At 44.5% G+C, this 121,896-nt stretch overlaps 1 protein-coding gene and 1 long non-coding RNA gene across 3 annotated transcripts; one reads left to right on the forward strand and one right to left on the reverse strand.

The window, feature by feature from the left end:
* Window positions 1-45,810: 45,810 nt before the first annotated feature.
* Window positions 45,811-117,354, reverse strand: LOC148474977 (V-type proton ATPase subunit S1-like protein). Its single transcript, XM_088457925.1, has 7 exons — window positions 117,263-117,354; window positions 102,190-102,236; window positions 98,609-98,670; window positions 94,696-94,937; window positions 79,078-79,128; window positions 62,419-62,662; window positions 45,811-48,507 (listed from the first exon to the last, which is right to left on the reverse strand). Exons 1-7 carry the CDS (start codon window positions 117,352-117,354, stop codon window positions 48,181-48,183), a joined length of 1,065 nt encoding a protein of 354 aa, XP_088314051.1. The 3' UTR covers window positions 45,811-48,180.
* Window positions 48,262-52,193, forward strand: LOC148474978 (uncharacterized). 2 transcript variants are annotated; one of them, XR_015872799.1, is made up of 4 exons: window positions 48,262-48,291; window positions 48,364-50,721; window positions 51,356-51,697; window positions 52,096-52,193. It is a non-coding gene; the product is annotated as an uncharacterized LOC148474978 (long non-coding RNA). The 2 variants fall into 2 exon arrangements; XR_015872798.1 differs by having other exon boundaries at window positions 48,268-50,721.
* Window positions 117,355-121,896: the final 4,542 nt, after the last annotated feature.

The raw sequence follows: 121,896 nt of genomic DNA on the forward strand, positions 1-121,896 counted from the left end.
TATTGAGATCACAGCTGCGATGACGCATGCAGTTCTGCTGTGAAAATATACTAATGTTTGGAACAGCTCAGCCAGCATAGAGACGCCCACTACCACTTTCTCACATCCGTAATACCTCACAGGCCTGTGTATACATCGGTAACATCAGCCACAGCTCAGCCAGCATAGAGACGCCCACTACCGCTTTCTCACATCCGTAATACCTCACAGGCCTGTGTATACTTCGGTAACATCAGCCACAGCTCAGCCAGCATAGACACGCCCACTAACGCTTTCTCACATCCGTAATACCTCATAGGCCTGTGTATGCATCGGTAACATCAGCCACAGCTCAGCCAGCATAGAGACGCCCACTAACGCTTTCTCACATCCGTAATACCTCACAGGCCTGTGTATACATCGGTAACATCAGCCACAGCTCAGCCAGCATAGAGACGCCCACTACCGCTTTCTCACATCCGTAATACCTCACAGGCCTGTGTATACTTCGGTAACATCAGCCACAGCTCAGCCAGCATAGACACGCCCACTAACGCTTTCTCACATCGTAATACCTCACAGGCCTGTGTATACATCGGTAACATCAGCCACAGTTCAGCCAGCATAGAGACGCCCACTACCGCTTTCTCACATCCGTAATACCTCACAGGCCTGTGTATACTTCGGTAACATCAGCCACAGCTCAGCCAGCATTATTAAAAGGTAGAATGTTTAAATACTCCCAGCATCAAAAATGTGTTAAACACATTTTAGTTCCCTCAGTTCACATTATACAACTCAGGAACCCCAGTTCACATACCGTATGTCTCAGTGCCCCCTTGCTGGTGATGTAGCTATGTGTGTGGTCACCCCAGCTGCTCTGTTGTTAATCTGGCTCTCATTCCACTGTATAATACATGTCAACATTGATTACATTTCCTTTTAAGAAATGTTGTATTACAGTACAACTATTGTATTACTGCACAAGTGTGGACACATTCAGTGACATGGAAAAAAAAACAGATCAAATAATGGAACCTGTATTGATTTTGGCTTTAAACTATGACTAATGAATGATGTAAAATGTTTACACTAGGAAATCAGTTTAGAATATTTTAAGACTTTTCTAAGTAGATGAAGTGGTGACAATGAGTGACCAATGAAAACTATTATTGATGTTATCACACAAAGTATTATGTGCTAACTGCAGTATTTGTGTCTAGGATTGACACAAAAAGAAATGTTTCAAATGCCCATTTTAGGATGCTAATTTTAGCATTTTAATGAAAGAAAAATGCAAAACAAAAATTGTAATTATCTGGTTCCCTTGCTGTAGAGAATGGTATATAATACTGATGTTATGCACCAAATTGATAACATCTACTTATAAATACCATTACGTATAACCACAATTCAGTAGCGTTGCTTTTCTGTGTTAACAAATACTTATGGAGCCTATGGGCTGTATTTATAAACATTATTTTGACTAAAATAAAGTGAAAAAGGGTGTTTTCACACCCTTTTCACATTATTTTAGTATCACCTATAGTTATTACAGGGCAACTGGAGTAGAATTCGTAAAATTCTACTCCAACCCCTAAGTATCACTTATTTTTAGTAAAGCAGATCGCATTTCCCATAACTGTAATGGGAAATGTGATCCGACCAGAGTTACTAAAAATAAAATGTGAAAAAATATCGGGAAAGCCCTGTGATAATAACGCCACCTGGAGGTGGCGTTATCCAGGGTCTCCCCCGGGTTACCGGACTCCTGCCCTGCTCTAACGGGGAGAGCAGAGCCGGGAGTCGGTCCCAGTAATCAGCTGTGTGGTCTAAACAGACCGCAAGCTGATTACTGTAAAAAAAAAAGAAAAAAAAATAGTAAAAAAAAAAATTACTTACCTGACTGCAGGGACCGGTGGTCGGGCCTCCGGTGATGACTCCCCTCCGGTCAGCTGGTCTCCCATAGTGCACTGCTGCCCGGTCATCAGGTGATCGGGTCCCAGTGCAGTATGGGAGATCACCTGACCGGAGGAATGGAGAACATCACTGGAGACCCGGAGAATGCAGGTAAGTGTAATTAAGGGAGAGGGGGGTCACGGGAGGTCCCTGATAGTGGGGGGCGGGGTTTAGCACCAGGGGTTGGGCTTAGCACCGGGGGGGTAGCAGCGGCGGTTGGTCGGCGCATGCGTGGGCACTTAGTCACTGTATTTTTTGCAAAAATACCGTGATAAGGCTCCAAAGGGAATTCGCAGGGGCCGAGCTTTATCGCAAGCTCTGTCCCTGCAAGGGATTTGTAGTAAATCCCTGTGATATTGCCTGAATTCGCAATCCGAATTCAGTCGTTTATAGAACACTACAATCTGCATTCAATATGCGGATTGTAGTAAATAGAGCCCTATGTATCATTGATAAAAAATCTTTTTTGGGCCTATTTAACAAAATAGAAAATTGCCTGTGCAGCTGAGCTATACTGGTCTCCTCTGCAATACTTCCCATCCCAACAGTAAGCAGTGACTTAAAGCATCTCCAGACTGGCAGAGACACATCTATGGATGTGTGACCATGTATTGCCCAATTTTAGGCTTTGAGGCCAAGGTTCACAAAAAAATACAAAATTTAAAAATTAAAAAGATATTAAAAGTATATTAAAATATATTTTTTAATGAAACAATGCTTTATTTAAAAATAAAACTTTTTTCTGGTTTATTGTATCCGTTATCACCATTCTGAGATGACGACAGCATGGGAGCACATGTACCACCGCTGTCCTTCTTAAGTAGTGCTAAATAGTTTCCCCATTTGTTGCATGGAAAAGCTATCATTAGAGAACAATAGTGATGGCTACTGCCGGCTATACCCAGTGGTAACCATACCCGGCTTTGGAACTTTAGAATTTGGAAGAAGCTCTATAATCATCAAAAACTATTTAGGTGTTTACCCTTGTGAAAGGTTTTTTTTTTTTTTTTAAACTAATTTCATATTGTAATGTATGCCACTAGCTTCCAATTAAACCTGCAGCACTGTATCTGAACTTCGATCATAGCAGCATCTATATGTTCATCAGTACTTAATTGCCCTGAGGTCTTATAGTGCTGTAGTACAGTATATATTTATATAATGATTGGTGCATACAAAGATACACTGAATACTACACAGAGTAAATACAAGATAACAAATGGCCACCAAACATAAACATCACAATTATCAGGTTCAAAAAGGCAAACAGAATAGTGTGTGTGTGTGTGTGTGTGTGTGTGTGTGTGTGTGTGTGTGTGTGTGTGTGTGTGTGTGTGTGTGTGTGTGTGTGTGTGTGTGTGTGTGTGTGTTTCACAAACCAGGGTAAGGGTAGGCAGCATGCAAGAAAAAACATACAACAGGCTTAGGTCCAAACTTTCATTCTTCAAACGTAGCCTGTGACATGACAGTTAGGAGCTGATTGGAGTTTAGCAACAGTTGCAGGCTTGAGAGGCTATACTGGAGGAATAGAAGGCTGCGCTGCACACCCACAGCATATGCGAACGGCCAAAAAGATGGTCGCGATGGTCAAGACCATCGCGTCCATCGGGCTTGCGACGAGACCCTGCGGTAGGGTCTCGCTGCCGCAAGCCCAGGAGTGATTTTGGCTCTATCAGAGCCAAAATCACTCCCACTGACATCATTACTGATGTCAGTGGGGCCGGCTTCAGACGGTAGGCGTTCCCATGGGAACCCCTCCGTCTGGCAGCCACGCCCCCGGCACGCCCACCAGAGGGGGCATGCTGTCACTCACCATCGACAGCACGCCCCCTTTGGTGCGAGACTCCGAGCGACGTATTCCTCGTCGCTCGCCGGGTCTCGCGCATGCGCACAACAGAGCCCCCTCCGTCGTGCGCATGCGCGTTCGCACAACATCGACCCGCTTGCGAGCGTCCTTTGCTCGCGAGCGGGTCTGAATGACCCCCTCTGTGCTATCCGGTAGAGATGCACAGCACGAGCGGACCTCAGCACTAACCTGGACAGATACCGGAGAGGTAAGAAAGTGTTTTTTAATTGCCGATTGTACAATGTTTTTACTATTTAAATTAATATTGAATTTTACAGAGGAATGTATACTGTATACCGTACCAAAGAATAATTTCCAAATAATGTATACAATAAATTAGACAAATTTGAATTATTCTTTATGACTATACTTAAATGCCATAAAAATTTATTTACTTTCTAAGAACTAAATGTCACAGTGGGAAGTGAATAACCAACACCTCTATCTTCTCTGCTTTTAAACTTTTGGGAAATAAAGGTGCCCAGACACTGAATGACTCGGAAACGATGCAATGTCTTTAATGATTTCCCAGGCGGCTCCCTGGCAGTCCTGAACAAACAATATCATGCATAAAGTATTCATTTTAACAAACAATCTACTAACGACCTATTGTGCATCCTTAACGGTTTCCAGTGCATCGTTAAAGAGATTGGCAGATCGTACCTGCAGTTGGTAAGATCTGAAGTAAGGAATACCGACCCGCGTGACTGGACATCGAATCGTTATCGCTCAGTGGACACTCATGATTTGCACATATTTTGCAGATTTTGTCATTTCGATGTGTCGAAATCAGCAAATCGTGCAAAATATCTGACAGTGTGTGGGCACCTTTAGAGTTTGATATGTAACAAAATACATCCAAGACTACGAAAAAATCGGTACAATCGAGTTCCATTGAAGCCTCACGCACAGTAAAGGCAGATCAGACCTTACTCAGGAATTGTTTACTGCAGCGCACGCTATGCGGCTTCAGGCTGCATATGGTATTGCAGTGGCTAATTTATGCACGCCCCTGCAAGCCGCTTCGCGCACTGTGATGCATATGCATGCGCAGAACGCAACAATCGGCCAATTGCGTGCGTATTAGCAACTGCATTCCTTGCTGAAGTTGAAATTAATGTGACCCACTTTTATTCTATCAGCAATCTCTCTTCTCCTTACTGTATTATACTCATTGAAAAGTTTATTATGGCAGCTGTCAGTCAGGGTCTCTAAAGGTCACTTGCAAAAAATTCATACTGTATATGTAGAGGAGCAATATTTTCTTTCTCTGCACAAAGGTTGAACAGCGCAGCAAGGTGCATCGCATTGAAGTTCAATCTACTACCACTTTCGGGGGGAGATTCTGATGGGCTTTAACACGCAGTTTTATACTTAAATAGCTTCAAGCATAAATCCCAGAGCTTTTCCCCACGTGACAAACCCCATGGCTAATTGGATTAACCCCTAAAACTATCTCCTTAAAATAAATGTCCCTTTGTATATTGTTTATTCACGCCTATGGGGCCTATTCATCATGTTAATTATCGGGGTCCGATAATTAACATCCTAACTCACCGCGGCTGCCGGAGCAACTCATCATTGCTCCGGCGCGGTGACAGCTGATGCAAAATCAGCTGTTCTCGCGAGCGGCTTCACTGCTCCTTTTTGGAGAAGTGAATCCTTTAATTGCTCCTGTCAGAGCAGGGATGGGAGTGCGCATGCGTGACCTACAGGTCACGCATGCGCACAAGAGCCCCGATGTCCGGCGGAAGGAACAACCCGGACCTTCTTCCCATAGGGAAGAAGCGGGTTGCGATGCTGGAGCAGGAGCATTCGCCATCTGAAGATGGCGAATGCTCCTGAAGTCAATCTCCGAATATAAAATATTTTCGGAGCTTGATGAATACTGTCCCCATACTAGTGTATGGGGATAGCGGGCCATTCCACGAGAGGAAGGTAAGTAGGAGATAACTGTGATATCTCCTTCTTTAACTTCTTGATGAATGGCCCGATAATTGAATTTTCACAATTGCAGGTGAAAATGTGCATTTTCACCTGCTATTGTGAAAATTAAGTGATGATGAATAGGCCCCTATATGTCTTATTATCGTGGGATGATATCAAAACTGTCTTTATTACGTCTCTCTAATTTGTGTATTTGATTAGTTTTATTACCGGTATATTTATTTATTTATTATTTATTTATTACCAGTTATTTATATAGCGCACACATTTTCCGCAGCGCTTTACAGAGAATATTTGGCCATTCACATCAGTCCCTGCCCCAGTGGAGCTTACACTCTATATTCCGTATCACACACACACACACACACACACACATATACACACTAGGGGTAATTTTGCTAGGAGCCAATTAACCTACCAGTATATTTTTGGAGTGTGGGAGGAAACCGGAGTACCCGGAGGAAACCCACGCAAGCACAGGGAGAATATACAAACTCCACACAGTTAGGGCCGTAGTGGGTATCGAACCAACGACCTCAGTGCTGTGAAGCAGTAACGCTAACCATTACACCGTCTGTGCTGCCCATATGGATGTTTGTGACCGTATAAATGCGTTTACTGACATCAAATGCACCAGTAGGGTACAGAAGTCATCCTACTGAAAGTAAATGGACCTTCGCCACTTGAAGCTCATTTTAAAATCTTTTCTTTCAAAACTAGATCTTTATTTTGCATTTGGGTGTAATACTAGGGGAATTAGTGTGACCTGTCCACAATTAGCCAGGAATGACCCGTCTATCCATATCCTTTTAACAGCAGATTCTAACCTTGCACACCCATCTTTTTGATCAGATCCATGCACCTCCTGCTAAACAGGCATCATTTCAAAAATAGGTTATATAAAATACAACCAAAAAGTAAAAATGGATCATGTATGGACTTCATTTCATATTGCATTTGAGACAACAAATTCCTGCAGCAGTTTGACACGAGCTTCACATCTCTGCTCCATGCTATTAAACACCTCTGTCCTTCTTCTAAATAAGTCTTAGGGCTTTATTACATATTTATCAAAAAGCTTTAACAGTAAAGAAATGGCATATCACCACCAATAGCCCCGACAGGTTACAGCTTTCCCATGCAAATCATATGTTAGCAACATAAAACCTTAGGAATGTCTTTCTAAAGGTAACTACAAAAGGGCGTAGTGATGGGTCATGGCCGGCGGTTCAAATCCCGGCAGCGGCAGCCCGACAGAGGAGGAAATCCCGATCGTCCTAAAGGTAAGTATAAACTAACCTAATTCTACCCCCTAACCCTAATCCTCCTTAAGGGTGCCTAACCCTAACCTCTCCCCCGTGCCTAAACCTAACCCCCCCCTTCCCCGCCACCTAAACCTAAGTCCCCTGGGGGGTGCCTAACCCTAACCTCCCCCCGGGGGTTGCTAACCCTTACCCCCCCTTCCCCTAGCCTGACCCTAACCTCCCAGGGGGCTGCCTAACCCTAAGTCCCCCCAGGGAGCCCTAAACCTAACCCTCCGCCCCTCTCGCGGCTAAGTGCGCCCGGCGCCCAGCATCCCTTCGATCGGGATGCTGGGCGCCGGTCTCCCGGCGTCAGTAAAATGACAGGCATGTAGATTTAGACACCTGTCATTTAACCCTCGCCGGGATTAAGCAATCGGGAAGCCGGCGGTCGGCATTGCGTCCGCCGGCTTCCCGAACGTATACAATTTTTAACTACTGTATGGATGAGGGGTGTGGTGCAAAATGTCGACATTCCTAATCTCAACATTCAGAGTGTCAACATGGACGTTATGTTGACATCAAATTCCACTATTCACAATGTCGATGTTGTTAGTTAGCATGTCGACATAGCATTTTCAGGTGATTATAGCCCTACCTAGCCCTACTTTAAGCCTAATCACAGCCTAACTGCAGCCTACAGTAACTCTAAAATTGAATGTCGACATTCTAAATTTCAGTCTTCAGGCCATGTCAACATTCTGGGGTCAACCAAGTTTGAGGATCACAGGAGTAAAAAATAAAAATGACTTCTTGTGAGGTTTGTTTATGTGTCTTTATTTGTATTCCAACTGATGGGCTGTGTGGAGCCATTTCTGAGATACTAGTTCTTGCATTATCTTAAATGTATCACTATGAATTGTCAGTGCTGAATACCCTCATGAAGAAACACAGCCCACTTTTAAGACTTGTCCTGACTTGACATCTCCTAGCTTCCAGGACATATGATATGGATACATTCAGGCCTTCAACAAATGCTTTGCTTAAAGTAACATTATATTTTCGTGGTGCAAAGGTTTTTACTTTGAATAATTTTTGGCACCAAACTTATATTTCCTCTGAATATGTGAATTGTACACTCTATTTTATTGTTTTAGTTTTACCTGTTACGTAAAACTGTGTAGTTCCAAACTGATCTGTTTACATAGGTTATATAAAGAACAGTCTTCCCAGTGATTTCAGATTAGCTTGTGCTCTACTGTATAACGCAATATGAGTCTGTGATCTCTACTATGCAGAACTCACTTCATGTTATCTGCCTTTGGCCTACAGCATTTATCGAACTAGTCAGTTTTATTTGTGTACTTTTTCTTTTAGACTTTTTGCGGTGCTAAAATAAATATCGACATTATCCAGGCGACTGAGGGCCTGATTCAGCTTGGATCGCAATACTCACGCAATCGTCCGATTGTTGTGTTTTGCGTATGCATCATTGTGCGTGAAGGCCTCACTACGATCAGGACTGAGATTGCAGGGGCTACGCGGGCCCATCGCAGAGTGATTGACAGGAAATGCCGTTTGTGGGTGGTGACGGAGGATGGTCGGCGAAATGCAGGCGTGCTAGTGTGTTTCAACGCTGTTGCATGGGCGTGCATAAATTATCCACTGCGATGCCATACGCAGCCTGAGGCCTCATAGCATGCAATGAAGTTAGCAATTTCAAGATCTGACCTTGTGCAAGTGTGCGTGAGGCTGCGATGGTACTCGATTGTACCGATGTTTTTGCAGTCATATTACGGATGTGTGTAAGGTAAAGTTGGCGTCCTTATGTTGTGCTGCAGCGGCATTGTGATCGCAATGAATTAGCATTAGGGTAATGAATCAGGCCCTGAGCTATTACACGGGACAACCTGCAACTTGGTAATACTAAAGAATAAAACTGAACAGGTTTGCATGTGAGAAACCGTGGTCTCATAAGTGGGTATTTTCTAGAAAACAATGTTCGCTAAAATTGTTTATGAAAGTGCGCAACAGGATGGGGTATTTCCTATTTGGTTTTGAGAAATGCCCCTGGAAAATCAATCCGCACATGTGCAAGTTCAGATCTGAAAACGTCATCTAATTGGCTACCCAAAAATACGTGATACCTGGATAGCCAAGAAGATGACGTTTCAGATCCATATGTAACCGAGTCAAAGCCAAACCGCTCAACTCTACTTAGAAGCCCTTTTGCTTATTTAAATACAAAACGATGAACGGCACTAGGTGAGAAATATATATTCTTATATAGAAAATAGATACTGTACCCATGTTATAAACAGAGCTTTATGTATTCCTCATATAAATAAGAGAGGAGGGGCCCATGTGCAGCCTCAATGCGAGCCCCCATCCCTCTCACCGGTGCAGTTGCAGAGTGGACTAGGGCACAGTGCCAGAGGCTACTGCTCATGCGAATGATCCCTGGGAACATGGCGCCCACAACAGCGGTGGTGAGCAGGAGATGTGAAGAGTTGTAGAACACTGTTCACAGTGTATAATTAACCCCTTCGATGCGTTTCGCTTCCCCGCTAATCTTATTCTTATTCAAGAGCTACATATTATATTGTATATTGTTATTGTATGTCCAATAAATGTTTTATTTATGATTCAGAGAGGCCAAGGTGATTTTTAACAAGCACAACCAACTACACAGCCACAGCAGCACAAATTTTCTTTATTGTACATGGAAATGTGATATCAGCAAACTGTGCACGTGCCGTAGAAAGCATCTGCTGAATGCATATGTGCAGGACCATGCAATTGTACACGGGCAGAGATTGTATGTGCAAATGGATTGGTCCATCCGCTGGTGGACCACTCTTTGCGTGAAGTAGGTGTTCCTTGGTGGTAACTGGGCGGGGACCATGTGAACACACTGAACTGTTAAGTATTGTGGGAAAGTCATGGGAGTGTCTTGGGCGTGTTAACCGACCCATGCTCATGAACAGCGTGCGGATGGAGAAGGGACACCTGTTTCCCACAGATCTATTGCATCCAGCATAGAGTGGGCGCAAATGCCGATACTAATGATGAAAGAAAAAAAACTGGGCTGGTTGGCCTTCTGCAAGCAGGTGTCAGTGCCAGAACAGGGCAGGACAGATGGATTGCTCTGTGCTAGCTCTGCCAGAAGCAGGAAGTACAGCACTGCCCGAAGCATTCAAAGGCTGCCAGGTGTGTGTCCGGAGCATCCAAAGGATGTTCCAAGCACCCTTGTAGCCAAATTCAGGGACTGCGGGGCAGCTACGGTGCAAGCACCACGGCCCTGCACCTTAGGTGATGATACACCCTTAGTTACAGCCTTGGCAGACACAGAGACTCTCTGCATACACGGGAAGATACTCACATTATGTTAGTAAGCAGGCTGCAGCGGCCATATGGAAAAGCGGAAGCAAATGCATCCAACTCAGAATCACCACCAGAGCTGGAGTATTCACCTACTGATCAGCAATTTAGTCAGCTGCCTATATACATATGCCTGACCAGCAATGCATTACAAGTACACCCAGCCTCCCTTTCTGTGCACACCAGCAGAGCCACCATCTTCATGTCCACTGACACGGTTTACATAGGTAGTAGCAGTTGTACTATAAATAAGTAGCCATAATCCTCAAATAGGACCTAATCAGAGGCGGCTCCTACATTTTAATGTAAGGGGGGGAAGTCCGTGCTGCAGTACGGTCCCTGTTCTCTGCTGTACCTGCCAGGTGTATTACACATGTGCAATGCATCTAGCAGGGCCCATGACCAGTGCATGCGCACAGACGCTGGCTTCTAGGGGCTGCATTGGCTGCAGCCCCAAGAACCCAGGTAGGGCTCATGGAAAGGCAGAGTAGTAGTGGCTTCCCATTGCAGGTGCTATATCTGCTAATCATGACCCAGACTGGCCCAGGGGGAGCAAACACTTCTAATGGGATTGCCTGTCTAGCTGAGATTAGCAGGCAGAGTTTCTAATAGGAAGCCACTTCCAGGGTAGACTCACTAGGGGTGGCATATTTTAAAGCGCTGCAGCCCCTAGGTAAAATCCACCACTAGACCCACTAATGTCTAATTTGGTGACACATCGATGGCAGATAAATATTCCAAAAGGAAAAGCAATGGGATTGTATTTATAGTAGGAAAATATTTATTTGCAGCCTCATGACATCACAACTAACATTTTACTAGTGTATTTAAATATTAATGACATCATTTCATCTACATTTTAGCGTAAGAACTTTTTCAACTGCAAAAAGTAACAGATCACCAAGACACTGTCAGTTTCTCTGTAGCACTAAGGATTGTTATGAAGATAGAATATACATTATAGCAGCAAACTAGAAAACTAACACTATGTGATGATAATTTGATACTACTGTATATGATTAGCGGCAGGAGGCTCGGTTTCCAACCTCTTGCAGTTCACACTGTTTATGTCTAGTTAAAGAAATAGCTCAGCAATAGTTTGCAGCTGAATTAAAATGGCACATTAATCACATCAAGACAGAAAACAAAAATCATATTACTGTATTAGTGTGTACATCACATACTCAGGGCCGGTGCAAGGTTTCCGGGCACCCTAGGCAACATTTCACCTGCTCGCTCCAATTTATAATATGACATGCATCAGTTTCCCCAGTTAAATAACATACCACGCAGTGTCCCAAATTCATAATATACTATATAGAATATTACACGCGCAAAAATCATAATGTACCTCATAACGCTGCCGCAAATTCATAATATGCCACACAGCTGTGCCACAAATTCATTATATGTCACTCAGCCATGAATAATGCCATTCATTTTTTTTCGTGGACTCAGCGGCACCCTCAAGTGGCTGGCGCCCTTAGGCGGCTGCCTAAGGTTGCCTAATGGTAGCACCGGCCCTGCACATACTTAATATGGCTGTTTCAATCCCCCATAAATATCTTGTCTGGTTATAATCCCTTCAAAAAATTATTTTAAGATGATCTGTAAATAGCACAAAGTATATAGTAAAGCCAATCACAAACCCTATTTGAATGGGTACATTACCTCGTGCCCAATGAAGCCACGCCCCCTGTTGAATGATGCTTTGGGGATGTGATTGCGTGTCACACCCCCATTCTCATCACGCTGTCACCCGTTGCGGCCGCACCCCCGCCTTCACCCCTATTGACACCATTGCGTGGATGTAGGATGCAGAGCTTGAAGAGAGTGGAGGGGTTGAGCTGGTAGATATTTTGAGATAAGATATTGGTGTGGTTTGTCTGATAGCTTTAAATGTAATCCAAAGTATTTTATATTGAATTCTATCAAATACAGCATCAAGGAACTGACAAAGTGGAGCAGCAGGAAGACCACTATAGGTCGCACAGACTCTAAGGCAGTGTTTCCCTACCTCGGTCCTCAAGGCACATTAACAGTCCAGGTTTTAGTGATATCCATGCTTGAGCCCAGATGGTTAAATCAAAATAACTGAGGTACTAATTAAGACACCTGTGCTCAAGTATGGCTATCCTTAAAACCTGGACTGTTAGTGTGCCTTGTCGAAGTCGAATAATTGCATGCGACCGCAATTCAACTGTTATCGGATGATTTGGTCGTCCACTGTCCAATTTATGTTGGTACAATCCATGACGCACCATTGCGTGCGCACGCACCCAGTGTGCGCAGGTATCCACACATTCGCACAACACTGAATAGCGAATAATATACAACACTCTCACACTGACAAACACAATATTCATGCAGGGTTTAGTTAATAATGAGAAACAGCTTCTGTATACATGTGTAAGAAAAGTAATTCAAAAAAATACACCAGTTTTCTGTGACTGTTTTACATATAAATTGAGAAGCCCCGTATACAAGTATGGCTGTGGCAATTGAAATATAACCCAGATACTGATCTACACAATTGAATTTGTCTTAATGAGAAACAATGGTCTGAGGTTTGCTTAAGAAGTACTAACAAGTGTATTCCAAATAGGCAGAGGAAAACCTTTGAATTAGCTATCAGACTAAATGGCAACGGCAGTCAGCTGTGGGTCTCCATCCTGCTTGAAAGTGAACCTCACTGCTTGTAACACCTTGCACTGTAGTTTTAAAATATGTTAGAAAGGGATAATATATATATATTAAATCCATCATACAGTAAATACACTGAATTGCATAACACACACACATAGACTTACATGCATACACACATTAAATAAAACATATAAATATTGCACAGTTGCGATCTTTATCAAAGCACAAAACACATAAATGCACCACACATATTAGCGAAACTACGCAATATTCTTACACTTACACATTGCACACTTACATAAAAAGGTTCCCTAGCATTAAGGTTAATATTCAAGGTTTATTCATTTTTAATTATGTAATGAAGCAACTGTATTTAAGATCTCAGGTTTAGTACATGATAAGCAGACCGTGTTTGGTGCTATTCTAAACCACTGTTTATTTGCAGACTTCCGGTTCCATCGGCAAGGAGATCGCAGCAGGCATTCGCAAGATATAAATTATAGGTTAGAATGTATCTCTGTATGTAGTGTCTATTGATTAGTTAAAATGGACACAAAGAAGCTGTTGGAGGCTGATCTATTACAATACAAACTGACCTATGAACTGCATCGTAACAGGAGAACCAGGAAGAAAAACCAATGGGATTATGCTAACTTGTTCTATTGTATTGCCTATCTCTGCAAGCATTTATATGCAAGCTCCCTGAACCTGCTAGTCAGTCATCATATTCTTTCTGTTGACGGAGGCTTCACCTTTGATGCCGGAAATCTGGATCCAGAGTGCCTGCGTAATGTATTGACTGTATCTTGTTTATGTATAATCTTTTGCGCTAATTGTATTTAGATCACAGCTTGTAACTATCTGATTTTTGGTGAATAATATCTTTTTGTGCTTCGGAACCACAATCCAAGTCTGGAAAGCAATTATTTCTTGTGTGACCTATAACGCTATTTAGCGACATTTATAGTGTATATATAGGTAGGAATCAATAGATGGGGGCTCATAGTGAAATCACGCTACCATTCACGCGGTAACACACGGTTATCGATCTCTCAGCAAAAGGGTGGAGGCGCCGTATGCAGGAAAGAACGCATTGTGCATTCGAAAACCTGCTACCACTTTGTTGCTGAGAGACCGCTATCCGTTATTGTGTGAGTTCAAGGAGTGCTGATTAGAATCCAGGGACAAGGGAGGAAAAGGTTTGTTTTCCCTTCATTGATAAAATTTTATGTTAAAAGGGGAAGTCGCACAATAGCGTAAGGGTAATAATACGTTTTGTGTAGCGGTCGCATTATTGTGTATGCGACTAGTCACACAATAACCTATACATATTTCCTGTATTGCTGCCGTGTGTTTAAACAAAGCCGTTGAGATTGCATTGTGATATTGATAGCGTGATAGCATTGTTTTAAAGATCTTAATCAGTACTGCCATATCTGGGAAAACATTTATTTTTCAGCGCAGGAAAAAGGTGTATAACAGTGAACGTGTGTTGGTAGGGGTAACATGTTCCCTGGCTAGGGGTATCGTAGGACCCTTAGGGGCTAGGCGCCTGGTGTCGGCCTAGTGGCTTGGGAGTAGATACAGGAGTCTATACACATAAGCAGGTTTAGTTGTTGTCCTTGTTGTAGGTATCGGCTCTCAGTGTGATCGCAGCATTCAGTGATCAGTTAGGGTTATTGAGCATTGTAATTGAACCGCACAGTTGTGGCATATTGTGATTGTGAACTGAGTTGTGGTGGATGAAATCACTGAAAAGGGTAAGCGTTATTGGAATGCTTAAATTCTAGCAGTGCAATGTACTCAATAAGGACTTAGGTGCGTGGAAACAGCCTGGTTATTCTTCCATAGGTGTGTGGGCGCATCCTGTTAATATCCACAGGTAAGTGAAAGTAGCCTTGACGTTCTTTCACCGATGTAAATCTCTATTGAAAAGTTTAGTGTTTTTCTTTCCCAAGATGGGAGCCAAGCAAACGGTAGAGATGTTAGATGATGTGCTGCTCTTGGAAGCGCTGATTGGTTCAGCACGGCATATAATGCATAGCGTTATGCTCACGCCACAAAAGAGCACGCACACACGGCAATGTAGCATTGCCGAAGGGAATGTTAGTAGCGCATGTTCACCACCTCCGCCCTATGCGGATGGGGGTAAAGGTACAGTCAATCTCAAAAATCATTCAAAAAATCGTAATAAGTAACTTATACCCTGATTTAAGTCACCCACAGGAAAATTCAATTATAGATGATGATGAATCCACCGTAAATTCAGCCATTGCCCAAGCTGTTAATCTGCAACCAGCAGGGGCAGCAGTTGAAATCGGTGAGAGTAGTGGAGAGCATGGCAGGAGGGGAATATTATTAGCACTTAAAGAGTAAGTCCAGCAATAAAAAAAAAATAATGTGTTTTAAGTCACCTCTAGGACATTGGACCTCTAAGGAATTGTAATAAGTGTGTGTAAGCTACAAGTCATTGTACATGTTGGTAAAATCAAGTGTCCTTGTTTACAGTAAACATTGAGATTAAGAACTGAAGCACACTAACCCCTGCAGTATATCTGCAGTGAAACTATACAGGGCATGTTTTTAAAGCAATGGATCTTATATGTAGATGATTTATTGTTGTGGTCTGATTTTGTTTATGTCATGTTTAATTATACTAAACTGTCGTGCTTCATTTCTCATAAACAGGGCACAAGATTGCAAAGGACAAACTACGGCCATGCCAGACCTGGGTCAAATACTTGGGACTTTGTCTAAACCCAGGGTCTACAACATTACTGTTAACAGGTGTTCCAATAACAGGGCAGACGAAGCTGCAAAAAGGGGCAGCAGGTTTAAGAATAAATATGACGGTTGATCAAAGGGTGGTTTTTCAAACTGGTGATATGCAGAAATTAATTGAGATGCAAAATTTGTGTTCCATTCAGGAAAAGGCAGTCTGGAGATCAAAGGGATGTGATCCAGAGTCCAGAGAGATGGACAAGGTAAGCCAGTGGCTCCCAAGGCATATCACCCAAGCTTGGCTGAGGCAGCGCACGGTCTGACTCTGACCTGCTTGAGGAAACACATTGGGAAAACAATACTGTCCGAGTCATCACACATCGCTCTGACAGACGGACATTTTCAGGTATTACTAATTGATTTAATCCAATTACCACCCTGCAGGAATCTTAAGTATGTATTAGTTTGTGCAGATGTGTTTTCTAATTGGATAAGAGGCATATCCAGCTGCCACTAATACTGCTGTATTCACTGACAGAAAGGCTGTACAGGAGTTTGTATGCAGATACGGTATCCCTAGAATTATTGAAAGTGATAGGGGTATTCATTTCACAGGTGATGTCTTCCAGAACATGTGTAAGTTGATGGGTAATAATGGCGTCAGGACCACCCCCAGGCCGCCTCTTAATCTGTCCCCCTTTGAGATACTGTTCGGTAAGCAACCTCATTTGATTGTAAGTCCACAGGATGATTTAAAGGGTAATAACGAGGTGACTATGAGGTATCTTATAAAAAATGAGTAAGCAACTGAAACAACAACAGCAGAAATTGAAAATATTGTCACCTGATATGTTTAAGAAAAGAGGGAGTAGGATAACTGCGCACTGAGAATGGGTATGGTGATAGCGAGCTGCAGTAAATTATAACAGCTGACTCTGTAGATATAGGAATGGATCATTTGAATTATATACTGCGCTCAACTATACCTCGTGCCAAACTAAGGAACTGGTCCAATGTGGGCTAATCAAATTATTAGAAGGGTAAATATGTTAAGAAAAAACGTTTTAATGGTAAAAGACATACATATACTAAATCTAAATCACTGCATGTAACACAGACAAATAGGATTAAGTAGGATATGGTAATGAGCAGAAATACCATATGATACAAATATATAGAGGAGATCAGTATCAAACTGCTGAACGTAAAAATTATTACATATATCAAGATATTGCAATGATGACTGATGATTGAGTGTCAGAAATCAAATTGAGTCACTTCCAGAGAGAATGATGCTCGCAAAACAGAAGTGCAGGCAAAAAGTCTTTGTAAATATAGTTGTATATGGTTTCAGCGGCATCCCGCTGGTACCTGACAGTACTATGATGTAGCGCTGGTGGTGAGATGCCCGGGGTATACTTCTTCAGGAAGGGAGTACAGACTAGTCGGCAAGATTACAGTAACCCTTACCTATGCAGTGCTAAAACGTTACACACGATGTTGTGCCTTATCTTTCTTTTAATGTACCATGAAATATGGTTGGTCAGGTGACCGAAGACAGTCTGATTAAGCAAAGTGATTTTCTAACACGCCTACCATCACCTATTACGTTATTCATTTAATATTTGCTCACTATTAGGTGATTGAATTTTTCACAGAATATTGGTGTTATATACTGTATATGGTGTCTAACCATATATAATCACTTTTTCCTAGCAGCCACTCATGTATGATGATGAGGAGTGTGTCATAAATTAATTATATTACTTTGTGGGATTATTGTTGACACTTGTGCGCTCACTTTTTCACTTGTTTATATAATATATATATATATATATATATATATATATATATACAGTATATATATATATTTATGCAAACAATGGTGCGGCACTCAGCATAAAAAAAATACATTACTCTAGATCCTTTGTCAACGTTTACTGACATACTATCCTCAGGACAACGTACGGTCATATGGTATGGCTTGCGGTCACACTCTGTGAGGGCACCAGACGCAGTTGCTATTTTTTAATATAAGGAGTGCCGGACCCCAGGGAGGTGTAAATATATATATATATATATATATATATATATACTCCAAAAGAGGCCCATAATAGTTACATTTAGTAAGGTGTGATGCTATCACTTAAAGTTTAAATATATAAGTGTCATTTGTCAAATAACTCATTGAAAGAGTTCATTGAAAGAGTTCTATGATATACTATACTGTATAAATATCAGTGTAGGCAAAAAATAGATGCAGTATTAGGACCACTTCATGCAACCGACAAAGAGTAAATAATGTATGGTAACTATGATGAAACTAAGTAAATACACATGGTGTGAGAGATGAATGACTCACCAAGTCTCTCTCAACTGGTTTCATATAAAACAAGTCTGGATTCTTATTAAGACCCGTTCAAAGATAAATAAGACAGTAGATAGTCTAATATAAACAATTATTCAGATATGTATATAATGTTGCTTTAGTAATGCTTCTTAGGAATTGCTCTATCAGGTGTGATTATCATGGGAATGGGCCAAAGTCAGGGAGTATTACTATTATTACTATTTCTCTGTGAAGAGACTTTCACTTTGTGCATTAGATGCTGTTGTTTTCTGCAATGTCGTAATAATAATTGCGGTGTTTCTATTTGTTCTTTCGATACTATAATATTTAACATAAAAACTATATGTTTATATATTACGGCACTATATTAATAATTAAAATAAAGGTATCATTTATAGGAAACAAACAAAAAACAAAATAAGCAGACCAACATACTGTAGTCAAAATCAGTGTTTCTCAAACCTGGTCCTCATGGCCCACTCACACTCCAGGTACTAAGGATATCCATGCATGAGTACAGCTGGCTTAATTATTACCTCCGTTAATTTGATTTACCCACCTTTGCAGAAGCAGGGATATCCCTAATGTAGGGACTGCGAGTGAGCCATGAGGACCGGATTTTGGATACACCGGTCTGCACTAAGGAGTTACAGGGTATATGCATTAGCCTGCGAGTTGCAGACAGCTGCAAGATTTCAGTGAATTAGCTGCTAGACATAAAGCAGCAATTTTTTTAGAAGGCTAAACTAACCTGGTTATGCCTTTTATATAATTACTGCTTTAAATCTAGTGGCTAAATTCCTGACATCTTGCATCTGCCTGGCTGTTACATATACCCCATTGGCGTATTTATTATACATAAACAAGGTACAGTCAATACATTACACAGGCACTCTGGATCCAGATTTCTGGCATCAAAGGTGAAGCCTCCATCAACAGAAAGAATATGATGACTGACTAGCAGGTTCAGGGAGCTTGCATATAAACCCTTGCAGAGATAGGCAATACAATAGAACAAGTCGGCATAATCCCATTGGTTCTTCTTCCTGGTTCTCCTGTTACGATGCAGTTCATAGGTCAGTTTGTATTGTAATAGATCAGCCTCCAACAGCTTCTTTGTGTCCATTTTAGCTAATCAATAGACACTACATACAGAGATACATTCTAAGCTATAATTCGTATCTTGCGAATGCCTGATGCGATCTCCTTGCCGATGGATCCGGAAGTCTGCAAATAAACAGTGGTTTAGAATAGCACCAAACACGGTCTGCTTATCATGTACTAAACCTGAGATCTTAAAAACAGTTGCTTCATTACATAGTTAATAATGAATAAACCTTGAATATTAACCTTAATGCTAGGGAACCTTTTTATGTAAGTGTGCAATGTGTAAGTGTAAGAATATTGCGTAGTTTCGCTAATATGTGTGGTGCGTTTATGTGTTTTGTGCTTTGATAAACATCACAACTGTGCGATATTTATATGTTTTATTTAATGTGTGTATGCATGTAAGTCTATGTGTGTGTGTTATGCAATTCAGTGTATTTATGATGGATTTAATATATATATTATCCCTTTCTAATATATTTTAAAACTACAGTGCAAGGTGTTACAAGCAGTGAGGTTCACTTTCAAGCAGGGTGGAGACCCTCAGCTGACTGCCATTGCCATTTAGTCTGATAGCTAATTCAAAGGTTTTCCTCTGCCTATTTAGAATACACTTGTCAGTACTTCTTCAGCAAACCTCAGACCATGGTTTCTCATTCAGACAAATTCAATTGTGCATATCAGTGTCTGGGTTATATTTCAATTGCCACAGCCATACTTGTCTGTATGCGGGGCTTCTCAATTTATATGTAAAACAGTCACAGTATATTGGGGTATTTTTTTAATTACTTTTCTCAGACATGTATACAGAAGCTGTTTCTCATTACTAACTAAACCCTGCATGAATATTGTGTTTGTCAGTGTGAGAGTGTTGTATTTTATTCGCTATTTAGTGTTGTGCGAATGTGTGGATACGTGCGCACACTGGGTGCGTACGCATGCAATGGTGCGTCATGTATTGTACCAACATAAATCGGACAGCGGATGACCAAATCATCTGATAACAGTTGAATTGCGGTCGCATGCAATTATTCGACTTCGACAGTCCACCCTTTGATAGCAAACACGATGCTATCACAATTTTTATCCTAGTTAGTTATGCATAATAAATTATTATCTAATGTCCTATACGGTATGACACAGTTTGGTCATTGAACCGTTAGTAATGCACCTCGGGAAGGGGTAAAACAACCCTTACACGTGCTCAGCGGATCTATACGGGACCATGGGCAGGATGGCAATGGAGACTACATTAACTAGGATGTTTAAAGGAACATTTGCAATATTTTATCATACATAACCAATCCTAAGCAATCACCTGATTGTACACTCTAGTTCAGGATTGTAATACAGTGTGTCATTTACCTTGGTATCCATATTATTGCTACTAACCACAATCATGATTTCATTCTCCCTGTTAGTTTTAGAAGTACCTTTTCCACACTTCATCACAGTAGGAACACACCTGACACATAAGCCAATTACTAAGCTGACAACCAATATGAGGATCAGGAGTTTACCTATGCTAGCAACTATTTCCTGGACAAACTCTCCTAGACCGGAGAACCATTTCACTGGGTTCAACCAAGAAACCCATTCCTCTACTTTCTCCTCTACATCAGCCACTGAAGCATTATGGTTCTTCCGAAATTCCCATTTTAACTGCGGAATTTCGTCCATCTTCCGGTCTATCACCTCCTTGGGGTCGCTAGTATCGTTTGTGATGTAGGTGCAACACTTTACACCAAATTGGGTGGCCAAAGTTACACAATACCCTCCAGTGACAGCTGTTAAATAATTTAACAGTAGTCTGTGTTGCACAAGTTCTTTCTTATAAGCTTGCAACTCCCTACCTGTATACCTAAACGTGTCATCATATATCTCGGTGATATTATCTATTTAATAAGTTCTTGAATATATCTGAAATTTAGTGTACCCCGAACGATCCTGGTGTGATCCAATGCGACTAAAACTTGAAAGCCAGTTGTTTCACTAATTAACTGTGTGGCTTTATGTACATCACCAGGTATCATATTTCTTTTGTCTCTATGTTCATACTGTGTGTGAAGATTTGGTGATGGTGTGTTTTTATGAATACCAAGCATTTCACCATGTGTAAGGGTCATAACCTCTGGGAGTACTCTTCCCAGATAACACAAACCTTCAGAACTCGGAGAGAGTCACTTATACGCTTTTCTACCACATATAAAATATACATCATCGGGGAGATCATAAGGGGTAGTAAACCTCATTATCGTCACACACATTTCCCTAGCAAGTGATCCTATTTTAGGTTCTCCCATTTGACTCATGCAAGTTTCTGGTTGTAGTACCTTGGCACAATACCCTTCTGGTACCCTACCAACCATTTCTTTGGTGGAACTTAGTGTATATTTATACCGGAAGTGTCTTCCACCTAGTTTAATTGTGCGTAAGAGTTCAAGATTTATAGGTTCACTATCAGCTCTTAGTGAGAAGGTCATCATCTGGTTATTCCCCCTCACCTCCCAACTTCCTGGTTTATTGAAGTTGGTGATGTTCAAACATAAAAGTGATTTATCTACTTGGTACTTGTGGAGTTTAAAATGAGGTGGTTTGGACTTAAGAAATTTTCCATCCAGTGCATCCCCTCTTTGCAGTTCTAAGACCTCAGAGACATTTAATGGGAATGGTACTAACCCTACATTATGCTGTCCCTGAGGCACATGAGAACACAGTTAACAGTCAGTCTGGTTTAAAACTTTGCCCACCATAGTATGATAATCCTCTAAAGGATACCCACCCTAATACTGGTTACACTTAGGCTGGCACCGTTGGATGCATCTCTCATCGACTACGGACCCACAAAACTCACACATAAAATAATCCTCAGACGATAGACCTTCACACTGTCTTCGAGTTTCCAACATAGCAGATCTCTTAACAATTACTGTACTGGGTTTGGTCAGATACTCCCCCAGTTGGTTTAGCACTCCTTCTCCCAACTCCACTCCATTGATATCACCATCGACCTCTCTCTCCATCCTCTGTCCACCGTTACAGAAATGAGACATCCCAAGACAAACTAAAATGAGAAAAACCCAGAAAGAAAGACCCCCCATAATCACAGCCCGCCACTCCATTGCTGGAATAGTGGTCTGTATATTTCTCTAGCTCAGGTGTTCCAATGCAGTCACCAACTCTCCCGGAACAGGCTCGCAATCAACAGGTCCATGTTATCTGCCTTGATTTCCTCCGGGTTATTAACCTTTCTGCAGTGGCTGGAATGGACCAAGGTATCTCTCTCGGCTACTTTCACAGATGTCGTACTTGTCAGCAGCACCTGATACGGTCCTTCCCACCGGTCAGTCAAACAACCTGAACACAAGAAATTACGAATCATTACATATTCTCCAGGTTCAACATCATGACAGTTTGTCTCAGGCATATCAGGTGACAATTTGAATTATATACTGCGCTCAACTATACCTCGTGCCAAACTAAAGAACTGGTCCAATGTGGGCTAATCAAATTATTAGAAGGGTAAATATGTTAAGAAAAAACGTTTTAATGGTAAAAGACATACATATACTAAATCTAAATCACTGCATGTAACACAGACAAATAGGATTAAGTAGGATATGGTAATGAGCAGAAATACCATATGATACAAATATATAGAGGAGATCAGTATCAAACTGCTGAACATAAAAATGATTACATATATCAAGATATTGCAATGATGACTGATGATTGAGTGTCAGAAATCAAATTGAGTCACTTCCAGAAAGAATGATGCTCGCAAAACAGAAGTACAGGCAAAAAGTCTTTGTAAATAGAGTTGTATATGGTACCAGCGGCATCCCGCTGGTACCTGACAGTACTATGATGTAGCGCTGGTGGTGAGATGCCAGGGGTGTACTTCTTGAGGAAGGGAGCAGTCAGCAAGTAGGGGGTTAACTCCAATGGGCTACTACACCTCTGGTGCAGGTACTGGCAGTACGCCTGATCCCAGACGCCTGCCAGAAATGCACTCCAGAGCAGCCGCTGCCGTTGGTGTGAGGGGATGTTATGGTCGGGCTCTCTGAAGGCCTGACCATAAGGCTGGTTCATGGGAGTCTTACATTTAGTAGGATATGCTTTGCTTATGTTTTTAGCAATGTATTTGATTGATTGTGGAATATGGGTAATAGTTACATTTTGGTCTAGTATAGAAAATGTTAAATTGTATCCTGTTTAAGATAATAACTGTGATGAATCAGGCCCAAAGTCCAGTATATGTCAACTTGCTTTAGAATGCTAGTTAGTTGGCTACAGTATTACAAATGTCAGTTCCCTTAATGTTCATAACTTAATTTGCATATTTATGCTTTGTTTTGTATACAATATAAGCTTAGGAAGGGTGGTGTGTTATACAAATATAAATGGTGTCTTTTAAGGGACAGTTACAGTGAAATATATACGAGGGCTGATGACTCCACAGGATCTGAGTATTTTCCTTTTTCAAACTAGCGTTATTCACATTCAATACATTTTTTTGCAGCGTTTCAACAACGATTCAAAACCGTGCAGTAGATTGTTTTGTGACATCACTGTTAGAGTTGCAGCTGTGGCATTTTTCACTTCATCATCTGTTGAGAACTTATTTCTTCGTAGCTGTTTTTTCAGGGTTGGGAATGCCCAGAAATCACAGGGTGCTAAGTCTGGGCTATATGGAGGGTGTTCCAGTGCTGTCCCATTAATTTCAGTCAGTGCTGCCATTGCAACAGCCGCAACATGTTGGTCGGGCATTGTCTTGGAGCAAAAACCAGTTTCTTCAACAATGTGGTCTTTTCTTCCTCATGGCTCCACACAAATGGGTTATCAGGATATTTGCATAGTAGTCACCATTAATTGTCTGTCCATGGGAAACCCAGTGCTGTAGAATCATACTGTGCATATCAAAGAACAGCAGAGGCATGAACATACCCGCCAAAGGAATCACACAGAATTTTTTGGGCGGAGGCGAATTTGCGTGTGTCCATACACTGGACTGTTGTTTGGATTTATCACAATCGATGTCAGGAAATCAGGTATCCTCTCCAACATTTGAACGGTGTTCTTGCACGATTCAACTCGTCATCGCATCTGCTCTTCTGTGAGATTTCTGGGTACCCACCTAGCACACGCAATGCATTTCCAGTTCCTTTGTCACAATACGCAGAACCCATTTGAATGAGATGCCAAGTGAAGCTGAAAGTTTGCATATAATTAACCTTCTGTCATTGTGCAACATCTCGGCAGCTTTGGCAATGATGACATCTGTAACCATGGTGGATGGTCTCCCAGAACTCACTTCATCAGTCACTTGCATATTACCCTCTTTGAAGTGCTTCCACCACTGAAATACTGCAGCACAGTTAATTGTTTCCCCACCCTATGCTTGCTGTAACATTTCATGAGTTTCATTTCCGTTTTTGCCAAGTTTAACACAAAATGCAATCACACATCTCTGACGTAATCTCACAGACACGTCTTCCTCATCCACCATGATGAAACGTACGAAGATCTCCACTCGCTATTACCAAACCAAGAAGACTATGGAAGCCCAACCGCAGGTTCAGACACATCGATGTATGAGCTTCACAATAACCAGCATAGCGTTGCCACGTCTACCTATGGGATAGAAAAACAGAGGCAGTCTCATTACTTTCAATCAGCCCTCGTGTGTGTCTATATATATATATATATATATGCAGGGCTGGCTCCAGGGTTCAGAGCACCCTGTGCCAGCCCTTGAGAAGGTGCCCTAACATCGCGCGCGGCAAGGCAAACCAGATTTCGGGCCGTTGCCTAATTACCATAGGCCACGCCCCCTATGTGACATTATTTGGAGGCGTGCCCACATGGCACGCTTCCAAATAATGTCAGGCTGGGGGTAAAGCCAAGCACTCCGTCACTGGCTACGCTTCCCCCAGCCCTCTCCCGTCAGTGAATGGTCCATTCACACTCTGAGGCACAGCCTCCCGATTTGACCACACGGGGGCCACTTTGGCCCACGGGTGGAACAGCGGGATAATAATATCCCGCTGAAATTGGGATGCTAGGGAGGGGTGCTGCCCCTCTACGGGTGGCGCCCCTGTGCGACCGCACTGGTCGAACACCCCTAGAGCCGGCCCTGTATATATATATATATATATATATATATCAGGTGGAACGCAAACCGTTACCATGGAGCTGCTGTTGTGTAGGTTTTGGGCTGGCGTGAGCCATGCTAGTCGAGTCCGTAGTTGGAGGCATCATGAACGTTGCCATGGAGCCGCTGCTGTGCAGACACTGGCTTGCGTTCCTATCGATGGAACGCAAGCTGTGACAGCCGAGTTCCCACTGGGGTCACACACGAACACGTGAGACGCCGTTAGGTTTTAGCCTGGACATCCGGTTTGCATTCCACTCAGTGGACCGCAATTAGAGGGGAGGAGGCAGTCCCGGCAAGTACTGGATCCCAATAGGAGGATGGATGTGTCACTCATCCTAATAGAATGCTGGGTAATAGGGTGATTTATCCCTTATTAAGCTAAGAAGGGTTTAATGACATCACTTCCTGTGGAGGGGAATATAAGGGTAATCAGTTGATCAGATAATCCTGTGTGCTGAGCTAGCAAAATTGCAGAGTCCAACAGAAGCTGGTGATTGAGGGTGTAAATGTAAGTAACATCAAATTTATCTTGGACCATTTGGTCAGTAACAGCTATGTATGCTTTGCATTATGAGACTCCTCATATAGGATACAGCTAGTGATATTATATATGTAATTGTAAATGTATAATAATGGTGGTCCTATTGGACTTTAATGTATGTATCTGCACTGTGGTTAGATTTGTATAAAATATTGATGTGATTACATTGTAAGCTATTTTCATGTGAGATAGCAGTTACTATGCAATACACTTCTAGTCTTAATAAGAATGTTGATAATCATGTTAAGTATTTTGCTATCACTGTCAGGATTTTGCAATAGATCCAAAATGTTATAAAAAAAATAAATAGTTCAATCTTGTTATATTATTGAACTTAATAATTACTATTAGTCTAGTAAATAGCCTTTTTATGAGCTCTGTTTCAAATTGAGTTATAATTATCTATTGTAAACTATTTAGATTTAACTATCTTTTCTAATTAATTTTAAATTCTGAAATGGACTCCACTATAAATAATGAACTATGTTATGTGATGGTGCATTATGATCAAGTACACATAATGGGTTTCTCGTATAGAGGCGATAATTATGAATAATGGTCATATATATTATGTCCTTTTATAGGCTTCATTGCAATTGAGCATTTACCACTGCAGACCAAACAAAATTTGGGCACCAAGCTGAGAGGTTTTCCATCTTGCTACTTAAAGCCTTGATCTTGATTACTTGACCATTGGGCAGTAACTTCTTTTTTGTTACAAAGCTTAGATCGGTGATTCAATGCTATAATGGTATGTATTGAATATATCTGTTTGATTAATGGTTATCTCTGATAATTAACTAATGGTAAATTTATGGTATATTTAAATTAGGGGTGAGCGGGTTCGGATTTCTGAAATCCGAACCCCCCCGAGCCCCCCCGATCCGAGTCCGATCCGAGTCAGGCTCGACTTTTCCCGCCTGACTCGGATCTGAAATCGAGGCAAAACGTCATCATCCCGCCTTCCGAGTCTCGCGGGTTTTGGATCCTATATAAGGTACCCGCGTCGGCGCCATTTTCTCACTCGGCTGTGGACAGTGAAGAGGGAGGGTGGGAGTTAGGGCTGTGTAGTGTAGTGTAGTGTAGTGCTGCTGTTGTCCACTACTTCAAAGTCCATAGGGGCTGGCTGTGTTGTGCTGCTGTTGTTAATAGGGGCTGTGTCCACTACTTCAAAGTCCATAGGGGCTGGCTGGACTGTGTTGTGCAGTCAGTTCTCCATAGGGGCTGTGTCCACTCCAAAGTCCTGTGCAGTGTCCCAGTCCTAAAGGAGTGCTGTAGTGTTGTCCAGGGGGTGCTCTGTCCATCAGGGGTGCTCCCCCCAAGTGCTAAAAAAATAATATATTTTCTGTGTTTGTGAATTGTGTGCGCAGTAGCCGCACGTGCATCAACAAAGTAGTGCCAAGCGTGCGCCTGTGTCATAAGTAAAGGGCCGGCTGGCTTGACCGTTAAAGGGTGCTGTAACCCCCGAAAGTACACTCCAGTCCAAACCAAAAAAAAATTATTTTCTGTGTTTGTGAATTGTGTGCGCAGTAGCCGCACGTGCATCAACAAAGTAGTGCCAAGCGTGCGCCTGTGTCATAAGTAAAGGGCCGGCTGGCTTGACTGTTAAGGGTGCTGTAACCCCCGAAAGTACACTCCAGTCCAAACCAAAAAAAAAATAATTTTCTGTGTTTGTGAATTGTGTGCGCAGTAGCCGCACGTGCATCAACAAAGTAGTGCCAAGCGTGCGCCTGTGTCATAAGTAAAGGGCCGGCTGGCTTGACCGTTAAGGGTGCTGTAACCCCCGAAAGTACACTCCAGTCCAAACCAAAAAAAAAATTATTTTCTGTGTTTGTGAATTGTGTGCGCAGTAGCCGCACGTGCATCAACAAAGTAGTGCCAAGCGTGCGCCTGTGTCATAAATAAAGGGCTGGCTGGCTGGACCGTTAAAGGGTGCTGTAACCCCCGAAAGTACACTCCAGTCCAAACCAAAAAAAATTTATTTTCTGTGTTTGTGAATTGTGTGCGCAGTAGCCGCACGTGCATCAACAAAGTAGTGCCAAGCGTGCGCCTGTGTCATAAGTAAAGGGCCGGCTGGCTTGACCGTTAAAGGGTGCTGTAACCCCCCAAAGTACACTCCAGTCCAAACCAAAAAAAAAATTATTTTCTGTGTTTGTGAATTGTGTGCGCAGTAGCCGCACGTGCATCAACAAAGTAGTGCCAAGCGTGCGCCTGTGTCATAAGTAAAGGGCCGGCTGGCTTGACCGTTAAAGGGTGCTGTAACCCCCGAAAGTACACTCCAGTCCAAACCAAAAAAAAATTATTTTCTGTGTTTGTGAATTGTGTGCGCAGTAGCCGCACGTGCATCAACAAAGTAGTGCCAAGCGTGCGCCTGTGTCATAAGTAAAGGGCCGGCTGGCTTGACCGTTAAAGGGTGCTGTAACCCCCGAAAGTACACTCCAGTCCAAACCAAAAAAAAATTATTTTCTGTGTTTGTGAATTGTGTGCGCAGTAGCCGCACGTGCATCAACAAAGTAGTGCCAAGCGTCCGCCCGTGTCATAAGTAAAGGGCCGGCTGGCTTGACCGTTAAAGGGTGCTGTAACCCCCGAAAGTACACTCCAGTCCAAACCAAAAAAAAATTATTTTCTGTGTTTGTGAATTGTGTGCGCAGTAGCCGCACGTGCATCAACAAAGTAGTGCCAAGCGTGCGCCTGTGTCATAAGTAAAGGGCCGGCTGGCTTGACCGTTAAAGGGTGCTGTAACCCCCGAAAGTACACTCCAGTCCAAACCAAAAAAAAATTATTTTCTGTGTTTGTGAATTGTGTGCGCAGTAGCCGCACGTGCATCAACAAAGTAGTGCCAAGCGTGCGCCTGTGTCATAAGTAAAGGGCCGGCTGGCTTGACCGTTAAGGGTGCTGTAACCCCCGAAAGTACACTCCAGTCCAAACCAAAAAAAAATTATTTTCTGTGTTTGTGAATTGTGTGCGCAGTAGCCGCACGTGCATCAACAAAGTAGTGCCAAGAGTGCGCCTGTGTCATAAGTAAAGGGCCGGCTGGCTTGACCGTTAAAGGGTGCTGTAACCCCCGAAAGTACACTCCAGTCCAAACCCAAAAAAAATTATTTTCTGTGTTTGTGAATTGTGTGCGCAGTAGCCGCACGTGCATCAACAAAGTAGTGCCAAGCGTGCGCCTGTGTCATAAGTAAAGGGCCGGCTGGCTTGACCGTTAAAGGGTGCTGTAACCCCCTAAGTACACTCCAGTCCAAACCAAAAAAAAAATTATTTTCTGTGTTTGTGAATTGTGTGCGCAGTAGCCGCACGTGCATCAACAAAGTAGTGCCAAGCGTGCGCCTGTGTCATAAGTAAAGGGCCGGCTGGCTTGACCGTTAAAGGGTGCTGTAACCCCCGAAAGTACACTCCAGTCCAAACCAAAAAAAAATTATTTTCTGTGTTTGTGAATTGTGTGCGCAGTAGCCGCACGTGCATCAACAAAGTAGTGCCAAGCGTGCGCCTGTGTCATAAGTAAAGGGCCGGCTGGCTTGACCGTTAAAGGGTGCTGTAACCCCCGAAAGTACACTCCAGTCCAAACCAAAAAAAAATTATTTTCTGTGTTTGTGAATTGTGTGCGCAGTAGCCGCACGTGCATCAACAAAGTAGTGCCAAGCGTGCGCCCGTGTCATAAGTAAAGGGCCGGCTGGCTTGACCGTTAAAGGGTGCTGTAACCCCCGAAAGTACACTCCAGTCCAAACCAAAAAAAAATTATTTTCTGTGTTTGTGAATTGTGTGCGCAGTAGCCGCACGTGCATCAACAAAGTAGTGCCAAGCGTGCGCCTGTGTCATAAGTAAAGGGCCGGCTGGCTTGACCGTTAAAGGGTGCTGTAACCCCCGAAAGTACACTCCAGTCCAAACCAAAAAAAAAATATTTTCTGTGTTTGTGAATTGTGTGCGCAGTAGCCGCACGTGCATCAACAAAGTAGTGCCAAGCGTGCGCCTGTGTCATAAGTAAAGGGCCGGCTGGCTTGACCGTTAAGGGTGCTGTAACCCCCGAAAGTACACTCCAGTCCAAACCAAAAAAAAATTATTTTCTGTGTTTGTGAATTGTGTGCGCAGTAGCCGCACGTGCATCAACAAAGTAGTGCCAAGCGTGCGCCTGTGTCATAAGTAAAGGGCCGGCTGGCTTGACCGTTAAGGGTGCTGTAACCCCCGAAAGTACACTCCAGTCCAAACCAAAAAAAAATTATTTTCTGTGTTTGTGAATTGTGTGCGCAGTAGCCGCACGTGCATCAACAAAGTAGTGCCAAGAGTGCGCCTGTGTCATAAGTAAAGGGCCGGCTGGCTTGACCGTTAAAGGGTGCTGTAACCCACAAAGTACACTCCAGTCCAAACCAAAAAAAAAATTATTTTCTGTGTTTAGCCGCACGTATATATCAAATCGATATAACATAAATGGAGGACCAAACTTTCTCCGATAAAAATAAAATAGAGAAAGATCAAGAACCACTTCCTCCTAGTGCTGAAGCTGCTGCCACTAGTCATGACATAGACGATAACATGCCATCAACGTCGTCTGCCAAGGCCGATGCCCAATGTCATAGTAGAGGGCACATACAATCCCAAATGGCAAAGTTCAGGAAAATGACCTTGAAAAAGACATTTAAATCAGCTGAAGAGAAACGTAAACTTGCCAATATGCCATTTACGACACGGAGTGGCAAGGAACGGCTAAGGTCGATCCCTAGTATGTTCATGACTAGTGGTTCAGCTTCACATGACGATGGAAGCCCTCCTCCCACTAAAAAAATCAAAAGAGTTAAGCTGGCAAAAGCACAGCGAAGAACTGTGCTTTCTAAGAAGATATCACAAATCCCCAAGGAGAGTCCAAGTGTGGTGGTGGTTGCGATGCCTGACCTTCCCAGCACTGGACGGGAAGAGGTGGCTCTTTCCACCATTTGCACGCCCCCTGCAAGTGCTGAAAGGAGCACCCACAGTCCACTTGCTGATATGCAAATTGAAGATGTCACTGTTGAAGTACAACAGGATGAGGATACTGGTGTAGCTGGCGCTGAGGAGGAAGTTGGCGAGGAGGATTCTGATGGTGATGTGGTTTGTTTAAATCAGGCTCCGGGGGAGACAGTTGTTGTCCGTGGGATGAAAAAGCCCATCACGGTCATGCCTGGGCAGAAGACCAAACATTCCACCTCTTTGGTCTGGCAATATTTCTATCCAAATCCGGACAACAACTGTCTTGCCATATGTACCATATGTAAAGGTGAAATAAGTAGGGGTAGGGACGTCAACCACCTAGGAACATCCTCCCTTATACGGCACCTGCAGCGCGTTCATAAAAAGTTACTGTCAAGTTCAGAAACTTTGGCTAAGACCGTAAGCAGTCCAGGGACACCTAAATCCCGTTGTCCTGTTGTATCCAAGCGCCTGCAAACCACACCATCAACTCCCTCCTCGTCAATTTCCTCCTTAGTCAGGATCGGAAGTAGTCCTGCAGGCCATGTCACTGGCATGACTGACTCTCCTATCCGGGATTCCTCTGGAGGATCCTGCATTGCTACGCCTACTGCTGCCGCTGCTGCTGTTGCTGCTGCTGGGAGTCGTTCATCATCCCAGAGAGGAAGTAGGAACACCACTACTTTTACTAAACAATTGACCCTCCAACAGTCCTTAGCGAGGAGGATGAAGTACGACAGCAGTCATCCTGAAGCAAAACGTATAACTGAGGCCTTGACTGCTATGTTGGTGTTAGACGTGCGTCCGGTATCCGCCATTAGTGCAGTGGGATTTAGACAATTGATGGAGGTAGTGTGTCCCCGGTTCCAAATCCCGTCTAGATTCCACTTCACTAGGCAGGCGATACCGAGACTGTACAGAAACGTCAGAAAAAGTGTCCTCAGTGTCCTGAAAAATGCCGTTGTACACAATGTCCACTTAACCACGGACATGTGGACAAGTGGAACAGGGCAGACTAAGGACTATATGACTGTGACAGCCCACTGGGTAGATGTATCACCTTACGCAGCAACAGCAGCGTCACCAGTAGCAGCATCTCAGAAACGCCAGCTCGTTACAAGGCAGGCTACGCTGTGTATCACCGGTTTCAGTAAGAGGCACACCGCCGACAACCTCTTAGAGAAACTGAGGGAAATCATCGCCCAGTGGCTTACCCCACTTAGACTCTCCTGGGGATTTGTGATATCTGACAACGCCACCAATATTGTGCGGGCATTACATCTGGGCAAATTCCAGCACGTCCCATGTTTTGCTCACACAATAAACTTGGTGGTGCAGAATTTTCTGAAAAGCGACAGGGGCGTGCAGGAGACGCTTTGGGTGGCCCGAAAAATTTCTGGCCACTTTCGCCATTCAGCGACTGCGTGCCGAAGACTGGAGCGCCAGCAAACACTCTTGAACCTGCCCCGCCATCACCTGAAGCAAGAGGTTGTGACGCGGTGGAACTCAACCCTCTATATGCTTCAGAGGATGGAGGAGCAGCAAAAGGCCATACAAGCCTATACATCCACCTATGACATAGGCAAAGGAGGGGGTATGCACCTGACTCAAGCGCAGTGGAGAATGATTTCCGTGTTGTGCAAGGTTCTCCAGCCCTTCGAACTTGCCACACGTGAAGTCAGTTCAGACACAGCCAGCTTGAGTCAGGTCATTCCCCTCATCAGGCTTTTGCAGAAGCAGCTGGAGAAAGTGAAGGAGGAGCTAAGACGGAGCGATTCCGCTCGGCATGTGGGACTTGTGGATGAAGCCCTTCATTCGCTTTGCCAGGATTCCAGGGTGGTCAATCTGTTGAAATCAGACCACTACATTTTGGCCACCGTGCTTGATCCTAGGTTTAAAGCCTATGTGGTGTCTCTCTTTCCGGCCGACACAAGCCTGCAGAGGTGCAAAGACCTGCTGGTGAACACACTGTCAGCTGAAGCGGAACGTGACACGTCAACGGCTCCTTCTTCATTTTCTCCCGCAACTGGGGCTGCCAGGAAAAAACTTAGGTATCCTAAGCAACCCGCTGGCGGTGATGCAGGGCAGGCAGGACCAAGTTTGGACATCTGGTCTGGACTGAAGGACCTGGCAACAATTTCTGACATGTCTACTGTCACTGCATATGATACTGTCACCATTGACAGAATGGTGGAGGATTACATCGGTGACAGCATCCAAGTAGGCATGTCAGACAGTCCATACCTGTACTGGCAGGAAAAAGAGGCAATTTGGAGGCCCCTGTACAAGCTGGCTCTATTTTACCTGAGTTGCCCCCCCTCCAGTGTGTACTCCGAAAGAGTGTTTAGTGCAGCCGGGAACCTTGTCAGCGAAAGGCGTAGGAGGTTGCTTCCACAGAATGTGGAGAAGATGATGTTCATCAAAATGAATTATCAGCTCTTCCAGGGAGACCAGCCTCCAGAAGGTACAGAGGGACCTGTGGTGGTGGATTCAAGTGGGGACGAGTTAATACTTTGTGAGGATGAGGATGTACACACTGAAGAGGGTGAGGAATCGGTGGATGAGGAGGATGAGGATGACATCTTGCCTCCGTAGAGCCAGTTTGTGCAGGGACACATTAATTTCCAGCTTGTTTTGTGGGGGCCCAAACGAACCAATCATTTCAGCCACAGTTGTGTGGCAGACCCTGGCGCTGAAATGATTGATTTGTTAAAGTGTGCATGTCCTGTTTATACAACATAAGGGTGGGTGGGAGGGCCCAAGGACAATTCCATCTCGCACTTCTTTTTTTTCTTTGCATTATGTACAGTTTGGGGCCTAGTTTTTCTAACTGCCATCCTGTCTGCCACTGCAGTGTCACTCCTAGATGGGTCACGTGTTTGTGCCGCCCACTCGTGTCGCTTAGCATAGTCATCCAGCTACCTCGGTGCAACCTTTTGGACATGAAAACACTATTGTGAGGTGTGAGGTGTTCAGAATAGACTGGAAATGAGTGGAAATTAAGGTTATTGAGGTTAATAATAGCATAGGAGCAGAGAAACCAACAAATTCTGTGATTTTAGCTGTTTTTATGCTTTTTAAAAAAAAAATACAGATCCAAAACACAAAACCCAGAACCCAAAACACGGAAGGGTGGTTTTGGCAAAACCAATCCAGATCCAAAACACGAAGAAAGATCCAGATCCAAAACCAAAACACAAAACACGAAAAGTGGCCGGTGCACACCCCTAATTTAAATTGAGTCTATGGTTGTACCCTACACTTGTATACACCCACTGTTCCTTTTTTTAAGATATACCCCTGATGAAGTCCACCTTTTGGACGAAATGCGTTGGGATTTCATCATTGTGTAAAGAATAACATTTGATGTAAGCAATCTCTGTTGGAATCTACTTTTTATGTAATAAATATGTACTTTTTAAACAAATTGTGATTTTATTCAATACTAATAGTGGCCATTGTGGCCGGTTATATCTGGGTGTTTCTTGGTGTAAGGGTATCTTACAGTGAAGCCATAAGGAATAAAGTGAACATTTTGGTACCTACTACTTCACACTTCATTTCCAAGTTGGAAAGATCAACAAAAGGATTTTCCCTGAAGAAGTCTCTTATCCATCCTTTCACTTGGGACTGATCGATTGATTCACTAGTTTGTCATATTCATCATTATTTTTGTTTTATTTCATTATTTGGTTTTATAAACCTTTTTTATTAATCAATATTTATTTGTGTAGCGCCCTTTCATTTTCGTTCTGATTACTTTTGTTGTATATCTGTCTAACAGGGATATTATGTGATAGGTGCAGCTGTTTTATGTTCTGATATACTTTCTTGAAAAAAACCTTTATATAATTTAAGCGCACAGTGGGGGCACTTTGTTGGTCAATATATATATATATATATATATATATATATATATATTATATATATATGTGGTAATCTCAAAGTGTTTTTGACAGAAGCTAAGAAAGGACAAAGCTCACAGGGCCTGAATCAGCAAGGATCGCTATTCTGCTTATACGTACTTAACGCAGTTGCTAATATTAGCAGTGATATGTAAATGTATGCATTCGCATTGCGATTGCAGCCTGACATAAGGGCGCCCACTTCTCCTTACAAACATCCATAGACTAGGACAACATAGTGAAACAATCGGTAACATCGAGTAACATCGGACCCATATGCACAGTTAAGGCAGGTCAGACCTCACTCATGAATAACTTCTGCGCACGCTATGAGTCCTCAGGCGGCGTCTGGTATTGCAGTAGCTAATTTAAATACGCCCCTGAAATGGTGTTGAGATGCAGTGGCACACCTGCGTTCGCCTGACCCCCCTCCCATCACCATCCACAAACGGCACTTCCTGTCACTCACTCTGCCATGGGTCTGCCTATCCTCTGTGATTGCAGTAATGAATGCAGCATCTGGTTTGCACATGCGCACTGCGATGCTTGCGCAATGCAAAATAAATCACCCAATTGCGTGTGTATAAGCAACTGCGATCCTTGCTGAATCAGGTTCACTGTTTGGTTATGTGACCAGACAGACATTGCAATATTGTTTTACCTTGACTTAATCCAAAGTATACCGTATATTATTAAGAGATGTTATTGAGATGTTATTTCCAATACTCATAATTAAGGCAACAGCACTGTCACATTTGAGCTATGGAGATCCCCTGCCAAGGGACTGGAAGTCAAGGTCCCAGGTTGGGAAAGGAACTGGAGACGAGGGGCCTGGATATTTGCCTTCTTCACCCACAAGTACCAGATGTTGGTGAGACCTGACCAAAGGCGCAGAGTCTAACTTACTGGCAGGTGTTCACCAGTGAGCCCCTCCAATTGGGATTTGGATTTAAGCTGCACCCAGTAAGCATGTTGCGGCCCTTTGGTCAGGTATCCTGCACAAGTGGGAAATGGAAGAGCACAATCACAGGATAAGCACAGGAGAATGATGCTGGGAGTTTGCACTTAGGTGACATACATATACTGTGAATCCAGATGCAGAACTGGCACAGAAGAATGACACTTTATGAGATGGTACTTGGATGACGTACTAAGTACACACACTGTAGATAAACACTAGAAGGATATCAATAGATGAACGGAGCTTGGAACCTGGAACGCTGCAACAGCAAGTACTCACTGGAAGTAACGATGTTGTTCAGCGCCAGGTTAAATAACCTAAGGTAGCGGTCCATTGGAAGATACTGTAAGGTGACAGCAACCAATGCTACTATTGGGTAAAGGACTAATCAGGTGATGTAGACTGTCATGGCTGTATCCATAGTAACCGCGGAAACCAAATCACGGCACACCTCATGGATGTCCTAGCAGACCCCAAACATAATGCCCAGCGCGTTACCCACCTCCGCACCTGGCGTCTGACCGCTCGAGAGGCCAGGTGAAGCTGGCGCTGAGGTGAGTAACGGCCGATCCCTGGCCGCAACCTGACAAACGCCACCCACTGTCTATTACTATTTATGTATACTTCTAAAAATTACCTTTATACCTGTGAGTGCTTATTTAGGAGTTTTTCTGTCTGAGAGAAGTCTATAATGTAGTGTGTCTATGTAGAATTAGCCTTATTGCTGGAACAACACAGACTGCAGAAGTGCTAGAACATTTTGAATGTAATCCAGTTTCTAGATGCTGAGAAAAGGGCTCCTGGATGTGTTGATGTAATTGCTGTATCTACTGAATTAATTGACGGCTGTAGCTAAGTATTATGATAAATTTACACTTTTATATTCCATTTGTTTCTTGAAGTATCTTTTCTGGGAATCCACCCATCATGGATCTCTTTGTCTGAACCCACCTGAAACCATGACGTAAAAATTGTTGGAGTGTGGAACATAGCCTGCAAGGTATACTCGTGGGACAGCAGATGGCGCTGTGTTGCATGCTATCACTGTGTAATCTCTCTCATTTTGATGCACATGTGTATTTTATTATATCTTCATGATTGCTAATCCCCAAATTATGTTATGGAGCATATTCTGCACCCAAAATATATTTTGCTGAGCTGCACAAAGTTTGCATTCAAATTGCATAGTGTCGGGAGAGGCAAATCAAATATATACACGTGCAACTAGAATGTAGAATGGACATGCCCCTTCAAGTTAAGAACACCATGGTGCAATGAGCATGGGGTCCCCGACTAACATACAAAACTGGACTAGGGACCTGATTTAGAGTTGTATGTAAACTCGATGGTTTGGGGTAGACATAGACTTATTCTTGTAACTGTCATTTTAGATACTTACATTAACTTACCTTGTATATACCATATAAGGCTCTACGGAACACTTGTGGCGCCATATAAATAAAGGATAATAATTATAATGATAATAATAATTGTATATAATGGTGTACAATACGTCCAAATTGTATCTGTAAACAAAACACTTTTTATACCATATTACATTCTAGAAAAATGGAGTGGTGGGGGAGGGGTGGGGTCACTTTTCAACTAGACTCACAAATTAAAATTTGAAGAAAAGCTATTGAGAGTCCATTTATAGTTCTGTAAAAAGACCAATGTATGTAGAATGTGTGGAATGTATGCATTGAATTAAAAAATACATTGGCACAAGGCAAAGTTGGAATTTCTCCTGTCAAAATCATGTGCTTGTTCCTGTACTTTTATACATGGCAATAATACGTTGTACAGAAAGTAATAATACTCTAATCTATTCATTTGTGGGATTTAGCGTTCACTATACAATAAGTGTGATTGGGCTACTTCAAAAATTTGCAGTTGATTCGACACAACTGAAAGGACATGCTAACGCTTGAGTGCTACTGCCATCTTGTGGCTTTATTGAGAAGCTACAGAAATACAACACATGTTTGTATTGCTTTATAAATTAAAATCAATATTCCAAATATGGGGCAAACAAATAATGTCAGATCCTATAATATATATCTCTATTTTTTTGAAACTTTACTTATGAACTTTAAAAAAAAAAAATATATATATATATATATATATATATATATATAGAAATCCAAAGTGTGCTGTCGCAGTGTACGACAGACCACAGCGCGTCACTCCAGGGTGTATAAGTTAAGCCAATTTATTCAACGTTTCAAGGCCCTTGCGGCCCCGTCATCAGGAAAAAACAAACAGTCACAAACATACAAAGAACACTTACCTATATACCCCACCCGATCAAGAAGACAAGGACAAGCTGCTCCACAGTCGCGTTCACGTGGCTGGAGGGCGCGGGTTGCCCAGTGATGACATCACCCGACTCACCTCTGGTGGTTGCCTAGGCAACCTAAGACACTACTGCGGCTGGGTGCTGACGCCGATGGCCACAGCAACCCTAAGCCGTGATCGCGTGACCAAAGGGCACGGGTTGTACTGGGGATGGCATATCCCATCTCACCTCCAGAGGTTGCTATGTCAACCTACAATGCTCCTGCGGCTGTGGAGAGTCTGACAGGCAAAGAAAGACAAAGGGACATACACTAATTACTTATGTAAAGAACAGTCGATGGACTCATTACTATCTATAGGGACCAGTGAGGGTTAATATAGAAGAGTGAAGAAATAAAGAGACCCACTGAGAAAGTTGTTTACATCAAAGAGATATACAAATATAGATGAAAAAACCTAATTAGCATATGATACCGAAAAGTAAAAATGAAATAAAATGAAAAAGAAAAAAGTACATACACATAAGTCACATAAATATAAAAAAGTTAAACTAATCATAGCCAAACTTGAATCTCCACAATCAAATCCATAGCTAAAATACTAAAGCTACTACATATGTGAGAGAAGGGAGTACATGATCAGAAAGATAATAATAAAGATAAGTGATCCATTTAAGGACCCACATGAAAAAATATGATAATATAGCAAGTTATCAGGATTAAATAAAGGAATTCCAGGCTATGCGTTCATTTAGACCGCCAGGCTGGGTTGTATTCATCCGCAAAATCCATCTCGCCTCCATTCTCTTAAGTGCTCCGATCCGGTCACCCCCCCTCGAGAGTTCCGGAATATGGTCAATGATTTTGTACCGCAGTGTAGATAATTGATGCCCAGCTGTTTTGAAGTGTGTGCCGTGGGGATGTAGCCAGAGATACGGGCCAGTCTAAGTCATTTATATGCACTGTGGACATCAAATTCAGTTGAATCTCCCTAGGTGTAAGTGCGAAGATTATTATTACAGTTGCTTTTGTGTCAGCCTCTGAGCATGCGTTTAGTCACATTCGCAATGGGGTTGCGTTTGCATTACATCCAACTCAGAATAAGGCCCAAAAAGTTTAAAATCAACATTCATCAAATCAGCATTCATACTGTCGACATGGGTGTAATGTCGAAATGCATCATGTCGACATTGACCACGTCGACACTGATGAAATGTCAACAAAACGTTCCTAGTGGTGACTTACCTGGTTTGTGGGGTACAGCAGCTCCAGCGATGTCTTCTGGGTCTGGCGGTTAGGAGACTTCTGGCTGTTCCCTCTGCAGTTTCGGCAGTGAGTATCCTTAACCCTCCCCATAGTGCCTAACCTCCACTCCCGCAGCCTAACCCTAGCCCTCCTCATAGTGCCTAATCCTGGGCTCCACTCCCACAGCCTAACCTAAGCTCCCCTCCTGCAGTCTAACCCTAACCCTCCTCTCCGAAAGCCTAACCCTCCCAAAGCTTAACCCTCCTCTCCAACAGCCCAACCCTAACCCTTCCCATAGTACCTAACTCTGGCCTCCTCTCCCACACCCTAACCCTAACCTCCCCTCCCACAGTCTAACCCTCCCCTCCCAGAGCCTAACCCTAACCCTCCCCTCCCGCAACCTAACCCTCCCCTCCTGCAGCCTAACCCTCCTCTCCTACAGCCTAACCCTAACCCTCCTGTTAGTGCCTAACCCTAACCCCCCCTTCCACAGCCTAACCCTAGCCTTCTCCCGCATTCTAACTCTAACCCTCCCTTCCTTCAGCCTAACTCTCCTCTCCCACAGCTTAACCCTAACCCTTCCCCTAGTGCCTAACCCTCCCCTCCTGCAGCTTAACCCTAGCCCTTCCCTTCCACAGCCCAACACTAACCCTCCCCATAGTATCTAACCCTGGCCTCCCCTCCCACAGCCTAACCCTATCCCTCCCTTCTTGTGGCCAAACCCTACTCTCCCACAGCCCAACCCTAACCCTTCCCATAGTACCTAACACTGGCCTCCCCTCCCACAGCCTAACCCTAACCTCCCCTCCTGCAATCTAACCCTTTCCTCCCACAGCCTAACCCTCCCCATAGTGCCTAACCCTAACCTCCCCTCTCACAGCCTAACCCTAGCCCTCCTCATAGTGCCTATTCCTGGCCTCACCTCCCACAGCCTAACCCTGGCCTCCCCTCCCACAGCCCATCCCTAACCCTCCCCATAGTACCTAACCCTGGCCTCCCCTCCAACAGCCTAACCCTAAGCTCCCCTCTCGCGGTCTAACCCTCCCCTCCTACAGCCTAAGCCTAACCCTCCCCTCCCACAGCCTAACCCTAACCCTCCCCTTCCACAGCCTAACCCTAACCCTCCCTTCCCACAGCCTAACCCTCCCTTCCCACAGCCTAACCCTCCCCTCCCACAGCCTAACCCTCCCGCAGACTAACCCTAACCCTCCTCTCCCACAGTCTAGCCCTCCTCTCCCACAGCCTAACCCTCCCCTCCTGCAGCCTAACCCTCCTCTCCTACAGCCTAACCCTAACCCTCCTGTTAGTGCCTAACCTTAACCCTCCCCTTCCACAGCTTAACCCTAGCCCTCTCCTGCTGCATTCTAACTCTAACCCCCCCTTCCCTCAGCCTAACCCTCCTCTCCCACAGCTTAACCCTAACCCTTACCCTAGTGCCTAACCCTAATCCTCCCCTCCCACAGCTTAACCCTAGCCCTTCCCTTCCACAGCCTAACACTAACCCTCCCCATAGTATCTAACCCTGACTTCCCCTCCCACAGCCAAACCCTAACCTCCCCTCCCACTGTCTAACCCTCCCCTCCCACAGCTTACCCCTAATCCTCCTCTCCCACAGCCTAGCCCTAACCCTCCTCTCCCACAGCCCAGCCCTCCCCATAGTGCCTAACCCTCCCCTCCCACAGCCTAATCCTAACTGTCGGCATTCTGAGAATGTCGACATTGTGAACATGTCAACATTCTGCAGATGTTGGCATGTTCTTTATTGACATCATAAAATTATAAATGTCAACATAATGACTGCATCCCCATAACATGGGATATTATATAACAAATGATCTGATGGTGTTAGGCACTGTGGCAGAGAGGATGTGGGGCTTCCAGTTTTGGAAAATACGCCAATGATAAAGCTCTATGCAACCATTTGGGGAATTGTGGGCTGAGACAGAACTGTGAATGCTACTGCATATACTATACAGCAAATAACCGTATTTAATTCCAATATTTGCTCTTTTCCCTAAAATATTACCCATCTGAACCTTATTCATGTTTTTTTATAGTTTATAGGAAGAAGGTGACATCAAGACTCTGCACCTAAATAAACATACACATACAAGATTATGCAGATTGGTTACACCTTATACTTACAACTGTAGACGATGACTGGCAAAGGAAACGGGGTGGGAGATTATGGGGGTCATTCAGACCCACTCGCGAGCGGCAGTCCGCTCGCAAGTGGGTCGATGTTCCCCACTGCGCATGCGCACGACGGAGGGAGCTCCGTCGTGCGCATGCGCGAGACCCGGCGAGCGAAGGACTTTCCATCGCTCCGGGTCTCGCACCAAAGGGGGCGTGCTGTCGATGTTGATTGACAGCACGCCCCCTATGGTGGGCGTTCCGGGGGCGTGCCTGCCAGACGGCCCCACTAGTGATGTCAGTGGGAGTGATTTTGGCTCTGATAGAGCCAAAATCACTCCTGGCCTTGCGGTTGAGAAACCCGACCACAGGGTTTCTCTCGCAAGTCCGATGGTCGCGATGGTCAAGACCATCGCGACCATCTTGTTGGACGCTCGTATATGCTGTGGGTGGTGACCCACAGCTATACGAGCGTCCAGGAGGACGCTCCATTTTAATGGAGGTGGGCCCTGATTCAGAGCGAGCGCTCTGGTCAGAGCGCCCGGCTCTGAATCAGGGCCTATATGCTGAGTATGGTAAGGATATGTTCACATACTGTAATTGTGACTGATGAAATTGTGACTGCTGTAGACCTGGTCTGTATTGGTCTGAGTTACTGAATGTCTTTCTGCAATTTCATCTTGGATGACATCTCGCCACCTCAAATTTAATCTTTCCAAAACAGAATTAAAAATATTTCCACCAGCCAATAGTTGTTACCAACCTGATCTCTGTATCACTGCTCATAACCGGACAATCAGTAATACCCCACAATCTCGCTGCCTAGGTGTCATCCTTCACTCTGAACTGTCCTTTGTTCCCCAAAGCACACCAACCAGGTCACACTACCCTAGCTATGGCCCTGGGTGCAGGGACACAGACGAGAGGGGGGCATAGAGGAGGCAGGGGCACAGAGGAGAGGGGGTGCAGAGGTATAGAGGGGGTAGTAGGGTCAGGGACATAGAGGAGGCAGAGGTACAGAGGAGAGAGGGGTGCTGAGGTATAAAGGGGGTAGTAGTGGCAGGGACACAGAGGAGAGGGGGGCGTAGAGGCAGAGGCACAGAGGAGAGGGGGTGCTGAGGTATAGAGGAGGTAGTAGTGGCAGGGGCACAGAGGAGAGGGGGCATAGAGGAGGCAGGGGTATAGAGGAGAGGGGGTGCAGGTATAGAGTAGGAAGTGGGGAAACTTCAGCATTTCTAAGGGGAGCAAAACAGATCCATCACTACAAAGGCTTCCTGTATGAAGTAGCGGGAAACCTCCATCACTACAGTTACAGGCCCATAAGTAGAAATGATAACAGCAATGGAACAGCCATTTATTAGATAAATGAAATACATACTGCTGCTTTTTTTTAGCAAACCCAGTATGCTTATATGCAGATAGGCCAGCCCAGCGGTACAGATGCTACTTTACCAATTTGGCTAGGGCAGGGACTGAGGTACCAACCCCCCCCCCGCCCCTATCTCTCTCTCAACTGGCAGGTCCGTCCTGTGACTGTCATCCAGTGACTGTCCAGTGTCCACACAAAAAGCGCACACCGCTCCCTGCCGCCTGACCAACAGCACAGTAGCAGCTTCTCAGTGCACTGTGGGAGTCTTGGGCGGGGAGACGTCATGACGTCTCTCCCGTCCCAATAGGTTGCCGGGACTCGGGAGACGGACTCAAACTGAGTCACGCTGCGGCTGTCTCACACGGAGGGGAGAGGCTGCTGCGCTGTCTAAACATCTCCTTTCTAAACAGCGCGCCGCAGGAGCTGCGGCCGCGCTGCAGCGACTGCCCAACGCCGACAGCAGATAAAATGAGGTGGGCGGCCGGTGTTCTGCCCTCAGCGCTGTTCCGCTCTGTGCGGTGGCACCACCCTAGCTACAGCCCTGTAACTACTGCCAGGTGAGGCAGCGACGTGTCCACCCCCAGCTCTGGGCCACATACCCACAGCACACCATGCCACCATTGCTGTAGAGAGCCGATCCAGGCCCCATTACTATCAGGCCTAATCGCGGGAGGCGTGGTTACGCCCCCTTAAAAACTCAATTTGCAACGTGGGGAGGGAGATGCTCTGAGACCCTCAGTATGGCGCATAATTTACATAATTTATTTATAATTTACAAAGCCCCCCCTGCCACTGTTACTCCTCTGCATAATAATATTAAAATTACAGATATCAACATACTACAAGAGGTACTTAGGGGGGCAGTGGGGCCAGCGGGGAGAGTGGTCTCTAGGCAGTCAGGTGCCACCTTGCAGTGCCAGGTTGCCAGCCGGAGCTCCCCATCACAGCTGATGTCATTGCAATGGACAGGGGAAGGGCAGAGCGCACGCACACATGAGAGGGCCAGGAACCAGGTACCGGTGAGTTGCCTGTCAGGACCCCAGGGGTCGCGGTTTGTGAGGATCATGTACTCGGCCTCCATCTTCATTCTGCTGGAGCAACTGTCACCGGCGGTTCTCGGAGCAGCAGCAGTCTGGGTTGGGAGAGCAGGGAGCAAGGCGAGTAAGCCAAGCACTGATCACATCTACCCTGGCCGAGGGAAAGACACTGGACTGGAAGGTAAGTAGATAGGAGGGTTTTCGCAGTTAGAGACTGCAATGCTGCCAGGAGCCAGGCAAGCCAAGGACGGTGCAGTGTGGGCCAGGTAGTAGCAATGTGTGGGGGCCCCTGGGCGACCACCTCATCTGCCCGCCTACAATCCAGTCCTGTCCACCACTGTCTTTGGTGCTATTTACTCAGTTGAAATAAGTTAAATCCAGCTTGCCCATTATTAGCCATCTAACTACAGAATATATATGATCTTCTTAAAGTACAAACATCTACATTAACAAAATTACCAGCACACTGTCATAGTCTAAGCAAGCATTTCATCTGCTACAGTTATACAAATTGTGTGATCTACGACTTACAAAGTGCGGTAAACACACTACATTAGGCTGTAATATCCGCACCACTCAGCATCATTGGCAGGGGATGGGGATAAGCACAACAATTTGCCGTGGAAATGGCAGCACCGCTGAAATGAGTGGTGCCCTATCTATACACTTTCATATTCAGGCCAATAGGAGGTTCCCTATGTACAATAATATGGATATTAGAAGTTACTAAGATGTACTGTGACCATACAAAGCATAATGCTGAACACCTCACTATGGGCTGATTCAGAGGTGGAGGCTAAGCCCATTGCGGCCTTGTACGCAGTGGTACTGAGAAGTTATGCTAATGTTGCAGTCTCTGTTACAGAGACGCCCACCAGCTGTGTCCTTAATCCGCCACTTGTGGACACACATTGAACTTCTGAACAACCCTATGGCTGCTCAGAATGTCCGGCAGAAGTAAACCGCGAGGCCAGTGCAGCTGCGCACTTAGGGTCTCATTCCCCTGTCCATTGCAATGACATCAGCTGTGAGCGCTCGCAAGCGGGTCGATGTTGGGCTCTGCGCACGCGTTTTGTAAGTGTGGCAGAGGGGGTGGCTTCACAAACGGAGGCGTTCCCAAACGAACGCCTGCCAATGATGTCAGCAGGAGAGGTTCCGGCTCTGTTAGAGCCGGAAGCTCCCTGGGGCTTGCGGCAGACGAGACCCTACCACAAGGGTCTTGTCGCAAGCCCCGATGGTCGCGATGGTCTTGACAATCGCGACCATCAACCTGGCCGCTCGCTAAAGCTGTGGGTGGTCAGCCACAGCTTAGGGAGCGGCCAGGAGGCCGGCTCTTTTTAGAGATGCGGCCACCCTCATTCATAGCGAGCACTTGCATTTTGCGAGCGGCTCTGAATGAGGTCTTTAGACACAGTCACTGGCTGCGAAACACCCACAAGATAGTCATGACACACCCACTTCTGACTAGCCACCCCCAATTATCTCCCAAAAATGCTCACTGATTGTCAATCACTCTGCAACCACATACTCACTACGGCCACCTTCGGTAAACCATCACAACAGATGCGCAATGCGACTAAGATGCATGCGCGGTACAAAAAACATCGGCCCAGTGCACAAACATCGGCACTGCATCCACCTCTGTACAGAGGTAAGTGGTGCAGAATTTGGGTGCTCAAATAAGGGTCAAAACATAGCTTGTCTGGGTTTAAACAAATAAATAATTTATTGTTGTCAACACAAAGAAAGCAGAAAATAACAAATTACCTAGGGCTCTATTTACTACAATCCGCATTTGTAATGCAGATTGTAGTGTGATATTACCGACTGAATTCGCATTGTGAATTCAGGCAATATCACAGGGATTTACTACAAATCCCTTGCAGGGACAGAGCTTGCGAGAAAGCTCTGTCCCTGCGAATCCCATCCGCACACTAGTCACGGTATTGTTGCATAAAAATACTGTGACTAGTGCCCCACGTATGTGCTGACCGACCATCGCTGCTACCCCCCGGAGCTAAGCTCCACCCCCATAGAGCAGAGCAGGTGTCTGGTAACCGGGGGAGACCCTGGATAATTCCACCTCCTAGGGGGCGTTATTATCACAGGGCTTTCTCCGGTATTTTTTTACAATTTTTTTATGGTAACTTTGGTCGGATTACTAAAAATAACTGATAATTAGGGCTTGGAGCAGAATTTTACGAATTCTAGTCCAATTGTCCTGTAGTAACTTTAGGTGAAACTAAAATAATGTGAAAAGGGTGTGAAAACATCCTTTTTCACTTTATTTTAGTAAAAATAATGTTAATAAATAGAGCCCCTAGTCCCCATGCAGGGCACTACCTCACTTCTGCAGCACTAACTAATGAGGGCAGCTAATTTGCGCACAACACAAAGTCAGAGTCCTGTCTACTCCTTGCAGGTCGGGCCCACTGGCGCCCTGGAATGGCTTGGCTGCCACAGCCCCACCTGAGCTGAATCCTCTGGGCCAGCTCATATTTGTAGATGTTATGCAACTGGATACTTGTAATGACAGCTGTGAGTCAGCAGTATAGTGAATTAGAAACTGTTTATTGAAACAAAAACATAGTGCAGGCAATGCAGGAAAACCAGGAGTGATACTTGAACCGACTGGAACCGGTGGTGAACAGAAACTTGAAGGTATGCAAAACTGGATACAAACAATAGCCATATGTTGCAGAGTGAATGAGCCAGATTCACATGCAGCAAAAGGAGGAACAGCTTGCAGAGGCCCAGCTGGCTGGAGCTGCGCAGATAACAGGCTGGAGATATACAGACTGGATACAAGCAAAGCAAAAAGCTGCAGAATAGATGATACAGACTCACAGACAGCAGTAGAGCTGCAGTTTGCAGAAGTCCAGCAGACAGGAGCACATATTCAGGCAGTGAAATACAATCCAATGGAAAGAATCAATAACCAGCAAGGTGCATGGTGAGGGGCAAGAATAAATTGTGTGGCAGGTTCAGGTGATTAAACAGGGGAGTGAGATGAACTCCTGCATGTGAGGAGAAAATGTCAGAATACAGATGTGTCCACATACATAAAGCCTCCTTGCGCGTTTAACAGCCATGGCACGGCTCTGTAGCACCAATCGTCTTTTCATGTGACCTTTTCCCCTAAAATGTGTCTTATTCACAAAGCGATGCGAATAAGACACACAAACAACAAGCAGCCTCTGCTGATTAAAATGATATGCGGCATGGCTATGTTCTGTGTGTGACTGCGGCTGTATCTGCATGCGAAATGCTAAGTCACAGCTGCTGACACTGTAATGTAGCATTTCACATGCAGATAACCGCAGTCGTGAATTGCGACGTGACACGCATGAAGATTAGATGTATGTGGACACATCTGTACATCAGCAGCACCTCTGGTGGCACAGAGGTACTGCAAGCCAGGTACAAAATAAAAGACAGAGGGTCTGATTCATTACAGATCGCTATTGTGATCGCAGCTGCGATTACACACGCAGTTCCATTGTGACAATATGCTAATGTCTGCGATCGCAATGCCGTCGCAGCCTAACATAAGGACGCCCACTTCCCCTTATACACATCTGTAATACTTTGCAAACCTGCGGAACCTTCTGTAACATCGGAGCCTCACGCACACTTGCACAAGGTCTGACCTTACTCAGAAATTAGTAACCTCATCGCTCGTAGTGATAGGTCAAGCTGCGTATGGCATCACAGTTGCTAATTTATGCATGCCCCTACAATGTCGTTCAAACACACTGCCACGCCTGCGTATTGCCGACCACCCACCGTCGCCACCCCAAACGCTCACTTCCTGTCAATCACTCTGCGATGGGTCTGCGTGGACACTGCGATTGCACTGCGCTGCATACGCATGCACGGAACACATCAATCGGCCGTCTGCGTGCGTAATCGCAGTTGCAATCGGTAATGAATCAGGCCAGAGTCCTAACAGTGGGCACACCCTGTTTTAAACTTCCCACCACAGAATCAGTGGCTCACCAGTGCCACCTAGCTTCATCCTACCACGTTATCTACATGTTTGTTTACCTATTTATCAATAATCACATGAAAATGTACAACGTTTTTTGACATTTCATTTATCCAATCAATCACCAGATTTATTATTTTAGCGATAAATATCCCAGTAACACACTTGTGTCACCAAAACCACCTTCATTGTGTTTGCTGCGGAATATAATATATTTACAAACATGTTTTGTTCAACACATATTTCAGTGACAAAATACTCTGTAGTTTCATAAGAGTCTTTAAGGATCATCAGTCTCCAGAGTAACTGTGTTGCACAAGAGTTTATTTTATAACGTCTTTATCTGGGGAGTAATTTCTTGGAAACTGTGTTTAATGTGAAATCAAAATAACAGAAATACACAAAGGGAAACAATGGTCAATTCTGAAGCTAATGAGAAACAGATGCACAGTGCTGCATGCTTAGTCTACAGTACTCCGGCTGCCTTAGTTCATAGAACTCCAGTCCGCTGCCTCGGAGAGGCTCCCTCTCATCTTCCAGGTAATGGTCTTTTGTCCTAGGAAAGTAGGTGGCGGAACATTTCCTCTGATAGTGTCTGTCCATCGATTTCAGATGGATCAGCATGTGGAGGGCATAGGCCAGGACTAATAGCAGAATGAGTGACATTACGAGACCCATTAGAATGGCTGGTGAAAAGTAAGTTGCACAGTCTTTGGCATATGAAAACTCTCCATCTTCTATGTTAAATCCTTGTATCTGTAACAACAAATAAGTAACGTTATATAATTAGATACCTGATGGTACTAACAGGAAATTTCCCTAAGCAGTGATTACTGTACTGTGGGCCTGATTCAGACCCGGACGCTATGCTGCGCGCGCACGCATTGAGCGATGTTTCGTAATCTGCGCATGCGTATGAGTCGCAATGCGTGTGCACGGACCAGTAATTGCGATGGGAAAGTACTCGCCGTAGCCTGCAGTTTATTTTGAGTGACAGATAGTGCCGTTTGTGGGTGGTGACAGGGGAAGGTGCTTGTAAATGGGGGGGTGGATGTGCGAACGCAGGCGTGCCCGACCGTCAGAACGGTGTTTAATGGGTGTGCATAATTAGCAAAGTAGCGTCATTACACACGTGACTAGGTTGTATTTTAGCCTGAACTGCTCGCAATGTTGTGGTGGGAAAAGGCTACCACAAGCGCTGCGAGCAGCTCCGATGGCTCTCGATGTTCCCGATTAATCCTACAACTGCCGGAGATGACGTTTGTTGCGAGTAGCAAAGGGGCGTCTTTATACAGGTGCGAGCGCATAGTGCGGCCGCTCGCTATTACTTAGTGGGCGGCTTTACGCAACGCACTGCGAAAACATGATTTAAATAGCCGGCCCCTTTTAGCCAGCGAGCGGCCGCAAATAGCGTCCGGGTCTGAATCAGGTCCTGTATCTCGTCTGGGAAAACCAAACAATGGATTCTGCTTTCAAAAAAAAAGAAGAAAAACAAAGCTTACTCAGCTCTAAATAAGGACGATCATGGAAATATTAACTAAAGAGAAACACCTTATACACAGTCATATCCTGCCAGCCAGGGTCCAGCAGTCTGATTCTTCTACACAGATATTACTGCTCACATGCTAGTTTTACTAGGCTAATAACAGAATAACTCAAATAATAATAACAGAACAACAATGCAAACAAGAAGAATAATAAGGGAAGAGTAGTAGTAATATTATGTCAGGAAAATATTATACTGAATGTATTCTAGGAAAATGTAAATAATATATGCACAAAATAAACAAATACAGTATTTTATACCCCTTCTTGTAATTTGCTCTTTTGCCTCGGGAGGAGAAGAAATAATTAGAGGGCTGAGTTACATAATATTTATAATAATAATAATAATAATAATACTACAACAATGGACGAGTCTGACGGACAGAGCCTTTTGAAAATTTGCAATACAGTGATAAATACATTGATACAGTAGATAGATAGAAACTTTTTTCTGCATGTACAGTAGGGTAAATACTGGCTGCTTTTGCATGTAGGCCCTGATTCAGACCCGGACGCAAGTGGCTGGACGCACGTACAGCGTACGAGCCGAAAAATGCAAATTCAAGCGCTCGCTCGTAATTTCGTACGCAGCTAATCTTCCGCCCCATAGTCTACCAACGCCCCCTCTAGCTAACGAGCGAGCCAAATTGCGACCGTACATCTCCAATTTTGCATGCAGGGAACGCTCGCACCAGTCCAAACCGGAAGTGGGCCTGTCAGTTTTCGATTACCTGCTCGTTCATTCTGCATACATCCTTTAATCGTATCATGCCAATCAACAGATCAATTAGCTTAATTGCTCTTCACATTTTTGTTTGTTTTTTTTTTTCATTTGCAATAAACTTTACTCTTGTCCGTGTTTGTTTTTTCACGCAGAATACGTACGGATTAAACAATGGTTTCCTTTATCCAAAATACATGTTTGTGTAATTTTTCATATTGTTTTCCGTGTTTTGTCTGACGCATATTTTACTTGTTTCATTTTTTGATTTAAATTAGCTAACGCATGTCAATGCATTAAGCCAATCATAACTCACATTAGATTTTTAAGCCTGTCGAACACATGACTCATACACTAACCAATAGAATGTTTCCTGTTAATTTTCCAAATAAATTAGCCAATCAAAATTATTTTTTTGGCTTTATTAAAACTGTTTTTTCCGAAATCCACCATTGCCATCATGAGAGCCTCTGCGTTCACCAGGCGGGGACTGCTAGTCCTGACGGAGGTAATGGACCGGCGGATAACCAGCCAGCCTCCCCCCATTACCAACAGAGAGAAGCGATCCGCCTAAGCGGAGGTTCGCCGCCACCTGCGCTCCTTCGGCTCACGCTGACAGATTGGCCAGCTGGAGCGCAGGTGGTCGGATCTTCAACGACGCACGCCATGCTTGCTGGCATGTTTCAGACAGCGAATAGCTGAAAGTAAGTTTTTTTTTTTCGTTTTCCTATTTGCATGTGCATGTTTTCCTTCTTGCCCTGTTTGTTTATTTACTACATATCTGCATGTGCATGTTTTCCTTCTTGCCCTGTTTGTTTATTTACTACATATCTGCGTGTGCATGTTTTCCTTCTTGCCCTGTTTGTTTATTTACTACATATCTGCGTGTGCATGTTTTCCTTCTTGCCCTGTTTGTTTATTTACTACATATCTGCGTGTGCATGTTTTCCTTCTTGCCCTGTTTGTTTATTTACTACATATCTGCGTGTGCATGTTTCCCTTCTTGCCCTGTTTGTTTATTTACTACATATCTGCGTGTGCATGTTTTCCTACTTGCCCTGTTTGTTTATTTACTACATATCTGCGTGTGCATGTTTTCCTTCTTGCCCTGTTTTTTAATTTACTACATATCTGCGTGTGCATGTTTTCCTTCTTGCCCTGTTTGTTTATTTACTACATATCTGCATGTGCATGTTTTCCTTCTTGCCCTGTTTTTTAATTTACTACATATCTGCGTGTGCATGGTTTTTTTTTTTTTTTTTTCGTCTCTAAATATTTTTTGAGGATGTTTTCAAGTTTATAAATTAATCCCACCTTAAATTGTTATCCATCATTTAGGGGCAGAGCGCAGAATATGCCGTCATCGGCAGTGACGCCGTCGGCCACGTCCCCTATCCCCAACTCCCAGCCAATCCTCCTCTCCCCACCCTACCCCTAATTCACCCTCCAACCCAGCATGGCCAGACCCGGACGCCGCTCACTCTAGTATACTTCCCATCCCTCAAAATTCCCCCTCCCCTCAACCCCCCTCTCTCTTTTCATCACCCTCCCCTCCAACCACCCCTCTCTTTTCCACCCCCTCCCCCCCTTCAGAAATCACCCCTCCTCCTACAGACCTGCATTGGCCTACCTCCGAGGAGGACGATGGTGAGGCTTCAGGTCCAGGCGGCATTGTCAACGGTATGTTTCCCTTTTACCTTGTTTTTTCCAATTTTTGGGGGGGATGTTATCCTTTGCCTGTGCATTTTTTTTTTTTTAAAATGTTTGTTAGATAGATCTGGTTTTCTAAATGTCTATGATGTTTGGCCCTTACACATATCACACATGTCCAACACTCATACTTGTATCTCTTGTTTACGGTACCCACCAAAGCAGTTTTTCGGTGTTTTTCTCTTTTTTTACAATTTCTTGTTTTTGTCGTGTTTATTTCGAATTTACTTAGGCAAAGAATGTTGGCTTTGAATTGTAATGTTTGTCCAAATTGTCTTTTTTTGGAAAGTTGCATTTACTTTGGCAGTTGTTTCTCAAACAAAATTATGTTTTTTTTTTATTAAGAACCTCAATTTTTAAACCCACAGAGGACCAGGGGCGGCTGACGGAGGCAGCAGCGTGTGTGGAGAGGCTGAGGGGCCATGTTATAGGCATGCTGGTGGTCCTCGATCACATGGCAGGGATCCTGCGGCATTAATTTATTTCCTTTTCCAAAATATTGTCAGTTTTTCTAAAAATAAAAAAAAAAGTTTTGTTTGAAGTCTCATTCCTTCTCTGTAAATATTATATAGTTTAACCTTACCTAAGTCGACTATTGCAGCAAGTTTTTTAAAGTAATGTAATTTAGATTCGAGAAAGCCGAATTAGGTAAGCTGGCACATTCAACACCTAACTATACCAATAGGTTTTTTTGGGGTTTTGTAGAAAGTATTTTATTTTTTTGGGGGGTAAGGTAAATATTAAATTAAACCTGTTTAGGCCGAGAATCCAAAACATACTGATTCACCATAATACCTTGGGGTGTTTGATTTGAGCCACTAAGCATGGTAAAATACTGCACAATTTAAATCATAACTGGATTAGCCCTTAATCAAGTTTCCATTTTGGAAACCAGGTTACACTTGCATGTAATTTAGAATGGAAATGTTTGTTATAACGTTACAAAAATTTATTTATTAAAAAATTAGAAACACAAAGTGATTAAGGACAATCAATACACACAGTGAAAACACTCGTCAAAAAACAGCCTACACCAAAAATATACAAAAACAAAACAATCAAGAACTGTTTGATGAAGTAGCATGCCAACATGATTCCACGAATGATTTGACAACAAATTTGGTCCAGAAGTTAAATTCAATGTGTCCACATGAAGTAATTTTTTACGAACAGGTAGTAGTCATGGTTTTCACGATAAATATTATGGAATAAAACACACAAACAAAACAAAAATTAAAATTGTTAATTACATTATTACATGTCTACATTGTGTCATCTAACTTCATTTTGGACAATAATTACCAGAAAAAATGGGCCACAAAATCGTCGCGTATGGCCCCCCCACATACAGACCTCCGACCAACCTCGGGGGGGCCATCCTCAGGCAAGGCATCCTCTGGCTGCATTGGGACACCACTCCTTATGGCGATGTTGTGAAATATCCCACACAGGACCACAATTTTCGAAACCATATCCGGCAAATACATGAGCTCGCCACCAGAGCGGTGGAGGCATCTGAATCGGCCTTTTAAAAGGCCGATACAGTGCTCCACCACTTGCCTGGTGGCTGTAAGTGTGGAATTATACTCACTTTGTGGCCCTGGTGTGGGAGAGAAATAAGGAGTGAGCAGCCAGGGCGTGCAAGGGTAGCCACTGTCTCCTGTGAACAAGAAATTACAAAATCAGGATCACTGTGTATCAAGCTTTGCATTGCTTTCTAAAAAAGGTCTACACTTACCCAGAAGCCATGCATCACCAGCTCGTAGGTTGTTTAATTTATGCCAAATCCCTGATTGACGGATGACGAATGAGTCATGTGCACTCCCGGGTAATTTTGCATTCAGGGACAGGATCTGGAGGGAGGCATCACATACCACCATTACATTCAGTGAGTGATAGTGTTTTCGGTTCCGAAAAATGGCCTCCAGTCGTGCTGGAGGCTGAAGTGGTATGTGAGTACCATCCACAACCCCTATGATGTGTGGGAAGCCAGCAATTTGGTAAAAATTGGCCTTCGCCACACTAAGGGAACCCATATCCAAAGGCATTTTAATAAAATGATGGAGGTGCTTGAAAAGGGCCTCCATCACTGCCCTCAGGATCCTTGAAAAGGAGGATTGGGAGATTCCCGCAACTATTCCCACCGTGGTTTGAAAGGATCCTGAGGTACAGAAATGTAACAACACCATAAATTGCGTAAGGGGTGGTATTGCTGTAGGACTGTCAATTTGCCGCTCAAGATCACTCTCTATTAATGAGAGACTGTCTATGATGATTTGGGGCGGAAGACAGTAGCGCCTTAACACCTCATCATCGGGCATTCCAAAAAGGGTGACATGTGTTCTATATATCTGGGGCTGAGCACGCCTACGATGCCTATGCCTGGGACGAGATTGAGGTTGGTCGGCTTCCGGCAGCATGGCCACAATAATACGACCAACATCAACCTGAAATGGTAAGAATTGTAGTTAAGGTATGTTGCCCCCAAAAAAGTCCAAAAATACTTATCTTTACGATACAATCCAAAGATGCTTCCATGCCGGGGTATTGTCATGATTTCAAAAACCTACATTTCAAAAGACCATAAAAAGTTAAGATTTTGTGGTGGCCATTTTGTAATCTTGTTTTTTGTAAATGCACAAAAATAAAGGGGGGAAACACACATTTCAAAAAATAGGAAATCGACATTGAGAGGACTTCCACAATTTGGCACAAACAAAAAAAAACAGAATTTGAATGCTAAATGGTTCGCATTTTTACAAGGGGAATCAAGCCTACAAAAGTGCGCTAAATGGTTTGCATTTTTACAAGGGGAATCAAGCCTACAAAAGTACGCTAAATGGTTCGCATTTTTACAAGGGGAATCAAACCTACAAAAGTGCGCTAAATGGTTCGCAATTTTACAAGGGGAATCAAGCCTACAAAAGTGCGCTAAATGGTTCGCATTTTTACAAGGGGAATCAAGCCTACAAAAGTGCGCTAAATGGTTCGCATTTTTCACATCCCCAAAAATCCGGAAAAAAAACGTAAAGACCCCAAAATATGCGAAGAACAAGACATGAACATTTAACAAACAAGTTAAAATCAAATCTTACCAATACACGATAAAGAAGTCACAGAACAAAAACGTCGTTGGGGCACAGCCCAAATAAACCTACAAAAAAAAATTAAAATTAATTTTTGGGCCAAACCAAAAAAAAAGGAGACCCATATTTTACAAAAGGATGACGGGAAAAAACTTACACAGAAAAAACACCACAACTAAAAAAACCACACCAAAAAATGTGAACGGAAAGTTATCCAAAAAAAACCGCCTCTAACACAATCCAAAAAACCGCCAAACACAACTCCCTCCAACAATCCACTCCGAACAACGTAACCTCCAACAAACAACACCCGCCACCTCGACTCGAGTCGCCAAAAGCCATAAATAGTGTTTCTTTTCCTGCTCAAATTAAGGACGGATCATAGGAACGCACAATCAATGATGCGGCCGAATAATAAGGACGCATGTATAAATACGTCACGGAAAAAAACAAACGGTCTGGTGTAGTTCTTGTTTTTGCTTGAAAAATGGCTACAGACCAGCCAAACAATGGCCAAGAGGCGGCCGGTAAGTATTTCTCACATTTCTAATCAAGGCTGATTTTGAAACAGAATATAGTGAAAGATTGACATCTAAATTAAAATTATTTTAATGTAAATAGGTGTGGAGGATGACATGGAAGAGGCTGCTGGGCCCAGTATTCCGGCCAAAGCTGGCAAAAAGAAAAGGCAGCCACAATTCACAAGAAAGCAGATGGAGGTTTTGGTTCAGAAGTGTGTGGACATCCTGCCACAGGCAGACAGGAATATGGGTGTAAGCCAGAAGTGGAGAATGTGGGAGGAGATAGCCAGTGCTGTCAATAGGGTGGGTGATTATGTCCGTCTAGCCCGGGATGTCAAACGCCGTTAAGTAAAAACTTAAATAAAAAAAAAAACAGGGAAAAATAATGTAGGAATAATGCCTACTTTTTCACCCACAGATAGCAAGACTTCAAATATCGCCTGAAGCAAAAAATGGCTGACAGGGCTAGGCATGCAAGGGGGCCAGGTGGGGGTCCCACCCCTGTGTCATTGGAGTTTAATGATTTGGAAGAGCTGGCACAGGGGTGTGTGCAGGATGTGGAGGTGTTTGGCGTGTCCAACATGGATACGGACATGCCAGACTTTGCGGCTCCTCATGTTGTCCCAGGTAAATGTTGTGATGTAACCAACTCTAAAATGTTATTGTGACAATATGTAGATTGTAATGTTCCTCTTTTCTCTTTTTTCTCACAGAGACACAGGCGGATGAGTCTGCTCCAGAGGGGAGCCTTGGCCGCAGAATTTCTGCTGGCTCTGCAGGGGAGGAACCAGTACATCCGGCTGAGGACCCTGCAGAAGCCAGTCCAGGGCAATCCCCCTCGCAGGCAGTGTCCCTCCTCACAGAACTAAATTTTTAATCGGATTACCATACGGAGATTCTGCAGAGGATGGATGCCAGTCTGCTACAGGTGGCTGAGGCCCTGGAGCAAAATGCTGCGGCCAACGTGACCATTGGTCAGGCCCTGGCTGAAAATACCAGGGCCAACATCAGAATAGCCAATGCTCTGGAGCAGCTCGTTCGCCAGCACATGGTGGAGCCGACCTCCCTTCCTACCGGAACATCAGGATCCTCCACCTCTGGCACAACAACAGCCATTCCTCCAAATGTGCCTAGCCCTGTGCCTAGTCTAGAGGCCACAACATCTGCCTCTGGACAGGCCAGCCAGAGGACATCCCGGACCCGGTCTGGCGCCCACCCTACCCCAGCCAAACGGGGAAAAAAATGATGACAGCACTGGCTACTTTTCCCACACTCCTTCTGTGCTTGCCCCATATTCCTTTAGGGACAAAACTTCCCTCTCCTTTCTTGTGAATTGTTTTTAATGTGTTTGTTTAAGTTGGCCAACACTGGTAATATGTTTTACAGATTTATTTACGTTATTATTGCCTAACACTGCCAAAAAAGTGTATTTGCAAAATGCACCCCAAAACTTGATAAATTTGTCTCAGAAATTAAAATTTTGGAAAATGTTCTCCTTTGTATTGTGACATTATTTAAAAAATGGTTTAGAGTTAATCCTGGCCCACAAGCCAAAAACGTCCACCACAAAAAAAAAAAATGTGTTTTTAAAAAAAGGTTTCTTTAAGGAACACTGTAAAATTAAAAAAAGGATGCAAATTCTCCTGGCCAAAGCAAAATGGTAAAATACACACAAACATGATGACATTATTGTTACAATAGCACAAAACAAAAATCCCAAAAAAAACCATTAAAACAAATGTACGCTAATTGATTGTGTAATCCGGAAATTAGCAGCTGAGAATTTCACCTGCGTACGGTTTTGTGCTAAACCAAAAAACTCTTGTCAAAACACATTCCAAGCTGGTTTGCAATTCAAAGTTGATTGTTTTTCTGACAAGCCGTGATAAATCGAAGAAACATCGAGAGGCCCGGACCGGAGGACAAGGCCATCGCCATTGTGGTCGAGTAATCCACACCCCAAGCTGTGCGAGCAAGTTGAACGGAAAGAGGATCAGCCAGTGACGTATGACTTGGTACGAACACATTTGACGTACGCATCTGAAAATTTATGTACGCCCCAAAAACGCCTCGCCACGCCTGCGTTTTTCCATCTCCACCCACGTCAACGCCCAAAAACGGCCTGTTCTGTCAATCACATTTCACATGTCACTTCCTGTTCGCTATTTGACGAACGAGACAAAAAAAGCTCGCAATCTGCCGTACGCACATGCGCAGTGTAACACCGGCGCATGCGTGGTTTAACAACATCGGAATGCAACGAGCGTACTGATGCTAACGAATGGCTCTGAATGAGGGCCGTAGCCCACAGATGCTGGACAGCTTTATATTTACACTGCAATTTAGATTTCTGTTTCGACACAAAGGGGCCCATACATCACCAATCACAAGACAGATTCCAAGATTCTGTGATTTCTTTCCCCAATTTAAAGATTTCCCAATCCACCAATCTGCGCCCATACATTACAGATATTTTTCAGTAATTTGTAGATCATTTTCAGGAAACACAGATCTGCCAATCTTGAAAGGCCCATCATTTTACTATTAACGGTCTGCAAATTGGCTGATCATTACCATACACTAGCAATTTACAGCCCCAATTGGACTACGGAATCCAACATATTGGACAACCTAATTCACCAATTCCAATCACTTTTTGATCAGAATCTGCGATCTGTGAACCCCATACATTGCAGATTATTGTACACAATCATATGCAAAAGGCACAATTGCCCCAATTTATTGCTGATGTATGGGGGCCTGAACTCTAGTAATCTACAGCCCAGATTGGTCTGCGAAAAGACCATTTTTCATTTTTTCACTGCTATTAAAGAAATGCAGAAATCAGCCATTTGAAACATTTTAAAAGCACAAAATATTTTTTGGGGGACAGTTATAGACATCTATACTGTTTTCCAATATTTGTTTGAAGTTTTTTAGAGTACAGGCATGCTGGTATTATTAATGCAACACAGAAATATATTTCTTTACATTTAAAAATTGAGGCAAACTCACTGCACCAGGGGTGTAGGAATATTTTATTTCCTTACAGGCTTATTCACAATAGGAAATACAGCCCTAATCAGACTAGTTTCACTATTCCAGGGGGACCCCAAGATATGGGGTTTTCTACTATATTGTACTTGCCTAATTTTGACATTGGCATTTTTGGGAAACTCAAACTTCCCCTTCATCCCCAAACTACTAACACCAGTGTATACTGGCAGCAACAGAGTTGTTTTAATATATAGATAAGAGGGGGGGGGGGGTGTACATAAGCCACACATGTAAATAGTGATACAGAGCATAATATACAGAACAATAGCCGTACATATTGAATAGGGGACAACACATGTAAAACAGAGAGTCCAAAAATATAAAAAATGAGATACATGCAGCAATAATTCAAATGGATGAAGAGGATTCCCCTAATAATAAATCTGCCCCTTTGCTGTCGGAAGTAAATTTTTGTGCCATTTAAACCACCATGGTGAGGAGGCAGCTGTAGAGTATGGAACAAAAATGCAAACTGAAGTTTGTGAACAATCTTACCCATGGAAGGAGGAAGAGGACTTTTCCAAAAATGAGCAATAGCGGTCTTGATTGCAATTAGTATTTGTCCCAATACGTAGTCAATTTGGGTAGGTCAGGAGGATAGTCATGAAGAATGGAAAGTGAGGGAGAGGGCTGTAATCTAACATTTAGAACTTTTTATGCTAGGCCGAATACCAAACTTTGTAAGCGTTTTCTCACGCCTGAGGGTTGGAGTTGGTTGGAACAGGCATGGGAGGCTGAAATGGAGATTTGGGAGGCGTGGATGAAATTGGGAGACTTGAGCCAAGACTTCCTCATGTATGAGGTGAGGCGTTAGAGGAGCAGTAGAGGATGATGGGCCCGAAGGCGAGGACAGGAATGCAATGTCTTTATTAACAGCGAGTAGGAATGAGAGCTGGACATAATGATACTCTATAGATGAGTAGACATAATGATTATAGATGAGTGGACATAATGATACTCTATAGATGAGTAGAATCAGGTTAGGCCTGATGATGCTGGATTGTTAAGTAGGGCCGGAATGACCAGTAATGCTGAACTGAAGAGTTGGATCGGTTTGAGACCGATAGTGATGACATGGAGTTCTGAATCGGTTGGAGACCGATGAAGATGTTTTTAAGTTCCGAATCGGTTTAAGACCAATGATGATGAGTTGAGATCCTGGAGTGGTTTGAGACTGATAATGATGAATTGGATTTCTGAATCGGTTTTGGACTGATGATGAATGTATCAGATGGTACCGATTTTGGAGATGACAGCTGGAATTGATGATTGGAGGTATAGGATGGGACAGATTATTGGAGGTATTGAATGAGATTGATGTTTGAAGGTATCGGATGGGAACGATGATTGGAGTATTGTCTGGGACCGATGATTGGAGGTATCGGCTGGGACCGATGGAGGCAGTAAGAACAAGCCTCAGTGATAAAACCAGACTGGAGTACAAGATGGTGTTGGAAACTTGTTTACCAGATTTAGGAACTGGATATAATGGACGGTTAGAGGCGGTTGGAGGATGCCAGCAGTCGCTCAGAAACTGGGCGGCCGCTTGCATCCTGACCGCCCACCTCTGTTTCGGTCGTTAGGCTGTGGGTTTACACCCACAGCTCTAACGACCGCTAGGGTGATGGTCGCGATGGTCAGAGACCATCGCGACCATCGGGGCTTACGACGAGACCCTAGGGTAGGGTCTCACTTGTCGTAAGCCCCGGAGAGCTTCTGGCTCTGTCAGAGCCGGAAGCTCTCCACTGACATCACTAGTGATGTCAGTGGGGCCTCCCCCAAACGGTAGGCGTTCCCATGGGAATGCCTCCGTTTGGACTGCCACCCCCCGGCCCGCCTTCCAAACGGGGCGAGCTATCAATCAACATCGACAGCTCGCCCCCTTTGGAAAGAGACCCGCTACGACCGGCGCTGTCGGTCGTAGCGGGCCTCACGCATGCGCATGAAGGAGACGGCTCCCTCGTGCGCATGCGCACTTGACAAACATCGAGGCAGCCCTGCGGTCATAGACCGTACGGCCGCCTCTGAATGAAGGCCTGAGTACCTGAGAGCTCAGCACAGAGCTGTAACTTCAGCAAGAAGTGATGTTGTACTGGCAATGTGGGCCAGTCTGGAAATAGAATTTATAGGCGTGGATCCCCAGGGATTGGATGCTGCGATCAGCTGGTCTGGGTACAGCTCTCTAAGTGGAGGAGAGCATCAGGTGACAGAGTCCAACATGACTACACCCATACTGTGTTTTAGGAGGGAACTTTGGCTTGCAGCTTGTGTGTCATCATGTTGGGAAGACACGCTGTGAGCAATGAACTGCAGAGAGCCATCTTCATGTTCAGTGACAGGACAATGAGCGGACAGGGCAGGAGCAGCGCAGGCAGAACTCAGCACCAGCCTGGAGCGATGTGCAGTGTGAGCGGACCTCTGTGCTATTCTGGATAGGCACCGAAGAGGTAAGAAAGTGGTTTTAAGTGTCCAGAGCGTGACACTTTTAATAGGGGGGCACGACCAGAAAATTTAATGATATCACCCCTTTCAGGCAATTACGCCAGCAGAATTTCGATTGGGCAGGCCAAATGATGTGTAGATTGGTCGGGGTGCAGTATAACCGATTACTTATTTTATATTGGAGTTCTAAATGATTATAACATTTAGATAACTAATGGGCAGTTAAGTAAATGGATTCCCATTGCTGGGGTCTGAAAGTGATTTAAAGATCAGGTTCCCATAAAAGTTGAGGTTTAGTCTTGTCAACAGCACTATCTCCAAGCAAATGGGAATACCAAAACCGAATGTGCCCCCTAGATTGGCCTAGGGATATTTTAGAAAGAAATTCAGGAGTGGGCCACATACCTTTACCAAGATAGTCACCCAATGCCTAATATGAGAACAGTTCACTAGAAGAAGATTGTATTGGGACTGTAGATGGGAGATAGCTAGTAAAGTAGTCATACCCATAAAGTCTGCTACACAGGTAATCCCACTAGACCACCAGCTGTAACACTTAGATCTGGAATCAAGCTTAATTTATTATTTTTTCTCCTATCATCCCTACATTAGTCCTAAGGTACATGGAACTTGGTCTACACTAGCCCACCTCTGGAACATCTCTATAAGGGTCGAGAGACACCTTAACTGCACATATGTTCATATCTACATCAGCTCCATAACATGAACCTATGAGTAATAAACTCAAAGTGAGACTTCAGGTCATTGCCTGAAGGATACACCTAATGATTGGCAGTTGATAGAGTATCAGAAATTTCTGACTTTTGTGACCCAATTAATCTAAAAGCTCTGAGACTTTCAATGTGTATGAGCTTAGGGCCTCATTTAGACCCGCTCGCTAGATGCATTCGCACGCAGCCAAAGTATGCAAATCCCACGATTGCACGGCAAGGCATTAGCACGCCCACTATGTCTTGGTGTGCAATCACGGTGTGTATTTAGATGCCAACCAGCCTGTCTTAAGACGCTCACTTTCCCATGTCATCTCCAGGAAGTGTATGTAACAATCGGTAACATCGAGTTTCATCGGATGCATATGCAGCACTTGTGGCTGACCATACCCTACCGCAAGCACTGCGAGTGCATCAGTGTGTAATTCAACCATGTCACGTATATTATGATGCTGCGTCTTAATTATTCACGCCTCCGAAACAGCGTTAAGACGCTCAGACATGCCTGCGTTTGCACCACCACACCCCCGTTTTCATTGACCATCCCCTGTCACCACCCATAAACGGCTTGTCCTGTCACTCATTCTAGCAAGTTGAGTATGCGCAGCGAGCAAACGCTTCCTGATCGTATGGAAGAGTTCGTGCACACGCACTGCGACTTATACGCATGTGCAAATTGCAAACATCGGCAAGCTACGTGCGAACGCAGCCTAGCGAGCGGGTCTGAATCAGGTCCTTAGTGTACATAATACTATACACTTTTCTTTATTTTATTACTCCTATTACTTCTCATTACTTTCATGCTCTTGTTAAAATATATATTTTATGTCCACTAACTTAACCTTTTTTATCACCTGAAAGTCCAGAAAAGTGACATCCCACAGTCTCGATCGGTCATCCGCAGAGCTGGGGACTAACAAGGCATCATATTTCTGCAGACTGCTGACATGCTGGCAGTGGTACGAGTAGCTGATTGGAGCGAATATTCTCGTGGAGTTGAATGTTGCCTGCACAGAATGGTTGAACAGGATCTGGACGCTTTGTAATTTATACCAGTTTTGAACTGAAAGTTTGTAATAACTTTTTACTAATAAAAATCTAAAACAAAAGATTGATATCAAATAAGTAATTACAATCATAGCATAATGACATAACAATATAACACTGTCTGTCTTTCATACGCGTCTTGCTCTGTGTTTACTGGATTAAACTCTGGTATAAATTGGACCATAAACATTTTATCAATGTAGCTGTAGAGTGACACTCTCTGACAGATAAACACGCGCTGCAAAGGGACAAATACTGCACATGTTAACGTTAACAAAAGTGAATCCATGTATACAGTACTGCCCACATTACATTCAGACTATTAACATTCACATAAAAGTGTTCCCACAAACTATAGCCTGATGTCTGATTCAGAGGTCACGCAAATCTGAAGTGCAGAATGGGTCCTGCTTTGTTGCACGCAGTCATGCGGTCATGTGGGGATGGGGGGGGGGCCAAGGCCATTGTCTGTGTATTCTAATGCAGGTTCACTGGCCTCGCACGCAGGCAGGAGGTGGCCATTCTGAGTATCATGATGTTGATCCGATCCTGTGTCTTCAGACGCAGGCATTAGTTCTGAAATGCTGGAAGGAGGCGTCCTTTTCCAGTGGCGTAACTACAGAGGGTGCAGGGGGTGCAGTTGCTATGGGGCCTCCGCTAGGGGGGTACCGAGTTCCAGCAAGCAAATTGCACCTTTTTTTTATTTTCTTTTTTTTTTTCAATATAAAGTTTATTCAATCCAGCCCTGCTGCACCCTCTGTATTTACGCCGGCCCACTGCCTTTGGGTCTCACTGGGTCCCTTACTACTGTGAAGAGCCGCGACAGGAAGCAGCGCAGGAAGGAGACGCCGCCAGAGTCTGCTGCGGTGAGTACACCCCTGTCCCCCCGGGCTCCCTTCCCTCCCTCAGTGTTGGCCCAAGTCACCCCGCTCCCGCTGCTGCCGGTCAGTCACAGACGGACACACTCCGCACACCTCCAGTGCCAGCAAGACTGTCCCGCATAATACATTGAACTCCCCTACCTCGGGTGACTGAGGACAGTCAGTGAGGTACTATAGGGGGAGTGAGAGGGGCTACAGGGGAGTGAGAGGTGCTACAGGGGAAGTGAGGTACTACAGGGGGAGTGAGAGGTGCTACAGGGGGAGAGAGGTGATACAGGGGGAGTGAGAGGTGCTACAGGAGGAGAGAGGTGCTACAGGTGAGGGGAGTGTGAGGTGCTACAGGGGGAGTGAGAGGTGCTACAGGGGGGAAAGGTGCTACAGGGGGAGTGAGAGGTGCTACAGGGGGAGTGAGAGGTGCTGCAGGGGGAGAGAGGTGCTACAGGGGAAGTGAGAGGTGCTACAGGGGGAGTGAGAGGTGCTGCAGGGGGAGAGAGGTGCTTCAGGGGGAGTGAGAGGTGCTACAGGGGGAGAGAGGTGCTACAGGGGGAGTGAGAGGTGCTACAGGAGGAGAGAGGTGCTACAGGGTAAGGGGAGTGTGAGGTGCTACAGGGTGAGGGGAGTGAGAAGTGCTATGAGGTGAAGGGAGTGAGGTGCTACATGCTAAGGGGAGTGAATATATATAAATATATATATTATATATATATACGTATATACATATATATACACATTAGGGGTGAGCGGGTTCGGATTTCTGAAATCCAAACCCCCCCGAGCCCCCCCGATCCGAGTCTGATCCGAGTCAGGCTCGACTTTTCCCGCCTGACTCGGATCTGAAATCGAGGCAAAACGTCATCATCCCGCCTTCCGAGTCTCGCGGGTTTTGGATCCTATATAAGGTACCCGCGTCGGCGCCATTTTCTCACTCGGCTGTGGACAGTGAAGAGGGAGGGTGGGAGTTAGGGCTGTGTAGTGTAGTGTAGTGTAGTGCTGCTGTTGTCCACTACTTCAAAGTCCATAGGGGCTGGCTGTGTTGTGCTGTGCTGCTGTTGTTAATAGGGGCTGTGTCCACTACCTCAAAGACCATAGGGGCTGGCTGGACTGTGTTGTGCAGTCAGTTCTCCATAGGGGCTGTGTCCACTCCAAAGTCCTGTGCAGTGTCCCAGTCCTAAAGGAGTGCTGTAGTGTTGTCCAGGGGGTGCTCTGTCCATCAGGGGTGCTCCCCCCAAGTGCTAAAAAAATAATATATTTTCTGTGTTTGTGAATTGTGTGCGCAGTAGCCGCACGTACATCAACAAAGTAGTGCCAAGCGTGCGCCTGTGTCATAAGTAAAGGGCCGGCTGGCTTGACCGTTAAAGGGTGCTGTAACCCCCGAAAGTACACTCCAGTCCAAACCAAAAAAAAATTATTTTCTGTGTTTGTGAATTGTGTGCGCAGTAGCCGCACGTGCATCAACAAAGTAGTGCCAAGCGTGCGCCTGTGTCATAAGTAAAGGGCCGGCTGGCTTGACCGTTAAGGGTGCTGTAACCCCCGAAAGTACACTCCAGTCCAAACCCAAAAAAAAATTATTTTCTGTGTTTGTGAATTGTGTGCGCAGTAGCCGCACGTGCATCAACAAAGTAGTGCCAAGCGTGTGCCTGTGTCATAAGTAAAGGGCCGGCTGGCTTGACCGTTAAGGGTGCTGTAACCCCCGAAAGTACACTCCAGTCCAAACCAAAAAAAAAATTATTTTCTGTGTTTGTGAATTGTGTGCACAGTAGCCGCACGTGCATCAACAAAGTAGTGCCAAGCGTGCGCCTGTGTCATAAGTAAAGGGCCGGCTGGCTTGACCATTAAAGGGTGCTGTAACCCCCAAAGTACACTCCAGTCCAAACCAAAAAAAAAATTATTTTCTGTGTTTGTGAATTGTGTGCGCAGTAGCCGCACGTGCATCAACAAAGTAGTGCCAAGCGTGCGCCTGTGTCATAAGTAAAGGGCCGGCTGGCTTGACCGTTAAAGGGTGCTGTAACCCCCGAAAGTACACTCCAGTCCAAACCAAAAAAAAATTATTTTCTGTGTTTGTGAATTGTGTGCGCACGAGCCGCACGTGCATCAACAAAGTAGTGCCAAGCGTGCGCCTGTGTCATAAGTAAAGGGCCGGCTGGCTTGACCGTTAAGGGTGCTGTAACCCCCGAAAGTACACTCCAGTCCAAACCAAAAAAAAAATTATTTTCTGTGTTTGTGAATTGTGTGCGCAGTAGCCGCACGTGCATCAACAAAGTAGTGCCAAGCGTGCGCCTGTGTCATAAGTAAAGGGCCGGCTGGCTTGACCGTTAAGGGTGCTGTAACCCCCGAAAGTACACTCCAGTCCAAAGCAAAAAAAAAATTATTTTCTGTGTTTGTGAATTGTGTGCGCAGTAGCCGCACGTGCATCAACAAAGTAGTGCCAAGCGTGCGCCTGTGTCATAAGTAAAGGGCCGGCTGGCTTGACCGTTAAAGGGTGCTGTAACCCCCAAAGTACACTCCAGTCCAAACCAAAAAAAAAATTATTTTCTGTGTTTGTGAATTGTGTGCGCAGTAGCCGCACGTGCATCAACAAAGTAGTGCCAAGCGTGCGCCTGTGTCATAAGTAAAGGGCTGGCTTGACCGTTAAAGGGTGCTGTAACCCCCGAAAGTACACTCCAGTCCAAACCAAAAAAAATTATTTTCTGTGTTTGTGAATTGTGTGCGCAGTAGCCGCATGTGCATCAACAAAGTAGTGCCAAGCGTGCGCCTGTGTCATAAGTAAAGGGCCGGCTGGCTTGACCGTTAAGGGTGCTGTAACCCCCGAGAGTACACTCCAGTCCAAACCAAAAAAAAAATTATTTTCTGTGTTTGTGAATTGTGTGCGCAGTAGCCGCACGTGCATCAACAAAGTAGTGCCAAGCGTGCGCCTGTGTCATAAGAAAAGGGCTGGCTGGCTTGACCGTTAAGGGTGCTGTAACCCCCGAAAGTACACTCCAGTCCAAACCAAAAAAAAAATTATTTTCTGTGTTTGTGAATTGTGTGCGCAGTAGCCGCACGTGCATCAACAAAGTAGTGCCAAGCGTGCGCCTGTATCATAAGTAAAGGGCCAGCTGGCTTGACCGTTAAGGGTGCTGTAACCCCCGAAAGTACACTCCAGTCCAAACCAAAAAAAAAATTATTTTCTGTGTTTGTGAATTGTGTGCGCAGTAGCCGCACGTGCATCAACAAAGTAGTGCCAAGCGTGCGCCTGTGTCATAAGTAAAGGGCCGGCTGGCTTGACCGTTAAGGGTGCTGTAACCCCCGAAAGTACACTCCAGTCCAAACCAAAAAAAAAATTATTTTCTGTGTTTGTGAATTGTGTGCGCAGTAGCCGCACGTGCATCAACAAAGTAGTGCCAAGCGTGCGCCTGTGTCATAAGTAAAGGGCCGGCTGGCTTGACCGTTAAAGGGTGCTGTAACCACCGAAAGTACACTCCAGTCCAAACCAAAAAAAAAATTATTTTCTGTGTTTGTGAATTGTGTGCGCAGTAGCCGCACGTGCATCAACAAAGTAGTGCCAAGAGTGCGCCTGTGTCATAAGTAAAGGGCCGGCTGGCTTGACCGTTAAAGGGTGCTGTAACCCCCAAAGTACACTCCAGTCCAAACCAAAAAAAAAATTATTTTCTGTGTTTGTGAATTGTGTGCGCAGTAGCCGCACGTGCATCAACAAAGTAGTGCCAAGCGTGCGCCTGTGTCATAAGTAAAGGGCCGGCTGGCATAACCGTTAAGGGTGCTGTAACCCCCGAAAGTACACTCCAGTCCAAACCAAAAAAAAAATTATTTTCTGTGTTTGTGAATTGTGTGCGCAGTAGCCGCACGTGCATCAACAAAGTAGTGCCAAGCGTGCGCCTGTGTCATAAGTAAAGGGCCGGCTGGCTTGACCGTTAAAGGGTGCTGTAACCCCCGAAAGTACACTCCAGACCAAACCAAAAAAAAAATTATTTTCTGTGTTTGTGAATTGTGTGCGCAGTAGCCGCACGTGCATCAACAAAGTAGTGCCAAGAGTGCGCCTGTGTCATAAGTAAAGGGCCGGCTGGCTTGACCGTTAAAGGGTGCTGTAACCCCCAAAGTACACTCCAGTCCAAACCAAAAAAAAAATTATTTTCTGTGTTTGTGAATTGTGTGCGCAGTAGACGCACGTGCATCAACAAAGTAGTGCCAAGCGTGTGCCTGTGTCATAAGTAAAGGGCCGGCTGGCTTGACCGTTAAAGGGTGCTGTAACCCCCGAAAGTACACTCCAGTCCAAACCAAAAAAAAATTATTTTCTGTGTTTGTGAATTGTGTGCGCAGTAGCCGCACGTGCATCAACAAAGTAGTGCCAAGCGTGCGCCTGTGTCATAAGTAAAGGGCCGGCTGGCTTGACCGTTAAGGGTGCTGTAACCCCCGAGAGTACACTCCAGTCCAAACCCAAAAAAAAATTATTTTCTGTGTTTGTGAATTGTGTGCGCAGTAGCCGCACGTGCATCAACAAAGTAGTGCCAAGCGTGCACCTGTGTCATAAGTAAAGGGCCGGCTGGCTTGACCGTTAAGGGTGCTGTAACCCCCGAAAGTACACTCCAGTCCAAACCAAAAAAAAAAAAAAATTATTTTCTGTGTTTGTGAATTGTGTGCGCAGTAGCCGCACGTGCATCAACAAAGTAGTGCCAAGCGTGCGCCTGTGTCATAAGTAAAGGGCCGGCTGGCTTGACCGTTAAGGGTGCTGTAACCCCCGAAAGTACACTCCAGTCCAAACCAAAAAAAAAATTATTTTCTGTGTTTGTGAATTGTGTGAGCAGTAGCCGCACGTGCATCAACAAAGTAGTGCCAAGCGTGCGCCTGTGTCATAAGTAAAGGGCCGGCTGGCTTGACCGTTAAGGGTGCTGTAACCCCCGAAAGTACACTCCAGTCCAAAGCAAAAAAAAAATTATTTTCTGTGTTTGTGAATTGTGTGCGCAGTAGCCGCACGTGCATCAACAAAGTAGTGCCAAGCGTGCGCCTGTGTCATAAGTAAAGGGCCGGCTGGCTTGACCGTTAAAGGGTGCTGTAACCCCCAAAGTACACTCCAGTCCAAACCAAAAAAAAAATTATTTTCTGTGTTTGTGAATTGTGTGCGCAGTAGCCGCACGTGCATCAACAAAGTAGTGCCAAGCGTGCGCCTGTGTCATAAGTAAAGGGCTGGCTGGCTTGACCGTTAAAGGGTGCTGTAACCCCCGAAAGTACACTCCAGTCCAAACCAAAAAAAAATTATTTTCTGTGTTTGTGAATTGTGTGCGCAGTAGCCGCACGTGCATCAACAAAGTAGTGCCCAGCGTGCGCCTGTGTCATAAGTAAAGGGTCGGCTGGCTTGACCGTTAAGGGTGCTGTAACCCCCGAGAGTACACTCCAGTCCAAACCAAAAAAAAAAATATTTTCTGTGTTTGTGAATTGTGTGCGCAGTAGCCGCACGTGCATCAACTAAGTAGTGCCAAGCGTGCGCCTGTGTCATAAGTAAAGGGCCGGCTGGCTTGACCGTTAAGGGTGCTGTAACCCCCGAAAGTACACTCCAGTCCAAACCAAAAAAAAAATTATTTTCTGTGTTTGTGAATTGTGTGCGCAGTAGCCGCACGTGCATCAACAAAGTAGTGCCAAGCGTGCGCCTGTATCATAAGTAAAGGGCCAGCTGGCTTGACCGTTAAGGGTGCTGTAACCCCCGAAAGTACACTCCAGTCCAAACCAAAAAAAAAATTATTTTCTGTGTTTGTGAATTGTGTGCGCAGTAGCCGCACGTGCATCAACAAAGTAGTGCCAAGCGTGCGCCTGTGTCATAAGTAAAGGGCCGGCTGGCTTGACCGTTAAAGGGTGCTGTAACCCCCGAAAGTACACTCCAGTCCAAACCAAAAAAAAAATTATTTTCTGTGTTTGTGAATTGTGTGCGCAGTAGCCGCACGTGCATCAACAAAGTAGTGCCAAGCGTGCGCCTGTATCATAAGTAAAGGGCCAGCTGGCTTGACCGTTAAGGGTGCTGTAACCCCCAAAAGTACACTCCAGTCCAAACCAAAAAAAAAATTATTTTCTGTGTTTGTGAATTGTGTGCGCAGTAGCCGCACGTGCATCAACAAAGTAGTGCCAAGCGTGCGCCTGTGTCATAAGTAAAGGGCCGGCTGGCTTGACCGTTAAGGGTGCTGTAACCCCCAAAAGTACACTCCAGTCCAAACCAAAAAAAAAATTATTTTCTGTGTTTGTGAATTGTGTGCGCAGTAGCCGCACGTGCATCAACAAAGTAGTGCCAAGCGTGCGCCTGTGTCATAAGTAAAGGGCCGGCTGGCTTGACCGTTAAAGGGTGCTGTAACCCCCGAAAGTACACTCCAGTCCAAACCAAAAAAAAAATTATTTTCTGTGTTTGTGAATTGTGTGCGCAGTAGCCGCACGTGCATCAACAAAGTAGTGCCAAGAGTGCGCCTGTGTCATAAGTAAAGGGCCGGCTGGCTTGACCGTTAAAGGGTGCTGTAACCCCCAAAGTACACTCCAGTCCAAACCAAAAAAAAAATTATTTTCTGTGTTTGTGAATTGTGTGCGCAGTAGCCGCACGTGCATCAACAAAGTAGTGCCAAGCGTGCGCCTGTGTCATAAGTAAAGGGCCGGCTGGCATAACCGTTAAGGGTGCTGTAACCCCCGAAAGTACACTCCAGTCCAAACCAAAAAAAAAATTATTTTCTGTGTTTGTGAATTGTGTGCGCAGTAGCCGCACGTGCATCAACAAAGTAGTGCCAAGCGTGCGCCTGTGTCATAAGTAAAGGGCCGGCTGGCTTGACCGTTAAAGGGTGCTGTAACCCCCGAAAGTACACTCCAGTCCAAACCAAAAAAAAAATTATTTTCTGTGTTTGTGAATTGTGTGCGCAGTAGCCGCACGTGCATCAACAAAGTAGTGCCAAGAGTGCGCCTGTGTCATAAGTAAAGGGCCGGCTGGCTTGACCGTTAAAGGGTGCTGTAACCCCCAAAGTACACTCCAGTCCAAACCAAAAAAAAAATTATTTTCTGTGTTTGTGAATTGTGTGCGCAGTAGCCGCACGTGCATCAACAAAGTAGTGCCAAGCGTGCGCCTGTGTCATAAGTAAAGGGCCGGCTGGCTTGACCGTTAAGGGTGCTGTAACCCCCGAGAGTACACTCCAGTCCAAACCCAAAAAAAAATTATTTTCTGTGTTTGTGAATTGTGTGCGCAGTAGCCGCACGTGCATCAACAAAGTAGTGCCAAGCGTGCACCTGTGTCATAAGTAAAGGGCCAGCTGGCTTGACCGTTAAGGGTGCTGTAACCCCCGAAAGTACACTCCAGTCCAAACCAAAAAAAAAAAAAAATTATTTTCTGTGTTTGTGAATTGTGTGCGCAGTAGCCGCACGTGCATCAACAAAGTAGTGCCAAGCGTGCGCCTGTGTCATAAGTAAAGGGCCGGCTGGCTTGACCGTTAAGGGTGCTGTAACCCCCGAAAGTACACTCCAGTCCAAACCAAAAAAAAAATTATTTTCTGTGTTTGTGAATTGTGTGAGCAGTAGCCGCACGTGCATCAACAAAGTAGTGCCAAGCGTGCGCCTGTGTCATAAGTAAAGGGCCGGCTGGCTTGACCGTTAAGGGTGCTGTAACCCCCGAAAGTACACTCCAGTCCAAAGCAAAAAAAAAATTATTTTCTGTGTTTGTGAATTGTGTGCGCAGTAGCCGCACGTGCATCAACAAAGTAGTGCCAAGCGTGCGCCTGTGTCATAAGTAAAGGGCCGGCTGGCTTGACCGTTAAAGGGTGCTGTAACCCCCAAAGTACACTCCAGTCCAAACCAAAAAAAAAATTATTTTCTGTGTTTGTGAATTGTGTGCGCAGTAGCCGCACGTGCATCAACAAAGTAGTGCCAAGCGTGCGCCTGTGTCATAAGTAAAGGGCTGGCTGGCTTGACCGTTAAAGGGTGCTGTAACCCCCGAAAGTACACTCCAGTCCAAACCAAAAAAAAATTATTTTCTGTGTTTGTGAATTGTGTGCGCAGTAGCCGCACGTGCATCAACAAAGTAGTGCCAAGCGTGCACCTGTGTCATAAGTAAAGGGCCAGCTGGCTTGACCGTTAAGGGTGCTGTAACCCCCGAAAGTACACTCCAGTCCAAACCAAAAAAAAAAAAAAATTATTTTCTGTGTTTGTGAATTGTGTGCGCAGTAGCCGCACGTGCATCAACAAAGTAGTGCCAAGCGTGCGCCTGTGTCATAAGTAAAGGGCCGGCTGGCTTGACCGTTAAGGGTGCTGTAACCCCCGAAAGTACACTCCAGTCCAAACCAAAAAAAAAATTATTTTCTGTGTTTGTGAATTGTGTGAGCAGTAGCCGCACGTGCATCAACAAAGTAGTGCCAAGCGTGCGCCTGTGTCATAAGTAAAGGGCCGGCTGGCTTGACCGTTAAGGGTGCTGTAACCCCCGAAAGTACACTCCAGTCCAAAGCAAAAAAAAAATTATTTTCTGTGTTTGTGAATTGTGTGCGCAGTAGCCGCACGTGCATCAACAAAGTAGTGCCAAGCGTGCGCCTGTGTCATAAGTAAAGGGCCGGCTGGCTTGACCGTTAAAGGGTGCTGTAACCCCCAAAGTACACTCCAGTCCAAACCAAAAAAAAAATTATTTTCTGTGTTTGTGAATTGTGTGCGCAGTAGCCGCACGTGCATCAACAAAGTAGTGCCAAGCGTGCGCCTGTGTCATAAGTAAAGGGCTGGCTGGCTTGACCGTTAAAGGGTGCTGTAACCCCCGAAAGTACACTCCAGTCCAAACCAAAAAAAAATTATTTTCTGTGTTTGTGAATTGTGTGCGCAGTAGCCGCACGTGCATCAACAAAGTAGTGCCCAGCGTGCGCCTGTGTCATAAGTAAAGGGTCGGCTGGCTTGACCGTTAAGGGTGCTGTAACCCCCGAGAGTACACTCCAGTCCAAACCAAAAAAAAAAATATTTTCTGTGTTTGTGAATTGTGTGCGCAGTAGCCGCACGTGCATCAACTAATTAGTGCCAAGCGTGCGCCTGTGTCATAAGTAAAGGGCCGGCTGGCTTGACCGTTAAGGGTGCTGTAACCCCCGAAAGTACACTCCAGTCCAAACCAAAAAAAAAATTATTTTCTGTGTTTGTGAATTGTGTGCGCAGTAGCCGCACGTTCATCAACAAAGTAGTGCCAAGCGTGCGCCTGTATCATAAGTAAAGGGCCAGCTGGCTTGACCGTTAAGGGTGCTGTAACCCCCGAAAGTACACTCCAGTCCAAACCAAAAAAAAAATTATTTTCTGTGTTTGTGAATTGTGTGCGCAGTAGCCGCACGTGCATCAACAAAGTAGTGCCAAGCGTGCGCCTGTGTCATAAGTAAAGGGCCGGCTGGCTTGACCGTTAAAGGGTGCTGTAACCCCCGAAAGTACACTCCAGTCCAAACCAAAAAAAAAATTATTTTCTGTGTTTGTGAATTGTGTGCGCAGTAGCCGCACGTGCATCAACAAAGTAGTGCCAAGCGTGCGCCTGTATCATAAGTAAAGGGCCAGCTGGCTTGACCGTTAAGGGTGCTGTAACCCCCAAAAGTACACTCCAGTCCAAACCAAAAAAAAAATTATTTTCTGTGTTTGTGAATTGTGTGCGTAGTAGCCGCACGTGCATCAACAAAGTAGTGCCAAGCGTGCGCCTGTGTCATAAGTAAAGGGCCGGCTGGCTTGACCGTTAAGGGTGCTGTAACCCCCAAAAGTACACTCCAGTCCAAACCAAAAAAAAAATTATTTTCTGTGTTTGTGAATTGTGTGCGCAGTAGCCGCACGTGCATCAACAAAGTAGTGCCAAGCGTGCGCCTGTGTCATAAGTAAAGGGCCGGCTGGCTTGACCGTTAAAGGGTGCTGTAACCCCCGAAAGTACACTCCAGTCCAAACCAAAAAAAAAATTATTTTCTGTGTTTGTGAATTGTGTGCGCAGTAGCCGCACGTGCATCAACAAAGTAGTGCCAAGAGTGCGCCTGTGTCATAAGTAAAGGGCCGGCTGGCTTGACCGTTAAAGGGTGCTGTAACCCCCAAAGTACACTCCAGTCCAAACCAAAAAAAAAATTATTTTCTGTGTTTGTGAATTGTGTGCGCAGTAGCCGCACGTGCATCAACAAAGTAGTGCCAAGCGTGCGCCTGTGTCATAAGTAAAGGGCCGGCTGGCTTGACCGTTAAAGGGTGCTGTAACCCCCGAAAGTACACTCCAGTCCAAACCAAAAAAAAATTATTTTCTGTGTTTGTGAATTGTGTGCGCAGTAGCCGCACGTGCATCAACAAAGTAGTGCCAAGCGTGCGCCTGTGTCATAAGTAAAGGGCCGGCTGGCTTGACCGTTAAGGGTGCTGTAACCCCCGAGAGTACACTCCAGTCCAAACCAAAAAAAAAATTATTTTCTGTGTTTGTGAATTGTGTGTGCAGTAGCTGCACGTGCATCAACAAACTAGTGCCAAGCGTGCGCCTGTGTCATAAGTAAAGGGCCGGCTGGCTTGACCGTTAAGGGTGCTGTAACCCCCGAAAGTACACTCCAGTCCAAACCAAAAAAAAAATTATTTTCTGTGTTTGTGAATTGTGTGCGCAGTAGCCGCACGTGCATCAACAAAGTAGTGCCAAGCGTGCGCCTGTGTCATAAGTAAAGGGCCGGCTGGCTTGACCGTTAAGGGTGCTGTAACCCCCAAAAGTACACTCCAGTCCAAACCAAAAAAAAAATTATTTTCTGTGTTTGTGAATTGTGTGCGCAGTAGCCGCACGTGCATCAACAAAGTAGTGCCAAGCGTGCGCCTGTGTCATAAGTAAAGGGCCGGCTGGCTTGACCGTTAAGGGTGCTGTAACCCCCGAAAGTACACTCCAGTCCAAACCAAAAAAAAAATTATTTTCTGTGTTTGTGAATTGTGTGCGCAGTAGCCGCACGTGCATCAACAAAGTAGTGCCAAGCGTGCGCCTGTGTCATAAGTAAAGGGCCGGCTGGCTTGACCGTTAAAGGGTGCTGTAACCCCCGAAAGTACACTCCAGTCCAAACCAAAAAAAAAATTATTTTCTGTGTTTGTGAATTGTGTGCGCAGGAGCCGCACGTGCATCAACAAAGTAGTGCCAAGAGTGCGCCTGTGTCATAAGTAAAGGGCCGGCTGGCTTGACCATTAAAGGGTGCTGTAACCCCCAAAGTACACTCCAGTCCAAACCAAAAAAAAAATTATTTTCTGTGTTTGTGAATTGTGTGCGCAGTAGCCGCACGTGCATCAACAAAGTAGTGCCAAGCGTGCGCCTGTGTCATAAGTAAAGGGCCGGCTGGCTTGACCGTTAAAGGGTGCTGTAACCCCTGAAAGTACACTCCAGTCCAAACCAAAAAAATAATTATTTTCTGTGTTTAGCCGCACGTATATATCAAATCGATATAACATAAATGGAGGACCAAACTTTCTCCGATAAAAATAAAATAGAGAAAGATCATGAACCACTTCCTCCTAGTGCTGAAGCTGCTGCCACTAGTCATGACATAGACGATAACATGCCATCAACGTCGTCTGCCAAGGCCGATGCCCAATGTCATAGTAGAGGGCACATACAATCCCAAATGGCAAAGTTCAGGAAAATGACCTTGAAAAAGACATTTAAATCAGCTGAAGAGAAACGTAAACTTGCCAATATGCCATTTACGACACGGAGTGGCAAGGAACGGCTAAGGTCGATCCCTAGTATGTTCATGACTAGTGGTTCAGCTTCACATGACGATGGAAGCCCTCCTCCCACTAAAAAAATCAAAAGAGTTAAGCTGGCAAAAGCACAGCGAAGAACTGTGCTTTCTAAGAAGATATCACAAATCCCCAAGGAGAGTCCAAGTGTGGTGGTGGTTGCGATGCCTGACCTTCCCAGCACTGGACGGGAAGAGGTGGCTCTTTCCACCATTTGCACGCCCCCTGCAAGTGCTGAAAGGAGCACCCACAGTCCACTTGCTGATATGCAAATTGAAGATGTCACTGTTGAAGTACAACAGGATGAGGATACTGGTGTAGCTGGCGCTGAGGAGGAAGTTGGCGAGGAGGATTCTGATGGTGATGTGGTTTGTTTAAATCAGGCTCCAGGGGAGACAGTTGTTGTCCGTGGGATGAAAAAGCCCATCACGGTCATGCCTGGGCAGAAGACCAAACATTCCACCTCTTTGGTCTGGCAATATTTCTATCCAAATCCGGACAACAACTGTCTTGCCATATGTACCATATGTAAAGGTGAAATAAGTAGGGGTAGGGACGTCAACCACCTAGGAACATCCTCCCTTATACGGCACCTGCAGCGCGTTCATAAAAAGTTACTGTCAAGTTCAGAAACTTTGGCTAAGACCGTAAGCAGTCCAGGGACACCTAAATCCCGTTGTCCTGTTGTATCCAAGCGCCTGCAAACCACACCGTCAACTCCCTCCTCGTCAATTTCCTCCTTAGTCAGGATCGGAAGTAGTCCTGCAGGCCATGTCACTGGCATGACTGACTCTCCTATCCGGGATTCCTCTGGAGGATCCTGCATTGCTACGCCTACTGCTGCCGCTGCTGCTGTTGCTGCTGCTGGGAGTCGTTCATCATCCCAGAGAGGAAGTAGGAACACCACTACTTTTACTAAACAATTGACCCTCCAACAGTCCTTAGCGAGGAGGATGAAGTACGACAGCAGTCATCCTGAAGCAAAACGTATAACTGAGGCCTTGACTGCTATGTTGGTGTTAGACGTGCGTCCAGTATCCGCCATTAGTGCAGTGGGATTTAGACAATTGATGGAGGTAGTGTGTCCCCGGTTCCAAATCCCGTCTAGATTCCACTTCACTAGGCAGGCGATACCGAGACTGTACAGAAACGTCACAAAAAGTGTCCTCAGTGTCCTGAAAAATGTCGTTGTACACAATGTCCACTTAACCACGGACATGTGGACAAGTGGAACAGGGCAGACTAAGGACTATATGACTGTGACAGCCCACTGGGTAGATGTATCACCTTACGCAGCAACAGCAGCAGCGTCACCAGTAGCAGCATCTCAGAAACGCCAGCTCGTTACAAGGCAGGCTACGCTGTGTATCACCGGTTTCAGTAAGAGGCACACCGCCGACAACCTCTTAGAGAAACTGAGGGAAATCATCGCCCAGTGGCTTACCCCACTTAGACTCTCCTGGGGATTTGTGATATCTGACAACGCCACCAATATTGTGCGGGCATTACATCTGGGCAAATTCCAGCACGTCCCATGTTTTGCTCACACAATAAACTTGGTGGTGCAGAATTTTCTGAAAAACGACAGGGGCGTGCAGGAGACGCTTTGGGTGGCCCGAAAAATTTCTGGCCACTTTCGCCATTCAGCGACTGCGTGCCGAAGACTGGAGCGCCAGCAAACACTCTTGAACCTGCCCCGCCATCACCTGAAGCAAGAGGTTGTGACGCGGTGGAACTCAACCCTCTATATGCTTCAGACGATGGAGGAGCAGCAAAAGGCCATACAAGCCTATACATCCACCTATGACATAGGCAAAGGAGGGGGTATGCACCTGACTCAAGCGCAGTGGAGAATGATTTCCGTGTTGTGCAAGGTTCTCCAGCCCTTCGAACTTGCCACACGTGAAGTCAGTTCAGACACAGCCAGCTTGAGTCAGGTCATTCCCCTCATCAGGCTTTTGCAGAAGCAGCTGGAGAAAGTGAAGGAGGAGCTAAGACGGAGCGATTCCGCTCGGCATGTGGGACTTGTGGATGAAGCCCTTCATTCGCTTTGCCAGGATTCCAGGGTGGTCAATCTGTTGAAATCAGACCACTACATTTTGGCCACCATGCTTGATCCTAGGTTTAAAGCCTATGTGGTGTCTCTCTTTCCGGCCGACACAAGCCTGCAGAGGTGCAAAGACCTGCTGGTGAACACACTGTCAGCTGAAGCGGAACGTGACACGTCAACGGCTCCTTCTTCATTTTCTCCCGCAACTGGGGCTGCCAGGAAAAAACTTAGGTATCCTAAGCAACCCGCTGGCGGTGATGCAGGGCAGGCAGGACCAAGTTTGGACATCTGGTCCGGACTGAAGGACCTGGCAACAATTTCTGACATGTCTACTGTCACTGCATATGATACTGTCACCATTGACAGAATGGTGGAGGATTACATCGGTGACAGCATCCAAGTAGGCATGTCAGACAGTCCATACCTGTACTGGCAGGAAAAAGAGGCAATTTGGAGGCCCCTGCACAAGCTGGCTCTATTTTACCTGAGTTGCCCCCCCTCCAGTGTGTACTCCGAAAGAGTGTTTAGTGCAGCCGGGAACCTTGTCAGCGAAAGGCGTAGGAGGTTGCTTCCACAGAATGTGGAGAAGATGATGTTCATCAAAATGAATTATCAGCTCTTCCAGGGAGACCAGCCTCCAGAAGGTACAGAGGGACCTGTGGTGGTGGATTCAAGTGGGGACGAGTTAATACTTTGTGAGGATGAGGATGTACACACTGAAGAGGGTGAGGAATCGGTGGATGAGGAGGATGAGGATGACATCTTGCCTCCGTAGAGCCAGTTTGTGCAGGGACACATTAATTGCCAGCTTGTTTTGTGGGGGCCCAAACGAACCAATCATTTCAGCCACAGTTGTGTGGCAGACCCTGGCGCTGAAATGATTGGTTTGTTAAAGTGTGCATGTCCTGTTTATACAACATAAGGGTGGGTGGGAGGGCCCAAGGACAATTCCATCTTGCACCTCTTTTTTTTCTTTGCATTATGTACAGTTTGGGGCCTAGTTTTTCAAACTGCCATCCTGTCTGCCACTGCAGTTTCACGCCTAGATGGGTCACGTGTTTGTGCCGCCCACTCGTGTCGCTTAGCATAGTCATCCAGCTACCTCGGTGCAACCTTTTGGACATAAAAACACTATTGTGAGGTGTGAGGTGTTCAGAATAGACTGGAAATGAGTGGAAATTAAGGTTATTGAGGTTAATAATAGCATAGGAGCAGAAAAACCTACAAATTCTGTGATTTTAGCTGTTTTTATGGTTATTTTCAAAAAAATACAGATCCAAAACACAAAACCCAGAACCCAAAACACGGAAGGGTGGTTTTGGCAAAACCAATCCAGATCCAAAACACGAAGAAAGATCCAGATCCAAAACCAAAACACAAAACACGAAAAGTGGCCGGTGCACACCCCTAATACACATATATACATTTATAATTTTATAAGCCTGCCGCGGCTCTTGGCGGGCCTGCACTGGCCTCTGCACTCCAGGGAAATAGGTACGACCCCCATTTTCAGGAATGCTGCCAAGCACGCCCCCGGTGGACCCATTCTGCATATGTGCAAAACAGGTCCTCTGCATGACAGTTCACCCACCACCGGACTTGTACACAAACCATCGGCTTTTATGTATTTACTGATGTGTGTGTGTAAATGAATGAGTGCCTCTTGTAAAAGGAATTAAGTTTCGCTATTTATAATAAGGGTATTATTGCAAATCAACAAATCTATATGACAGCACTGGGTTGGAGTGGTGTAACATTATATAGCAGCACAGAACTCCTTGTTCACATCTAATATGTGTAAAATATTTTGGGTGGTATTTACATATTGTTTGCAGAATGTGTAATGAAATACGTACCTTAAAGAAAGGCTCCTTATATTTCCATCCTTGAGAAAGGTTAGGGAAAGTCTACAAATAAATCAGAGAGAAAAAAAAGCAAACATCATTATTATTAATTAATAAGTATTGATTAAGGATTAGAGCTATTTATTTTGTATGATGCTACTGTCCTAAAAAATGGGCCTGGTATAGTGTAATTTATGTTAGGATCAATTGGCGAGCCATCTCTGGTAATTAGGGGGTCACTAGTTTCTGGAGTCTGACATCATGCAACATTAGGATTGAAAGCCTTTGATTTTGCTAGCATAATATGTTTGTTAAATCAGTGGTGTTATACACGTACAGTTATAGGTCTAGTCTTTCTTCTATTAACAAAGGGCCTGATTCTGCACAGAACCCACGCACAAAGCAGCTGCAAAAATATGCTAGTGAACCCAATCGCAATGACACCGCAGCACAAGAACCAGACGCCCACCACTACACAATGCTGAGGCAAAGGGTGACATAGGAGGCAGTGGGTAACAGGGAGAACGAGGGGAGGTAGAGGGTGACAGGGAAAGGTGGCAAGGGGTGACTGGATGACAGGGAGAGACGGGTGATAGGGGGGAGGCAGATCATGGCATGGAAAGGCAGCGAGTGACTGGGGAGGCAATAGGTGACATAGAAGGCAGTGAGTAATAGGGAGAAGCAGTGGGTGACAGGGGGAGGCAGAGGGTGACGGAGAGGCAGTGGGTGGCAGGGAGAAGCAGAGGATGGCAGTGGGTTACAGGAGGCGGCAGTGGGTGGCAAGGAGCAGCAAAGGGTGGCAGGGAAGACAGTGAGTGACTGGGGAGGTAGTGGGAGGCTAAGGGTGACATAGGACACAGTGGGTAACAGGGAGAACCAGTGGGTGACAGGGGGAGGTAGTAGAGGAGAAAGACAGAGGGTGCAGTGCGTTTCAAGGGGGAGGCAGTGGATGACAGGGGGGAGGCAATGGGTTTTTAATAAATTAGTTTTTTTCTGTTCCCCCCCTCCAGTTCCCACACTGTGTGCTCCCCTGTTCCCCCATAGGGTCTGTGCTCAACACTCCCCTCATTCCTCCTCCTGCTTAAGTTTCTTCTCCCTAAACAGCAATCAACACACATTCTGTTTCCTCCCACCCTGGCAGCAGTGGTCCCCCAGGCTGCACTTACTTAACAACATCTGCACAGACTGCAGAGAGAGCATGGCAGCTGGCTCCTCTGAGTCTGCTGCTGAGGCTTGCTGCCTGTGAGTCAGTTTTTGCTGCTGGGCAGGAGGACAAGAGAAGCTGAGCACTGTGGTGGGACGGGGCTGCCTGATGACTCCTCGGATCTCTCAGCCAGTGATCCGAGGAGTCTGAAATAACAGACAGTTCAACTGGTTTCACTCTCCTCAGAGTGGTCATCAACCTCACCCCATGTGAGTCGCGACCCCAAGCTGGGATGGCCGCGACCCACTTTGGGGTCACAACCCACAGTTTGAGAACTGCTGGATTAGGCTTATTTACCGTTGTATAATTTGAACAGGTAATAACTATTATCAAAAATAGAACTGAATAGTTTGGTCATCCTTAAAAAAAAATTTAAATATGGGCCTGATTCTGAGACGCACACAGACACGGCCGCGGCTGAGTCATTCTACGCAGTCGCATCTATGTCTTTATGATAATGCCGCAGCCAATCTTGTGAATACTGAGACCAGGGCCATAAGGAGGGTGGTGCGGCCGGTGCCTCCGCACAGGGCGGAATCCTCCAAGGTCACCGGCTGCAAACTGCCCGGCTCCGGAGGTTTGTAGAGCAACGGCGATGATGATCTCCGCCCCCAACCCATAAATCTGGCAGAAAAAGGTATGCGCTAACGGGGAGGAGGGGGTGGGGAGAGTTAGAGGGGCGGCAGTGCAGCACAGGGCGCACTGCTGTCCTGATACGGCGCTGACTGAGACGCCCACTTTGTAGCATGTGTTTTATGCTGGTGCTATAAAGTGAGCAGATTACTTTTTGCACAAGTTCAGCTTTGATTTATGTTACCTCTGTTCTTATGTCATAAAATATAATAATATAAAAAAACATGTCCCAGGCTCTCACAGCTACATTAATGCTATTTATGTTTATATACACAGTGGCTAAGATTGTTACCTCACAGCTCAGGCGCCATGGGCTAGGAAAGGATGCTCTCACTGTGTATGAGGGATTGCTCAGGGTACAGTTTCCTATTGCCATGAAATACCTGTAGGTTAATCCTAGTATGAATTTCTATATTAGAGAATTTATACTACAAGCTCCACTCTGGGCAGAGACTACTGTATAATATGTTCGCATTACATTAGGAAATGTAATTAAATATAGCTCCCATAACATGTGAGAACAGCACTAATGGGTGTCATTTGTGAATCATATATGACCAACATGTAATTGTACCACAATATAAATCTCTCTGTTGGAAAGTATAAAGATTATTGGGTCTCATTCAGACCGAGTCGCAAGCACCGATGTGCTGGCAACCGGGTTGATAGTTAGCCCTGCACACACGCAGCGGCCGCACTGCGCATGCGCAAGCCCCGGAGCGAAACTCTCTCGCTCCGAAGCTCTCTACAAAAGGGGCGGTTGTCGATGTTGATCGACAGCTCGCCCCGTTTTGTAGGCGGGCCGGGGGGGGGGGGGTTGTTTCCAAAACAGAGTCGGTGGAAACCAAACCGTTTTGTTTGGGGGCGGCCGCACTGACATCATCAGTGATGTCAGTGGGGAGTTTCCTGCTCTTTCAGAGCGGGAAGTACCTGGGGCTTGCGGATGCCGAGACCCAACCTTAGGGTCTCGTCACAAGCCCCGATGGTCACGGTGGTGTTCATCAACCTGGTCGGTCGTTAAGCTGTGGGTGGTAACCCACAGCTTACCTAACGACCAGGAGGCCGCACTTCAAAAATTAAGCGGCCGCCCTCATTCAGAACGAGCGCTCGCTTCTTGCGAGCGCCTCTGAATGAGGGCCATTGTGTGGCAGCGATTTTGACCCCCAATAAATCCAAGAGATTTTAGTCTCAACAACTATTCAAGTGCTACAAAAATATTTTGAGCCACAAAATCAAATTTGAAAATGTTAACCAATGGTTTTGTACTTAACAGTCAATGTTATGTGTTACAAGATTGATCTGGTTAGCCTGTAATAATATTACTGTACCACAAATCAGCAAAATAATGCTTTTATGCTACAAGATTGATTTCTTTTTATCAGAATATGCCAATATTGATACCAATGATGGGCTCATTTACAGAAATAAATTACATAAAACAGGGACATACAATGTACAAGAATAGATGTAGACATGTAAACAAAGGGTAGGGATCGTACAATCTAATTGGAAGAGGGCCCAGCTGCAAAAAAGAAAGAGTGTGCCTCAGAGAGGGGGTTGGACAGCAGTTGGGGGGTGCATAGTGCAGTTGTCCCCAACTGCAGTCCTCAAGCACCTCCAACAACTCGTGTTTAAAGAATCTAGAAAACATGACCTGTTAGGTGTACCTGAGAACCACTTCCTGATTAGTGCACTACTGTAGGTGGGAGTAGGGCACACTCTAATAAAGAGATGTGTCTTTGTAAGATTGTCCAAAGATATGAAGGATTTGGAAGAGTCTTAACAGGCATTGTAGAGAATTCCATAAGTGAGTAGCGGCACAGGTGACATCCTGAAGGCAGGGAGTGGGAGGTGGCTATCAGATGCCAGGGGTGAGGTGCAGCTCAACAATGAGACCTAATCGGTGAGAGGGAGAGTATTTTCAGATATATGAAGGGTTGGTGGTGTTGACAGTTTTGTACATGCGAATGATTAACTGGAATTGTATTCTGGAGGAGATGGGGAGCCAGTGCAACTGAACTGTAAGTACTTATTATCCTAACAAGGACAGGTTTAATTATAATAAAAGCACATACTGTATATCTATACACATCCATATATTTGTATACTATCACTGCATGTATATGGTAACTGTGGTGTATCCTTATATTTGAAGCTATGTGTTAAGATTCTTCAAGGAATAACTGAACATTTGCGTAGTCTTAGACAATGGCGATTGGACAAGGACAAGTTCAGAATGATTTATAAAGACAATTTAGATATAAACTACTATTTAATTTCCTTTTGCATGACTAAATAAGCAATGTTTATTTATTATGTGATGTAGATGTTAATGTCACATACAGTTCACAATTTATTCTAGAGTACTTCTGCCATCTACTGTCAAATGTTGGTATTGCATCATAGTTGAATCTTAAGACACTGGAGAAAACGGGTTGGGTACAGGATGCCCATAGTCAGAATACCAACAGCAGCATCCTGAAGGTCAAAATCCACACCGATTATGGTATTTTAACCCAAATCTTAACCCTTACCCTAACCTAACCCTTCTGCAGCCTAAACCTAGTCTTCGCGTCCTACAGCCTAACCCTAACTGTCCCCTTCTGCAGCCTAAACCTAATTGTCCCGTCCCACAGTGGAACCCTAACCCTAAATGTGCGCTAATACCACTCCTCCCGTATATTGCCCCTTCATACATCTCCCTGAGGGGCAGATATATTAAGCCCCGGAAAAGTGATAAATTGGAGTGATAAACTACCAACCAATCAGCTCCTGTCATTTTTCAAACACAGCCTGTGACATGACAGTTAGGAGCTGAGTGGCTGGTAGTTTATCACTTTCCAGAATTTAGTACATCTCCTCCCCCCCACCCCGTGTCTGAAAAATGACAGTTAGGAGCTTATTGGTTGGTACTTCATCTCCAACCAGCTGTTTCCAAGGCTAAGTACATATACCCTTAAGAAGCAGACAGACCCCTGCATCCCATTTTCCCCTTCCCTCTTAGAGAAGTTATACAGGAGTCAACTAGGGTTACCACCTTCATATTGCAAGATTTCAGGACGGGTTGTGCTTGAAGAACAGGTACAGCTGTTTTACAGTCATTAAAATGTAGTAAGCATAATATAATACAGCATGGCAAGCAGACCTACCACAAGAGATTATAAGGCCAATATATCTAACTAACAATAACTCATAGGCATCACTGTGCATTGTGCATGTGTATCAGCTTCTAAAAAATGTGTAAAGTATCCTTGGATATAAATAAAAAGGGCAGGGCCAGCTATCCAATCACAATCCCTGAGGATTGACTGGCATGTTGCTGACCAATCAGAGAAAGTTTTGCCCAGAAGGTTTAAGGGACTCATTCAAAAACAGACGCAATGGCGATTATGTACAGATGTGCCCAGCTAGTTTGTTGCTCCATTCGCCATGTAGCGCGCCATGTATCTCGCGCCACTCACTACACCATGAGTCGCGTCACACAGAATGTTATGTAACAGAACATAGCGTAGCACTGGAAAAAAGTCATAGCGTGTCATACAACTTTTTGTCCACCAGGTATCACTTTTCCTAAACTACACAGCGCATGCGTCAGATTTCCAATGCATTTTCTGCATCCCCGCCCGATGATTGGCTGACAGAAGCAGTGATTCTGTCCAATATAGTACAGCGTGTGAGTCCTGTACTTTTATATAAAAATATTTCATACGCACGAACAGCTGTGTATTACACAACGTGCGTTTGAAGCTGCACACTTGCGTCAATGTCGGCGCTGTCTGTTTGAAAGAGGCATCTCTGTATTACAAATTGACTTTGTGTTTTAAGATAAACACTTGCAGCACTGTCAGCGCTGTCCCAGACTTGGACACTACAGTGATTTAACTCCACCCACCCGCTGCTGTTTTTAATAATAAAAAAATGTGTCTTCATTTCAAAATATTATACTAGTACATACTGTATATACACAGTACCCCACCATTAGAGAATAATTCATCCCATCTCATTGAAAGCTGTGCGTGAATCTCATTAATCTACAGTATCGGTTATACCGTCATAACAACACGGAAACTACACTACTGTACAGTTATGTACAGTTTGCGTACTGATTTGCGTCCCATTCTAAGAGCTTATGTGATATTAAAAAGATTGTGTGAACATGCAAATACAGTGCGTGAATGTGATATCCATCTGGTATTCTGGTATTCAGTACAAATTACAACAGTGGAGCACTCGCCACTCAGCGGTTAAGCGCTGTATTATATACCGTAGCGTATCGTTCGTTGAAGAATACCATGGTACGTCAAGTCCAGCCATCACGTAATGTTCCATGGAGCGACACAGAGGCCTGAATGGGGCGCTATGAGCAACAAACTAGCTGGGCCCATCTGTACGTAGATCGAACAATTGTTTGCCTTTGCATATTTGTTTAAGCCGCACTGCACATGCTCAGCGATCACTTTGATCACTGATGCACAGAAGAATCCATTGCAAAGTGAGTGACAGTTTGTTAGCGTTTGGGGATGGTAACAGGGGGTGGTAGGAAAAACACAGGCGTGTCTGACAGTTTAAACGCCATTACATGGGCGTGCATAAATTAGCCCTTGCAATCTCCTACGCAGCATGAGGGCCCTCTGCGAGTCTGGAGAGCTGCTGAGTCGGCAGCAGGTTAGACCTGCAGCAAGGGCAAGACGGGCACTCGATGTGCATCAATGTTACTGATGTTTACGCAGGTAGACCATGTCGTACTCATATGAGAAGGCAGCAGTGGGCATCCTTATGCTCGGGTAAGCTTTGTAACTATTTGCATATTTTTGCAGCTGCATTCCGTGCGCAATCGCAGCTGCTATCGCATTAGCGTCCATCTCTGAATTAGGTAAAAAAAAAGCTTATTTAACAGAGGATTGCTACCACACCTACCATCGATGGCGGGAACTATTTTGCATCTCCGCAATCGATCGTAAAACCATCTTTAATCAATGGAGTGTCAATTGCCAACAACAGAAATCAACATCAACAATCCCTATCAGCTAGGTCCATGGTTCATCCGCCACATTGCATGACCTTTTCATGATTAGCAAGAGTGCAGTGTGACTCCACCCTCCCCTCAATGATGTCCATGATGGTCAGAGCAGCCGCAGTGTGACTCCACCCTCCCCTCAATCATGTCCATGATGGTCAGAGCAGCCGCAGTGTGACTCCACCCTCCCCTCAATGATGTCCATGATGGTCAGAGCAGCTGCAGTGTGACTCTTTCTGAAGTCTGATACTTCCCACCCCTGAAGTCTTTGAGAGGGCAGGGCAGTAGAACAGTCACTGACAGATTACTGTAGTACTCTATGAACACTTGGGCCCATGACCCATGGTTGGGGGTGGGGTTCTGAAGCAGCAGGGTCCACTGGTGATAACACCACACCCCCATCGGACCACTACGATACTGGGGATACCATTCAGAACAATTATTGTTTATTGTCAGTGCTACCTTTGAGGAGTTCCCTCTTCCAAACAGTTGTGTCATTTAACCTATTTATCAATTTAGTGTTAAACGGCCCAAAACTTAATGTTCCTATTTGTGGTGAGTTACGAACAGGTTTTAGGGTTATATATCATGTCCCCTGTGCCAGGACTGCTGCCCCTGAGCATCCCAATATAAACACAAACAAAACAATTCACTGGTGAGTTCCGTCCCAGCACTGTTACTATGCATGTGGGACCTTAGGTCACACATGTACAGTTTGATGGCTGGAGGTGGTGGAGGGATCCAAATGATCCCTCTTTGCACTCCGAACCCTCTTCCCATAGGCAGGAGCGTGCTAATACCATTTGAAGATGGTGTTAGTTCCTGCAGTCAAGTTCAAACTTTCAGTTTTTCTAATTTAGTAATGGTTGAGGCTGCCACACCTTGCACACCCCGTGGGTATGCCTAAGCCCATGCTCACGCCGTCCTCCTGCACCCTCCGGCCACAGCTGGACCCCTTTCTCACTCAGTGATGTGTGGTGAGGTAAATGGCTGGTATAATAGCCAGATTTAGAGATACATATATGAACCCGAGGGCTCATGTGGGCATTATATAACGGTGCAGCAGTTTATAGTGCTGAAAATTTGGTGTGTGATTTGCTCATGTATGTGTGGAAAAGGTAGATGGGAGGCAGTGCCTCACCTGCCACACACTTTTTACTCAAGAGTTTTGACTATAAAAATGATTAGAATAATACAAAGAAGATATTTATAATATTTTCTTACATTTTTTTCTTATCATTTTTATAGTCAATTCTTTGGAGTATACCTAAGTATGACAGGAAAGGTTCTGCTAACCTGCCTCACCTGGCCGCACATCACTGCTCCAACTCGTGTTTGAGTCGCTTGTGTTTGGATCCTCCCCCGCCATCTACGGTTTAATTGTTCAGGTTCTTCCTGCTTTCATTTAATAAGTATGGGATTTCAATATAGTTCAGTATTTGCCAGAATATCTTACTAAAATAAAATAAATATTCAGACACATCCAAAAATATTTTTGAGGCATTTCTAATTAACATGTCAGACTAATTATAAGTGTGCCTAAAAATTTATTTCTCTTAAGGTTTCTGGTCCTGACCTGAATTATGGCAGTATAACTTGAACAAATAACATGAGTATTCTGGAACAAGTCTTTTGTATATGGTCAGGCAGTGACTTGATGACTTCCAAGATCTGAAGACATCAGCCAAACTAAATGCACTCAGCTGGAACATTTAATTAGGAACCGACAAAGAATAATCACTGAATTACAAAAAGCACTTGGATGGATTAGCTGCCAAAAATAGAAATCGTTATTAAGTTCATTACAAATTCAGTGTCAGGAGTGAGGGTATCCTAAACTATGCCACATATATTTCCAGATGCAACCCATGGCATTTACCATGGAAAAGGTGGAGGGATTGTCATAGGCCAGTGCTAGAGAATTACATGCACATACCTCACAATTTCAGCTCCCAATTTAAGGAAACTGTCCTGATGTCCCGTATTTGGTCAGAATTTGTAGGTGGGGAGTTGGGAGATATTCCCCTGCCACATGCAGCAGAAGCAGGTGCCTCCAGAGTGTGTAGCATCAAAATGTTGGGGTTTTTTAGATGGGGAGTAGGCCTATCACATAAGCATGCCCCTGGCGATGTGGCCATCCTCACTAAGAGGCAGCCATGATCCCATCATGCTGCTGCCACAACCCATGTCTCCAGATTCCTGGATAACTAATGTCCACGATGGAATTACCTACCACACCAGACTTATACTTGCCTACTTCCCAGATCTGCTCTTCATGAGTTCAGAGAAGCCAGAGGACTAGATGGGAGGGATGCTATGTATCGTGTAATTGTCCATCTTAAATATCTAGTCTAGGTGGCAAATTGTTCTGTGCACCTACCTACCTGACACATCTAATTCTATTGGACTACTAGATTAATCCTTGTTGGTACCTTGTTGCTAACGATTTGTAGTCTCTCAACTGTTTATGTCATATCTCAAAGTCATTGATGGTCTGATGCCCTGGATCTCCAGTCTATTAGTATCCCTTGTGAATGTATATTCTCTTGATACTTTGTATTTCTTTTGAACATCCCATCTTCTACATCAGGCTAGATGTGGGGGGGGGGTTAGAGGCATTGACTCAATACTCTGTGCCCTCTATTAACCTGCAGCAGGTCATTAGTTACAGATGTGTCCTGCTACGTCTTTGGCCCATACACCATATAGTGCACCCTGCTAGTCAAGCTATGCCGGTATGTAATGGCCGCCAGTCACAATCCCGACGGCATAATACCGGCTAGGGATTCATGATAGGGATCGAGATAACAACAAGAAAAGAAGGATAATAGCACAAGTCATAAGATTGAGAGCTAAGGCAACAGTGTGTACGTAATGATATCACTAGATATAGGCAGATTATAATAAATGTATCAAATTTAATTAGGGTGGGTAAGACCTCATACAATAAAATGCATATCCTAGATAGTAACTAGGTTAAAAGACATACATGAATCAATAATAGTCGGTTATAGGAAATGAATGTGAAATTAAAAAAAATAAAAAATAATGAATAATAGATGATAAAATACTTAAAACCATGAAAAGATATATGATCACAGCATGTGAATAGGATGATTGGATGAATGAAAAATGAAAATCAAAAAATAAAAATTGGATGAATGTCCCTGTAAAGGGAGATCTGGAAACTCCAGCACGTCACTGTGGGGTGTAAGAAATCTAACCTGCAGGTTGGTAGTGTTGATGGTCCGGGTGTCACGTTGTGCCAGATGTATGAGAAGTCCTCCCCATTTGTGTCAGCTAAATAGCTGCTGGTGGATAGTTCAAGGGAAAAGGCACAGCTCTAGCGGTGGCCAGGTGATCAATCCGTGTCCCGTTGTGGCTTCAGTAAGGTGTAGGAACAGCTGACTCCCAGAGTAATGCAGCTCGGCGGCTGGGCAACTTAGTGCTGTGGGTTGGGAGAACCTGATGTCCTGTGGAAGTGGCAGCTGCGTCCCAACTGGAAGCCAGGGGACCGTGTGAGCTCTGGTGCAGTGTCCGTGTGAATGTTATCCAAATGACAATCCAATGTAGCAAAGAGGTCCGCCTAATGCGTTTCCCTGTCTAGAGACAGCTTCATCAGAGGCTAGTGAACGAAGCTGTCTCTAGCCTCTGCCTCCCCCAAACACAATGCAAAACACCCGGTCTGCATAAATGTCGGCATTGTGTACATCTCTGAATCAGGCCCACTGTGCGAGGTAAAGTGCAGGGCGCACTGGTAAAGAGCATTTGTGCAAAGTGGATTTAAGCAAGTTCACCTGAGCTGTCTACATCATTAAAAGTAGAGCAGAAGCCTATTGGGACCAGTGTTGCCAACTCTGAAATGAAAAACAAGCAACTGATGAGTGAAAAACAAGCCCAAAAGAAAAGCCCAACTTAATGTAGTGGTACTGGGGTGGAGGTAATTTGTCCTTTATTATGTTAATGAAAGGCTCATGCTTGCTTTGGGGGAAGAGGCCTAGAAGGCACACCAAGTTTGTAATTTGAGCACACTGCCCACTCCAAAGATTTAATACAGTATCCTTTCAATATTTCCAGTTAGCACTAACAGATAAATTAATTAAAAAAACTCTAATATTATGCACTGTATGTGTCCCATTACAAATCATATTCACCATATAATACAGTATAGAGCTAGCTGGGCTGAGACTTGTAGTTGAGTGACTTTATACACAGCAGTGCCAACATTGGTGGAAAAAATTGACGGGTCACCACGGCCAAAGCATCAACATCCCAAGCTAGTTAGCCCAAGCCAGGGATATCAGGGGAGGTGCGGATGCCCCCCTAATAAAGGGGCCCCCCCTTTCCCGAGCACCCCAGGCTTAGGCTGAAGCCCGGGGCTCTTCCCTGCACCCCTGGCTGGTGGGTGCAGGGCTAATAGTGGGATTTTTATATGTCTGCTATTGTTTTTTACAGTGGGACTACAGGTGCCAGTGTGCCTGCCTTTTGGTACTTGTGAAACTACAAGTGCCAGCAGGTGGCCGGCACCCGTACCCCCACTGTGAAAAAAATAGTAAAATAATCACAGTACACACACACCATAGAAAGTAAGTTTTATTGCATAGAAAACACACTAACACTTACCTTCTGCCAGGTGATCTGTCCTCTTCTCCAGTAGAATTCCCACGGTATTCCTACAAAAAAAAAATCTATACTCATCTATCTCCTGGCGTAGCTCAGTCCCCTTGTACAGTAGAGTCCCGGGACTTGGCAAACTAAAAAATTGATTAGCATGGACCCACGAACACTGACTGGGTGATTTCCGGCATTTGCCAGACTGCCAGCCAATCAGAGACTGCTCTAATGTAAGCTGCTGCTGATTAGCTGTAAGCCGCATGACTGTCAATCAACAGCCACGCTTGTTTGCTTTTGGGGAAGGGACCTAGAGGCCACACTAATTTTGTAATGTGATCACAGCACCCGCTCTAAAGATTTCAAAGTGTCACAGTGACCGGCACTTATTGATGTGTAAGGATTAGCAACATGTTGTACAAGCTCCTAGTGGTACAGCAGTGCCAACATTGCAGCATAAAACGAACAGTCAGTTTGTAATCCAGAGACACCTCTTTCAGTGATGGTTTTATACACCGCTGCTCAGACCCACTACTAATTTCTAAGGCATGCCACCACTGTCTACAGTGGCACGGTCACTGGCACTTACTGTTGTGTGTCGATTAGGAGCATGTTGTACAAACTCCTATGGGCACACCAGTTCTCCTAGTGGCTGGGGGATGGTGTCCTAGCAATGGCCATTCCTCTCCTTTTCTTGACATAAGTAGTATTCTTATTATTTATTAACAGTTTCTTATATAGCGCAGCAAATTCAGTTGCGCTTTACAATTTGAATCAAGATTAACATTATACTGGGTTGTAAAAGACATACATACATGACATACATAAGGGTAAGAGGGCCCTGCTCGCAAGCTTACAATCTATAGGGAAAGTACTGTAATTGCAAGGGCAGACCTTGAGCTGACTGCTTAAATGGCAAAGCACCCTTTATTATGTTATTATTATATTATGCCTGCTTTGGGGGAAGGGCCCAAGAGGGCACACCAAATTTGTAATGTGATCACAGCACCTGCTGCAAAGATGTCAAAATGCCACAGTGACAGGTACTTACTGATGTGTACCTATTAGCGACATGTTGTACAAACTCCAAGCGGCACAGTAGTGACAACATTGCCGCAAGTGTGCAGCATAAAACACACAGTCAGTTTGCAATCTAAGACACCTCTTTCTGGGCTGAGACTTGTAATTCAGTGATGTTGTTTACACCACTGTTCAGACCCCACTACTAAATTCTAAGACTTGCCATCACTTTCTGCAGTGCCGCAGTGACCAGCACTTACCGATGTGTACCGATTAGCAAAATGTTGTCCAAACTCCAAGTAGCACAGCAATGCTGACATTGCCACAAGTGTGCAGCTTAAAACGCACAGTCAGTTTGCAATCTAAGCACACTTATTTCTGGGCTGAGATTTGTTGTTCATTAATAATTTCATACAGCCCTGCTAAAACCTCACTACAAATTTCTAAGGCATGCCATCACTGTGTGAGTGCCACACATCACTACCAGAACTAGCCTGCCATGAAGAATTACTACAGTACTATATACTGTATTAAAGTCAGTTTACACTCTGCAATACTGTACAGTATGTGATTGGTCCACCTGTTGGGGCTTACTGTTCTATTGTATTCTGTAGTGCCATACTGTATCCATGCACTGCTGTATTATTCACCACTTACACTGTATTGACACTTATTCAGTGGAGCACTGGCCACCCAGCGTTGAAGCTGTGTATTGCATGCAATGGATGTTGTCAAGTCTCACTGCTCCTTACGGCACCATGCCACACTATTCTCATGCCACGACAATGAGCAAAGATGTAGCCGGACACATCTGTAGATGTGTCTCTAGTGGTCTAAGCTAAGAATTACAACTAGCTTACTTATGGTTGGAATTAATAGGCTTGCTACAGAATAGCAAATAGTTCATGTGTTAAGTGTCTGACTGGTACATGATGTCTGGGGTTCAAATCCCCTGCATGGACTGTTGTTTATTGTGTGTTTCAAATACAGGGAGATTAAACTGTAAGTGAATTATTAACAAGGTGTGCATATACTGTATATTACACTAATACTGATAACTGCACCTTACAGTCGACCTCTTTGTATAAGGAACTCCACAAAAGTATTGTGTATGAGCACATGGTTTCATTATATTCTAATGGTCTGATGCTGAGCTGGAAGCATATTGGGTGTAATTTCCACAAAAAACAACAACACATATAATACACAATATGCATCTATTCTCAATTACATGAACACATCCTTACTGTGCTCTGTCTACATAAGTCATCCCTTCACTCCCAACCCTACCTCTACACACTCCAACCCTACCTCTACACACTCCAACCCTACCTCTACACACTCAAACAGGCGCAAGTATCATGCAAATGTTCATAGATGTATATATGTGTGCAACTTCTACTCTGGGCTTGCTCAGAGTGATTTTTCTTTGTCACCTTCTCCTATCTGGTTATTATACCAGCTGCTTAGATTCCTATCCTACATTTAATTCATTATTTGGGTTCAGTGAATTGCAGGAAACATCTCTATCAGTTAGTGGGTCAATAATGCCAACTGGTGTGAGAGCTACAGCTGGTAAGTACTCATACTGGAGTACCAAATATATATATATACACAAATACAGCAGAAGCTTGAAAGACCCAAGAATATCTTCATGTAGATAAACATTACTATCTACTGTAGGATATCTAAAGACCAGGCTTGTAGCTCATTCTACAACATTGACTACAATTGGAGATAGCAGGAGGTTTAATGAATGTAAGCAAAACAATCCATGTTTGAAGCTGTTTTGCATGTTGTATATATAAAGACAGGTGAAAACAGGTAGGGAGAGTAGCATCAGGAAACAAGGTTCATTTACAATACATATATTCATATACCGGGTTGGGTATGATATCCCAGTGGCCGAACAGCCACCAGGTGAAATACTGACAGTGGAATCCAGATGAGGAGAGATCCCGACAGGAGAAGGTAAGTAGTCTAACCCTACACCTGTCCTCCCCCCTAACCCTCCCTTGGTGGTGCCTAACTCTAACACTCCCAGGGGGAGGCCTAACCCTTAGACCCCCGGGAGATGCCTAAACCTAACCCCCCCTTCACGCACCCTAAACCTAATGCTCAGGGAGTGCTTAACCCTAACCTCCCCCCAGTGGTGCCTAACCCCCCTTCCCTGCAGCCTAACCCTAACACTCACGGGGGGGTGCCCAACCTGATCCTCAGTGTCCTTACGATTGGGATGCCGGCTGCCGCAATTCTGGCGCCGGCATCCAAAGTGCTGTCGGGATTCCATCACCGGTCTCTTCTTGGTGATCAGGATTCCGGTGCCGGGATATTCAGCAGCCATCATCCCAATCATCGGGATATTAACCGCATCCCCATATACCCTCTTTATTCCACATCTATATAGTTAACCACCTGCAGTAAGTTTTGGGTGTGGTAGAAAAAATCCACATTCAGAATGTCGACGTGGACTTTTTGTCGATGAACAATATGTCGACATTCAGAAATGTTGACATGTCTATAATGTCAACATTTAAACATGTTGATGCCAGAATATCAACATACTCTTTTTTGCTTATTTTAGCCCAACCCTCATCATAAAAATTACCAAACTGTATGTTGACATTATGAATATGTTGACATATTGCTTATCGACCTAAATTCTGTGTCAGCATTCTAATTGTTGACATTCAGAACCTGTTGACATTCTGGTGTTTGACATTCTGATTGGATCCCGTAATCTTTAAGTCGCCTTCATTGGCTACCTGGTTCTTTGACTATATGCAGCTGTCCTCTTACCCAAAATGGAGAATCACTTTTATTAGCTTCATATCCATGATGGACAACAGGACCATAACTAGCGGTATGCAATTGGTGTCATCAACCAGGGCACAGGGCAATGGGGGCGGCACCATTGCTGTCCCACAGCACCTGCATTTGGTTTGCAGGGTGCCTAGAATGGCACTCTGCAGCCAGTAGCTCTGCTGCAAAGGACGCTCCGCACATGCAGCCTGTACAGCCATCTGGAGTGTTCTTTGTGCATTGCAAATACGTCAACATGTAAATGGATGAAGCACAAACTGATCTTTCCTATATTTTCTACATTCACTTTCAGTTTATGGAACTTTAATGCATACTTGCTTACGTGGAGTTTTCTTCATTGCAGTTTGATTCCTCCATATCCACAATATTATGCAGACTGAAATTTGTATTTGTCAGGTCCAGCTGAGTTTGATTCTTAAATCTGATTATTATTCTTTTGGATCCAAAAAGAATACATGTGTTGCCATTTGCTGTGACATTAATAGCACTTCCGGGAAGCAAGTCATTTCCATACAGCCACTCTCCGGTCATTGTATCTTTCCTTACTATATTGTGATATAAGCCCTGCGTTAAAAAAATATGTTATTTACAACCAACACAATAAATATATAAAATATTCATACTATACAGGTTAAAAATTCACTCATCATCAACCCTGACCGTTAGTCAGCCCAGGGCAGGGATCCCTGGAGAGTTGGGGCCCCCCCAATAAAGGGGTCCCCCTCTCCAGGGCACCACTGGCCTAGGCTCATAGCCCGGGGCTATCCCCACCACCCTTGATAGTTTAAGTGAAGTGCATTTTATATAGTTTTAAATATTGTCTTTGTCTGTGGAACTGCAAGTCCTAGCAAGCCTCCCCCGCATGCTGATACTTGGGGAACCACAAGTACCAGCATTCAAGGCATTAAGGGCCCGCTGGTACCTGTAGTTCCACTGCAAAAGCAATATTAAAAAAACACAGGACACACACACTGTACACAGTACAATTTTATTAAACATACATGCACTCACACATGTACACACACATGTGCACATACTCACCTATGTATCCCTGTAGCATCGGTCCCCTTATCCAGTAGAAATTACATATGGTACCTGTGAAAAAAAAAACATACTCACCTTCTCCTATGCCTGGATCTGTCCTCTTCGTTCCAAAGTAGGCATCCATGGTCTTCTTAAAATAAAAAACGAATTAACGCTATCCACGCAACAGATAACAACGAGGATGGTTGTTATCTCCCGAATGAAGAGCTCAAATGCGGCTTTAGCCTTTGTAGAGTCAATGGAGGTCCACAGGGTAACTAAAGTTTATTCTGCGGTTCCCACCATTGACTTCAATGGAGGAGCCGTTCATTGGCTGAGAGAGGCGGGGCTGAACTCTCAGCCAATGAACACGCAGATACAGCTCTACAAAGGCAGAAGCCACGTCTGAGCACTTAATTCGGGAAGTAACAACCATCCTGGTTGTTACATGTTGCATGGATCAGGATTTTCGGGGGGGGGTTTAAGAAGACCTTGGATACCTACAGGGACAAGGGGACCACTCCAGGTAATGTAGGTGAGTATGTGTGAGTGTGTGTGTATGTAATAAAACTTTATTGTCACGGTGTGTGTATCTTGTGTTTATTTAAACATTACTTTACAGGTGAACTACAGGTACCAGTGGGCCCTTAATGTCCCACATACTGGTACTTGTGGTTCCCCAAGTACCAGCATGCAAAGTAGGTTTGTTGGGACCTGCAATTTTATTGTAACGACAATGTTAACACTTATCTATCTTTACACTACACTTACACTATCAACTCGCCACCCACCGCCCAGGGGTGGCGGGGATAGCTCCGGGCTATCAGCCTATGCCAGGGGTGCCCTGGAGAGGGGGGCATACTTTATTGGGGGGCCCCAACTCCCCAGGGATCCATGGCCTGGGTTGACTAGCGGTCAGAGCTGATGCTGCAGCTGGGAGACCCGGTGAAAGGGCTCCCCTGGCTGTGGCATCAGTCCTCCGCTAGAAAGGGTCCGGTGCTGGTTCTGGAGCTTACAGGGGAGCCCTACATAATTTTTCCCCTGTAATTCCAGAAGCAGGACTGGTTCCCAGAGCCCAGTGCTGGTTGTACTAAGTACAGTGGAACCCTATGTATTTTGTTCCCTGTACTTAGACAACCAGATCTGGCTATGAAAAGTCCAGGGCTGGTTCTGTTTTACGGGGGGACCCCACGTCATTTTTTATCTAAATTGAACTATTTCTAACCATTTTACTGTCAGATACATGCATGCATCTCACTGATATATGCATGTATCTGTGTCAATCAGACCTGCTCATGTTGAAATCGAAAGCATGAAGCAGGTCTATTCATTTTTTGATTTGAAGTTCGATTTGGTGTTCGATTTAGTGTTCATTTTCAAATTGAATAACAGTAAAAAAGGTATTTATGTGTTGGTCCATGTAAAAGTATTGAAGTTTTTCCGATGTTCGATTTAAGTAAAATTCGGTTTTAAGTTCGATTTTACATTCGATTTGACCTTTAGTAAAGGCACAAATGCAAAATCGAATGTCAAATCACTCAAAATGCAAAATCCAATGTTAGTAAATTTACCCCAATGGTGTCTGCCAGCTCTGAGCTGGGGAACATCAAATACATAATAATGTGCCCACATTCAAGCCTATTGGCAGAATGGAAATGATCATGTGTTCCACTGCAAGGCAAGTAACTCCCTTAGAAAGCACTCTCTATAATCCTTTATACCATTACAATAATTCTGCCCTACAATCTAATATGTCCTATCCTCACTGCCCCACAAAACAAGATGCATTGATTCACCTACTCAGCACTTTACCAATGCACGGTGGGTTAAAAGCTGGTTGCATACTGCAGAGTTGCCATTGACTGGGATCAGCTTTGTCCGTGAGCCAAAAGACTATACCCAGCTCTGCCCTCTAGCTACCAGATGTGGCCACCTCATTGGGCTCCACTTTGCATACTGGCCAAATTAATACAGGGATGCTGGGAGGGGGTTGGGTGGATACAGATTACCTAAATCCGGCCCGTCCTGGTGGACCAAGGTCAGCCGCAGAGGTGGAGCAGTACAGAACATGCTGAGCGGGGGGTGGTCAAACCCTTGGCGCAGACGGTCCACCTGATGTCTCGATGGCCTTGAATGAATGCGCTCTGCCTTGACTGAATGTGCTCCGCTCACACACCCCTCCCCAGGAATGTATGGAGGGGTGTGCAAGAAAGCACAACACCCAGGGCACAGGGCCCTGAGTGTGGCACCATCGTTGCCCCACAACCTCTGCCTAGGGCTAGAAGGAAACCTGAAATGGCACCCTGCAGTAGTATACGCTTTGGGCATGCACCCTGCAATGTGTACAGCTGTCCGGAGCGTCCGTGGAGCTCTCAAATTTCTCCTGCTGGCGGTCCCATCGTCTCACATGACATGTGTTCGGGGGCAGCACAGGGCGCAAGTGATACCAGCCACCATAATTGGCTTAGTATTGTATTCTAGTCAACACAAAGAATGTAGCAAGTCACCCAGTGGTAACTAGAAAGGTGCAAAGTGGCCACAGGGCTCATGTCACTGACATTTCTGAAAACAAATGCAAAGGTTACTGTGTAAAATGAGCTGCTGTAACTTGTAGCCACCAATCAGAGGGTCTGATTCAGTAAGGATCGCAGCTGCAAATTTGCACGGAACGCAGCAGCGAAAATATGCTAATGCTTGCCACAGCTCAGCCGGCATAAAGACACCCTCTACTGCTTTCTCATATCCGACCAATGTCCCTCTTCTGCGTAAACATTGGTACCATCGGCGCACATCGCACAGGAACGCAGCATTTACACCAAGTCTAACCAGCCGCAGACACTGCAAGTCTCTTAGCACGCATTGGCCTCTCAAGCTGCGTATGCAATCACAGTGGCTAATTTATGCACGCCCAAGCAACGGCGTTCAAATGGACAGGCACGCCTGCGTTTCTCCAAACACTCCCCCGTCACCACCCCCAAATGTTCACAGTCTGTCACTCACTCTGCGATGGATTCCTCTGTATCTCCCTAATTGCAGTGTGATTGCAGCGCACATGCAGTGCAGCTCATACACATGCGCACTGGCTTACAAATTGCTCGATCTGTATACGTAGTTGCATTTGCGATCATTACTGAATCAGGCCCAGAGTCTGTGATTTACAGATATCTAAGTACAGATTACATAATATACACAAAGTATGGTCTCTTTCTCACCTCTTTGTTCGCTGATTGATGTAATGTATAATCCTGTTGTGTATTATGCAAGTTGGCATAACCTGTAAGGAAAACAAAACATTACAGTAATATATAGGAGGTCCACATATAGATTATAGGGAAAACATTTAGAAAAGCATACTCATATCTCATATCAAACATATTCCAATCAATGGGCCTGATTCAGAGCCGTTCGCTATTTGCGGTCGTTCGTTCAAAAACAAGGGGTGGCTATTCAAATGATCCGTTCGCAAATTGCAGTCTGTTCACACCTCTAAGTCTGAACGAGCGAGCAAAACATACGCTCGTTTATTTGTTAAAAACGCCCCTTGGCCGCTCGCACCATACGTCATGTCCGCTATTTATTAGATTAATCGAGTACATCGACCAGCGTATGAACTGCTCGCTATTCTTGTGGTTGGTTTTTGCTACCACAATCTTGCGAGCAGTTCTGGCTATAAAATAACCCAGTGACGTGGTCAATGACGCTGCTGTATTAATTATGCACACCCATAAAACGCCCGCTTTGACCTTTAAGCACGCCTGCGTTCTGATCTCCACTCCCCGTTTTCAAGCACCTGCCCCTGTTACCACCCACATACGCCTCATTCTGTCACTCAAAATAGCAGGCATTCGCTATTTTGCGAGCACATGAATTTCGGCCGCACTGACTGGTTCGCGCATGCGTATAACGATCCGTACGCATGCGCAGTTGTGCGTACATCGCTCGGAACGAGCGTACTGCCGCTAGCGAGTGGCTCTGAATGAGGGCCAATGTTCCCTGTATGTTGAGCAGACTGAAGCAGTCTGCAAAGTGTTCAAACCATGGTGCAGAGGTGGAGATCATACTTCTGGGACAAAATCAGAGTCTGGGACATTCTGGGGTTGATTCTGAGTTGGAAGCAAAGCAAAAAAGTCTCTTTGTACCTGGATAAAACCATGCTGCAGTTTATATGTGAGAGGGGTGTGTCCAAACTCTAATCTAAATTGCAGTGTAAACATAAAGCTGTCCAGCATTCATGGGCTACATGAGAAAGCATATATTTACCCTACATGCAAAAAAAATGTGTTTGCTCCTCTTTGATTGCAAAATGGTTTGTTCCAGATAAGGTTACTTGTTTTCTGTTTTTTTTTTGCTTTGCTCCCACCACAGAATCACCCATTCTGACTCCCTGGAACTCCTTCCATTACCAAGTATATAATTCAATCCTCCCTGATGGTAGATATATCAAGCCTTGTAAAGAGTGGAGGAGAGGACAAGGGGAGAATTCCCCATAGCAACCAATCAGCTTCTAGCACCATTTATCAAATACATTACATAAAATGATAAGTAGAGCTGATTGACTGTAGAGCTGATTGACTGTTATGGTCAATTTCTCCATTTGTCCATTTCTCTACTCTTTAGAAGGCTTGATACATACAGTATCCTCCACAGTATACAGTATACTGAGACTCCAACTAGTGTTATCCACTTCTCCACAGAACCGTTCCGTTATCTGGAGATTCCTAGACAACCCGGAGCTATAAATTATTTCCGCATTACAGGCGTCACAAGTGTCACAAGCTCAATGCAGAAGTGGAACCTATAGTCTGCTGCTAGCAGTCAAATCAGATCAGAGGGATCTGCATCCTGGCAGTAGGTGCGAGACAATGGACATTGCAGCACATAGTACTTCCACTGTAACATAACTGAGCCAGTCACAATTGCAAATCAATCCTGCTGCTTTGACCAATCATTAGAAATGTTGTCTGATGAGAAACATTGCACTGCTGTTCAGTGCAACCCTATCATTAATAACTACAAATTGTCCAGATGGCTCACCATACATGAAGCGATTACTATATAATTGTAATGTGCATTAATTAAAAAGCAGGATGTTAAAGAATTAATTTGATGCAATTGTTCTTTGCACAGGAAGCTAATGCATGTGAGGCAAAAAGATGAGTAAATGGAGGCACTTGAGGCACTGGAGGCATATTCTCTTTAGCATCATTTTTTATGCTGTTTTCAAGGATTGTTCTGAGAGCAAAAAAAAAATCAACAGGACAAAACTGTAATGAAACAAAGTAACAAAGCAGTGATAAATCACACATACAGTACATACAAACCCTAACAATTCCCTAAATTCCATAGCTCTCTAGCTGAATAGCTTTATTACCTACAGAAATAAAATAGAGGGAATTTCTAAACCACAAATGCTATTTTGTGACATCTCTTGCCTACTTTTACGCGATTGCACCTGGTTTTAAGGTGAAGCACATGAAGTGGGCATCTGCGAAGGAAATAATGTTTATGCCCAGGGCCGGCTCGAGGCATGTTTGACCAGTGTGGTCGAACAGGGGCACCACCCAATAGAGGGCGCACCCCTCCCAACATCCCGATTTCAGCGGGACAGTCCCACTTTCCGGGCACTGTCCTGCTGTTCCATCCGTGGGCATAAGTGTCCCGAGGGTAGTCGGGAGGTTGGGCACCCCCACCACCGCAGCTGTGCGGCGGTGCCGGACGCCGGAGAAGCTGCATGGATGCTTCGCGCGGCATTCATTCAGTGCAGGGAGAGGGCTGTGGGAAGCCCAGCTTGTGATGGAGTGCTGGGCTCGCCCCCAGCCTGACGTTACATGGGAGAAGTGTCATGCGGGCACGCCCCAAAATAACTTAATTTAGGGGGCGTGGCCTATGTTAATTAGGTCACACACCCTTTTCATCGCACGCGCCTTCACCCCGCACACGGAATGCGGGCGCCTACGCCTCAGTCGGCACAGGGCGTGGCTCCTACTAGAGCCAGCCCTGTTTATGCCAACCAATGGGAGGAATTTTGAGGATCAAGGGCATACTTGCAAAGTGAGGATTAGGCACATGAGCGCACCTAGTTTTCCAAAAAAGAGCAGAAACTGGATTTCATTTTTGTAGGTTGGGAATGGGATTATTTAAATGAGATAACAATCAAGTGGGCATATATTCCTTGGGTCCCGGCAAGACACGCATCCTTTTACTCCATATAAAAGGACTTCAGTTCTCCACCACCGCTGAGGTCCTAACAATTGTTTCCTTCTCCTTATACTTGTAATGGGACACACTTTGCACCTTTCAGTTACACATCTGCAGGGAACCATCTATACAGTATGCACACTTTTTAACCTTTGCTACGGCCACGTATGAGATTAAGGCAAACAGTATTTAGGGGGTCTATACATCACCAGTTAATTTCTACAAGTTTAGGTGCACTACCACTGCCGAGTCAGACTAAGTTTCACTGCTACGAAAGTAGCAGTGAAAACATTTGGCACTTGGAGCGAGTTAGCATGTTAATTATCGGGGTCCGGGTGGACCCTGATAATTAACATAATGAATATAGCTCTTGAGGATAAATAAAACACAGAATAGTTTAAACAGTAAGTACTGTAGGTGGTATTTGATGTGTTGTTTTTCTTGTTTCCATCTGGTGCTTTTTCCGTAACATTAGCAAAGACATAAGGCTAGGCGCAGATGGACTGTACTTCACAAGTTTTTATTTTCCAGAATAATAACAATTGGGTTCATGAGAATGCATTTGGTGGTAATTTGTACAAAAAAAAAAAATTACCGTAATGCCAAGCCAATTCTTTATCGGATTCTTTTTGTAAGTTATACCTGGGACAAAAAATATAGGAAAAAAGAAATACAATTAAGACTGATCTATGACGTCAGACTTAGAACAATTATGTACAGTTCCCATTTTTAATTTAGGTTGATATTGACAGACCTGAAGATATCTGATGTATAAGATCATTTTTACATGTCTGCAGTTTAAAAACAGTTATTGCTATACAGCAGGGGTTCCCAACCACGGTCCTCAAGGCACACTAACAGTCCAGGTTTTAAGGATAGCCATACTTAAGCAAAGGTGTCTTAATTAGTACCTCAATTATTTTGGTTAAACAATCTGTGCTCAAGCAAGGATTTCACTAAAACCTGGACTGTAAGTGTGCCTTGAGGACCGAGGTTGGGAAACACTGCCATACAGTATGCAGATTGCAGAACATATTGAACCTAAATCCTATAAATTTAAAATAGGCAAATAAAATTGGCAAATGCATTTAATAGGATATGAGACCTGCCCTCGAAAACCATATGTTCTCTGTTTCCCTCTAGGGGTTTTACATGTCACGACCTGGCCCTTGAGGCTCCCTGTAAGAGGACTGGGAGTCGGGGTAACTAGGTAGCAGTAGACGAGCGGAAGTACATACGACTTCCTCATCGGCTAATTCCGTGTGTTGACAAGACCTGACCAGAGGCGCGGAGTCTAACTCATTGGTTGTTTTCACCAGTGACATCTCCAATTGGGGGCATGGTCTAATCACGGTAGGCATGGCCATGCCCCTTTCGGGAAAAAAAAAGCGTTTTGCAGTGGCGCTGCGCGCTGGTGAGGGGGGCGCATAACCAGTGGGGGGCGCAATCAGCTTGAACGCTCCACTCACAGGCATAGGAGACTGCTGTGGCTGCTTCTTAGCAGCCGCAAGCAGTCTGCCAGTGCAGCCCAGCACACAGCAGCACGTGCTGGGCTGCTGTGATGTAAGAGGGGGGAGCGGTGCCGGACCCGGGCCCCCGCCGGGCCCTTCCAGCAAATTAGTACCCGCTCCCCCCCCCCCCCTCTTGGCGTCCCTGGCTGCACCCATGACCGCCACTCCGGGAACTCCGATATGGCGGATTGCGTGGAAGTCAACAGGGCCCCGGGGATATTACTCAGCACGCCAACCGCTGTCGCACCTGGCATCTGACCGCTCGGATAGTCAGGGGAAGCCGGCACCGTGACGTGTAATGAATCCTGATAATACACCTAGAGTCTAGGCATATAAGCCAAGACAAACACCTGCCCCTACATGTACAATTTGAAATAAACTAATACCCCTTTTACACCACAGCTAAAACCCTGGTTATTGCCAGGTTAACCCTGGTTGCTGCTCAGTGTGAAAGGGGTCAGGGTTGGATTCCCGGGTCGTGTGACCCGGTAATCCAACCCGGGTAGCTTGCAGGATTCAATGCGGGAACGACCTGTGTAGCCCTGCAGTGTAAACGTGTAACCCGGGTCGTCCAACTCGCGTCCCTTTATCAATATGGGGAGATCCGGATTTCCTGGAACTTGGAGATGATGTCATCTGCAAGTGCCAGCAGAAGAGTTCCACTACACACGGGTGCAGTGTAAACGGCGCCGACCCAGGGATAAACCCGGATGGTGCAACAGTGTAAAAGGGGTCTGTCCCGGGCCTGACCCAGTCTGGAACCATGTTCCAAATCCGGGTCAGATCCAGGACTTAGGTATAAAAGGGGTATTATTTAAAACATATATCTGCAAACAAAATATGTTAAAGTACAATTCATTTTCATTGGGAATTATACAACAATGACAGGGTGATGGATTTTTGACCTTATTTATTTTGTATTTATTTTATTTATTAACCGTTTCTTATATAGCGCAGCATATTCCGTTGCGCTTTACAATTGGAAACATTTATAGAACAAAACAAGGTAATAACAGACAGACATAGAGGTAAGAGGGCCCTGCTTGCAAGCTTACAATCTATAGGGAAATAGGCATTGATACACAAGGATAGGTGCTATATATTGCAATTTGGTCCAGCCCGAATGCAGAGTTTTTGTGGGCTGCATGATCCAGTCACACAGGAACGTCGGCCAAATGTCAGGAGTATGTGAAAGAAAGACAATATGTGAGGTTATGTGTGGACTGTGAGAGGGGATGTAATAAGACATGGAAGCTATGAAGGTTATGTGATCAGTTCTGGAATCTGATAAGCTTGTCTGAAGAGGTGAGTTTTCAGGGAACGCTTGAAGGACTGAAGACTAGAGGTAAGTCTTGTTGTGCGTGGTAAGGCATTCCATAGAGTGGGTGCAGCTCGAAGAAAGTCCTCTAACCATAAATGGGAGCAAGTAATGCGAGAGGATGAGAGACGCAGATCTTCTGCTGAGCGGAGAGGTCGAGTTGGGAGATATTTTGAGATGAGTGAAGAGATGTATGTTGGTGTAATTCGGTTAATGGCCTTATGTGTAAGTAAGAGTATTTTGTATTGAATACAGTAGAAAATCGGCAACCAATGGAGGGACAGACAGAGTGGGACTATTGCAATAGTCAATGCGGGAAATAATGAGTGCATGGATTAGAGTTTTTGCAGTGTCTTGTGTGAGATATGGTCGAATTTTGTATATGTTTTTTAGATGTATGTAACATGATTTTGAGACAGATTGAATGTGGGGAACAAAGGACAGTTCAGAATCAAGGATGACACCAAGGCAGCGAGCTTGTGGGGCGGGGTGGATTGTTGAGTTATCAACAGTGATAAAGAGATCAGATTGGTAACTGTTATTGGCCTGTGGAAATATAATTAATTCTGTTTTAGAAATATTAAGTTTCAGGTGGCGAGATGACATCCAAGATGAAATGGCAGAAATACATTCAGTGACATGGAAAAATAGAGATGGTGATAAATCTGGAGAGGATAGATAGATTTCAGTATCATCCGCATACAGATGGTACTGAAATCCAAAAGAGCGGATTAGTTTGCCAAGAGAGGTGGTATAGATTGAGAATAGCAAAGGACCTAAGACAGAGCCTTGTGGTACTCCAACTGATAGAGGTAGCAAAGAGGAGGCAGAATCAGAAAAACTAACAGAAAAAGAGTGATCAGATAGGTAGGAAGAGAACCAAGAAAGAGCTGTGTCCTTAAAACCTAGGGATTGTAATGTTTGTACGAGAAGAGAGTGGTCAACAGTGTCAAAAGCAGCAGAGAGATCTAGAAGAATTAGGAGTGAGTAATGGCCTTTAGCCTTGGCAGTGACCAGATCATTGACTACCTTAGTCAGTGCTGTCTCTGTGGAGTGCTGGGAACGAAAAGCCAGACTGAAGTGGGTCCAATAAGTTGTGGGTGTTTAGAAAGTGTGTGAGGCGAGTGTAGACAAGTCTCTCCAGTAGCTTGGAGAGGCATGGGAGCTGGGAGATAGGATGGTAATTTGAGAGAGTGTTAGGGTCAGAATTTTGTTTTTTCAGAATGGGAGTAATCACTGCATGCTTGAACAGTGATGGAAAGATGCCAGTAGAGAGAGAGAGATTAAAGATTTTAGTTAGGGTTGGGATAAGCACAGGAGACAGAGCTTTACTGATTTGTGTAGGTCTAGGATCTAGCGGAGAGGTAATAGAGTAGGAGGATGAGAAGAGTGTAGATATTTAATCTTCATTTGTGGGGTCAAATAAAGAGAATGTGCCAGAGAGTTCAGGTAGAGAATGGAGTAGGTCACTAGCTGAGGAAGAACATACCATTTCATTTCGGATATTATCAATTTTGTCCTTGAAATAGGAAGCAAGATCTTGTGCACAGATAGTAGCAGGTGGCTTGGGTGAGGGAGGGGTAAGAAGTAGATTAAATATATTAAAAAGTCACTTAGGGTTAGAGGCTTGAGCAGAGATAAGAGATTGGAAATATGTTTGTTTGGCAGTGTCCAGAGCATTACGATAAGAGTGGTAGATCGTCTTATATGTGAGGAAGTCACATGGAGTGCGAGACTTTCGCCACTGACGTTCCACCTTACGTGAGAGTTTTTGTAGATGCCTTGTTAAGCTAGAATGCCACGGTTGACGTCTAAGTCTACGCGGAGTGTGATGGGTAGCTGGAGCTACTTCATCAAGGGCTTTTACTAGAATCTGGTTTAGGTGTGATGCAGCAGTCTCATGAGAAGTGAATGTAGAACTTAGTGAGAGTCATTATTGTAGAGAGGTAGATAGTTGTTGAAAGTTAATTGCATTAATATTTCTGCGGGTTTTAGGAGGTTTGGTTGATTTCAATGACATTGAGGTTGATGTAATGGAGGAGAGTGTGCAGGTGATAAGGTTGTGATCTGAGAGAGGGAAAGGAGCATTAATGAAAGGCAGTGGCCATCCTGATGAGTAGAAGAGTCAGTCCATTGGGAGAGGTCAAGAGAGGAGGTTAGCGAGAGTAGTTTGGAGGCTTTAGAAGATTGTGGACTGTCAATGGGGATATTGAAATCACCCATAATGATGGTGGAGATGTCTGAGGAAAGGAAGTGAGGGAGCCAGGCTGAAAAATGTTCCAGAAATTGTTGCAGTGGCCCAGGTGGGTGATAGATAGCAGCAACTCGCAGAGAGAAAGGGGTGAAAGTCCTGATAGAATGTACTTCAAATGTTGTAAATGTGAGTGAAGGTACCTGTGGGAGAACTGTGAATGTGAAAGATTGGGAGAGTAATATTCCTACCCCACCTCCTTTACAATTGCCAGGCCTGGAGGTGTGTGAGAAGTGTAGGTTACCATGTGAAAGTGCAGCAGGGGAGACAGTGTCTGATTGTGTGAGCCATGTTTCTGTTATTGGCAGAATGTTGAGGTTGGTTGAAATAAAGAGGTCATGGACGGATGTTAGTTTGTTGCAGACAGAGCGTGCATTCCATAAGGCACATTTTAGTGACTTGGAGGGTGAAGGGAGGCATGCAATGTTTATGAGGTTAGCTGGATTTATAGTTTGTTGTGGGTGTGGCATGTGGGTTGGGCCTGGATTTGGTGATATGTCACCAGCTAATAGAAGCAACAGGAGAGAGATATAAATATATTTGTGGGGTTTGTCTGAATGTATTTTATGGCGACAGGTTGAGGATGTTATTGTCAATGTGTATAGATAATGTAAAAGCTCATGTGTGTTTGTAAGAGGAGAGAAAAGTAATGAGGCAGCAATATGTACAGAAGGAGGAGCTGCAGGGAGAGTAAAGGATGTAGTAGTCTTAGAGATGATTCCATGGAGTGAGATCATTAATAGAAGTTTCTGATACATTTTTTCAAAACACACAAACTACTGGTAAGGAATGATATTGTAATTACCTTGTTGTAGATGTTGTTCAATGTTTGTTCAACTGTTTTTTAACTGTTATATAAATTACACTTTGTGTTATAACACACTTAGTGCTTATAATACACGGCTGCCATCGTTATCCACGGCTGCCTCTATACTTATTCTGAACTTAAAGAAAGTCTGATTAAGACATTCCACAGATGAGCACAAATGCTAACTGTAACAATTGTGTCCCATTATGAACGTTTAGATGTTCATTTCAGGAATTAAATACAGGAATTTTAAGATAAAAAAAAACAAACATAATGTATCTTACAAGAAAGGTGTGTCTCACAACAGACGGTCTAACATAAAAAACCAATTAGCATTAGCTGGGAAATGTGTGGGCTTTATCCAAATCACCCTAATCACTAAGCAGAATCTGGTTAGGAAGGCTTATTAGTGCTATTAAGAGACAAGGCCGGCTTATTAGGCTGTATTATCCATTAAGAAGGTTGGTTTTGTTGCTTATTTCTGTACTGGAAACCCTTTAAGAAAAACAGGATTTATTACTGCTTTGAACATATATCAGACAGATTTAGGGGTAAATTTACTAAGATTCGAGTTTGGTCGAGATGACAATCTCGGGTGAGTTTAGGCATGTTTTTCATCTCGTAAATTTACTAAAATCAAACTAAAGACTGAGGGTCTGATTCAGATTTTGCAGAAACATACACAGATCAGTGTGATTTGTATATGTTTCTGCATGTGTACCTATTTTAAAGTGCTTTTATTAAAAAAAATGATGTAGGGTCCCCCCCTAAAAGGATAACCTACCCCAGACTGCTCAGCCAGTCCTGTTCCTAAAATTACGGGGAACAAAATGAGTAGGGTTCCCCTGTAATTCAGGAACCAGCACCTGAGTGCAGGGCTAGTACTGGTTTTAAATATAGGGGGGGGAATGCGTAGGGGTCCCCCTATATTTAAAACCAGCACCGGACCCAAACCAACTGGGGTGTAATGCCACAGCCAAGAGATCCTATAACCAGGTCACCAGGGCCAAAGCTGGTCAGTCCAAGCCAGGGATCTCAGGTGAAGTGTGAAATATAATACAAAAATCCATCTGAAATATGTACCCTAATTTATAGAATACTGTATAATATACCCCTTTTACACCAGAGCTAAAACCCGGGTTATTGCAGGGTTAACCCAGGTTTCTTCTGGGTGTAAAAGGGAACAGGGTTGGATTCCCGGGTCAAGTGACTCGGCAGTGTAACCCAGGTAACTTGCAGGGTTTAACACGGGAACGACCCGTGAAACCCTGCAGTGTAAACAGCGCGATACAGGTCACGATTACCCAGATCGTGCCGCATGCCTGCCGATTGGCCGGCTTCAGTAGCGCTTGTAGATGGCGTCATCTCCAAGCGTCCACATCAATGCCGGAAGAGCCGGGTCACTGCAGACCCGGCTCCAGTGTGAGCGGCGCCGACTGGGGAATATCCTGGGTCGGCGCCGGGGAAGTTCCAGGTCTGATCCGGATTGGAACCCTGTTCCAGGTCAGACCCGGAGTTTAGGCAGAGCCGGCCCTAGGCATAGGCATTATAAGCAAATGCCTAGAGGCGACTCAGAATGCTAGGGGCATTCCAGGGCTGAGCTCTGAAGCTGCCTCAGCCTGTCTGTCTTCCGCCCCCTGCCACTGCCGCCTGCCGCCAGCCGCTGCTTCCATGAGTCCCACCTATCCCAGAGCCGGCGCAGCTACCCACTCTCTCCCCCAGTGCGCTGCCGCGATCGGATATCTCCGATCGGGCAGCACAGTGGATGGCCAGGCCGGTCATGTGACCGGGATCCGCATCCGCCCGGCCCTTAGTCAGAATGAGCTTCTGCATATCAATTTCTGACAGTCTACAGGAGGAGCTAAGATGACCACTGGAGGGCATGCTGCGCATGCCCTGCCGCTGCCACACTTCCCATGGGCCTTTGCGGAGCAACGCCGTGAGTAACAAGCCAGCCCAGCCAGCCATTGTGAATAACGCAGGCTGCTACCCGCAGGTAAGACTCAGAGACTCACTGTAAACACTAATAACAGTAAAGCACAGCCAGCCACAGCATCATTAAATTTCGCTGGCTAGCTGGGGGAAAGGCTTGGGGGCAAAGAGTGGTTTTGTCAGTGCTGCGTCTGACAGTAACTGACTATAAGAGGGGAGGGGGTGGTGGTGTAATCTAGCTGTATATGTGTAAATATGTATATATATATATATATACACACTATATTTATACACACATATATATATATATATATACACACACACATATATATATATATATATATATATATATACTGGGTGTTTGTGTATATATATATCTATATGGATATATAGGGGGAGATGTATCATCTGCGAAAATGCTGTAAAACCCCCGAAAATGCAGTTTTCGGGGGTTTTACCGCATTCCCCATATGTATTAAGCAGTAGAAGGACTTCTGGGTGTTAAACCCGGAAGTCCCTCTGCCCGGCAGCATCGCAAAGGACAGCTCTCATCGAGAGAGCTGTTCTTTGCGATATTCTTGGTACATATCGCGGTAATTAACCGCGGTATGTACGCGAAGTCGAGGGGGGATGTACCGCATCGGCGATGTCGCCGATGATACATCTCCCCCATAGATATATATCTATATATCTATATGGATATATAGATATATTTATGGATATATATATATGTGCATGTATATATATATACATATATACACACACATATAGATATATAGATATATATATATATGTGTTTGTGTGTATATATATGTATGTATATATAGTATATATATATATGGAAATATAGATATATATATGGATATATATGTGTGTGCATGTATATATATATATATATACATATACACACATATATAATATATATATATATGTGTGTGTGTGTATATATATATATATATAGATATACAGTATATATATATATATATATATATATATATATATACAGTCAGGTGCATAAATATTGGGACATTGACCGAATTTTCATATTTTGGCCTCTATTCACCACCACAATGGCTTTGAAATGAAACAAACAAGATGTGCTTTAACTGCAGACTTTCAGATTTAATTTGAGGGTAATTACATCCATATCAGGTGAACGGTGTAGGAATTACAACGGTTTCTATATGTGCCTCCCACTTTTTTGTCCCAATATTTATGCACCTGACTGTATATATATATATATATATATATATATACACATGTTTCTTTAACAATAAAGAGTTATAAACCAATGTGTTATTTTTGGCATCCGCGTATGAACAATAATATTGGTGGTGGGATTATATGCTAGGGGGCACCAGTCAAAATTTTGCCTAGGGCACCAAATTGGCTAGGGCCGGCTCTGAATTTAGGTATAAAAGCGGTAATAGATAATTACAGAGCATGGTGTTCTTAATTTGCATTTCTAATGACAGAAGTGCCAATTTACAAGACATATATGGGAAAAATATAGACATAAGCATTAAATGATCTTATTACATATAGAATTGTTTATTCCCTGATAACTGACTTGTATCAATGTCCAAATTGAAGACTGCAGGCCAATTTAATGAGGAATCTATAACAAGTTTCTAAAGCCGTTACAACAAACCACAACCAATACATTCATCTTGACAATAAATAATCCCTCTCCAAGTAACATCATTGACATTATTATTATATGGTATGTTAGAACTTTGTTTTCCTATTATTTAGAGCACCATACTTAAAATGTACCAAAGTACATTTTTATTTCCCCACAATGCCCCTGGCTTTCCTTTCTTAGTAAGTACAGTAGTTTAACAGAGCTTCTCACAGTGGGCCTGATTCAGAGCCGCTCCGAGCGATGTTCGCACATCTGCGCATGCGTATGGGTCGTAATGCACATGCGCGAACCAGTCAGTGCAGTCGGAAATCGTGTGTTCGCAAAATAGCGAGTGCCTGCTAATTTGAGTGACAGGATGAGGCATTTGTGGGTGGTAACAGGGGAAGGTGCTTGAAAACGGGGAGTGGAGATCCGAACGCAGGCGTGCCAAACGGTCAAAACGGGCGTTTTAAGGGTGTGCATAATTAACAAAGCAGCGTCATCGGCCACGTCACTTGGTTGTCTCTTAGCCTCAACTGTTCGCATGATTGCGGTAGGAAAATCCTACCACAAGCACTGCGAGCAGTTCAGACGCCTTTCGATGTACTCGATTAATCTAATAAATAGCGGAGTTGACGTATGATGCGAACGGCCAGGGGGCGTCTTTACAAAATAGCGAGCGCATATTTTGTTCGCTCACTCAGACATAGAGGCGTCAACAGACCGCAAAGAGCGAGCACTCTATTAAAATATCCGGCCCCTTTTTCTGAACGAGTGAGCGCAAATAGCGTCCAGCTCTGAATCAGGCCCAGTGTCTGTAGGGGGGGATCATTCCTGTGTGTGCGTGTATTCTTACAGAACCAACGGTTTCATTTTTATTTGTTGTCACATATATCCGGATCACAAAGTGGCTTATTCAGTGCTGCTTGCTAGTCGGTCACAATGTGAACTTACTGGAGAGATTAGCCCATATGTTGAGGTGAACACATCTGTTTGACTGCACAACATCCTAGCCATACGTTTGGTTTCCTAGACATCATCATTGTCAAGAGACAGGTCTGCATAGCCCATGCAACTCTGCATAGCCTGCATTTACAATTATATACTCTTACAACCTCCACGCTACTCTTGCAAATAACCTATTACCTCCAATTCAGTGGCAAGTGGATAGATGCGAGTGTTCCTGAGAATGTGCAGTGTGACAAATCTTGTATGCAGCTCTACATCAGCAACCCCTCCAACATGACCCGTTACATTAGGTACAGAATGCTCTGCTCCCGGACTTCCTTCTTCATTTATTATTGCAGCCACCTGTGTTGAAACACCTGTTTCATCAATTACCTAGTTCAACACGTGTCTGCAATCATAAATTAAGAAAGAAGTCCAGGAGTAGAGCATTCTGTACCTAATGGAATGGGCCATGTTGGAGGGTAGGCATCAGTCCCTGTAGTTCATACATGCCTACCCTCCCGGAAGTCGCTGGAGGCTCCCGATTTTTCGGGTAACCCCTCGCACCCCTGGAATGGTAGGCACTTCTTCCTAGTGAAGTGGGCAGAATAAGGAGAATTTTCTTTCGCACCGGTGGGTCCGCGAGTAGGGGGGCGTGGCCTAAAGACGTGATTCTATTAGTATCGCGTCATATGGCTCAGTCCTCTTATTTAAATATGCGCCGTTCATGGCTTCTCCCGGGGAGGATAAATGAAATGTCGGCAAGTATGCCGTATTTTACGGCAACTACAAAGAACTTTTTACAGACACACCTTCAATGTGTCTAACAGCTTCTATAGGGCACCAAGTTTCACTTTCAACATGAAATAATAGTGGGAATGAAAATAATAACAATGAAAATGCATAAAATAATTATGGTCATGTTGTGTATTTTTAGGTTTTAGTGTATTCTGCATTTGTACAGTACATTAAACTATGAGCCTGATTCAGCTTGGATCGCAAGTCTGCAATCGCACGCACCGGCTCGCTGCAAAATTATGCAAATGAATAAGATTGTACGATATAAAGACGCCCACCAGCTTATAAAGCCGCCCACCTCCCATTACATATATCTGCAAGTCAGCAATAACATCGGGAACATCAAATAACATCGGACCCATACACACAGTTGTGGTTGAGCTTGACCTGACTCACAAACTGCGAAACTTCCTGCCACCATCTAAACCTCTGGCTGAATATGCCGTCGCAGGGGCTTAATTATGCACGCCACTGTAACGGCGTTCAAATGCACAGGCACGCCTGCGTTCCTTCGACTACCCCCCTCTCCACCCCCAAATGATACTTCCTGTCAATAATTTCTTGATGGCTCTGTGTATCTGCTGTGTTCGCGCACGTGCGCTGCGTTGCATATGCAGGTGCAGAACGCAACATCGACCGGGTGCATGCATCCGCAGACTTCTGATCCAAGCTGAATCAGGCCCTTTGTTTTGTGCTATTACTGACAAAACCATCTACAGTGATTCATCGATGGCTGATGATCGGCAGTGCTGGGGGGCATGGTGGGCCGTGAGCCAATTAACAATGGGGGTGGGGCTTAGCAGGCAGCCAGGGGGCAGGGCTAAGCTGTGTGCTGCCGGGAAAGGGGAAAAAAAACCATTGGATCCCAGTCTGTCATCGATGGCGGAGAACCACTGAATCTCTTCCATCGATGGCAAAAACATCACCCATCGGTACTTAACCATCAATGGTTGTTAAAAAAAAATCAATGGTTGATGGCCTTCCCTAGTGATTATGCAAGTGTTAAGTATTTTGGAAAGTAATCTGTCAATTTGGGATAACACTCCTGAGATCCCACAATCCCAAGTTACAAACCTCAAATTTCTTACACTTGGGATTGCTTTATATCAGGGTAAATTGCCAGCATTGTCAGCAATACTTCAGTGTTATGGCCAGTATAGCAAAAGCATATTTCTAATTAGTTGCTATAAGTTATAGTTTATTTGCACTTCTGTGTTAGAATACTGGTGGCCCCACGCAGGTATTCGGAGCACTCTCGTCATCGGCAGCAAGGTGATGTTATTTCACAAACCATATTCTCAGTGATTATTCATTATAACATTGTTATGTGAACTATCCAGCAATATTAGATGGCTACATTATGTATTAATCAACATTAAAGCTTGATCAACCATGGGAATACATAATTCTAGTACTTAGGTAGGTGGATGACATTATTGTATGGAATATTCATATATTAAGAATAGACAAGTTATGTAAGATAAAAAGCAGAGTTTCCATAGCAATGTTTGCAATTTTTGAAAGTATAATGAGGTAAATGATTAAGCGGCAGATAATATTTTACTGAATTTTGTTAGGTCTCAAAAATATACCTTCCTTTTCAGATTCTGAATATGCTGATGCTCTCTATATAATACTTAAGATGGAATCCAATTACTAGTGTGTTCGCCCCCCTGCGAGTAAGCAGCTATATACCGCAATTATGGTACTGCTGGTTTTGCAGATTTTTGTTCACAGCCCCATAGGGTGAGAGTCCCTGCCGCAAGGGGGGCGAGTTCCCTTGCCTGCATTTGCACCCCTTCGCAACGGCAACTTGCCCCCATTCTGTGCAGGGCAGGTTAATTGAATACCCCTTTTAGAATACTTACAGATTATATCAAAGATTCCAGATTTATCCCATATTTCAATAATAATTGGTTTATTACATTAACATTTACATGAAGGTGCCAGAAATAAACAGAGCTGATTTTTGTGGGGCTAATTCAAGGCTGAAACCCGACACGCTTTTTACAACAATGTCCTTTTGTTAAACAATAAACGAGTGAAAAACTATTTTCTAAGGTCCCTGCCCATAAGAAAGCTTTCAACGTGCAAAGCAATCGTGTACTAACGCGTTTCATTGTTCTGTAGCCTTTAATGAAGAAGTGTAGTTTGACAGATCATTTGAAAGCATGGATGAGAAATATTAAAAAGTTCCACAGAACTGGAGGATCAGAGAAGGCAATTTCAATACTATCGGAAGATGAGGGGAGTAGCGTGGGGTGTAGTTATGTTAACTAGAGCCTTGTAGTTTACACTACAGATTTGAAATTTGATTTGGAAGGAAGCAGCGCAGTGATCTGTAAAGTGGGAAGAGGAAGAGTATGAAAAATTCATACATAGATCTAAATAGGTAATAAGGTGAGAAAGGAATAGAACAGGCCTGATTCTAATCCGATCACAGCTCTCTCTATGCCGCCACATTTGGAATATGGATATTTTGCTAATAACGGAATGGTAATGCAACTATCCGCACGTCTTCATAAGTGTGCATTGCACTGCCCCCACTTCCATTTGCATCATCACTAGTATCGCCACTTACTCCTCCCCTATGTTGGGGGAAAGAGATCTGTCTGAAATAGGTGTCCCCAACTCCGACTACACGTCCATGACACTCTCACAAGGCATTTCTTCTCCATGAGTTCAACCAGTTGAGGGATGCAACCGGGAAGCCGGCTGACGTAAGCCCGACAGCCGGCCTCCCGACTGCTTTATCCTGGTGAGGGTTAAAGGACAGGCGTCTAAATCCATACGCCAGTCATTTTTCCAATGCCGGGAGTCCGGCGCCCGGCATCCCGATCGAAGGGATGCTGGGCGCCGCAAGCAGACAGCCGCGGGGGGGAGGGTTAGGTTTAGGGCTCCCGGGGGGACTTAGGGTTAGGCTACCCCAGGGAGGGTTAGGGTTAGGCTAGGGGGAGGATGGGTTAGGTTTAGGCACTTAGAGGGGGTTTTAGGGTTAGGCACGAGAGGGGAGGTTAGGGTTAGGCACCCCTAAGGAGGGTTAGGGTTAGGGGGGTAAGGTTAGGTTAGTAAGTACTTACCTAGTGATGATCGGGATTTCCAGCACTGTCGGGCTGCCGCTGCCGGGATCTCTCCATCTGTCTGCCTCATACTGCCGGGATTCGAACTCACGGCCATGCGGCCGGCGGTATTTCATACCGCTTCCACCAGTTGATACTCAGAAACATCCATTTCACATATGGAGAGGAACATCCAAGATGTGTCTGACTCAGAATTGTGTATGTTCACTAGAGTTCATGAGGTCTGCCAAAATTCACATTATGTGGTTACATATGGAGCTGCATGCGACTCCAAATCAGGCCTAATGTATACTTGCCTACCCTCTCGGAATGGTCGGAAGGCTCCCGAAAATCAGGTGCTGCTCCCGGCCACCCGGAAAGGCATATAAGTATCCCACAGCGTCCCCACCTGCCTGGTACCGCCCACCTCCCCAAGTAAAGTGGGCGGGCCGGGCAGCCAATGACGCGATTTGTACTGAATCATGTTATTTTAGACACGATCCCCTAATTACAATGCCCTTAAAATCTGTATTTTATATCAGGGGCATGGCCATGATAATGCAATCATGCCAGCACAACCTCTGCAACGCCAACCTATGCCACACCATGCCCCCTCACTATCCCCTGCTGTGCCGACCTGGCTGCCCTCCCCCGGATTATGTATTGTTTTATCCTGGAATAGATGCCCAACCAGGTAAATATCTGTCCTTACAGGCATTAATAAGTATGTGTGCACAAGGGGATCACTGTACATGAATGCAGGATTCTTTCTAGCAAAAATGAATGTATGTCTGATATATGACCCTTGACTCTCTCTAGCTCTCATATGTCTATTAAGCAGGATTAAACACTTGCCAATTAAAAAACGTGCTGGAAATGCAGCGGCAAACATATTGTAGCTTTTATCCGTTATTGACCCAAAGTCGTCTTAATACAAGATTAGACAAATCCACATGTCCAGACTGCCCTATATGCAGAGATTTGACTCTCAGCTGCTTCTGTCTCTGATATATTTTGTTCTCGTGTAAACATAAAACAACCTACAATATGAATAGATATAATATGATTATGTCTGCTACAAATACTGTATATGATGTAACTATGTTCTGTATCTTACTCAGTGTTACTTTGTACAATAATAAATTGCAAAAGGGACAAAGGGTACTATGGTAACGGTACAGAAATATTCATAGCTTCTACAACAGTGCTGGAATTTTGTAACTCACATCACACAATCCTATCTTATCTTACTAAGCACACCAAGATGCATTAATGAAAATGATAGTTATTTGCTGCAATGCAACTCTACTAAGACATATTGACAAGTCCCTATAGTTGTGTTATACTCTAGTGCTGCTGACAGTTAATATATAGCTTTATAGAATTAAATAGTATGAAGAAATGAACAGTACTGCTCACCTGTTCTCCAGCCCTGCACAAACCCATTCCTTGGAGCAAAAAAATCCCATCCCGATAATAGCTAAAATAAAACAGAAGCTATTATTTTCCATCGAGAAAGCACAGCTCTTGTCAGATCAAGCACATTTGTTAATCTGCAGTAGCTGAATGAAAGAGATGATGACCTTCCAATCACATGTGACATGTGACAGTATATCCACCAATAGGAGGTGTTATCTCATCCTCATTAGTGCTGCCTCCACACTTCCTTACGCTGAATTCCTTTAGCACTTTGAAGTCACACTTGTCTTTCTCTATTGGCTTTATATAAATCTTTAATTACCTTTGCCAACTTTATTCCTCTTCACAGAGTAGCAGAAACTTAGTGACACGTTTACAATTCCTAACATTGTCATAAAAAGGTAATTTAATCTGGGAATTGATTACAAAAGCAAGAATTAATTTATAGTTTAGGAGTAATAGGTCTATTTACATGTATAAATACATGTAGAGAATATTGTCATGCATACATACATACATAGCAGATAATCATAGGAAATATCTTATTTATTTATTAACAGTTTCTTATATAGCACAACATATTCAGTTGTGCTTCACAATTGGAAACATTAATATAACAAAACTGGGTAATAACAGATAGACATAAAAGTAGGAAGGTCCTGCTTGCAAGCTTATAATCTATAGGTAAATTGGCATTGATACACAAGGATAGGTGCTATATATTGCATTTTGGTCCAGCCAGATTGCAGAGGTTATTGGTGGGCTGTATGATCCAGTCACACAAGAATGTTGCCCAAATGTCAGGAGAGAAAGACTGTGTGAGGTTATGTTTGGACTGTGAAAGGGGAATGTTATTATATAATTATATATGGAAGCTATGAAGGTTATGTGGACGGTTTTGGAATCTGATAAGTTTGCCTGAAGAGGTGAGTTTTCAGGGAATGCTTGAAGGATTGGAGACTAGAGGAAAGTCTCATTGTGCATGGGACATCATGCCACAGAGTGAGTGCAGCCCAAAAAAAGTCCTGTAACCAAAGATGGGAGCAAGTAATGCGTGGGGATGAGAGACGCAGATCTTGTGCTGAGCGGAGAGGTCGGGTTGGGAGATATTTTGAGATGAGTGAAGAGATGTAGGTTGGTGTGGTTTGGTTAATAGCCTTATGTGTAAGTAAAACTAGTTTGTATTGAATACGGTAGAAAACTGGTAACCAATGGAGGGACTGACAGAGCGGAGCAGCAGACGAAGAATGTTTGGTGAGGAATATCAGCATCGCAGCTGCATTCATAATCTATTGTAGTGGAAAGAGCCTGTTTTTGGGAAGACCAGTAAGGAGACTATTGCAATAGTCAATACGGGAAATAATGAGTGCATGGATTAGAGTTTTTGCAGTGTCTTGTATACGACATGGTAGAATTTTGGATATGTTTTTTAGATGTATGTAACATGATTTTGAGACAGATTGGATGTGGGGAACAAAGGACAATTCAGAGTCAAAGATGACACCTAGGTAGCAAGCTTGTGGGGTAGGGTGGATTGTCGAGTTATCAACAGTGATAGAGAGATCAGGTTGGTAACTGTTATTGACCAGTGGAAATATAATTAATTCTGTGTTAGAAATATTAAGTTTGATGTGGCGAGATGACATCCAAAATGAAATTGCAGAAAGACATACAGTGACACGGACCAGCACAGATGGTGACAAATCTGGGGAGGATAGTTAGATTTGAGTATCATCCACGTACAGATGGTACTGAAATCAAAAAGAGCTGATTAGTTTGCCAAGAGAGGTGGTATAGATTGAGAAAAGCAGAGGACCTAATACTGAGCCTTGTATGTACTCCAACTGATAGAGGTAGCAAAGAGGAGGCAGAATCAAAAACACGAACAGTGAAAGAGTGATTAGATAGGTAGGATGAGAACCAAGAAAGGGCTTTGTACTTAAGACCTAGGGATTGTAGTGTTTGTATGAGAAGAGAGTGCCCCCTTTCTATATACTCTATTTAGTGTGCTCCCATGCACACATGAAGGTTTGAGACACCTTCAGCCTAGATTAGCACACCTTCCCCATTGGTTTTAAGCAGGGATTCTGGCATTTTTGACTGCACCTTAGTACAAGGCACAATCCTAGGAAAGTCCTAAAAAAATTTATATTGCAGTGCAGCTATGGGTTGATTTTTGGGGCATGGGTCCCCTGGATTGCTTTGGTTGGGCTGCTTCAGGGCATCGCATTATAAACACATTTTCCTTTTTGCATTTTTAGCACCTTTATTGTTTGTTAAATATATATGTATTTTTCACCTTCTTATATATGCAGCAGCAGCTGCTCTTATCTATCTAACACTTTCTTACACATTACCTTCTCTCATTAGAGTGATGCCCTGGGGTGGCTCAGCTGGGGCTGTTTGGGGGTGTCCTCTGCTCTGGATTTCAACCCCAGTAGGTTAGGGACCTACCCTCAGAGGTTACCTGGGCGCGGTGGGTAGGCCCATAACCATGATAATGCTAAAACCTCTATGTATTGCAAAATTCTATTGCATAATGTATTATATATAATTAGTAATGTTGGAGTTGTGCACTTGTACTTTCTTTTCTTGTGTTTGCAACAATACTCTCCACAGGTAGCACCTCCCATTATATATATATATATATATATATATATATATTCAAGGTGTGCAGTCTAGGGCCCCCTTTCTATATACTCTATTTAGTGTGCTCCCATGCACATATGAAGGTTTGAGACTCCTTCAGCCTAGATTAGCACCCCTTCCCCATTGGTTTTAAGCAGAGATTCTGGCATTATGATTGCACCTTAGTACAAGGCACAATCCTAGGTAAGTCCTAAAAAATGTTATATTGCAGTGCAGCTATGGGTTGATTTTTGGGGCATGGGTCTCCTGGATTGCTTTGGTTGGGCTGCTTCAGGGCATCGCATTATAAACACATTTTCCATTTTGCACTTTTAGCACCTTTATTATTTGTTTAATATATATGTATTTTTCACCTTCTTATATATGCAGCAGCAGCTGCTCTTATCTATCTTACACCTTCTTACACTTCACCTTCTCTCATTAGAGTGATGCCCTGGGGTGGCTCAGCTGGGCCTGATTGGGCGTGTCCTGTGCTCTGGATTTCAACCCCAGTAGGTTAGGGACCTACCCTCAGAGGTTACCTGGGCGCGGTGGGTAGGCCCATAACCATGATTATGCTAAAACCTCTATGTATTGCAAAATTCTATTGCATAATGTATTATATATAACTAGTAATGTTGGAGTTGTGCACTTGTACTTTCTTTTCTTGTGTTTGCAACAATACTCTCCACAGGTAGCACCTCCCATTATATATATATTCAAGGTGTGCAGTCTAGGGCCCCCTTTCTATATACTCTATTTAGTGTACTCCCATGCACATATGAAGGTTTGAGATGCCTTCAGCCTAGATTAGCACCCCTTCCCCATTGGTTTTAAGCAGGGATTCTGGCATTATGATTGCACCTTAGTACAAGGCATAATCCTAGGTAAGTCCTAAAAAATTTTATATTGCAGTGCAGCTATGGGTTGATTTTTGGGGCATGGGTCTCCTGGATTGCTTTGGTTGGGCTGCTTCAGGGCATCGCATTATAAACACATTTTCCTTTTTGCACTTTTAGCACCTTTATTGTTTGTTTAATATATGTATTTTTCACCTTCTTATATATGCAGCAGCAGCTGCCCTTATCTATCTTACACTTTCTTACATTTCACCTTCTCTCATTAGAGTGATGCCCTGGGGTGGCTCAGCTGGGCCTGTTTGGGGGTGTCCTGTGCTCTGGATTTCAACCCCAGTAGGTTAGGGACCTACCCTCAGAGGTTACCTGGGCGCTGTGGGTAGGCCCATAACCATGGCCATGATTATGCTAAAACCTCTATGTATTGCAAAATTCTATTGCATAATGTATTATATATAACTAGTAATGTTGGAGTTGTGCACTTGTACTTTCTTTTCTCGTATTTGCAACAATAGTCTCCACAGGTAGCACCTCCCATTATATATATATTCAGGGTGTGCAGTCTAGGGCCCCCTTTCTATGAGAAGAGAGTGGTCAACAGTATCAAAAGCAGCAGAGAGATCTAGAAGAATTAGAAGTGAGTAATGGTCTTTAGCTTTGGCACTGACCAAATCCTTCACTACCTTATCAGTGCTGTCTCTGTGGAGCATTAGGAATGAAAGCCGGACTGAAGTGGATCCAGTAAGTTGTGTGAGTTAAGAAAGTGTGTGAGGCGGGTGTAGTCAAGTCTCTCAAGTAGCTTGGAGGGGCATGGGAGCTGGGACGGTAATTTGAGAGAGTGTAATTCTGGGTACACATTGGCCAATAAATAATAACGACGTTGTTCACAGACATATCGCATTGGCTGTGCTGCACAGCCGATGGACAGATACTGTATGTCTGCAGACATATCTGTCCATCGGCAAGTGTGTATGGGTGATCAGTCGGCCACCCGTACACATGCAGCGGCAGCCGCCCCCTGCCGGTGGTACCCGCGGCTGTCTGATAGATGATGGTCATTCAGTGTGTATGAAAGTTCTGCAGATCAATCAATCTGCAGATATATCTGTCAGGTGTGTACCCACCCTTAGGGTCAGATTTTTTTTTTCA

Source organism: Taudactylus pleione, unplaced genomic scaffold (genome assembly GCF_031769625.1).
Source record: "Taudactylus pleione unplaced genomic scaffold, aTauple2 ptg000792l, whole genome shotgun sequence".
NCBI lineage: Eukaryota > Metazoa > Chordata > Amphibia > Anura > Myobatrachidae > Taudactylus > Taudactylus pleione.

What these genes read in the sequence shown, in the direction of transcription:
- LOC148474977 (XM_088457925.1), bottom strand. Translation starts at nt 117,354, where the DNA reads ATGGAAAATAATAGCTTCTGTTTTATTTTAGCTATTATCGGGATGGGA. An exon ending in TGCAATGAAGAAAACTCCAC is followed by an intron (nt 79,129 to 94,695) that starts GTAAGCAAGTAT and finishes ATTTATTTGTAG; the next exon opens with ACTTTCCCTAACCTTTCTCA. An exon ending in TCACTTTTCTGGACTTTCAG is followed by an intron (nt 48,508 to 62,418) that starts GTGATAAAAAAG and finishes TTGTTGTTACAG; the next exon opens with ATACAAGGATTTAACATAGA.